The sequence below is a fragment of the Amphibalanus amphitrite genome, unplaced genomic scaffold (assembly GCF_019059575.1).
Source record: "Amphibalanus amphitrite isolate SeventyFive unplaced genomic scaffold, NRLGWU_Aamphi_draft 000960F_arrow, whole genome shotgun sequence".
NCBI classification, from domain to species: Eukaryota; Metazoa; Arthropoda; class Thecostraca; order Balanomorpha; family Balanidae; genus Amphibalanus; species Amphibalanus amphitrite.
The window spans coordinates 4,432-134,440 of NW_024882454.1; the positions used below are offsets into that span (position 1 = coordinate 4,432).

The 130,009-nt window shown below is 50.0% G+C and overlaps 5 protein-coding genes across 7 annotated transcripts; 3 read left to right on the forward strand and 2 right to left on the reverse strand.

Annotated features, from left to right (window-relative positions):
* The first annotated feature begins 2,739 nt into the window (after nucleotides 1–2,739).
* Nucleotides 2,740–14,314, forward strand: LOC122368607 (probable ATP-dependent RNA helicase DDX23). The gene is made up of 14 exons (XM_043342730.1): nucleotides 2,740–2,905; nucleotides 3,181–3,351; nucleotides 3,747–3,926; nucleotides 4,350–4,480; nucleotides 4,876–5,005; nucleotides 5,456–5,606; nucleotides 6,018–6,121; nucleotides 6,835–6,943; nucleotides 7,350–7,525; nucleotides 10,767–10,930; nucleotides 11,352–11,481; nucleotides 11,906–12,055; nucleotides 12,489–12,621; nucleotides 13,040–14,314. The coding sequence occupies exons 2-14, from the start codon at nucleotides 3,256–3,258 to the stop codon at nucleotides 13,234–13,236; spliced, it is 1,851 nt and encodes a 616-aa protein (XP_043198665.1). The 5' UTR covers nucleotides 2,740–2,905; nucleotides 3,181–3,255; the 3' UTR covers nucleotides 13,237–14,314.
* A 4,959-nt stretch (nucleotides 14,315–19,273) lies between these two features.
* Nucleotides 19,274–28,513, forward strand: LOC122368608. Its single transcript, XM_043342731.1, has 5 exons — nucleotides 19,274–19,399; nucleotides 19,838–20,670; nucleotides 24,208–24,455; nucleotides 24,814–26,360; nucleotides 28,376–28,513. Exons 1-5 carry the CDS (start codon nucleotides 19,274–19,276, stop codon nucleotides 28,511–28,513), a joined length of 2,892 nt encoding a protein of 963 aa, XP_043198666.1.
* Nucleotides 28,268–63,026, reverse strand: LOC122368603 (DNA cross-link repair 1A protein-like). The gene is made up of 13 exons (XM_043342714.1): nucleotides 62,945–63,026; nucleotides 47,802–48,035; nucleotides 46,050–46,206; nucleotides 44,494–44,711; nucleotides 42,951–44,058; nucleotides 42,371–42,544; nucleotides 41,734–41,874; nucleotides 34,787–34,898; nucleotides 34,186–34,329; nucleotides 33,772–33,896; nucleotides 33,168–33,343; nucleotides 32,587–32,728; nucleotides 28,268–32,139 (listed from the first exon to the last, which is right to left on the reverse strand). Exons 2-13 carry the CDS (start codon nucleotides 48,027–48,029, stop codon nucleotides 31,871–31,873), a joined length of 2,994 nt encoding a protein of 997 aa, XP_043198649.1. The 5' UTR covers nucleotides 48,030–48,035; nucleotides 62,945–63,026; the 3' UTR covers nucleotides 28,268–31,870.
* A 1,375-nt stretch (nucleotides 63,027–64,401) lies between these two features.
* LOC122368606 lies at nucleotides 64,402–81,241 on the forward strand. Of its 3 annotated transcripts, XM_043342728.1 has the most exons (8): nucleotides 64,426–64,584; nucleotides 66,075–66,262; nucleotides 68,955–69,094; nucleotides 69,974–70,132; nucleotides 71,043–71,187; nucleotides 73,736–73,825; nucleotides 78,307–78,489; nucleotides 78,538–81,241. In XM_043342728.1, the coding sequence occupies exons 2-8, from the start codon at nucleotides 66,113–66,115 to the stop codon at nucleotides 79,279–79,281; spliced, it is 1,611 nt and encodes a 536-aa protein (XP_043198663.1). In that variant the 5' UTR covers nucleotides 64,426–64,584; nucleotides 66,075–66,112; the 3' UTR covers nucleotides 79,282–81,241. The 3 variants fall into 3 exon arrangements, with proteins under 3 accessions (XP_043198664.1, XP_043198663.1, XP_043198662.1); XM_043342729.1 differs by having other exon boundaries at nucleotides 64,402–64,584; nucleotides 78,307–81,241; XM_043342727.1 differs by having other exon boundaries at nucleotides 64,449–64,473; nucleotides 78,307–81,241.
* Nucleotides 81,242–104,139: 22,898 nt separating this feature from the next.
* Nucleotides 104,140–107,507, reverse strand: LOC122368590 (deoxyribonuclease-2-alpha-like). Its single transcript, XM_043342681.1, has one exon. The coding sequence runs from the start codon at nucleotides 107,466–107,468 to the stop codon at nucleotides 106,194–106,196; it is 1,275 nt and encodes a 424-aa protein (XP_043198616.1). The 5' UTR covers nucleotides 107,469–107,507; the 3' UTR covers nucleotides 104,140–106,193.
* Between the last annotated feature and the right edge of the window lie 22,502 nt (nucleotides 107,508–130,009).

A 130,009-nucleotide genomic window follows, 5' to 3' on the forward strand; every position in this document is an offset into this window, starting at 1 on the left:
ATTTTGGCGATCAGAAGAAGCCTTGGGGCACTTTTGAACCGCCCCGTCCTTTAAGGGACGATTAAGGGATGAGGGATAGGAGCCACAGGTCTGGAACCTTCGACTGAGGTTAGATATTGACCGGAGGAATCGATTGCGACCATTATTTTGGCGATCAGAAGAAGCCTTGGGGCACTTTTGACGCGCCCCGTCCTTTAAGGGACGATTAAGGGATGAGGGATAGAAGCCACAGGTCTGGAACCTTCGACTGAGGTTAAATATTGACCCGAGGAATCGATTGCGACCATTATTTTGGCGATCAGAAGAAGCCTTAGGGCACTTTTGACGCGCCCCGTCCTTTAAGGGACGATTAAGGGATGAGGGATAGGAGCCACAGGTCTGGAACCTTCGACTGAGGTTAGATATTGACCCGAGGAATCGATTGCGACCATTATTTTGGCGATCAGACGAAACCTTGGGGCACTTTTGACGCGCCCCGTCCTGTAAGGGACGATTAAGGGATGAGGGATAGGAGCCACAGGTCTGGAACCTTCGACTGAGGTTAGATATTGACCCGAGGAATCGATTGCGACCATTATTTTGGCGATCAGAAGAAGCCTTGGGGCACTTTTGACGCGCCCCGTCCTTTAAGGGACGATTAAGGGATGAGGGATAGGAGCCACAGGTCTGGAACCTTCGACTGAGGTTAGATATTGACCCGAGGAACCGATTGCGACCATTATTTTGGCGATCAGAAGAAGCCTTGGGGCACTTTTGACGCGCCCCGTCCTTTAAGGGACGATTAAGGGATGAGGGATAGGAGCCACAGGTGTGGAACCTTCGACTGAGGTTAGATATTGACCCGAGGAATCGATTGCGACCATTATTTTGGCGATCAGACGAAACCTTGGGGCACTTTTGACGCGCCCCGTCCTGTAAGGGACGATTAAGGGATGAGGGATAGGAGCCACAGGTCTGGAACCTTCGACTGAGGTTAGATATTGACCCGAGGAATCGATTGCGACCATTATTTTGGCGATCAGAAGAACCCTTGGGGCACTTTTGACGCGCCCCGTCCTTTAAGGGACGATTAAGGGATGAGGGATAGGAGCCACAGGTCTGGAACCTTCGACTGAGGTTAGATATTGACCCGAGGAACCGATTGCGACCATTATTTTGGCGATCAGAAGAAGCCTTGGGGCACTTTTGACGCGCCCCGTCCTTTAAGGGACGATTAAGGGATGAGGGATAGGAGCCACAGTTGTGGAACCTTCGACTGAGGTTAGATATTGACCCGAGGAATCGATTGCGACCATTATTTTGGCGATCAGACGAAACCTTGGGGCACTTTTGACGCGCCCCGTCCTGTAAGGGACGATTAAGGGATGAGGGATAGGAGCCACAGGTCTGGAACCTTCGACTGAGGTTAGATATTGACCCGAGGAATCGATTGCGACCATTATTTTGGCGATCAGAAGAAACCTTGGGGCACTTTTGACGCGCCCCGTCCTTTAAGGGACGATTAAGGGATGAGGGATAGGAGCCACAGGTCTGGAACCTTCGACTGAGGTTAGATATTGACCCGAGGAACCGATTGCGACCATTATTTTGGCGATCAGAAGAAGCCTTGGGGCACTTTTGACGCGCCCCGTCCTTTAAGGGACGATTAAGGGATGAGGGATAGGAGCCACAGGTCTGGAACCTTCGACTGAGGTTAGATATTGACCCGAGGAATCGATTGCGACCATTATTTTGGCGATCAAACGAAGCCTTGGGGCACTTTTGACGCGCCCCGTCCTTTAAGGGACGATTAAGGGATGAGGGATAGGAGCCACAGGTCTGGAACCTTCGACTGAGGTTAGATATTGACCCGAGGAATCGATTGCGACCATTATTTTGGCGATCAGACGAAGCCTTGGGGCACTTTTGACGCGCCCCGTCCTTTAAGGGACGATTAAGGGATGAGGGATAGGAGCCACAGGTCTGGAACCTTCGACTGAGGTTAGATATTGACCCGAGGAATCGATTGCGACCATTATTTTGGCGATCAGAAGAAGCCTTGGGGCACTTTTGAACCGCCCCGTCCTTTAAGGGACGATTAAGGGATGAGGGATAGGAGCCACAGGTCTGGAACCTTCGACTGAGGTTAGATATTGACCCGAGGAATCGATTGCGACCATTATTTTGGCGATCAGAAGAAGCCTTGGGGCACTTTGACGCGCCCCGTCCTTTAAGGGACGATTAAGGGATGAGGGATAGGAGCCACAGGTCTGGGACCTTCGACTGAGGTTAGATATTGACCCGAGGAATCGATTGCGACCATTATTTTGGCGATCAGACGAAACCTTGGGGCTTTTTTGACGCGCCCCGTCCTTTAAGGGACGATTAAGGGATGAAGGAAGGGAGCTAGGGCAAAATAAATGTCATATTCGTGTTCCCCGTCCCCCAATTGACCTGATGGCAGTTTTTGAAGCGATTCTGAATCCGACGCTGTATTCGTTGCTGTTGCTGACGCTAACTTTACGGACATGTCACATTGTCTGTATTGCAATTGTTTCTGGTCGCTATGTGAAACTCAACGACGGAAGGCAGAGAATAATCGATACCGTACTGATAATCGCTAATAATTTTGTTATCAATACTAGTAGATGTTTGCTTATAAACCTGCTATAATGCATTCATGGAAATTATGTAATAACAGCATTTTCAAGCTTGTCAATCTGTAATGCTGAGTTCCATCCTCCCCCATTTTAGAGCTAAAAATGAAGAGGAGGAAGAAAAAGAACAGCCTGAAGTGAAGAAAGAGCCACTGTCACTGGAGGAACTTCTGGCAAAGAAGAAGGCGGAGGAGGAGGCCAAGAGCAAGCCCAAGTTTCTCACAAAGGAGGAAAGAGTAGCAGAGGCATTGAGGAAGCGACAAGAGGCGGTGAGTGGTAGCTTTTGGGTGTTCTTTTTTCATCGTTGACACTTATCATGTCTTTTCTCTAGAGATGATGCTCTTAAACCTTTCCTAAGACTTCTTCCTACTGTTAATTTCTTTCAGGGACGTATGTGTAGTACTAATTCCATGGAATGGAGAAATCGTTGCTTAATATGTATGTCTTATCCACAGCGTGTCCGCGGTTTTCAAATGTGGACCACGATCCTCCATCTTTATCTGCTGTGCTACCCTCTATATCTAGTTCCCTCCTCGGCCGATAGGTGGCGGAGCAGCGCCGCCAGCAGGAGGAGGAGCGTCAGAAGCGTCAGGAGTTTGCTGCCGAGGGTCAGCGGAGTATGGATCAGCAGCGACGTCAGGAGCGACAGGATGTGTACCGCCGGCCGCCGAGACCCGATCGTGGGGACAGAGACCGGCGTGCGGGACAGAGCGGGGTGAGAGGGAGAGAGAGAGAGAGAGAGAGGGAGGGAGGGAGGGAGGGAGGGAGGGAGGGAGGAAGGGAGAGAGGGAGAGAGAGAGAGAGAGCGAGAGAGAGAGAGAGGGAGAGAGAGAGGGAGAGGGAGAGGGAGAGGGAGAAAGAGAGAGAGGAGAGGAAAGTTAGAGAAAGAGATGGGGATAAATGTAGCGGACAGAGTGGTATGAGAGAGGAGGAGGAGGGAGATAGATGAGTTGAACATGTACGATATTTCGAAGTTAAATGTCAACTTTATGCTTACTTCTTACTTGTCATTCTTGCCCGGACTCATGCCTCGTATTCCTGCATTCCCCCTAGGTTGGCTCGATAAAGCAGCCATGACTTATGACCTGACCTTCCCCTACCCATCCCCAGGGCGGTGAGGTCAGCAAAGACAAACAACGGGAGGAGGAAGCCATTCGAGAGCGTTATCTTGGTATCGTCAAACGCAAGCGGCGTGTGCGGCGCCTCAACGACAGAAAGTTCGTCTTTGACTGGGATGCCGGAGAGGATACGTCGACGGATTACAACGCGCTGTACAAGGAGAAACATCAGGTTAGTGGAAGTGGTTTCCAATGTTCAGTGGAAGGTGGAATAGACGGGCAAGCCACTACAACTGCAACATACATGCGTTCTTTAGTTCGATTATGTTTCGAAATATTGAGGAAAAAAAAGATTACATTGCTTACCAAAAAACATTGCTTTCTTTTGGTAAACATGGTAACTCATATCCTTATATTCTTTCACTGCGTGTTTGGCTTGATATTCATTGGAGGTAACATTCAAATACCTTTCTTAGAAGAGTTGAAACTATTGCGTGTTTTCCTTCACCGATATGCGGTTTGTTAGACTCTCCATGTCTCTAAAATGTTCTCAGATCGTGTTATTTCACAATAAGGTCCGAGCCAACCAGGCACCAATACCTTATTTATGTCTTTGAGGCCGAATTAATAATCTTTCTTTCTCGCCTGTCATCAGATCCAGCTGTTCGGTCGTGGCCACATTGCCGGTATCGACATCAAAACACAGAAGAAGGAGAACAGCCAGTTCTATGGGGAGCTGATGGAGACGCGACGAACCATGGCAGAGAAGGACCAGGAGGAGGAGAGGTGAAAGAAAGAGGAAGTGGGGGAGGGATGAGAGAGAGGGGAAGAGAGATGAGAGAGAGGGGGAAGAGAGAGAGAGAGAGAGAGAGAGAGAGAGAGAGGGGGGGGGGGGGGGGAGGGAGGGAGAAAGCGTGAGGGATGGGACAGGAAGGGATTATAAAGGTAGACTGATAAGGATAAGAGACTGGGAAGGTGTCCACTGAATATGTTTACTGTAGGAAGAAAGACTTCGTGAAATAAGTAGACGGGGAAATGACGGGACAAAGAAAGGATAGAAATGACGGATAGGTGCTTGGGAAAGGTGTGAAATAGGTAGTGAGAAAAGGAGCAGGAGGTGTGACAAATTATGAGAGTGTACGATGCTATTTCCACCGACCCCCGCCCGTGTTCGTCCCCAGATTGAAGAAGCTGAAGCGCCGGGAGGAGAAGCAGCGCTGGGATGACCGTCACTGGTCAGACAAAGAGCTGGAGAAAATGACCGAGAGGGACTGGCGCATCTTCAGAGAGGACTACAACATTAGCATCAAGGTGAGAGATATTGTAGAGAGATTGGTGATACATTGGTGATACATTGGTCATTGGTGAGACATTGGTGATACATTGGCGATACATTGGTGATACATTGATGAGACATTAGTGAGACATTGGAGCGTCGCATGCACCACTCTAATTGTGATACTGGTTTTTACGATGTTTTCAAGTTTTCTTCCGTTCGCTCTCGGTATAACCTAACATAACGGGTATATTCACCACATATCACAAGTAACATGGCGTTTCATCTCTTTTATTCGATTTCATAAATGACAACATCATAATTTAGTGATTTTACGAGCTACATCTTCGTCAAATAAAGTCACTGAGCTGTCTCATGTCATGATTATCTCGCTACGTTGTCTTATTGCCTCAATGTGCTTGCCGATTGTCTCTCTGTGTTACCTCATTCCCCTAACATTTCCTGTCATTCCCTCCCGCCCACAGGGCGGCAAAGTGCCGAACCCGATCAGAAAGTGGAAGGAGAGCGGCATCAGCCGTGACATTCTGGAGATTATCGACAAGGTCGGGTATCGGGAGCCGACTCCCATCCAGCGCCAGGCCATCCCCATCGGACTCCAGAACAGGGATATCATCGGTGAGTTGGCTGATAGGTGGAGATGTTTCTGTTGTGAATTGCAGTGCTGATTAGATATGTAGTAAGTTGTAGTGTGTAATTCAATGTGATTTTGGGTTGCACTGATTCAGTTTAATATAATTTTAGGTGTCCTGATTTTTGCAATCATTATGACAAAGGACGGTAATATTTTTTTTTCGTCGCTATCGCCACATTCTTGTCGTTCGTCATTTTACTTGACATTTTTAGATGCATCTTTTTATTCTTGTTTGTGAGATGTGGAATTTCTGCTATTCTTTCCACGTAAGTGCAATATTCGTGTAATTTTATTGCGCTGTATCGTCACTATTTGGTGTATCGACGCGTCCCCATTGTCTGTGTAAACCCACGCCGTCTGTTAAGTCTAACCCATGCGCCGCGTGTATTTCACAGGTGTGGCTGAGACCGGCTCCGGTAAAACTCTGGCCTTCCTCATCCCACTACTGGTCTGGATCAGGAGCCTGCCCAAGATGACACTCATCGAGGATCAGGATCAGGTGAGCACTGAGGGATCGGACTCGGGAGTCGAGGAGAGCTTGGGTCGGAGTCACGGACGGTGCGTAACGGGAGTGACGTTTCGATCAGGGCTGCGGAGTCGGAGTCGGAGTCGGAGTCGGAGTCGGTCGGAGTCGACAGTTATGACCGGAGTCGGAGTCGGAGTCGATTTTAGAAACCCGAGCCGGAGTCGGAGTCGGAGTCACCGAAAATCTGTCGACTCCGCAGCCCTGCTAGGTCTGCGGAGTCGGAGTCGGGAGTTGGAGTCGGTCGGAGTCGACAATTCTGCCCGGAGTCGGAGTCGGAGTCGGAGCTGGTTTTTGAAAGCCGGAGTCGGAGTCGGAGTCGCCGAAAATCCATCGACTCCGCAGCCCTGGTTTCGATATTAAGTGAAGTTTGACTTGCCATGAGTTTCATGGCTTGTGCTCAGCTGTCGTTAGTACTTTGCTCCGCGGCTCTTGTAATGCGAACCTTCTGTGTTCGCTGACGTTTAAATAAGTGTATGCAATACGCATTGTTTGTTTCTTAAGCTTGTTTCTTTTCCTTCTCTCACAGCGTTTCTTTTCGCGTATTGACCCTGTCCCCAAGCTGACGCCTATGTAACGCAGCCCTCATCATGCTCCCTCCAACATTTACGTGTACATCTGAAGCCGCTGAAGCTCATTTTCGTCCTTCAGCCTCAAGCCATTGATAACGCGTGTCTCTCTCGCCGCAGGGTCCGTACGCCATCATTATGGCGCCAACCCGCGAGTTGGCCCAACAGATCGAGGAGGAGTCCAACAAGTTTGGGTCGCCACTGGGAATACGGACGGTGGCCGTCATAGGTGAGTGAAGAAGGAGAAAAGAGCGGGAATGGCGGGACGATTGGGAAAGTGACGGGTTGTTATGCGCTACGATTAGATGAAGGAAGATGAGAAAAGCAGTATTTGGCTTATCTCATATTTTGAATATTGCTGAATTTGAGGACTAGCTGTAGCCATAAGGCCCTCAGCTGCCTTTCATCAGCTTCTTTGGTCATTTATGAATATGTGCATTGTTGAGTTCAGTTAGGACGTTTGGCTATTACCGCCTAATCATCAGGCTCTGACCTGGGTCCTTATTATGTATCTGAAGTGTCTCCTGATTCGCACAGCCAAGCCATAATACAGCAGTGACACTCCTCGCCGTCCATTGATATATGTTTCCCTATCTAACTTTCCCCCTCCCCCTCCCTCTTTCCCTCTCCCTCAGGCGGTCTCAGCAGGGAAGACCAGGGTTTCAAGCTGCGGCTGGGCTGTGAGATCGTCATCGCCACGCCCGGTCGACTGATTGACGTACTCGAGAACCGCTACCTCGTGCTGTCGCGATGCGTCTATATCGTACTCGACGAGGCTGATCGGATGATTGACATGGGCTTCGAGCCAGAGGTTTGTGCGGGTTTTGGGGTACGGGTAGAGGTGACGGTTTGTTGTGGTACAGGTTCGGAAGCTAGGATTCGGTTCGGAAGGATTGTGAGATTTTTGAGAAAGTTGGACTGGGAGGCGGGGTTTTTAGATAGAGTGGAGTGTGTGGTTAGGGGTGACGATCAACTATCAAGTGTAGCTCAGAATGCGCTAGCTTTTTAATATTCAGTTTTACACTTCTATATGTGTGGAGAAAATATGCTGAATATACTGATACTGATATACTTAAAGGTAGTGTGCCACCTTTGAAAGATTTCCCATTTTATTTTTCCTAGGATAAGAAGCTGCTGTTTTTACCTAATATCGCAAAAAAAAATCAAAAAATGGGCCTGGAATAGTGCCTTTTTCGCCTAAAAGTTTATCGGTTTTTCGATATGTATAACAACTGTAGTGGGCTCACCTGCAAACAGGCGTTGTTGTTGTTGTTGTTGATTCCCCTCGGCGGCAGGATCACTGCCGCGAAGCCTCTCGGCTTTGAAGTCGTCTGGTCGCGGCCGCCAGGGCCGCGACGACGTCCGCGCTCCGAATCTCCTCGTGTGACGGGTGAATGGTGCCCAGCAGGCGGAACCTCAGGTTCATCAGGGCAGGGCATCGCAGCAGAACATGTCCGGGCGTGTCCGCCTCCTCCCGACACACCGGACACCGTCCCGCCCGGCATCCATGGTCATTACAGCCAGGGCACTCCACCGTTGGGTTACGGCCGATCCTGTGCATATACTGGGCGGAGCCCGACCAGTGGCCCGCCCGCAGCTGGTACACCTCTACAGCCGCGTGGCGGTCCAGATCAGCCGCAGGTGGAGGCAGGCGTTCGCCCCACAGATCCCGGTACCACCCGCTGGGGCGTTGTCTGCCGATTTTTGCCCTCGCTGCTCTGGCGGACGCCCTCAACACGGTCCTCACATCGAGAGGGACCTCTTCCTGCGGGAGCGCCGACGCCTCCTTGGCCAGGACGTCGGCCCGCTCGTTCCCTTCTAAACCGCAGTGGGAAGGGACCCATTGAAGGTGGAGCCGACGAGCACCCTCTCTTGTCAGGAGGGTGAGGGCATCCCAGACTTCGCTGTTGAGCTGGGTCCGTTGCTCAGAAGGGCCGCTTCTGAGGGCCGCCAGGGCAGCTTGGGAGTCTGTGCATATGACGATGGGGACATCTTCGTGAGCCGGGTGTTCTAAGAGGTGTCTCAGGGCAAACAGGCGTCGCCAACAACCGCGAATGCGGCGCACATGTGACAATAAGCAAAGGTCATTATAGTGTTACGACGTACGGGAATGAGTTATCAGCTGTCTAATCGTAGACAACACAATGTCGAGCCTTAAACTGTAAGCCTGTATTGGTATTGTTTCTTTTATTTGGCTGTCGAACATTATTTATGGTTTGAAATATGATTTTATGTAAAATAATTGATATGAAAAAGCCGTCTCATAAGTTATGACCCCATTTCACCACACGCAAGTGGCAGAAATGACAATGATCAGCTGACGCATTTTTCTTGGCCGAAGTCAGAGCGCGCAGCCCGACGCACCACCACCGCACCACAAAGTATGAGCAGAAGCCGCGCCCAAAGCCAGGGCCCCGGTAACGTGAGGTAGCCGAGTCGGGGCAGCGTGCGCTGACCCAAGCCGGGGCCGCAGCTTTGGGCGCGGTCTACCGCATCCCCGCGGGCAGCCCCGGGCTATCACATGACACCGGGAGGACGCGCGGCTCCGGCTTGGGTCAGCGCACGCTGCCCTGACTCGGCTACCTCACGTTACCGGGGCCCTGGCTTTGGGCGCGGTCTACCGCACCACCTAACAGGCGTGTTCGAAACCGCAGGAGCTGATGATGAACGGGTTTATCGAAACTTGATTGGATGAGCATATCGGTAATAGCGATTTCAGTGTGTGCATTTATTGTTCATAGTGGTGTGAAATGTGGTTGGGGTACGACCGACAACCCGTCGGGGCGAATTTCGCACTGGGGTACTCAAAATTGGAAGAATTTAAGACGTTTCCATGAGTTTTGAAGGTATGGATAAGTTCTAAAAATCCGGTTCTCCTTATCTGGGCCATTAACTCCATACGGTCCAGGAAAGCTGGCACACTACCTTTAATTACAAGCGAGCGAGCGCAGCGAGCGAAGTGAGTCTTTTCAATATAACGGAAAAATCTCAGTATGAGCGGCCCGGCCCGGCCCGGCCCGGCCCGGCCCGGCCCGGCCCGGCCCGGCCTGTAACGCTTTTGAGAGGCTTATATCTCAGTAACCGCTGGACCGATTGGCCTGCGGTCTTTTTTGTTGGGTAGCCTCATCCCTTCTACCCCGTAATTGACTACTTTTGATACATCTCAGTGACCGTCGTGGCACGTGCCACGTGAAAAGTCAAGGGTGTTCAAGCTGTTTTGCAAAAGTAGTGATTTTGAGAGGCTCATATCTCAGCAGCCGCTTGGGCGATTGGCTTGCGGTAATTTTTGTAGGGTAGCAGCATCCCTTCTACCAAAGGTCGGATACTCTCGATGCATGTGGGTCACCCCCAGTGCACGTGCAAAATACAACAATAAGAGGTGTCAAATGTGTTCCCATTTCAGTAACTCGGTAATTACTGGGGCGATTTCGCTGAAACTTGGCATACAGGTAGGCACCCACCAGGCAATGCATTCCCATGCTGCGTTTAGGGTGCTGCTGCACGTGCGCACGTGCAGGGGGCGTTTCCAGATCTCGAGAACGGCTGGGCCGATTGCGCTCAAATTTGGTACACGGTTGGGGACCGGTTAGTAGGGTGCCGTGCAAAAGTCATTTTGGACCCCGTTTGCACGTGCGCACGTGCAGAATGCCGCTTCCAGATCTCAGGAACGGCTGGGCCGATTGCGTTCAAATTTGGTACACCGCTAGCGACCGGTTAGAACAGTGCTTTGCGCAAGCCCATTGGAAGTACCCTCTCGCCCTTCCGCACGTGCAGGGCTCACTATCTCGCTCGCTCGTTCTTCGCCCAAAAGGCGTTTTACTGGTATTATACTGAGGAGGCCTTATGTCAGCCTCTTCATCATTAGCTGCAGCTGTTCAAACCAGATTTTGACGTGTCCTTTAGGTTACAATGTGCCCTTCAAATATGTGCTAACATTTGAAACGAATGAGCTGTGTTTAAAGTGGATGCTTTTTAGAGCAATGGCGCGCAAGACACTATATCCAGATTAATGTTCGAGTACATTAATTGAACATGTAATTTTCGTCCCTCAGGTCCAGAAAATCCTCGAGCACATGCCCGTATCGAACGCCAAGCCTGACACGGATCAGGCAGAGGATGAGGATCATCTGCTGGAGAACTTCAAGTCGAAGCACCGCTACCGTCAGACTGTGATGTTCACGGCTACGATGCCGCCGTCGGTGGAGCGATTGGCCAGGTGAGACGGTGGTGAGGATAGGGGAGCTGAGAAGGTTGAAGAGTAGGTGAGAGTGTTTGTTGGAAGAGCAAGATAGAGTAAGCTATGGCACAGTATGTTGGAAAACAGCGGTAGGACTGTGAGTGAGATGATATTTCTTAGGAATTGAATCAAAATGAAAGGGGGAGATTTTGAACGGGAATGTTGAAGAACAGAAGATGCTGATGAATGAGGAGAATAGCTGGACAAATATGACGAATTTATGCGTGTCTACTCAACAATACTTTGTGCGGGCATTTGAGGGTGCCGATGACCACTTCGGTCTAACCGTTATCAAAGACCCAAAGATGATCACTGTCATTGTTATAGAATTATGCGCGCAACCACATCACCCGTTAGCGTTCGCCCTCCACCAACTATCTATACCCTCTGCTACCCTCAGAAACTACCTGCGCCGGCCGGCGGTGGTCTACATCGGCGGCGGCAGCAAGCCGGCCGAGCGGGTCGAACAAATCGTCTACCTGGTCACCGAGGCGCAGAAGAGGACCAAGCTGATGGCCCTGCTGCAGAAGGTCAGGACGGAGGACGGGGACGGTGGGGGTCAGGACTGGGTCTACGATGTAGTGTTGTGCTCAAGTTGAGGATTTCGAAAAGGAGCTTTGGAATCAAGGAGTACTTTGTCCTTCAGAAAGTTGGATGTAGTATTTCCAGTTGCGGATATATTTTGTTTTATGGCCCCGGGGCGTGGGAGCCTGATGGCAAGCGGGCAAGTGGACGCCCATAGGCCACTCACCCACTCACTTGTCAGTTAAATGGACAGCTCAAATTTATTCACTTTTTTTTCTCCTAGCTTTTGCTAAGTGCCACAATGTTTTTTTTTTCTCGTGCGACCACGTTTTTCGTAACGTTCCACACAGAAATATATATTGTAACGCGACCCGCCTACCCTTCTGTAGTCTGTACCACAATCTCACCCCCACCCCTTCTCTCTTTCAGGGCGTGGAGCCCCCAGTCATCATCTTCGTCAATCAGAAGAAGGGAGCTGACGTGCTGGCCCGCGGTCTGGAGAAGCTGGGCTACAACGCCGCCACACTCCACGGAGGAAAAGGACAGGAGCAGCGAGAGTTTGCGCTGGGCAGTCTCAAGGTAAGGGCGGCGCGGCGGGTCGGGGAGCGGTAGGGTTGTTGTGGCTGGTTTTGCCACATATTATGGGGCGTTGTGAGTTGGGCTGAAGTGAAAGATGACTGTGTTGATTCTGGAGAGTTTAATTGTAGTTTGTGATAAATGTTTTCGTTCTGGCCATGATAATTACGCTTGGATGACAGCTGTGTCTGCCTGGTAGGATATAAATGAGGTAATTCACTGTTCAAAATGCACTCAGACTTATATACCAGTTGCTTGTTACTTTTTTTGTATTTTGTTACCAGTTGCTCGTTTTTTATTGCCGCCCATTACATCCCCGACTCATCGCCTATAACGCACGAGATGTGTCCTTTTACTACCTCGCTTGTTACCCTTGCCACCCTAACCAACCCCTACCGCCTTTCCTCCCTTTAAACCCTTTCGTTTCCTTCCACAGGCGGGTAGCAAGGACATCCTGGTGGCCACTGACGTTGCCGGCCGAGGTATCGACATCAAGGACGTCAGCATGGTTATCAACTACGACATGACCAAGACCATCGAGGCTTACACGCACAGGATCGGTCGTACAGGTCGGTGGGGGGGGAGGGGGTGCAGGAACGGTGGGGAGGGGAGGGGGACCCGCGGGAATGCAGAAGAAGCTGGCCTCGGTAAGGGCAGTGTTTGCTGCTGTTATCTGTTTGGTGTTGCATTACTGTGTTCAGCATGGAACCAAATGGAAACCAATCGGAAACCAAATGGCAACATATGAAACCATTGCTAGACAGTTTGAAATATCTTGCCAAAAGTGAAGGATGATATTTACAGTTGAAACTAAACCCGATCGAAAATCATACCTAATAAAAGCACGACGGGTAAACGTGTGTTCATCCGATAAGCGTTTATTGTTATAACAGGTCCTGATGGTAGGTCAATCTCATTGCAAGATACTGTCGAGACGTGCCTATCGGTTCTGAATCTGACTTCCTCTCTCCTCTCCGTTTCAACCAGGTCGTGCCGGTAAGAACGGTGTGGCGGTGACGTTCATAACACAGGAAGACTCAGCCGTGTTCTACGACCTCAAGCAGCTGCTAGTGTCATCACCCATCAGCCAATGCCCGGCAGACTTGGCCAACCACCCTGACGCACAGCATAAGCCCGGAACGGTGATGAACAAAAAGCGGAAGGAGGAGAAGATTTATGTGTAGGCGAGGACGAAGGAAGGGGGTTGGGAGCGAGCAAGAGTTTTTGAAGTGGAATGTCGAGGGGGTGAGAGAATGTTGAGCTCCGGGAGGGCAATAGGAAGGAAGATGGTTTGAAGTTTGCCGAGTGAAAGTGAAGAACGATGACTTTTTGTACGAGGCGACAAATAAAATGCTTTTGTTTGATTGTGACATCCATGAGTGTAAACCCTCTCGTTCATGTCATCATGAAGACTGGTGTTCTCGAATCGCCCATCCAACACTAATTAATGGTGGTGAGATAACCGCAGCTCTCACACTATCGATGGAAGAAGCACGGCTTTTTTGGCGCGCATTTTCTTAGACGGTGGCCGTTGTCAACCAATAATGGAGACATAAGCCCCAGAGCTAGATCCTAGCCACTGCCGAGAATGGGTCGGCAGGAAGGTATTTTGTGTTGGAGGGGAGGAAGGTGCTGCGCATTGTAGTGGAGGCCGACAATGTAAATAACCATGATGTGTTGATTGTATGAAATACGACATTTTGTACAAACGATCTATATTATGAATTATAAGTTGTCTGTACGATCTCCATCCATCCGTGTGTCATGACTTATGTGTCTTAATGCGCCGGAACGGCGCCGCGTATCGACGTGAAATTTGGCATGCCGAATCTGTGGGCGTGGGCGGCCTTTGTATTAAAATTTGGGCGTGATCGGACCAGGGGTGCGCCGTCGGCACGTGCAAAAGGGCGCTCTCATAGGGATAGCATGGTGTCGGCTAGAGCGGCGGTCGGCCGAAAATCGGGCCGACACGACTCGCTTTCCGGCTTGATATCTCGGCAATGGGTGGACGCAGCGAAAAGCGGTTGCCACCAATGGATAGAGGAGAGATGGAACTAGCGTATTGATATGAATTTATAGCATAGCACGCGACACGTGCAAGGTAAAATATCCGGTTGTGAAAAAATGACCGATTTCGTGCATTGTGACGGGAAAATCGATGCCGCTGGAAAACGGTTTGACCGAATGAAATCGGTGTTGTATCATTTTACAAACAAATGTACGTGTTATGATAGGAAATCAAATAAAAATTGATGATCCCTACCATTTCTTTAATAATGAAAGATTTATTTGAAAATTTGATTCGCGCGGAGCGCGATGTCCTTTACAACATCGAAACGTATTGAAAACGCTGATCAATCGCTATGAAACCTACACATTCGGAAAGAGCATTCTTTTCTGACCAATATCCACCCAAAATATTATCGAAAAGTCTATAAACTTTCATGAAAATGACTGAAGCATACGACCGTGTTTTGCTTGCGTCAAGCCGTTTTCCGACGGAATTTTAATTGATTGCGTCGAAATAGAAAAGTGCCGCCGCCCGTCCGGGAATCGAACCCGGGACCATCATGCTGGAATGCAGCTGCTCTACCGATTGCGCCAGAGCGGAACTATGTGGCCGACGCTCCAATACCGTTGTAACTCAGATCTTGGTTAGGATATGACTGGAATTTTAAGAGAGAGCAAAAGTGTTTCTACGTATCTAATTCGTATGATTTCTTATATAGCATTTTAGATAATTAAGTACACTTCAAGCTAATATTTTATTTGCATAGCTTGAGAGATGTATTTATCAAAACTTGATCAAAATTTACGTTCCCTTTTTAGCCACGACCTTGATTTGTCGCATAGCAACGGGACACGCAACAATAGTGGTAAACAATTTCAGCAAGAGCAGCAGTAAATGGATCACAAGCTCGAGTAATAGGTTTCGCTGTTGGGTTGACTATTCGAGAGGCGATCGTTTGAGTGAAATTTTGCACCTATTTGTGCGTATTATCTGCGCTCAATTGATTGTTAATCGTCTCAGTAAGCCCTGATGTGAATTTTCTTGCTCGACGACTGATCATTGAAACTTTGCGCGGAGTTATTTGTTTGAGTAATTCGAGTCATTCGGGTAGGTACTTTACCTGCCGTGAGCTTGATTACTCATAAGTTGTCCAAAAGCATCATCTACTGTCTGCACTTTTACCCAGCTAACTTAGACAGCCATGCCGCGTCATGATCGGGGCAGTGCTGCACGGGCGGCGAATGCTGCCGCTCAACGCCGGCGGCGTGAACGGATGGCTCAGGCCCAGTGATGCCATCCACATTTTTGCTCCATCCCAAGATCTAGACCAGAATTTCCCAAGATTCTCGTCTCGAATCCCAAGACTACCCATCGCATATCCTTAGGAGTACCATAAGTAAATCCATAGCTTATTTTGGACATATTAGTGTGTTTAGTATACAGCTTTCTCTTCCTCGGGTCCACCCTTGTCCTTATTGGCGTCTTTACAGCAGCTAATGTACCTAGAGGCCGGGGGAGGGGGAGGGGGTCGATCGGACTCCTACAGCTGATGTTCCTGACCGAGTATAAGAGCTTCACGAAAAATGAAGATGCTGGCCTAGACAACATGAAGCCGGTGGTATCTGATTCTATGGTTAGGTCATTCGTCGACCGTCAATGGTGGGTCAGGGACCCAAAACACAAGGTCCGAATCTGTTAGAACTTCTTGGAAACGAAGTCTGTGGCATTTTGGATTTATTTCGAAATTTGTCTCGTGACACATTTGGAGAAGCTAGGGTCAGGTGAGGTCAGGCTGTTTTAAAGTGTTTTTCACCACTGACAGTTTTGAAATATGGGCTCCAAAGTAAGCTCTTAAAAGCTTACGTGAATCCCGAAATCGAAAAGCCTATGCTGTGAATCTGCGTGTAAGCCAGTGCCCGCTGGGGCCCATAGATTTTCAAGCTGACGATGGCGAGGGGGTCTAAACGAGGACCTAACTCGTCCCCTGGACTATATAGCTACAAGACGTCAGCAGTGTTGTGAAGGTCGCAAGGCTACGCTTTGATTATTTTTGGTCCAGCAGAGCCCAGGGGTCAGGTGACCAGACACTCTTCCGAGGTCAAAGACAAATTGCCCTTATTGTGGTTCGCGGTCAACGGATAAGCCTCCATAGAGCAAAACCGTAAAATGAAGCGCTTTGTGCGGGGGCAGCTTTCTGAAATATTGTTTAGGCATAATGTTTGTAAAAGCTTTTCATAGCCACCCAACATCATGCCGCCAAACCACCCATCCCTGTTGATCGGTAGAGTTGGAAATTAAACAAATGAGCGCCAGTTGCGAACAGCGACTGAAAGCTGCTACTATACCCACAAGTAATGGTACAAAAATAATCCTGTGATCTCGGGAAAAGAATGCCTGCAAGAAACATCGCAAGCTTCGTCCGTTACTTCAATATGTTTGAATGCTATTAACCGTCCGTGAGGCAAATCCATCCTAAATTTATTATCGACCAAGGAAAAAGCATTTGACAGCATGAGAAGACAAAGTGAAATCAGCTTCTGCCAGATCCCAAGATATGCAGTGCAAATCACAAGATCCCAATGTTAATGTTCAAATCCCAAGATCTTGGGACAAATCCCAAGGAATGGCATCGCTGCTCAGGCCAGGCGGGAGGCGGAGGCAGGGGGATGTCGTCCCGGTTTTCCCCATGTATTATTCGCCAATCAGCTTAACACTACCAGTGACGTCACTGGTGGATCGCCAATCGGGGCCGGCCGGCCGGCCGGCCGGGCCCGTAGGAGGCCAAACGCAGACGTTTTCAGAAAAGCGTAAGCCGTATAGATACAGTTGCGGATGGAGTTTTGCTGTGATTCGGCTCTCCAAGAGTGCGTCAGCGGACCAGGACCCGGATTAAGGTCATAGTGAACCGGCATCTGATAAAATCCGCTCACGGCTTAGCAGCCGACTTCGACGGGACCCTTCGCCCTCGTAAAGCACAAAAGCTTGCCGGTCATCAATCCACCTGCATCTCCTCATCTGCTTAATGCCTATCTCGACCAGTTACTGCAGCCGTTTTGGAGCGACTCACGGTCGATAACACGCCGGGCGTGCGCTAGGCGCCGGTGCTAAGCGCTAACCATTGAGTGCGCGTGGCCGACTGCCGCCCCGATGGCGCTGGCCCCTGGCACCGGCACTGGCGCGGCGCCGCTGACCAGGGCTGCGGAGTCGATACATTTTCGGCGACTCCGACTCCGACTCCGACTCCGGCTTTCAAAAACCAGCTCCGACTCCGACTCCGACTCCGGGCAGAATTATCGACTCCGACCGACTCCAACTCCCGACTCAGACTCCGCAGACCTAGTATGGGCTGCGGAGTCGACAGATTTTCGATGACTCCGACTCCGACTCCGGCTCGGGTTTCTAAAATCGACTCCGACTCCGACTCCGACTCCGGTCACAACTGTCGACTCCGACCGACTCCGACTCCGACTCCGACTCCGACTCCGCAGCCCTGCCGCTGACCCATGGGGGGGGGGGGGCTGCTAATAAGTTGAGCGCCGGAATTGGGATAGAAGCCGGTATGGGATTGGGATAGAAACTCAGCGAGACTAAGGGAATGTGTTGTGCCTTCGGTAGGCCCCAAAAATCCCCGGTGTAGTGCCCTCAGGGCCGCCGGTTATGAAGCCTTTGGAGGCACTGGTGTGGGCCCTGACAGGTAGGTACCGGTGTGAGGCCCTCGGAGGCATTGGTGCGGGGCCCCAGAGGTACCGCTGTGGGCCCTCTGAGGTGCTAGTGTGTGTCCCTCAGAGGCGCTGGTGAGGGTCCTCACAGTTGCCATTGTGGGCCCTCAACTGCAGTGTGGGGTCATCACAGCCGGGTGCGGGACCCTTAGAGCTGCTGGCTCGAACCCTTTATAAGCCGACAGGGGCTCTCAGAGACCGACAAGGGGCCCTCAAGAGGTCTGCGGTGTCTTCAGGAGCCCTGTTGAGTCCTCAGAGACCAGCAAGGTACTCTCAGACGCCGGTGGTGGCCCTCAGAGTCGTCGGTGTGGGGCCCTCAAAAGTGACCGGTGAGTGGCCGTCCGATGCGAAGGTCCCGTCTTAGGCCGTCAGAGGCTCCGGCGTTGAGCCCTCAGAGCCGCCGATATATGGCCTTAAGAAGCACTGGTTTGGGCCTTTGGAACTTCATTCAGGGGTGCCGGTTAAACTCAGAGGTGGCAGTGTGGGGCCCTCAGCTGGGCACCGGTTTGGGGTTTTCACAGCCACCGTTGAGGGCCCTCGCAGGCGCCGTTGTGGGGGCCTTCAACCATTGGTTTAGGGGGTCATCACAGGCGTGTGTGGAACCCTTAGAGCTGCTGGTCCCTGATAGGCCGGTAAGGGCCCTCAGAGGCCGGCAAGTAGCCCTCAGAGGTCGTTAATGGGCCCTCAGAGGCCGGCAAGGGGCCCTCAAATGCCGACAAGGAACAATAAAAAGCCGGTGTGTGGCTCGTATGGAGAGAAGTGTGGCTATTCGGAGCACATAAGGTGTTCTTTCGAGCCCTGTGGGGCCCTTCCGAGTCGAAAATGCCAGCGTGGACCCTCAGCCGCCAATTGGCGTCGCAGGGCCCCTCGGGCCCGAGAGGCCCCCTGATCCGATGGGGGCACGTGCTCCCTGCCCCCCCCCCCTCCGGGTACAGATAGAGAATGCAATCGGCGGTGCAGGACACAACAATTGCAATCGTTCCTTTTCCCGTCGCGAGGTCGCCCATCCGACCCATATCCCAAGATTGTCAACCCTGGGGCTCGGGTCGGCAATGTATCGGCAAGGAAATCAGCTTTAGGTGGGTAAAAAAGTTATTAAGAGTCATTAGTTGTCGTTACGTTCAGTAATAACAACGATAAAGTGCCAAATGTACCCGACGTACGGCTTGGAGCCGGGCGCCGCGCGGTCTCCACCAGTGACGTCACGCTAATGCTTAGCGACTGGTCCATTGGAAATTGCGGGATGATTCTACCTCTCTTATACGGCCTTGGGCGGAGGCACTCCGTAACGCCGAGCGGGAAAGACAGCGACGAGCGGCCTTCGATGAGGCACAGAGAGAAGCGGACGCCGAACGGCAGCGACAGCGGCGGGCCGCCATGGATGATGCGGAACGTGAGGCGGACGCTGAACGGCAGCGACAGCGGCGAGCTGCCATGGATGACGCCGAGAGAGAAGCGGACGCTGAAAGGCAGCGGCAGAGGTGGGCTGACATGGATGATGCTGAACGGGACGCGGCTGCTGAGAGACAGCGACAGCGGCGTGCCGCCCTCGATGACGCTGGGCGCCAGGCAGAGGCCGAGAGGCAGCGGCAGCGGAGGGCTGAATTGCCAGACGAGGTACGTGACGCGGAACGGGCGGCTGACGCGAGGGGTCACATGGAGGGGCGCCGCAGAGCCGACCGGGCCAATCGAGCCGCCTGTGACGCCGACTCTGTGCTGTCCGGTCGCCAGCCGGTGGCCAGGCTTGACACGGGGGCACGCGACACGGTATGTCCGCACTGCGGCGCCCTCCTCTGGCGAGAGGAGCGGGCCACTCTGTGCTGTTCGGGGGGAAAGGTAAACCTTGATCCCCTGCCCGCCCCGCCACCGTTGCTCCGTGAGCTGTGGACGGGTGACACGCTAGAGGCACGCACATTCAGACAGCACTCCCGGCGCCTGAACACGGCGCTGTCTCTGGCGTCTATGATGACACGGGAGGTGAGGCCGGCGGACGGTGGGTATGCACCATCGGTGATCATACAAGGTAGGTTGTATCACCGCGTCGGTCCGCTGCAGGCCAGAGACGGGGAGCGCCCGTCGTTCGCCCAGATTTATGTGAATGACCCGGACTGTGACGACCCGGCGGCCGAGGCCGCGCTGCGTCTAGGACACGTGCCGCTGCCCCGCGGTACCCGGGAGCCGGAGCGGGCGCGTCTGCTGACGCTGCTCGAACAGCTGCAGGTCCTGCTGCGTCAGGTAAATCCCTATGTGCAGGACTTTATCCACGCCGCCGAGCTGCCGGAGGAGGAGGTTCAGCAGCAGAGACTGGTGGTAAGTGCCGACGCCCGCCCGGCTGACCAGCACCCCCGACGGTACAACCGCGCCGAGGGGTTCCGGGAGGTGGCCGTGCTGATGGACGAGGAGCCCGTCCATCAGGACATCGTGCTGCGTTGCCGTGCCGATGCCGAAGGTCCGTTCCTCCAGACGGTAAATGAGACACACCGGGCGTTTGAGGCTCTGCACTTCGTGCTCCTTCTGCCGTTTGGCACAGACGGCTGGCAACCGGACCTACGGCAGGCGGTAGCAAACGGGCGCGGGGACGTGAGGGGCGTGTCGCTGATGCAGTACTACGCTCATCGGCTGCAGCTGCGACCCGACCTCGATGACTCACTGTTCCGCGCAGGACGCCTGTTTCAGGAGTACGTGTGCATGGCTTTTGCGCGCGTAGAGACCCAGCGTCTGCTGTACCTGGCTCGGAACCAGGCCGGCCTGCGTGCCGAGCTGTACCAGCGCCTACAGGACGCGCTGCCGGGGGACGCCGAAAGGGAGCTGGCCGGCGGAGACCGCGTCGGTCAGCGTGTCATCCTGCCGGCTTCCTTCACCGGCGGGCCCCGGTACTACCAGCGCAGGTGAATTATTTACGAGCGCGTTACATTGCTTATTATGTAGAAATCGGTTGTTGAATCAAATGTTTAACCCGTGCCCTGCTGGGGGGGGGGGGGGGGAGAAGTGTGATTTTGAACAGCCCCCCCCCCCCGCCCCGCTGGGGTTTTTCGTGAGTATCTCAAAAATTGTTGCCACCGTTTTTGGTACACATCATAATGCATCTATTCTGCATGTGTTGTGAAAATTGCATACCAAGATCACTCAAGGTCAGATCACCAGGTCATGTCAAATGACTTTAGTTACAAATAGAGCCTCGCCGAAAAAACATCGTGTAGGTCGTTACGAGACGAAGCCAACGGTACACGGTTTTAAGGTCATAGGTCAAATGGTGACCTCTGAGGTCAGTTCAATTACCCAAAAGTCGGGAAAACCGGGACCTGTTAGAACGTCGTAAAGTGTGGCTGTTATGGGGTTTTCCGGGGTGGTTATCACGAATATCATATTAGTTTTGATCGCAATGATGTCTTCATGCATTAAGGTCAGGTCGGGTCAGGTCAGGTCAGGTCAACCAGTAGGTGTTCTGCCGGGTATTCGCGGTAGGTGTCAACCGTCTCTGTCAGCTTCATAACATGTTCCGAAATCCGAAGGCACCAAAACTACTTCGTACATGTTCAAATGGTTGCTAAATTCGAATTCAGCTCCAAAGAATAGCTAGCCTCGAAACATGTAAAACTCGAAAAGTGAGCCGAGGTCATCAAAGGTCAATGACCTGACCTGACCTTCAGGTGACTTTGATACCCACCCTAATGCCTGGGACCAACATTAGGGTGTATCACTAGAAACAGATCAAGCGCTTCCGCTGATTTTCCTTGTCCCTGTGTCTGTGGAAGCCCATTGGTACAGTTCTTTTTTCCATGCATCGAAAATTCGATCGGCGCCGGCTGAAAGAAGTTCGGGATTTACCGTGGCGCCCGGCGTTGCAGTCTCCATGTTTGGCGTAATGCGTTTTATGACACTAACACCAGCCGCGCGCGTCTTCGCCTGCTAGCGTCGACAGACGCTGTCAATACGGATGTAAGTAATGCAAACGAGGCAGTATCCTCTATTTAGACAACAGTTACACAGAAAAGATGCATCTCTGCCATTCAATAGCAAACTGAATTCAACTCAATTAGCATTTGCCTACCTTGCATGGTTCAGGGGACCGATTTTCTTGCAGGCCTCCTTTGCGGAGATGTTGCCCGTCCGCACGGCTCTAGTGAGCTGATACAGCAGGAGTTTGCCGCTGCTGAGGTCGGCGATGATGTCCGGCAGATCCAGCTCTGGGCCGCTTACCGGTCGGAACTTCACGAGAGAAAGACGGTGCACGGAGGCGCCGGCTGCCTTGCCCAACGGCCCCGTGAATGATCCGGGTCCACTGGTTTTGCCGTCCAAGTTCTGGAAAACTTCCCTGAGTACAAACTCATTCGAGTGCAGCTGGCAGCTTGTCTCATCCGGCATCTTTCTCCCCATACTTTTTTCGGGTCGACCAGCAATTCTGTTTTGCCGCTCGCTACGCGACCGACATCCATCTAAAAACCATTGATGACGGCTGCTACAGCACGGTTGGATAAACCATACCTGTCAGTCAGCTGCCAGTGCAGTGTTTGTCATATCATCATCGTTTGAGTCTTTGATGCATTCCTTCATCTCAAATTCACTTGTGACGTCTTCATTACTGTCGTTGGTGTCGGTCGTTGCCGACGAGTCTACCTGGCCTGTCTCGTCGATATTGACGCCGTTGGAATAGGTACGGAGGTGGGAAGGACCAGCTTGACTCACGTCGCCCCTCCCCTCGTTCCGCTCCCGTCTCATTCTAAGGCTCGCAGTCTTACGTCGGTTCCTCGTCTCCTCGTAGTCCACACCAACCAGTCTCATCTTCCAAACTCCTCTCTGGTCTCGAAGGAATGCTATTTCCGCTGGCGGTACCCGGTTTGAAAGTGGACAGGTACAGCTTCGCCGATCTTTACAGCGGCAGCGGGCGATGTCAAAAAGCTTACGAAACAGACTCGCTTCAGAAACACTTTGTTTCGTTTGTCCCTCCCACATTCTTTCGGACACCTTGTTCGATCGGCGAAATCTTTCGTAGATTTGCTTTACCTTCCGAACCACATTGTGCATTTGTATCGATGGTATGCCCTCACTCGACCACATTGCAACCACCGCTTCCGCTGTTTCACGTAAACATGCAGTGACTGTCAGCTCACTTTTTCTATCCTCTGCCAAGAGCCTCACATAGTTCAATACATCTCTGTTGGTAGGCAGCTGATTTACCCGCAGCACACTGGGAGACCCGATAACAGAATGTTTCGCCTTGCTTCACCACGGCATCACCGCGGCACGGATAGTCCGATTCGATTGCACCACACGCACTTCTGCTCACGCCGCAGCTGAAACTAGACTGGCTCACGTTCTTTGCAAGCTCGTGTGTCTCGGAGAGACAGCACATGACTCGAAAGCCGACACATTGTGTTGCCGACGGAGGGGTGATACCCGAGACCCCGCTCACGTTGCCCTCTGTCCATCCGTGCTCTCATTCTCCCTGCCCCACTCGTGATAGTCTTGCCAAGGCTGCAGCGTGATCCTATTACATAAAGTAGCGGCGGAACACCTTCAATTAAGGGGGGGGGGGCACTGCCGACTTTTGGTCCCATTCTTTCCATGCAACGCCCATAGGGCTAATGTTAAAATACCAAAATCAAAGGGGGCACGGTGCCCCGGTGCCCTCCCCGTTCCGCCGCCTATGTCCGGGTCCCTGAATGGCCTCAACACATTTAGATAACAGTATGTTTCGTCCGACGTCCATTTAAACAAGAAGTAGCAATCGAATTTTAACCGTCAAACGGTGTTGGCCGCTACAGGCCGACGGCGAGTCATATGGCTGGTGTTAGCGCTACGGTACGCATTGCGCTCAGTATGGAGACTTCAACGCCGGGCGCCACGGGAAATGTCGAAATTGATTGGGCCCGCGCCGCCTGAATTTTCGGTGCAGCGAAAAAAGAGCAGTGCCAATGGGCTTCAATGAACCCAGGGACAAGGAATATCCGCGGAAGCGCTTGATCTGAGACAAAAATATTTGATATGACACATCCTAACCAACATCATATCACATTGTTTGAACGCTTGAAACCACGAAAAGACTGCAAACGCGCGGCTAATGCGAGCCGACATACTCCGAATCGCGATTCCGGCCAAACATGGTCTCGAAAAGTAGGTCACAGGTCAAAGGTCATTTGGGTCAGGGTCATGAAATTTTCATGATATGACCGTGTTCATGTAACTACGGATATTCTGGGCTCTCGAGAACGGAAGGGCTCTATTTTGAATACTGATGACGTCACATTTGTGTCGTGAGGTCACGAAAGGCCACAATTCCAAAGAGCCACACAATCTCATCCCCCCTCTCTCTCCCCCCAACCAGTTAGTCGCGTTGTGATAGGTGTATATGTCAGCCTTTAGATAGGATTTTTGCGATACTTCATTTCCTCATTTGGTGTTTTACCTTTGTCTCAATGAATCAGGTACCAAGACGCCATGGCCATCGTGCGAGTGTACGGCAGGCCGACGTACTTCGTGACGTTCACCTGCAACCCAAACTGGCCTGAGATCCAGGCGGCGCTGCTGCCCGGCCAGGACGCGCAGTCCCGCCCCGATCTGGTGGCCAGGGTGTTCCACCTGAAGCTGAAGGCCCTGCTGAAGGAGCTCACCACCAGCGGCATCTTCGGACGCTGTGTCTCCATGCTGATGGTGGTCGAGTTCCAAAAACGAGGTGAGTAGGCACTAAAGGTTTGTGTTCGTGTGTGTGTGTGGGGGGGGGGGGGGAGGAGGGAGTGTGAAGAAAACCAATACAGCTCATCATGCATCAATTTTACGTCGTGTGCATAATTTTAGCGCTCAGGTCACTTAGGTCAGGTCGAACTTACAAGTCTAAACCGCAAGATTTCTTTTTTTCAGAATCGCAACATCTGCCCAGTTGCAATGAGCAAAGTGCAGCTTATGGCCAGCAGTGGCCCGAAAGGTCATGTTGGTTCATAAAAAGTCACCACATGACTTTGACCTGAAGTCAATTTTTTAAGGTCCTATTCTATCTCAATCGCCACTTAAAACATTATTTACTTTCCCTGCAGGTCTGCCGCACGGCCATATCCTGGTCATCGTCCGGCAGGAGGACCGCCCGCGGACTGCCGACGATGTAGACGCGGTGATCACGGCGGAACTGCCCGACCCGGCCAGGTCAGACCAGGCGCGCCGCCTGCACGAAATCGTGGTGAGTACCATGGTACACCGCCAGTGCGGCGCCGCCAACCCGACGGCCGCCTGCATGGACGGCGGCCGCTGCTCCAAGGGCTTCCCCAAGCCGTTCGCCAACGAGACAGAGTGGCGGGATGACCATCCGTACCCTGTCTACAGGCGGCGACCGGCGGCCGAGGGCGGCCAGGAGTTTGTGCGTGACGGGCGGCTCATCACCAACCAGTGGGTGGTACCCTTCTCTCCATACCTGTCCCTGAAATATGAGGCTCACGTGAACGTGGAGGTGTGCTGTTCGGTGCAGAGTGTCAAGTATCTTTTCAGGTACATCTACAAGGGCCCGGACCGCCAGATGGTGCGCGCTGACAACCTGATCGGCGGCGATGACGAGATCGCCGAGTACCAGGACATGCGCTCGATCGGCGCCAGTGAAGCCTGCTGGCGTCTGTTCGACATGCCGATGAGCCAGCGGCAGCCGAACGTGGTCGCCCTACAGGTGCACCTCGAGGATCACCAGCTGGTGTACTTCGAGCCGGGACAGGAGCGGCAGGCGGCTCAGGCCGCCCGACGCACCCATCTCACCGCCTGGCTGGAGTATAACCGGGAGTCGGCCGCCGCCGACCCGGACTGCCGCCGACTGCTCTACCCGGACTTCCCGTCGCGGTATACCTGGCAGGCCGGCCAGAAGGTGTGGCGCAAACGGCGCCAACAGCAGGCGGCAGAGGCAATCGGCCGCGTGGTGAGCCTCTCACCGCGTCACGGCGACGTGTTCTATCTCCGCGTGCTGCTGCACCACGTCGCGGGGGCGGCGTCCTTTGAGGAGCTGCGCACCGTGGACGGCGTGGTCTGTGCCACCTATCGTGAGGCGTGCTGCCTGCGCGGCCTTCTGCAGGACGACCGCGAGTGGGAGGTGACGATGGAGGACGCGGCGCACGCACAGATGCCGGCTCAAATCCGGCGCCTCTTCGTGACGCTGCTGCTCTTCTGCGCACCAGCCGATCCGTCAGAGCTGTTCCGGCGTCACCTGGACGCCATGTCTGATGACTTCGGCCGTCGTCATCGCGACCTGCCGGACGAGCTGCGCGCTGCACTAACACTGGTGGACCTGGAGCGGCAGCTACAGCAGGCCGGCAAAGAGCTCCGAGACTTCGGTCTGCCGGAGGTGACGCCCGATCAGCGGGCGCGGGCAGCTGAGCTGCAGCAGGCCGCCGAGCTGCGCCAGCTGCCGCGGCTCATTCAAGAGGAGCTGGAATATGACGCAGCAGCGCTCAGAGACCAGGTGGCCATCCAGCTGCCCACTCTACTGCCGCCGCAGCGCCACGTCTTCGACCTGGTGATGACGGCCGTCGACGGGCGGCGTCCGCTGGCCGTGTTCGTGGACGCCGCTGGCGGCACGGGAAAGACGTACGTCTTCAACACGCTGCTGGTCTATATTATGATTTATAAGTTGTCCGTGCGTGCGTGCGTAATCCGTCATGACTTATGTGTCTTATTGCGCCTGAAAGGCGCCGCGTATCGGCGTGAAATTTGGCATGCCGAATCTGTGGGCGTGGGCGGCCTTTGTATTAAAATTTGGGGGTGATCACACCAGGGGTGCGCCGTCAGCACGCGCTCGCGTGCGCCATAGGGTTAACACGGGAAACGGTCAAATCGACGATCGGGCGAAAACCGGCCTGCGGCGCCCGCTTCCCGGCTGTATAAGTCGGCAGCCGGTGGGCGCAGCGAGAAGCGGTTTACACCACTCGATAGAGGAGAGATGGAGCTAGCGTATCGATTTGGTTTCATAGTATAGCACGCGCCACGTGCAAGACAGCACCCCCAGTTGTGAAAAATGACCGATTTCGTGCATTGTGACGGGAAAATCGATGCCGCTGGAAAACGGCTTGACGGAATGAAATCGGTGTGGTACCATTTTACAGACAAATGTACGTGTAATGATAGCAAAACAAATAAAAAGTGATGATCCGTACCATTTCCTTAATAATGAAACATTAATTGGAAAATTTGATTCGCGCGGAGCGCGACGTCCTTTACAACATCAAAACGTATTGAAAACGCTGACCAATGGCTATGAAACCTACATTTTCGGAAAGAGCATTCTTTTCTGACCAATATCCACCCAAAATATTATCGAAAAGTCAAAAAACTTTTGTGAAAATGACTCAAACATGCGACCGTGTTTTGTTAACGTTACGGGTATTTTTCGACAAAATCCGATCGATGGCTTCGGCAGGCAGGCCATTCAACCTTTGAAAATAGCCATCAAAGCATGGGCTGCAATGCACCGCCCGCCAAGGGGAATTCTAAACACTGAAAATAAGCGCCTACCAATAAACAGCACATTATTGTACTAACTAGGAATAACTCAGCTACTACTGGGCCAATTGCGCTGAAACTTGGACTGTGGGTGGAGGGGGCATTAACCTGGCGATGTATGGTCATTTGTGACAGGTAGGGTGGTTCGACTGCACGTGCGCTCGTGAGGGGTCCACTTCTACATTTCAAGAACGGCTGGGCCGATTTCGCTCAAATTTTGTTCACTGTTGGGGACAATTTAGAAAGGTGGCTGGCACAAGTCGTATGGAGTCTCAGTTAGCGCGTGCGCACGTGCAGTGGGCCAGTTTTATATCTCAAGAACGGCTGGGTCGATCGCGCTCAAATTTGGTACGTTACTTTAATCGAGTATGAGAAGGGTAACTATGTGTAAGTTATTAGTAAGGTAGGGTATGGGTAGGTTAGGGTAGGGTAGCTTTGAGTTCGATAAAGGCAAACCACGAGAAAGGCTCTGACAACCCGCAACCAGAGGCCTCTTGCACCAAAATCCTCTTGCACCAATGCTTGGATTATTTTGCATCGTATGCCCAATCCAAGACTCAAATGTGACAATTTGCGTGTAAAATTTACCAAGCACCTGTAGGATTATGTATTGGGCTATTGCAAACAAATTTGCCACCGTTTGATTAGCTTATTCTGAAACCGGTTTTTCGATTTTACCTAGCTAGGTAGTTTGGTGCAAGAGGCCTCAGCACCAGCATACCATGCCGTTCAAACAAATATCCAGCTCCGACAAAATAAGACAAATAAAAATCATAAGTTCCCACACCCAAACTAATGCTCCCTCAAACGCATCTATCAAAACGCACAGTTATAGCGCAAAACATGCCATCTAGTATTTTCTTATTTTGAAGCAGTTGTGTTGGGTTTCACGTAATTGTATGGTGTCGAAACTTTTAATGTGATTCCTTTAGTTAGACCGTAAAGTCATTAAGTCCCACTTTTGCCTTCATCCCACCGCTAACTAAACGTCACATTCTTTCTCATCACACCACACAATCCAATAGACATCGTTTTATTTGGAAAGCAGCCACAGTTTGCGTCATTTCGGTGCGCCGCGCCCGTCGTTTGAGCATTTCTCTGGGACCGTTTGGACCCACCCCGCAGGAGCGGCGGTCCTCGTCCCACGCCCGCTGGCGGCACATCGCTCACTCTCCGCGCGCCGCCTCTATCACCCGCTCTCACACGAGACGTGGCACCGACACGTGGCGCCGCACGTGCCACGTGGACACCCGGCAGGATTAACAATAACACGTGGCGCCGACCGGCGACGCCCGCGCCCGCTACAGTATGGAGCGCGACGACCATCACAGATGTGCGCGCGGGCACACGAGACTAATACTAGCAGGCTAGCCTAAAAACGTACGAAAGCACATACACTGAACTGTCTGCGTCCGCTGACGACGGATGGGCCTGGCGGACGAACGCCCACATTGACATCTCACATCAGATACATCACATCACATTATAGTAACATCGCGCGGCAGACACCCAACGTACGACACAACGCGGCGGAGAGCGTGAAGGAACCCATTCAGGTCAGCAGAGCTCACCACTCACCAACCAGGGTCACGTGTGGGGTAAGTTTACATGAACAGATATAGGGCTCGTAGTGACCACATTGCACGTTTGCCAATTGCACCACAATTCATGCATACAGTAGGGTTTGAACATGCCGCCTTTTGAAGGGAATTAAAAGCTCCTAAAACAAGGTTAACCGTTGGTGAAGTGCACAAACAATGGTAACCTTACGAGTAAAACAGACTGCCGTGATTGGTTGTTCGAAAACCATGTTGTTCGGCAATGGGCGCATTCAATTTCCGAACAAAAAAATATCACGTCCAAATGGCGTGTCCACGAATACGATTGACGCCCACATACAAAACCCAGTTTCTGAACACGAGTTCGTCAAAATGGTGCAACGAATTCCAAAACAGAACGATAAAAATCGCCGGTTCTAGCCTGCACGACAAACCTCACATAAAATTCACCGCAACTTCGCCAGCTCCAAAAACTAACGAAAATGATGCAAAAAATATTCGGCGCGGCACAATGTAGCTCTCGCGATGCCAGCGCTGAGCGTTTACACCTACTCCTGCACACACGCATACAAACGCACGAGACACTCCTGGCGCACGTGTGAAACTCATGGCGCTACACTATCATGCGGTGTAGCCCGGATCCTGCCGGAAACACACTCGCAGACAGACACACAAACAGCGTCGACAGACTGCAAGGCCGTCTCAGCTGCTGCCTATTGGGGGCGACCCGTCCCACCCCGTACTCTGCCTTCGTACTCCCCTGCTCTGCCCTGCCCCCACGCGGTGACTAGACTGGCGACATCCCCCCTCCCTCTTTCCTCACATTTCCCCGACTCCTCAACTCTGCCCAAACCACAGCACAACGAAACAACACACTCTGGGAGTCAACACACAACCTGGCTCCATCTCTTGACTCCGACTGAACCAACGATCTCTCACCGAGAATCAACGACTCTCACTGAGTGAGAATCACCGACTCTTACCCACCCACATCACGGCCTGTTATGGCGTCACGGTTTACATCACGACATAGTCACGAACCACGTTACGGAGCATGTTACGGAGACAGTTACGGACACAAACACGACATAATTCACAACAGACGAATTCACGGAGTTATACGATATCTCACGCTCACGACATGTCTCACTTGGGTTAAGAAGCGTCAGTCAACATACCACATCCAGTCATGTTACACAGATGCATTCCAGACAGTTATACTTTAGACAGTGTAATAATGAATAAGCAGGTCGGCGAAAAACCCAGCTGAGGTCCAGATAGATGTTCGGATAACTTGTTAGGGGGGGGGGGGGTCAGGCAAGAGCTACCCGGCGTATACCTACGGTTCCTTAAATGCAATAGGTTTCAAACTAGCGTCGACAACGCCAGCCTTTGTATCTGAATCCGTAGTTACTTTACCGTTATGATAGTTAATTAGCGACAGTGTTCTCAAATGGCGTTCTCTCTGACAACTACAACCTAAAACCACCCACCCCAGAAATGCAGCAAATGCAATGTGTAGTTTGCAGGAGAAACATCCACGTAAACCCGGTTCGAAATATGGGCGATGCCCGCGACCACTAGCTGCCGACGCATGTTTGAAGGATAAATCCGATTCACTTAGTGCGATATCCGATGAAGGGTTGATTCTTCCGGTATTTCTTCCGGTATAATATATAATTTGATTTCACTCGATTTGATTCTGAAGACCCGAATTCGTTAGTGATGCCCTCAGGAGCAGGTTGAAGAGTATTTTAGATGTTCTAAGAAGGAGCTAAGCGCATAGCTACATAGGTCTATGAATCGGTAAGCAAAGATTGTGGTAAGCTGGAAATGTGGTAACAAACAAGCTGAGCTAACTAGCTGTAATCTCCACTCTCCAAAACAGACACACTTACAAACTAAAACACCACAAATCACATCACAAGCATCACAGACACGTCAGTTGGACTCGCACAGGCAGACGAAACACATAGACGGGGCGGATAACACTGCAGTAGCTGGAGATAGGCACACATTCTCGACACATCACAGCACGCTACCTTTTACACCACAGAAGACAGTTAAAACGGCCAGATCAGTCAGATCGCGTCTCCATCAGCTATGAATCCATCAGAATGGGACATACACGGTTATCACCAGCCGCGCACACAAACACACCTATCAGTCAGGTAACAGGAAGGACATTCACACACTCATAGACACACAAACATACAAACAGACCCGGATGGCGGCCAACAAGGGAGGACTGCCGCGGATCTGTCGTTCATTACACATCACTCAGCTGACTGACTTAGTGGAACTTATCACTGAATACATGACAGACACAACCATTTCCCCTCCCCAGATTAGCTAGAGTCGAAACCCCTCCACGACCCACTCTACATATATCCCTTCCTCCCTTAGGAATAAGACCTGCAGCTCTGTATATTAGCGGGTCCAGCCCTTGCCGTATAAAACTGAAACACATCGAAAAGCAATGCCAAAATAATTTAAAAAGTCTTTCACTCTCGCTTTTTACCGGATAGAACCCCTTCTGTTACAGAACAGGACAGATCTTATCAAAAACATTCTTTCCTAGCCTTAGATCGCTCCCTGGCTTTCACCCGCCCCTCCCAACATTGTGCCCCCCCCCCCCCACCTCTGACCACCCCCTCTCTTCTACCCCTCCCCTGGACGCCTCGCCCCTACCCCACTCCACGCCACTCCCAGCGGCCCAATCCGACAACCACCGCAGCCGCCATCGCCTCACACAACACCAACAAATCTCGCTCAGCGCCTGCAACCGTAATAAATAGGCGAGTCTTAACGTTAAATTCAGTAACAACGAATCACTCACGTACGTATATGCGCACGTCGTTTACGCGCACGCACGTACGCGCGCTAATCGCGCACCACGCGCGTACATTACACGCACTACGCGTGCGTTCGCGTGCGAGCTGGCACGTCCATCCGTTTACGTATCACGATTTGTCAGCTGTGGATTCTCAGCCTCAGGCTGGAATCCTCGGCGTATTGCCGTCCTCACCCTGTATTCATCACTGCGAGCTTCGTCGCGTTCTCATCCGCTGCTGCCTGCTGCAGTGGTCACTGCTGGGGCCTGCGTCGAGGCCTTCGCTGCTGCCGAGGCCGCCGGGGCTGGTGCAGCGGGGGCAGGGAGGGAGCGAGGCTTGGGTCGTCCCTCGGACAGCCACCCTCTGAAGATGGAGTCCATCTGAGCGCGTGCTGCTGCGCTGCCCACGTTGACCGTGGGGATGATCTCACGCGGCTGGACAAACTGCACGAACCGCTTCAGCTCGGAGTAGCTCGAATGCTCGCTGTACGGCACGCCTGAAATGACGGCCAAGAGAGGTTAGAGAAGAGTGCCTAGCATATGTCCCAACAAGACGCAGGCTTTCCATTGTAGCCTTTTCACTCCACGAGGTCTTCTCTGGGCCGGCCGGCAAGAGCTTTATACTACATACGGCGAGTGGGGCGTCCCAAGCTTACGCTCGACCAGCCCCTGCTTGGCGCGTCCGCGGGCACGCCCACATGACGTGCAAAAGAAGAAGAACAAGAAGGTTAGAGACGGGTCATGGAAGGCCAGGGTCACGCGCGTGCAAGTCTGAAGTTCGTGGTTTACTTAGTACGACAGTCATAGTTGTTCCCTCGACTCTCATTTCAGTGTCACACAATTGTTGCCTTGTCCTCCAATACACACGTCTCTCCTTAAAAAGGGCGATGATTTCGAAATTGCCAAGCTTTCTCTTTTCCACGTATCCCCTCTCCGTTTCTCACCATATATGGCGATATTTCCGGAGACTTTTGGCTTGAAGTCTCCGTGCGGCTCGTGGTCCTTGCCGTGCTCCCAGCCTGTCGGCTTGATGGCCACGATATGGGTGTACTGGGACTGGAAGATCTTCAGGTAGTTCTGAAGAGTCTGCCGGCGAAAAACAAAGTCAGGTCAGTAAAAGAAGTCGAAGGTAACAGAAGAAAACTGATGACGCATAGAGCATGAGTACCACCAGTTTACGCAGTGGTGATGTAATGCAAATAGCGCGTCAAACATAACATGTCCAATAGGTAATTATGCTGGTTTCACATCAACGAGCACAGCGACACCCATCCTATCAGCTGAGGTGTAACTATGTTATGTCAGCCAGGTTATATATTTTCTACATGAGCTACTCCGTCCCTAATCTAAATCGCCAGCCCATTAAACATATGACAACCAAATCTAGTCATCCTCCTATCGATAAAAACGCATCAACATGATTTGTCAACGCATTGAATTCTATCCATTTCATTTCACTAGAATCACCCCAGTATGTCAACCCGGTCCCGCTTCCTTCCCCACTTCCCCTCCCCCGTCCACCCACCTTCATGGTCAGGTGTCCCAGCGGCAGCACATGAATCCTGGCCCTCTGCTGCTCGGTGGTCAGTCGTCTCTTGATGGCCCGCTCCTCCAGACACTGAAGGGTGCGCCGTTTGTCCGCGGACGCCCAGAACAGGCAGTCGAGGGCCTCGGCGATCGCCAGGAACACGCGCTCCTTGCCTGCGGGAGGAACGGGGTGGGTAGCGGTGAGTTATTATAACACAAACTCTATCCGCAGAAGATATACATTTTAGATTAATAGTACCAGTTAGCTGATTGCAATAACTGCGGAGGGTACATGCAGAATAACGGGATTTCGCGAGTCTTGTATTCTGTCAACTGGAAAGAAGCGCTTATGCATGCCTCTGGTGAAGGAACAAGAATGCATGCCAACAACAAGAAGAAAACTCAATATGCTCTAGCCAGGAGCATACACTGCCCTGAGAGGGAGGCCACTGTATGTGAGGAAGGCACGAACTTCCCTGCAAGACAGCTTCCAATAGCTGATGTGATGTGCATGATTTTTACAGCACAACCCGGCCTATTCTCTCACCCAAAAGGCTTTACCCCAACTCCCTATCCACCCGCCCGCCGGCTATGAGTCTCACCGATGGTGTAGCTGCCGCAGACGACTAGCGTCTTGGCGTGTTTCTGTATGGCCTCGGTGACAATCCGCACACACTGGTGTAAAATGTCCGACTGGCTAGGAAAGTCGTACACCGGGTCACAGTACCTGAAATAACAACACGGGTTCGGTCAGGGGAGAGGCATGGGAGGGCCTAAGATGAATCAGATCAGGAGTAAGAAAATGCTAGAGAATCGAGGCCGATTACGGACGAGCTAAAGCTACGGACCGAAAGAAATTGTCATGTTAGGTCATGCCAATACGTCAGCATAGGTAACAGACAGCAATATACGTCCTGTAGACAGTGGCTAGCGCCGTCAAAGTTGTCCAAGATAAGGCGATGCATTCGGGCTATTTGTCACAATTGCGCACGCGGATATCCCGGTTGTTGACTCACGTGGTGTCCAGGTAGACCCGATCTATGGAGGTATTCCACAGCTCCGGGTAGCTCTCCATGGCCGGGTCCGCGCGGAAATCTCCCACGTGCAAAATGGCGCGACCGTCCTTGAACTTGAACAGGAACATGACGGCACCCGGGCAGCTGGGGAGGGGGGATGGTCAGTTTGGGACGGCGAGAGAAACAGACAGAAGTCAGTCCTCATCCCCAATCATCTTCGACTTATACGCCCGTTCCATCCCTTCAATAGACTAGTACTCCTTCCTACTTCAAGAGTATCTGCCTCATTCTGGCCCAATTACTCCATCCCAGTATTCGCTTCATGCTATCCTGTCCCGACCAGACTACCTACCAAAATTAACTTCTGCCGCCTCTTTCTACTTCCTGTTCTATCTCACTTCCAATCCGTCCGTCCTAGACCCGTTCCATCACTCACTGGCTGGCATTTAGGAATTTCACTCCCATCTCTCCATTTCGCTCTGTATATACACACTAAATTCGCTGAAAGTTCTAGTCTCTAAACATCCTAATGCCTGGCACCTTCCTCCTATTCCATCCCGATCTCCCAGCCGTCCGTCCCATCCCCATATATCACACTCACTGGTTGGCGTCCAGCAGTGTGACCTCGACCCCGAACACCAGCCGTGGCTCGTTCATGGGCAGCATCTTGATACGGTCGATGGGCACCTTCAGGCGCGTCAGCACCAGGTTACCTGCCACAGGGACAAACAACGAGTCAACACCAAATTATCATAGGGGAGCGGACACAGAATGTAGCAGCAGACAGGATGACAGTGTGGCCAAATTGGTATAGCGTTAGGGTGAGGATGTAAAAAAAGTCGTATGAGGATGTCACTATTCACTAAACTAAAAAACTCGTCTTCAGTGTCATTTTAGGTGCAGTTTTTACAAGTTTTGTGGAAAAACTATACCTGACGACAAGCTCTGGTGGAAAGTAAAAAAATCAAATATTTTTTTTGCATTCTCAAAATAATTTTTTTTTTCAGTTTACACAGCACTTTATTTTAGCGGACGCATATCAGGGGCGCCGCCTGGCCGTTGACGCCGTTGTGGCCGTTCTCCTGCTTGGACCGCTTCGCCTCGTCGTCGGCTGACGCATCCGAGGGACGCCGGGCCCGCTGTCGCCGCCGCAGCCGGCACCCGGCGGCGGCCGTCCGTCGTGGACCATCGGCAGTGCGCCGGCCGTCCGGCTCTGCCGCTCCCGTCGGAAGACGGCGTTGTCTCGTTCCACGGCAGCTCGCAGCGGGCCAGGCAGGGCAGCCAGCGCCGACAAGCCGCCCGCCGCCCCCGCCACCGCTGCATCGGTCAGCCGGTACAGCAGCGTGTAGGCTGCCTCGGTGGAGCGGCGCGGCCGGCCCAGCGCGGTGGCCGCCGGCACCGGCACCGCTGACGTATCGTCCAGCCGCCACCAGCCGGTATCGTCCATCCCATCAGTACCACCGCCACCGGAGGCGCGACAGAATGAGAAATAGTGGCCAGCGTCCAGCGAATGGCCCGCGTGGACTATCACTGCATACAGCCGGTACTGGGCGGGCGGGCCGGTGGCTAGCGGCACTGTCAGCCACTCGGTGAGCTCCACAGGGGTGAGAACCTTGCGGCGTGCACCGGTGCGCCGGTCAACCGCGAACCTCATCAAGGAGACGACCAGGTTGGCTGGCGGAGAGAGCAGTCGCAGCTGGCGCTCGGCGTCCCGCAGGCCGGTGCACTTGGTACAGTAATACTGGTTATCACCGCACAGTCGTTCCGGCGTCAGGTAGTCGAGCAGCAGCTGCGATACGGTTAGCTCGATCTCTGTCTGATTGTCCGTCGGTGGCGTGCCCCGCCAACCGACCGGCCGCGGCGCGGGGCCGAACGCCGGCGCAGTTTCGGCTCCCCCGGCGCCCGCGGCAGCTGCCGTCAGTGACCGTGTCACCGACTCCGGCAGAGCCAGGTGCAGGTCCGTCACGCTGTTCTCGTGGCGCGAAGCGCCGCCGCACGTGAGACAGGTGAACGTAGTCTCAGCCCGTCCGGTCAGTAGCCGACGGACCAGGCCGGCGGGCGGCTCCTCAGCTCCGGCATCGCCAGTGCCGTGCTCACGCACCACCTCGCCCTGCGCCTGGCCGTCCGGATCAGTCTGCTGCGTCCCGCCGGTGTCCGGTGACTCTGAGGGCTCCCCCTCCGCGGCGGTCCGCTCCGCCCTGTCTCCGGCCGGCTCTGCCATCACCACATCGTCGCTGGCCAGGTCAGAGAGCTGCACCGGCGGCGATCTCCCGCCGGCCCGCGCAGTGTCGCAGGAACGGTGCCGGCGCCGGGACCGCGGCCGCTCCATCGCCACTGCTCCCGGCACGCTGGAGTCGTCTCTGGTGCGTGCGGCGGCAGCAGCTGGAGGGACTGGCGGCGGGACCGCGACCGGTGCGGCAGGGGAAGCTGCCGGAGACCGCTCCTCCTCATGCAAGGCGTCCAGAAAGCATCGGAGGAACTCTGAGCAGTCGTGCTGCCGGCCCCGCTCAAAACAGGGCGGCAGAGCGGTCCGCTGGAACTCGCCCGGGCTGTAGACGGGCCGCTCCGAGAACGCCAGGAAGGCGAACACTCGCTGTAGTGCCGCCAGGTGCGGGCGGGAGGGGGACGGCCGCGCTGCCAGCACCTCGCCGCGCAGCTGATCTGAATGGAACAGCGCCTGTAGCACGGTGTTCATGAAGCACGTGTTCCCAAGGTTGACCAGGCCGCGCCGGTAGCACGAGTTGCCCAGGTTGATCTCAGTCGGAGAATCTGCCTTGGGCGGCGTGGCTCTTGTGCTCCTCTTGCCGCTGGTTTCGACCTCAGGCGCACAGCTAGCCGATGGCGTAGCCGCCGTTACCGCGTGGCTCCGCGGCCACCGGCGCGTCGTCCCTGGGTTGCTCCCAGCGGTGGAGGCAGCCCTGCGGGTTTGGCCTGCTTGTTCTATGCCAGATTGGGGAGCGGTGGCGAGGACGGAGGCCGCGTTGCCACGAGCGATGGCCACGGACAGCCGCTGTCGCAGCCACTCCGTCTCGCGACGCTCACCCGTGCAGGTTGCCAGGCGTCTCCCCAGGTCCTGGACGAAAGCGGCGGCAGCCGGACCATAGACACCGGTTGTCTCCAGTGCCACCGGAACAAAGCTATACCTCCTGGCTAGGTCCGCATAACGCTGCCGCTTTCGCTCTTCGGCTTGCCTTGCAGCTGCACCCGGTTTCAGTGCTGACTCCACCGCTATGTGGTCGGCGAAAGTGTCGACGCAGGTCGCGTCCCACGTCAGACACTTGCCCTCGCGGAAGGGGAATACGGTGATGCCATCCGGTCGTCTGCCGTCGCCCCGGTCGAGGCCGACTGGCTCCAGAATGGCGGGAAAGCCAGCGCCGGAGAGAGCGCGACGCACCACGTCGTTCAAGTGGGCATGACGCGAGTGGCGACCCGCACTTTTCTGGCAGGAGAGGCCATGATGTCCCAGCGGGGTGACGGGGCGCGCACACAGACGGCACCGATGCGGCTCGCAAACCGGGGCGCCGAGTCTCAGGGCCACAGCGACGCGGACGGTTTCGTCGTCGAGGTGAAGCCCGAGACTCGGCACCGGCACCGCCTGGATCCAGGCCGCTGTGTGCGGCTGGCCGGCGGCGATGAGCCGAGCTCGGTCGATCTGGTTGGCTGGTACCAGTAGGCGACTTTGGACCACCGTACAGGCGACGGTGTCCCACGCGCGCTGACTACTGACCAGCTCACCGTCCGGCAGCTGCTGTCGGTCCACCCCTGTGCGATGAAGGAACGCGCTGACTGCGGTCTCCAAGGTGTCTGAGAGTTCATCAGTCACACTCGGACAGATGGAACGGATGAGGGGGCGTGCTGCGTTTACCGACGCAATGTACGCTGGTAGCGCCAGTGCCTCGACTGACCGGATGCCCAGGCCGCCGAACTTCACTGGAAGCGACGCCTGCTCCCATGCCGCAGGGTTTATGGCCACGTTGCAGACCGCTTCTAGTGTGCTGCGCACCATTTCGTCAGTAGCCTGGAGTACGTGTGGGGCTTTGAACGCCGGTGCGGAGCGCAGCAGGTACGTCAGACGCGGTGCCGATACGTGGTGCGCCAAGAAAAACACCGCAGTGTGGCTGTCTAGCTCGCGCAGCCGGGTGCAGAGGCGTTGCACCATAGCAGAGGCTGCCTCTCCTGCTGCTCCTATGCTGCCGTCGGTCAGGGGAGAGCCAAGCAGAGATAGGTTTGTGAGCTCAGTCTCTTTGACGTCAGGCAGCGCAGAGCAGATGGCGCCGATGGCAGCGTGGCGGTGGTCCGAATCTTCAGCGCCAATGAAGGCCACCTCACACTTGGACGCGTTCAGTGAGAGACCAGCGGCTGCCAGCGCTGTTGGAAGTGTTGCGATGTCAGCAGCGACCGCGCTGGCTGGACCGGCCAGCGTTGCATCGTCCAAGTACCAGATGTTCAGAGGTGCTGACACTGCTCTGGCGCAGGAGTCAATGGCGATAGCAAACGCGGCCGGTCCGAGCGGGTCGCCTTGCTGGACACCGCAGGCCGAAGCGATGGTCTGCCCTCCGATGATGAGTGGGCTGGGTGAGCTGTAGGCCTGGTAGGCTAGGTAGTACACCTCCGGACATCGCTCCCTAATGCGGGTCAAGAAGACGTCGCGCCGCACCGTGTTAAAAGCATTTGACACGTCAAGTTTGACCAGCACGTGTGGAGCAGCTGACTGTCGGCTGGCTTCAATGAAACTGCGCGTTGCATGGACCGCCGCCTCGCAGCCCAGGGGCGTTCCTACCCCGAGCTGGACAGGACGGAGTTCGGCACCAAGGCTGTCTGCCACGAAGCGTGCTCCGATGCGGGATGGCAGGCGTCGGTAGACGCTCCCGACTGCAATGGGCCGCAATCCGCCGCTCTTCTTCCTGAGTGCGCATAGTGAGGCGCTGAAAAGGGCGTCCCTGGCACAATCCGGCACCTCGCCGGCCAGCACCAGGTTGGTGAGTACCGTCAAAGAGTGCAAAAGACGGCGGCCGCTCTCAGCCGCCTCCCTGGATATAAGCTGGCGTAGATGTAGCGGCCTGATGCCGTCTAGGCCTGCTGATGATCCCGGAGGCATCGAGTTGATAGCGGCCTCCACCTCCTCCGGCGTCACCGTGAGCGGCCCTGGGTCTGATGGGGCGGGCGGTGGCGGCAGAAGCTCGTCCTTGGGAGCTGCTGGGTGTTTCAGCATTAGCTCGGCGATTACTTCGGCGTCAGGCTCGGCAACTGCATCGTCTGAGGTCAGTAGCCTTAGGGCCGCCCGGATGTCGCCATCTGCACATTTCCCGAGGATCCGACGGGCCAGGGCGTCAGTGGCAGGCTTTTGATGTTCTCGTGCTGAGTCATTTGTTGGTGGTTCGGGAAGCACGTTTGGTGTCATGGTTTGGTTGGGGCTGGAGAGCTGCTGCCTGATGCTCGCTGCGGCACTGACATTATTATCGCCTTTTCCTGGTGTGCGTAGCGCGAAGAACGCGAAAGACAGGAAGGTCCACCACGCGCAGATTGTGCGTAGCTTAAGGGCATCCTCTAAGGCGCTGCATAGGGCATCGGCCACCAGGGGCCTTACGCCTTTAGGTATTCGCGAGATTAGTTTAGTGCTTCTCCTTAGAGTTGCCAGTCCTTCGACGACGCCAGTGTCTGGAACCTCTCTTCCGTTGAAAGCGTCAGAGAGCTGGGCTGACTCGCGGCCGAGGCATGCAGGACAATGCCAAACAGGGAGGTGATGGGATTTCCTTGCAGGGACCTTAGCGCAGGAAGTATGCCATAGTTGCCTACAGGAGCCGCAGGTGATGGTTGTCTTCCTGCGGCTGCGAATGGAGCAGGCGACACACTCAGCAGGACTCTGGGTGGACGGCTGGTCTCTGGCGTCGTGAGGTGGCTGGCTGACCGGAACCAGTGACGGCGAGGAAGCTGGTGGTGAGGCGTCTCGCGCTGGCTGGCTGGTCGGTGTCGGTGACGGCGAGGAGGCTGGTGGTGAGGCGTCTCGCGCTGGCTGGCTGGTCGGTGTCGGTGACGGCGCGGAGGCTGGTGGTGAGGCGTCTCGCGCTGGCTGGCTGGTCGGTGTCGGTGACGGCGAGGAGGCTGGTGTTGAGGCGTCGCGAGGCGGCTGTGGGCTGTTCTCGCCGTTGGAGGTAGGACGCTGCGGGTCGCAGGGCTGGGCGACAGGAGTATTTTGGCAGGTGGTGCATCTCCATTCCGTGTGGAGCTTCGCGAGTCGCAGCAAATTCGACCGGTTGAGGACTGCGCAGCGGCCATGGAACCACCGGCTACATTGGTGGCATTGAACTGAGCCGCTCCCGACACCCCGGCTGCATGCGCCGCAAGGGTACCTATGTGACATGTTTGCTGGTTAATCTCCGGGTCATTGCGCTTGAGTTCAAGTTATTAAATGAAGTCTTGGAAAAGAGTGGCCGAGCATAATCTTGCACTGGAGTAAAAGATGTCGAACAAAATTTCAAAACGAAGAGCGAAGAAAGCTACACCATCCGGACAATAGCAATCCCAAGAGAAACTTGATTACTTCTCATGGGCCGACTTCATACAGTTGCAATTCAACGCATCTTCCCGTTGATTTCTTCGGTGCAATCAGCTCATATATATCCATACGACATATATGGATATATCCATACGGCAATATCAATACGATATTGCCGGCTTTAATTTCGTGGGAGCTTTTAGTTGCAGTTACGCGTTGTTAATATCCACGAGCCTTTTTGGCAAAAATCAAGCGTGGATCAGCAGTCCAAACAACAATGTTTTTTTAACTAAAGTTCAAAATTTTACCATTTTCAAACGCTTATATCTGGCAAGTTACACAACATTAAACTTTATAAATTACTGTTAAACATTCTACGTTAAATTCCTAACCACGCTATATTATTTTCAGCTCGTGACACAATCTAGTTACGGTAAAAAATGACAAAATACTAGAGCCCCTTCAAACACGTCCGACCCCTATAAGTTCTCAAACATCCGTCAGTCATCCGTCAAAAGATCAAATATTGTCATCAAAGATGTAAAAAAAAAAAAACAGCAAGCGCGACAGTACGAGTATGACGGTGCGAATCGTACATTGGAATATTTTTTAGTCTTTATTCATACACTAGGTATGCTTTCACAACAAAAACGTTGTGATGATGTAATTTAAAAATTTCTGAGGATGTCATTATACTTTTCATTGGGGGTGGCTTTCCCCGCAACATCACCAATTTGGCCACACTGCAGGATGAGGTAATACCGACAGGCCAAGGGCTATTCAAGCCCTAGGATGAGTGGTCATCAGTCTGTAAGGATCACAGTAGCTTCTAATGGTAGAGGCAAGGGATTCAGCATGGCAGCATGACGTGTGAATACTTACGCGGCGGATTCAACAAAGTTTGGTAGATTATCGTTCTCCGATATTGGACTGGGGTAAAGACAAAAAGGCGCAGACACAAAATATCTAATAAAAAGTGGCAAACTGCCAACAATATTTAATTCTAATGGACACAAGAAAACATAAAAGAGAGTGACTTCAGTCGTCCTCACCTGTGACCTTTCCGCAGTAGACTGTCTTGGGGAAAGCCTTGGACAGTCCGCGGTAGTGATCGTAGTGGAAGTGACTCAGGAAGTACGCCTCCACGCCCGGAACCGTGCCGTAGTTGAACGCGTCCACCGCAAACGGAGCGCCTGCGGGTCACGGCAGAGGTCAGGGTGTGTAGATCACAGGTTAGGCTGGGGTGTAGGTGGTACAGACCAGGACGCGTAGCTAGGACGGCGAGGAGCACCAATGGCTCAGAAACCGTCAGTCAACAGGTGTTATTCAGAAAAGCAAGAAAATGCACAGCGTATGACACAAACTCAATGTTGAAAGCGATGCTGAACGTAACAAAAATAAACAAACAAAACAGAACCACAACTGGATATCGGCATTCGACATTGATCACAAAAAATGTACGAAAAAAGGTTGCACGCGAGAACGAAAGAAAAGAAGCAAAAAAGTTAAAATAAAAACCCACTCCCAACTTATTTTTTAAAAGGGGAATGAGAAACAGCGGAGGAAAACAAAATAACGAGAAGGAAAAACTAATTTACAGAAAAACTAAAACATCCCGTCCCCATCTTTATACTTATCGTTCTTCCATCTATCCCCCTCCCCCTCCTTCTAATCCCACCACTGACTCACCGGGTATCAGTTTGTAGAAGGGACACTTGCGCTCGCCGGTCGGCGGCCGCTCCCCATTGACCTGGGCACGCTGCTGCTGGGCCGGTGTAACCGCCGACGGCCGCATCTTGGACATGATGTGGGCCCACTGACGCTTGGTCTCTTCTTCCTTGGCACTCACAGCACTCGGCGCAGCTGAAGGGAATGAGGTCGGAGGGTTAGGTTGGAGTATGTTCGCTCGGAAAAGCTACGTACAAGCGATTGATCGGTGGTTTCTTGAAAACATTACACACCACTCAGCCACTCATTTTTCTAATGAATACAATTGATTTGGTTCAGTTATTCGCCGATAACTAGTAGCTTGCCCATTCAGTTACGAGGCAGCCAGCTGTTTCAGACACATTTCTTTTACGCCACAGCGGCGGATATCTAACCATATTTTACATCAGCAAATGGCCTGATAATCCTTTATATCTCATGTTCTACAATCGTTATCACTTACAATCCGAATTATATAACTACGGGAAAGTATGTGTCCCACAAGCCTTCCCAAACACCCTCTCCCATCCAATTTGGCCAACTCCAGATCCGCATAACTCACGTTTGGCTGCCGACGTCTGCTGCTCCTGTCCCAAATCCGTCTGCGCCGTATCAGCAGCGGTAGCTGATCCCTCCCCAATCCTTCCTGTACCACTGGCTGCAGCGGTGGGTGCCGAGGTCGAGGTCTCGCCCGTTCCAGAGGCTGACACGGGGGTAGGGGCAGCGGTAGTCTTCTCAGTACCTTCAGTCGTAGCCGCAGCGGCAGAAGCCTGCGCGGAAGTAGAGTCCTCTTTTTCGGTAGTTGTTGGAGCCGGTGCCGGAGGATGGCAGGCAGAAATCGCAGCCTGTCTACAGGCCGCAGCCGTCGCCTGGTCCAGCGTCAGCCTCCTCTTCTTCGGCGGCTGTGATATACCTCCAGCTGAACTGATGGAGACTGTAACCTTGCTTCCAGCTGAACCACTGTCTGAAGGCTTAGCCGCCTCGCTCGCTGCCCCACGATTCCCCTCGCTGATGCCCGAATCCTGGGCGGTACCACTCAACTTCGAGTCATCATCCAGAAAACGCTCGACGGCGTCCGACACACACTCACTAATCGTGTCTTGTGGGTCCTCCTGAAGATCGTCAAATGGTGCCGGTCGCCTGCGCACGCTCAAATCCAGCGCTCCGCCTGTCTCCGCTGCTGCTGCCGCCGGTTCCATTATCTCGGCAATACTGAAACCGGCGCGCCTCGGTGGCACAGAGAGCGACGCTGATGAGCCGGGCCGCTGGGGCAGCGTGAAGCTACAGCTTCTCGGTCTACTCCCATAGCGCCCACCTCTTCCACCCCTCGGCGGAGACATGGTATTCGCTCGGGAGCGAATCGGAAAATGCTCACTGCTCGGACTACTACGACCGAGCGCGGATGGCACAGGAGCCGGCGCGGCGCTCGGCGGTAGCGGAGACGGCGCCTGGGGGCTGGTACTGGCTGGCGAGGGGTGAGGACTCCCCAGACTGACACTCAGCGGACTGTGGAGGCTGCCGTGCGGGCTGTGGGTCACCCTCAGAGGGGCGGCCGCCGAGCCGGCGCCTCCCGGTAGCTGACGCGCAAGACTCAGGAGCTGCAGGTTTGAGGCCGAGACCGCTGACGAGGGAGCTGAGACGGCGGCGGAGCGTATCGGGTACCCGCCCGGCTGGAAACGGGAAACGAGAGAGTCAGACGGCGGGACCCAAAAGTCAGACACAATGAGGTGTCTATTCAATTATTTTACACAACGTCATTAGATAAGTCAACATAACAGCGTAAAACCTCAGCTCAACTCAGTACAGATGGCATGGCTGGCTAGACACTCATGCAATTACGAATGATGCAAAAGCTGGACGTTTAGTCAATAAATAAATGAGCGACTAAACATTTGTTTCATAAACTTCAGCAAACAGTAAAAATTAAGAGAACAGCCACTTAACAAAACTACTTTTGATTCCTCTTAATATATAACCCTGATATTCATACATCCAAAACAACCATTCTAACCAAACATTACCCTCACTCCGAAATTCATCCCTTTCCCTCCCATCTCTCCCGACACTCACCCCTCCTCTCTCCCTCCTCTCCCCGCTCTACCCACCGGTTGTCGCAGCTGGAGCACATCCCTATGCACGTGCGGTGAGAGTGCCGCCGGCAGCGGCGGAGGCGCCTGGTGGTGCGGCGAGTGAGCCCGAGAGGTGAGCAGCGCGTGCGCCTGGTACTGATACTGGTAGGCGCGCAGTCGGGCCAGAGCCAGGTGCGCGTACCGGCTGTAGTGAGCCGGCACGCCGCTCTGACAGTGAACCGAGTCGGGACACTCTGTAGGGGGGTGGGGGAGGGGAGGTCAAAGGTTAAAAGTCAGGTCAGGTCGAAGGTTAAATTTGAGACACTGCCGGGAGTCAGATCAGGTCAGATCAGGTCGAGGGTCAGTCAGCTTAGCTCAAGTCAGTGTCAGAATGCCGCCGATGGAGGTGTTCAAGTCCGACCACAAAGTCAGGAGTAGGATCCTTTGCCGGGGGGGGGGGGGGGGGGTTAGGTAACGGCGGGTGACCTTCCCAATGTTGTGTGTTCGATGTATAGTGTATACCGCACACCTGTGGATTATGTTGAATCGGTAGCGGCAAAAATAATGCAATTAGAAAACCAGTCGCATAGCTGTCATCAACAACAAAGATACATATAAACATCAAGCATACTTAGCAGGAAGAAGATGAGGTTCAAAGAATGTCAGTAAATAAACAACAGAAAAAAAAAATAACTAGAAACAATCAACGAACAACCAACAACAAGTGCGCAACAAAAACGAAAGTGACGTAAAGCGGAAGGAAGTTACATAATCGCAGCGAAGTTCAGCATCCATCGCTGAAAAACATGATTCAAAAAACAACTTTCACTAAAAGTACGATCGAGTCTGAAACTTTTCCCTGCCTCGCGACCGGCAATTGTATACCGGCTACAAAACAATGGTTGCTGAGCCAGGGATGAGCGGTGCAACAGTTCACTTCTTACATAATAGGAGGAAGAGCAGTGGTTACTAGGTAGCGAGAAGCGGCGCAACAGCTTTTGCATAATGAGAGAAAGACGCATAGTTTCATAATCGTGATACACGTTTAAACATGATAGATAGCAATGATAATATAACTTTACATCGAATCCTAAGGAGAAAACAGTCTGAAAGTCATGCTATCACCGCGATGAGAATGTGTCAGAACTCAGGCCATACGCACGTCGTGCAGGTTTCAGCAAAGGATGGCAAGGTCTATGTGAAGCAGAGGTTCACGGGTGCCCAGTATCATGCTGGCTGACCAATGGTCTGACTTATGACAACGTAGGGTGCATCCTGTGATTCGACATGGATGTGGATCTGGTTTTAGGATCCTTCTGGCATTTATAACATGTAGCACATACCATCCTGAATAGAACGTGGTTCCAGCCGGTCGAAGGGGCTTCACTAGCCATAAGCCATTCGCATTCACTATTCAGCACTCACCCTCTCAGGAGTTACATTCAAATAAAGCCTGAGCACTAAGCAAGTTACGCACGTTCATTAAACATACTTTTGCAGATGAGCTTCCATTCTTCGACCAGCCCTTGAATCCTACGCTCGCAACACACATTTCCCCATTCCCTGGTTGAAACATTCACCCCCTGGCGTACCTGGCAGCTGCTGGGACCGCCCCATCTGGGCGCACTCATCCAGATGGTGCATCGGAGTGGCGCTGACCAGAATGGCGAACGGCATCTGGCACGACGGGCAGTAGGGCAGCTTCACAGGAGCCGAGTCGGGCGGCGCGTAGCACAGCGCCGGCGACATCTGACGGGAGGAGAGAGAACTGTTAGTTTGGGAAGGTGGTGGTGTAGATGTCGCAGCGGTAAGGCAATGGCTGCTTTCGATGAGGGAGTTTGGGAGGAGAGGGTGGGGTGGTCGGCCTGTTTCGTCATCCAGGTTGAAAACATCGCACGTCGAGGGTGTGGTCGCCATTCGTGAGGTCTATTGCCACGTCCACTTGTTGCTGGTTTTATCATCATGTGAAATGGTAAACACACTTGATGGCTGAGCATTGAGCAATGAGCCATCGCGGAATGTGTAAGATACAGGTCATCAGTGTTTAACTAATAAACCATCACAGTACACTTTCTCGAGATACGGGGATCCCCTAAGAGCATCATATCGCCCACCAGACCTCCCAGATCACCACACACGTACTCTGTTCCCTTTCCCCGCAAAAAAAAAACTGACCGCTGAAATTCGTCTATACCGCTAACCACGCCTTGATCGGCATCGCAATCAATCTCCCATACTCAGCAAATTCAGACACACCATATTATAGGCTTCCTGTCTACGCTAGCCTTTTCTCAAGCAGCCGCGCGAACAGCATAACAGCTACTACCCATGACCCAGGGTAAATTGAAAAACTGGAGCGTGCCAACCTAGCCCCACCCCGCCCTATCACCAGCCCCTCCCCTAAACCGGGGATTCCCAACTCATATCCGCTCACATGTCACTCTTATCAAATAACGTCGGGTGGCGACGGCGGCCGGCGGCCGTGGGGCGATAAAGCTGGCCCCATTGAGGTGCGCTGCACTGTGCAAACCAAGTCGTACCACTACCGAGAAATTCATACCGATGAGTCACTGAAACACTCTCTGAATGAGGTGCCACAAGGCAAACGTGGATTCACACCACCATTTTTGGGTTGAGTAATGAGTATGACCAGTGTGGTCGTAAAAACGTGCTAGTAAGTATGCAAAGAATCTACGCCAAAGAAAACCACATAGCATAATGCATTCCACGATCAAACATTTAACACTATTTAATTTTTTACAAGGTACAAGCTACTACAGCGTACTAAGCACAGCGCTACTGAGCCATCGGCTAAAAACGCCATGAGTGAGACCAAGCCGTACGTACGCTGAAATAACGAAATTCCACACGCGGCCATTCTATGTACATTCCACATTCCTCAAACATTCCAGATTCCCCTCCCCGGCGACACGCACGCGTCACTTGTGACATATTTCGTTGAAAAACTCCTTATATCAGCCATGTATCAGCAGTGCAGACGCATTCCTTAGTGCCCCTCCCTTCAATGATTCCCACCCCAGAATGTCTCTTTTCAGTACTTTTATGGCTACGCGTTTAAACGCGTAGCAATTCACGTAACCCTAAACTCACCTATCAAAGTGGAACTTATGTAAACCAAGTCCCAACCATCAGGCCTCAGCGTGAAACTCACTGTTTCTGTATCAAAATCACCTAAACCACCAACCCAAATTCACTGGTTCCTACCCAAATTCACTAATCCTAAACTTAATTCACTGATTTCAATATAAAGTTACTTACGCTCGTCCCCCAGCCTCCCACCCACGCACACCATGAATCCCATCCCCCACTCCCAATCACCTCACCTGTGCCGGATGGGCGGCGCTGCCGGACGGAGCGGCGGGGGCGGGGGCGGGGGCGGCAGCCGCAGCCGCCGACAGGGCGGCCTCCTGGGCGGCGCGGAATACCGCAGTCTTCTTGAGCGGCAGCCGGGCACGGTCTGCGGCATCGCCTCCGGCAGGGTCACCGCGATGGTGGAGCTGTTTGTAGCGGAACTTCTTGGGCGGGAGGAACACGTCACGGTCATCGTCCATTCCGGCCTGCCAGAGAAGAGAGAAAAAAGTTAGATAAGTTTATTTGTTTGTTTATTGGGGTTTTTGGGCGAAGCGGTTAGAAAAGAAAATGTTTAGAAAAGGAAGTATTTAGAAAAGAAAAAGGTTAGACTGACGAGTCGAAGATATAAGCAAGAGGTAGGGATGAAAGTATGGAGAGGAAGGAAGTCAACTTCAGTCGCGGACTGGAGATGCCTGCCACAAGGGCAGTTGTGACAAGAGGAGCAGTTATGGAAGGGAGAGAATGGCGGGGTAGTCACAGCCAAGGGCCATTGACCCTCGGAAAGAGAGGGAGAGGGTGAACGGATACAAAGCGGAACGAGAGAGTGAACGTGAGAGGTGGGTGACCGCTGTCCATATCAGTCGAATGCCGGTCTACTAAACTGAGGGCGGGGCAGTTAGAAAGGGGTTTCACCATACCGGGACAGCAGTTCTGCAGTAGGCGAGAGCGTAACAAAACAACTGCGCAGCAGAGCTTGTATCAAGATGCGGGTTTGTTCATTGCTACGAGCAATCGATCTTTCTCGGAACGGGGGAAGGGCGAAACAACCAAGACTGTTTGTAGCAGTCTTAGTCTGAAAACGATGAACGGAATAGCTAGATGTGTCATTCTTTGAAGTTAATAATTGAGTGTCATTTTAAAGTCAATACTAGGAACAATTTAATATGGCTTACCCCAAGATATCAATTATCTAGTCAGCTAGTAACAAACAAGGCTGGAGCCCTGTCTGCCACGCCACCGTTCTATATTCAGAACTCAGTGCAAAGTGCGACAGCGATAGAGAGCCACCAGCTATGCTACCACACCTTTACACGTGCGCGGTTTTATCAAAAGGAAAACACGACAACCGTAATCCTATTCAAACCACGTCATTTAATGTCATCGACAATCTTCGATCTCAGACTTTGCCCCCGTAAAGACCCGCTGGGAGTTTCTTCAAACAATCCACTCAACTCCGTCAACCACACCCTGACGAAAGCGTTACGACAAGTCATTTCCGATCGTCGAGCCTTGACAGTCTGCCCACTCAGCTAGCATATTACATAGCTCCACAATTGGAGCTGAATCGACCTATTCAGACGCGTTTTTTCGAAGTTTTACCTTCTCAGTTATCTAGCAAAGAGCTTGAATCAAGCAAACCTCGCATGAATTTTTAGTCTATTGAAGCGCTATCACGTTGCATCTGATCTGACACAATGACGGCACATCACGCCTGACCTGACACACTGTTACCAAGTAGTAGTCAAAGGACCTGACACACCGCCACGATCAGTCAAATATGACCTGTCACACTGCCACAAGCTGTCAAAGTTGACCTGTCATACTGTCACCAGCTATCAAACTTGACCAGACCCAAAGTCACCAACAGTCACCAACCGTCAAACCTGACCTGACACTCCGTCACCAGCTGTCAATTCTGAGCCACTATCACTAACCACCAATCCACACACTACAGCCACCCAGAGAGGTGCTAGTTGGGAACAGCTTCACAACCAACACCTGTGGCGATCTACGCTTAGAGGAAACCTCTTTTTCAGAGGCCAGCAACTAGCAGATGTTCAGCCATATGTGCCGCAAAATATCGCCGCATATTCGCGGAACTACAACGTGAAATAGGCCAAAATCACAGAAAATCGCAGATTTTGGCGGAGTGATTCGCATTGAAATAGGTCCCTAAATATCGGATACTGGCGCCAACTAATTACAGAAGGCGGTTGTAATAGTAAGAAGACACGCAACTTGAGTGAGGGGTATTTAACGGCATACTGTCAAATAATTCATTTTTGATGCAGATTATGGTTACAAATATAGATCCGTTCCATTTGGGCATGACACAGTGACACCTGTATAAATTCTCGAAAATAGCATGCATGCTACGCAGTTCACACTGAGCAACAGCGTCATACGATGATGAAAACTGAAACGTATTGATTCAAAACGTCATACTCCTCTCCATTGACAATCGACACAAATACATCACCGACAGCCCACCCGCAGTCACCAATGGCCGTCTTCCCAAATCTCCGCCTGCCCGGTAACCCCCCCCCCCCCTCCCCCTATCTCGAGCGCCGCCGCCGGCCGCAGCCAGACGCCTCACATTCCTCAGTGAAGCCGGCGCCGCCCCCGCTCCCAAAACATCCGGGTCACGTTCGCTGACGTCATCAGGCGTGACGTCAGCACGACGGAAGCGCCGCCCCTCCCCGTGACGTCACCGGCCGGCGCCGCGAATAGATCGGCGAGACGGATAGAGAGGCTGAAATCGGGACCGGGGAAGCGTGGAGCTGTGGGATTGGGGAACGGGGCGGGGTGCGGAGAGCCATGATTTATATGCGGAATTCGAAGCAGTGATTCAAGCAGTGTGAGTGATGCATGAGCAGTTTGGAACTATGCAGACACAACGAAGCCAGCGCTGGGGCTAGGGCTAGGTAGACATCTGCAAACTTGCCGAAAGAATTGAGAAACTACATTAACCCTCGCCGGACCTATTGGTTTTCTACATACGCGCCGGCCGAGGGGGGGGGGGGGCGGGTACGACCCCCCCCCCTCGCCGTTTCGCCCCTGGTGGAGCTAGCGCGTCGCGGAAAAAACGAGCGTGTGCGCCGTTACGAGACGCAGAGATTGGTACCCGATTTTAAGGTCCTAGGTCAACTGGTGACCTCTGAGGTCAGGTCAAGTGCCCCAAGGTACGGTTCAGTTTTTGGTGAATAACTTCGCAAAAAACGGCCGCAGAGCGCCGATTTTGGCAGCATCGTGTTCGCCTCGCTCAGGCGCGTCGAATGATATACTTTTTGTCCGGGTCAGGTCAACTTGGGGTGTTGACCTCAGGTCAAGGTCAGGTCAGCACCCCCAGGTCACGAAGTTGGTCGAAAGAGGTCATGTCGCATATCATTCGATTCGGCTGGCCTTCCTGAGTCCATTGGTGCCTTCCCCGACTCGCTAGCTCAATTTGATCAAGAGTTATTGACGAAAAACTAATTTGACCTTGATGACGTCATAAATGACGTCACGCAAGGTCAACATTGCAAAAGTGACGCATCTAACCTTGCAAGGAGTGCATCAAATCACGATCCTGTGTGCTTGAGATAGTTGGAGATCGTTCCCGGCGCCAGAATAGCAGTTTGAATTTTTCCCCATTGACTTATAATGGTGAGGTCACGAAAATGACCTGACCTCATATGACCTTTAGGAAAAATCCGAGATATACAAGTTGTGGGACTCATAATGGATACTAGATCCTGCAAGTTTCATTTCCCTGTGACATCTCCTCTGGCAGTGAGGGCGTTGCGAAGTTGCGACATCTGAAGACCGTGCAGAGGTTCACTTATGACGTCATAGGTCAGTGACCTGACCTGACCCAAAAATGCGGTTGGTGTCAAAAGATGCGGCTTGGATCAAAGGTCAGGTATGCCAAGTTTCAGCTCTCTATCGCCAGCGTGTTCGGAGCTATCGCGAAAAAAACCCTATGGGGGGGCGGCACCCGCCCCCCCCCTCGGCCGGCGAGGGTTAATCATCAGTTGGCACATAAACTTCACATGAGCCAGCCGCCAGCCAACTCTCGACGAATGAGACCAACTGCGCCATTTACCCCGCCTGGCAACGGTGAACGGTGCAGCCTGTTTCTTTTTCTCAACCCATCGTCGCGTCGACTTTTTGCAAACACTCCACCAAAAACGTCCTACAAAACCCCGACAACACACGACCAGCTGAAAGCTCAAAAGGTGCCCGCCGAGCGTAGGTCTTTGTCGGTCGATATGCTTCTGAATCCAACTGCGCCGCTGTCGCGCTACGCAACAGCGTAACTGCGCGCCTGGCAACTGTGGCGCATCGGTTCACGACAGGCGCAGTTCGGCTGCGCAGGAGCGCAGGGCGACGTCAGCGCTGACGCATACGGCACGGCGGTGAGCGAAGAATGAAGAAATCCAGAGACAGCGAGAATAAGCTCTCTTGTTGCGCCTTCAAGGGTTCAAACCCAAGCATGGATAACATAGTATCAGACGCATAAGGCGACCAAGAAAGATGTGGAATGATTTCAGCTGAAGCGCGAACAAGCTCTCTTGTTGGTGTGTCAACAAAATCCATCCATCGCTCGACTACTGGAGTTTCAGTATTCAATAGCATCATTATTCATTGGAGCACTAAATAAGTGGAGTATCAGTAGTATTTACTAGCATTAGTTACAGTGCAAGAACATGAGCGACCTTAGCATCACTAGATAACTAGAGTACAGTTGCACTTGAGCACAACCGCAAAGCAACAAAGTGTGAGCACACCCGGCCGTTTGTAACATCGCTCCGCCGCACCGGACAGAACGGGATACCACCGGTCGTGTGATGGCGATCGTTATCACGAGTTTCCTCGTCAGATACTGAACAGGAGCCGTGAGTTTTCCTGCTACTGTTCACGGGCTAGACTGGTTGCTCGAGTCGCATGACTCACTGTGTTTGGCACACAGATGATTCGAGGCTTTCGGCGCGGCGCTTTGTGAGACTCACTCGAGTGCGTTCGAGTAAGAAAGGCATGCGATTTGCTATACACATGTTTAAAAATTCACGGAACGATTTCAATGGATCTCGTAACCATGCAGAATAATTCAAATACATGAGCATCACCCGAAGTTATTCTTAGCTATAGATATTCAAACGAACTTGAGCAACGTAGCCTGACGAACTACAAAGTTCTGTGCTGTACCAAAGCCCACTCATCGTCACACTTAAAGGGACCCTCCCACCTTCAAAAAAGTTAATGAATTGGCATGAAAGTGATGTCGCTCGGTTCAGAAAGAGCAAAAATGAATATCTACCAAATTTCATCGAAAAATATTCACCGGTTTTCAAGATATTACTTTTACTTTTGTTTACTTTTTGGGATCTCCGCTGTTCCTAGCGACTTTATTTGAAAGTGCGGCATTTGTTGCGCGCAAAACAGCATATACCACCGCGTGCTGCCAAACGTTTTAGTAAAAGATTTAAAAATCGTTAGATCTCTGCTGACGTCACAAATTCTAAGGGGGCATACCAATGCATTAGCCCCTTAGAATCCGAAAACTGCAAGTTTGAAATTCCATATCTCCGAATTGAAGCATTTTTCGATGTTGTGAATGCCCAAACCGGTATTTTCAGGCCATGGCCACCAATTTGGCTATCTCAACTCAAAACTAATGTTAAGGTGGGAGGGTCCCTTTAAAATATCATCACTACTTCCCTACCAAAGCTCCCCTAATCGCCCTGACAACAGCCCAACGTCATCACCATTTCCTGGTAGGCATATTCCTGACGTCAAGTACGACCCTCACATCAGCTCATCGTCACATCAGCATCATCACTAGGCGGATTTGCCAATGATGGGGAATCCCCGACAGGGAGTTTGACATTGCTCTTTCATCGTCCCAGTCACAACAGACTAAGTAACGGTGGACGAAGTCACCAGAGTTGACGACAGAGTTCATGAAATCCAAGGACCGCAAGGCGTGCTCTAGCCCTTTTTCTGCAAGATCGTTGCGTGACATCATTCAAGCCTCTGGATTTTTGAACGTGCGCTTTCCGCGACCCAGGAACTCCTGAAAGTTTAATTACCTATAATCTCCTCAATCGCGAAGTTGAGCAAATCCATCACCAAAACCCAATTCGTCAAAATTGACAGGCACTCACGCAAGTCCCAATCGGAAAATCACATGGACCACCAAAGCGGCAACCGCCTGACGACAAATACATCTCGAAACAATCCAGACCCGTACAAGATCCCAGCGTAGCGCTCTGGTGGCATCCAGCCTGACATGATCCCGCGTGTCGCTACCCGGCAAATATTGACATCGGGAGGCCCCGCACGCGTTGCTATAGCAACCAGAAGCGACTCGGCGGGGGGGGGACATTCGAGGAAGTACCGACTGGAAGCAAGGCCGTGTGAGCTGGGAGCAGAGTGGTGGCATGACAACAGCTCGTGTTGTGTAGGAGACGAAGGCGGTCACAGGGACGGGGATATAGGATGGTAACGGGATGTCGATCCAGGGAGGGAATCAGGGAAGAATGGAAGGAGAGAAGGTGGGACAGGACAGGAGAGGGGGACATGGAGGAAGGGAGATAGGGAGTCGGGAGAGATAGATGGATAGAAAGATAGATCGATAGGTAGATAGATGGAGAGACATAGAGGGAGAGGGAGTTGGGAAGAGCAGAGATTGGATACATGAGGTATCCAATCTCTGATTGAGAGAAGAGAGAGAAGAGAGAAAACCGATGACCACTAGACTGTGAATCGCCGAACAGACAGAAGGGCAAATAATGTCTGTCTGGGGTCTGCAGCAAACAAACAGGCAAACGGTAAAAAGAAAGGGTAAAACAGTCTGGGATGGCAATGACACGGAGAAGGGAGGGTGTCAGGCAAAGAGCAAAGAAGAGGGCGGGACCAGCAGTCAAGGTACGAACAGCAAAAAAAAAACAGCAAGGCTTTAGCCTTGCTGTTTTTTTTTTTTTAGAACAACAGCAGAAATACAAAACGTTATGCGAGGAAACGAAGCATTTATTGTGACAATGGAAGTGCGGTACCATTGTATACCGCCCCCGCACCAAACCAGCAGTTATGTCTGCCTAGTGGTTATATGTTTATCTCTGTATGTATAGGCACGCATGGCTGTTTCATGTTCTTCAGCACCCAAAAATAGGCATAAAGCGCTGGTAAAGATGGGATAGAGGTCAGCTGACTGATAAAAGGTCATCCCTGACGCGTGTTCGCCGCCAGGGCGCCAGTTCGAAACTGCGCGCTACAGCGAGGCCAGGACATCAACCCCGTCACTTGGTTGGGGTGATAAAAGCACGACGGTAAGATATCGCTCAAGTCCCACTTCATCACGCCGATAGAAGTCGAATAACATGAAGGTATCACTAACGAAACCGCCCATGATCAAACTAGGCTACTGAACCGTCCACTGAACATCTTTCCGAAAATCGTGGAAAGATGCTGCATAAAAAGATAATCATAATATGGGGCATTGGCGGTTGGCCTCCTTTGGGGTTTTGAGCGAACCGACGGCGGAAGCCAAATAAGCCGCACATTTGAACTCTCAATCTCCAGTCCCCACCCACGTGGTCACTCCAGCAGCCGTTACAGCCCTATCGACAAACTGAGTAGCCGTTAGAAACCGACATACCCTGACCGTCATTTCCCCGCCCCGGTCCAGCGGCGGCGCCGACACTGGCATTTCCGGTCCGAGCCCAAGGGTGGCCCGTTTTGGTCACTCGCCCGTCTGACCAACCAACCAACCGTCCAGCCGACGGGGCCCAACTTGGGGGCGAAACGGGACGTCCCAGCGGTGGGGCTCCGTAGGGGGGCGGTTAGGGGGTGTGGCGCCGGCGGCGGCGGCGGCTGGCGGGCGGCCAGTCTGCCGCCCCCGCCCCCGCCCTCAGACGGACCCACGCCGTCGGCGGCCGTGGCGGCGGCGGAGGGTACGATGTGGGATTAGGAGGATGGTATAGGGTACAGGTAACGGTAGTGGGTCCGGTAGAGGCGAGGAGGGACGAGAACTGAGTCCTGCAGAGAGCTGGAGGGCGAGCGAGAAGGCTAAGCAGACGCACAAACAGTGCATAAAAAACGAAGCGTGCGAATGAGAAGTAAAAGAATTATTGCTCAGAGATACTGCAATAAATGCTGCAAATACTGCAACGAAGCAATCTGCGACTACAATTGAGAGCCATCAACAGAATCGATCAAAGAAAAGGAAACCAACAAGCTAGCCAAAAATAATTGCGGATGAAATATTTATGGAAACAACCATTGCATAAACCAATTGACGAGCACCATCAGTATCCCCTCAGCAACAACGCCGCATCACAATGCACAGCACCGCCTATCGACAGCGTCGTACTCGGTTGCGATAGAGATCGTGTATCGTCATAAACTCGCCATGATTCAGCCGCAGCTGAGGGTTACCTAGGTCTCTGCCCCGCCCGCGGCGTCTCTAAGGTCGAATGCGATATCCCACACTCAGCACTTCTTCCTGCACCGAATAACCAACATAGGAAGGCATTAAAAGGCCATACGTGCTAACGACGTCCGGTTCAATCAAACGACGCCACACGGTGATGACTTGACGGCGGCTTCCTAGGAACCGAACCCGGACACGCCCTCTTTGATCCTCCCGGCCTCTCTCTTTCTCTCCCTCTCTCCACCCCGGACCCCATGACCTCTCCCCTCCCCCCCCCCTCCACCGCCCGCCAGCCGAGGTAAATGTCACGTTCCGTAGCTTGGTCGCCGGCCCCCCTCCCCTCCCCCTACCCGCCCCGCCCATGTCGCTGGTAGTGCGCAGTAGGGGAGACGCCGGGGGGAGGGGGGAGGGGGCGTCGCTCTGTCTGGAGCTCCACCCCCTCCCGGCCCCGCCCCGTCGGCGGCGGCCGTCCCCATCCAAACAGACCCCGCCCCCTCACCCGGCCCCGCCGCGCTGAGCCGAGCTGAGCTTCCCCACAGCTGCGCAGCGGCCCGACAAGTAAAGCTGAAGCAACTGCGCGTCCTTCCCCGGGGCACCAACCGGCCGCGACGCAGTGCTTGCTAGGGACTATGGCCGCCTCTACCACTGCCAGAACGGCCGACCGACCCGAGTCTGGCTTACGTAACAAAACAAAATAACCATCGTAATATTCGGCGCCGGCCGATCGGTGCAGTTAGGCCTGACAACAGCGCGGGTCCGTCTAGGGAACGCGCCGCGCCGCTAGCGACGGCGGCGGCGGCGGCAGCGGCGGGGAAGCCAACGGTGCCTATCTAGCCAAGGCCGGTCGGGCGCGCCGGCCAGGCGACGCGAGGCATGTGGATGACACACACGCAGACACACAGACACACAGACCGACAAGCAGACAGACAGACAGACGGGCCGGAGTATCGCCATGGAGACGGATTTGGCCCGCCTCTGCTCGGCTATGACGCAGTTAGCATCGGAGTTGGAAGAGTGAGCGAGCGAGCGAGCGAGGGAGCGGGCTGGGGCTGGGCCGTGGCTGGTGATAACCCACCGCCATATTTCATTATTATAGACAGGCCAGTGGAAACTCTTTCTGAGGCACGAATCAACATTCAACTTCATCCAATACGCCTTGCAGTCTATATGTACTTGTTCCATATGAAAGAGGTAGGTACTGAGCTATCATTCGATAGCGGGGGAAACCATTATTACTACTTTTCGGACGTTCACATAAATAAGCATTTATCGTCGAGCAGACAAGCGAATTTTGACATTAGATCACTGATTGGTTGATAAATAGCGGACTACGGAGCGACATTGCTTGATGTCTCTTTCGTTGCCATGACGATCTGCTGTGCTCGTAAGATCACGAGACGAAAGGTCGGAGCTATTCCTGTTTTGTCATCATTGTCACTGCATTCAGGGCGGCGGTCGAGACAGACAGCATGCATTGCAGTCATGCACAATGCACATATGAATGACGACAGTCATGATGGTGATTCAAAATCATGTGTGACTGCGTCGGGCACCTGACAACAAAAGCTTGGTTGAGAAACCAGACTGTTCAGAAATCCTGGAGGACGAATTCCATGAAACCATATTCCTTGCAGTTTGGATGAATCTGCGACCAACTGAATCAACAAAAGTCGTTGATAAATGATCCGTTGCAGGCCACTAGTAGCCCATGATTCATTATTCTTTCAAATGGATATTCAGCTCTAAAACCACAACTTGAAACCACGACAGAAAAGAAATATGCGCACGACTGCTCAAGGCAAGCTCGAATTATTCGCTCCCCCTCATCGTTTCAACCAGGATCAATCATGCCCATATTTTGACTCGTTGCCAGCCGCTTCCGTCGTCCTACGCTCCGACGACAGTTCAATGAAATATACAGCAACGTCAGCAATCGTGACAGCGACGACACGACGACGACAGAACGTCGGAAACGACGCAACGATGACGACAGCGGCAGCGGCGGCGGCGGCGGCGACGGCGACAGAGGCAATGCACCTCGGCGACGAGCTGGCAACGGGGCGTGTCGACCATAAACACAGCATACCGAGCCGGCGGCGGCGGCGGCGGCGGCGGGGTGCGCATTGGACCCAGCGACACCCAGCTCCCAGACGGAGCCGCCACGCGCCGTGGACGGCGATATACGCCAGGACGTAACGGGTCACTCGACCAGACGGGCGAGCCATCAAACGGATAGCCGATGAACTAGCAGACAATGGATAGGACACGGGGCTGGGTGGAGTCACTAGGGATGAGTAAATTGCAGAGAAATGATAAACCAATAGAGAGAAATCGCAGTAAGTCAACTTAGCAGCAACTAAAATACCTACCAAGTATCATGTTATTCAGTTGCATGATGTGGAAATATTGGTCGATTTTAGCGGTGTTGAGACGGCCCAATTAAATTGGAATTCTGAGTTTTGAACGGATGAGGGTCAGAAAAGAATGAAAAACTGGTGGGAGAACAGAGATGGAGAGGGCCAGAAAGACAGACAGAGAATTGGCCACAGACAAGCAGACATATACAATTATACAACATACACTATACTTTAGGCAATAAGAAACTTAATTATATGCAAACCAACATTCAGAGACGCGCACATACAGACAGACAGACAGACACAGACAGACACACAGACAGACAGACAGACAGACAGACAGACAGACAGACATATCGGTACGAAGATCGACAAAATCGTACACACAGACACACAGACACACAGACGAGGCACACCAATCACCTCCCAGGTCATCGGACGGCCTTGGCTGCTGCAAAAACTCGCGGCGGAGGCGGAGGGGGTGGGCCGTGGGGAGGGGAGGGGATGAGTGCAGACTCGGCCGCGGCGGGTCAGTGACCTACCCGACCTGGAGAGCTAACCCAAACCGACTGAGAGAGGATGGTTTGGTCCAGACGGCAGACCCAGCGGTGGGTCAACTCCCGCCGACAGGTCGTGACTGGAGTGATAGAGATGCTTGGACGGCGTCTGTCTAGTCTAGCCGGCTGGATGGTTCGACTTTTACCAGGTCTGTTTGATCAAAGTTACTGGCCATCATTGAATTTATCTGGTGCATAGATTGCTACAACCGCATCTCTAGGGTCATCCACATGCAGCTTCATGGTTCCACAAGGTGGTAATCAAGCGTAGACCTACGCTTGATATACCTGTATGTCTGTATCTGCGACCTGTGAGACCGACCAACGGCATCGCTCCGTCTGTGTGTCCGTCTGTCAAGCAGTGCAGCGAGGTCGTCGCTGCATGCCTCGAATTCCTGCGAGGCAACGGACCACGGTAGAGCTGCCGGTTTTATTGCAGCTGAGACCGCAGCGCGCCCGGACCCCGCCTCGACTGGCCATAACCGGGCCGCAAGGCCGCTTGTTACAGCGAGGCGAACGGAGTTCGATGAATCACTAGTTACAGAGTTACAGACTCCACTTCGAACCCTCAATCTGTCTCAAACAGCAACAGAAATACACGAGCGAACCCGATCAATAACGATGCTATGCAACTGGCCACAACTGGAGGTCGTACAACCCGAAGCCATAAAGCTTTGATTCTTATCACCAAGTAAAGCTAGAAATAAAACAGTCGTGAGTGAAACCAGTATTGCCACACAGCTTCATTCACTCATTCATTCCGGCGCCTTTCGAAGCATTTCAAAAGTCCTGATTGGGCGTTTTCGATGTCATTTCACAAATTTTCCACCATGTTTGTATATGAGTCAAAATGAATGGGCACACCAACAAGAATGTCGACTGTTCCCACAAAAGGGAGAGCTCCAATATTAAAACAGCGAATATTCAATAGTCGGAATGATCCGCTATTGCGGCCAAAACCATAACCTGAGCTGACGTTTGGGTGGTTACCAATTACTCAGCGTAGCCCCGTGTCCACACTTTCCCAGACACTTGTGAATACCATGCATACAAGATGACCACATAAACGCTCATACATGCTGGGAACTTCTTTTACGGGCCACACTGCCGCCAATTAGTTGTAACGTACACCGGAACAGCGCGATTGTTGGACCGCACTTCACCCGCCATAATAGACACCCAACACACTGGTTCATCCATCGGCTGATAATGGTAATCATTAGCGGGTGGGCTATCTATTAGGATAACTTTCACACGCCAAAGAACTCAACTAACGGCTTATGACATAATACAAGTTGCAATTTGTAAATTGACACCGGTGCGTTTTCAGGCACGGGTTACCAAAAATAGATACTGGTGTGCGATACTTAAACCGTGTTGTAATGAAACAAAAACCATCTGATATTGTGCCCCCAGTAAACGACAAAAGACGTTAGCATGAATCGCATTCGCACGCAACGACACGTGCTACGCTTCGAAACCCGGTAACTTTTCTCAATCTCAGACCGAGAGCTAGAAGCGAATGTAGCATGACAGAACTACCGAGTGAATTTACGGCAGATCATGACCTAAAAAGGTCGTCACCATATGCCACTTAAATAAACAAACGAATGCGAAACGGGCACCATTCACGACACCACCGCCTTTGCGTTAAACAAGAGCATGTTTCATTTAGTCACACCCTCGAACTATTTTACCTTTACGTAACGGTTTCACTCCCCGCACTAGAGGATTGATCCACTTATTCCTCTACGCTGGAGGATTACCATTGAACGAGTCCAGGCGGGGGGGGGGGGGGAGGGGGCAGGCAGAGGGAGTGGAGTGGGGGGGGGTCATACCGATCGATGGGCCCCATCAGACCGGCCTGAACACGACTGGACCGTACAATGTAAACACTGACGCTCAGTGACAGCGGCATGGCAACACACACTGACACACACGCGCTAACTTAGTACATAGCTAGAGGTACACACTTTGTGGCGCACGTGTACTTACAACACACAACTGACAGACGCACTAACTTAGTAGGTAGAGGTACATATGTAGCTAGAGGTAAACGCATGGAGATCAATACAATAAATGTCTCTAGGAATAGAGATATACGCGCATACTGTGACGCATGTATAATTACAACACACACTGACACACACGCACTAACTTAGTGCACAGCTAGAGGTACACACTTTGTGGCGCACGTGTTCATACTTACAACACACAACTGACACACACACTAACTTGGTAGGTAGAGGTACATATGTAGCTAGAGGTAAACGCATGGAGATCAATACAATAAATGTCTCTAGGAATAGAGATATACGCGCATACTGTGACGCATGTATAATTACAACACACACTGACACACACGCACTAACTTAGTGCACAGCTAGAGGTACACACTTTGTGGCGCACGTGTTCATACTTACAACACACAACTGACACACACACTAACTTGGTAGGTAGAGGTACATATGTAGCTAGAGGTAAACGCATGGAGATCTTATATACAATATATGTCTCTATCTAGGAATAGGGATATACGCACATGCTGTGACGCATGTATAATTACAACACACACTGACACATACGCACTAACTTAGTGCACAGCTAGAGGTAAACGCATTGATATCTTATATACATCTACATGGGTATATGCACGAACTGTGACACATACCTACAGCACACACTGACACACATGCACTAACTTAGTACATCATTCTAAAAGTACACATATATACTGTGATGCATTTGTTCTTGCAACACACACTAACAAATATTACACTAACGCATACACCACGCACTCTCACACACACATTGACACTCAACGGCGAGCGTGAACATTCATATATTTGCCACAATAGCACGCAAACGAAAAAAAACTGTCCCATTTACACCAGACGACAGTAAAATGAACTCCAGAGAAAAGTTGACCAGAAGAAGAAGTTGGGTTTTATCCAATTGGAGTAATCATACCAGTAGATGCGATCCAAATGTAAGCCCCAAAGCACCATTCGTCAACGAGAAGCCAACCGAACATATGATGCAAGCATACTCTAAATCCTATAGATGCCCTATATAGAATTCCCTCTCTACATACTCAGTACTCAGGACACTAGAGGAAAGAGTGCCTGATCAAAGCAAGTATCAGGTGGCATAGTCAGATATACTCAACCTTAAAACTAAGAGGATGAAAAAATAGAGAAGAATGTAGGTCTCTATAAAAGACTTCCATGGCCTTGTTAAACAATATGGCTATTATGGTGATAACTGATAACTGTGATACCTATTACCTGGTTGTTTATTCCATGAAGTTAGGCAGTAGTAAAGCAGGCATCACACTTATTTTTTGCAACCAAGGAGAGGTGCTGTAGGTTAGGTTGCAGGTTGTAGGCTTTAGGTTTTAGGTGGTAGGGTTTAAGTTGTAGGTTTTGTTTTTGGTTGTAGGTTGCAGGTAAAGTTAGGTCAGGTTGTTTGGTTAGGTTTGATTTGGTTTGATTAGAAAGCATCTCTGGGTATAGCACCTAACCTTGGTTGCAAAAATCAAGCGAGGCGCCTGTTTTACGACTACCAAAAGTTACATAGTTTTGCAGGTGTCTTTAAAAATATGACACTCCTTCAGAGGTGAGCTTTTCTTCACAATAAGTTCCTAAATATTCACATATTAATGTACACTGACATTCATTTAAATATCCCAAGCAGTCAAGCACTAAACATAAGGCATGTGCTGCGGCACTTGCACAAATTTCAGGCATCAGCATGGTAGAAAACAGGTGGCTGAGATAATTTCAACAAATCTCAACAGAATACAACAAAACAGCACATAATAGTGGACTGTTCGTCTTAAAATTTATTTTTGAATGCAAAAAAGCATTAAACTGACGAATATATTAGCTTTTAAGCAAATTTCATCGCCAACGCACGCCTGTTGTTACATATATGGCGCGTACCGGCAAACCCGACGTCAATTATTGCCGACTTATCCGATTTCCAAGGCATACATTTAGCATATTCGCGACTGCTTTAGCAAAAGAATGGGTTACTAAGTCATGCAGAATACTCTTCTTTCTTACCTTTTGGAGATTTCCTGAAATATCCACAACTACGTATCACACCACCCACAGACAATCGACCGACCTTGAGCAGGCGAGGCAACTGCAGATTTCATGGATGGAAAAGTAAAGGACGAGCAAAAATTTATTACAACTTGAAGCGACTGTCACCTGGATTGCTTTCTTTTCTGAGTTTAAAAATCGTGTATCTTTTAACTGGATGTTTTTTTTAGTCACGCGATATTGTTGTCTTATATGAAAACTGTTTTTCTGTGACGACAGCGTGAGGTACTTTTTTGGAGTGTTGGAGGAATATAACTGCCAACTTACCCGCCAGCTACCAAATTACGAGCTCGAAATGCAAAAAAAGCAGAGCCTACGCGGAAAGGGCGGTGCTGCGCGCACCGAGGAACAAATAACACGTTTAAAAATCATGAGCCTATAAATAAGACTCTACGGACACACCTTTCAACTCCGTCCCAATTGTGGCCCGATTGGAACAGACAGTTTGGTTCTGAATCGTTAGGCGATCTGTGGTTAGGCTCAGCGCCAGCCTCACTCAGGCTTTGATAACACATATTTCATTTACAATGCTGTATTTTGCGTACGTGTATAAGTGTGGCGTACAAACATGCATACGATATGGCAGAAAATGAAGACGCTATCCGCAGAAACATAGAAATAACGTAGAAAGAAATGGAAATCTGTAGTCGTAAAAATTGTCCGGTAAAAATATATGTGCGGTGGAGCGAATCATGCGCTAACGGCTCAAATATGGCGCTCTCAAAACAGTGCTGCCAGATTTGGAGGATTTCCGCAAATCTGGAGGATTTTGAACTCTATTTGCGGACAAATTTCGCGTTTGGAGGATTTTTGATTCTGGAGGAAAATCTGGAGGATTTGTCACCCGATTAATATATTCAATTTCATGGAAAAATACAACGCGTTCAAGACTCAAAAGACATTTTCCTGCCCAGCTTCACCCTACCCGTTAGGATATATCACTGCCCTTTATCACCGTGAGACTGGAATGTCTCAGTCTGTAGCCATATCCACGAATATCATGGTGACTATTTGTTCCTATTTCGTGTACGATTGTACCATATGTTTTTGAAGGTACCGAACTACTGGCGGATCAAAGGGGGATATTTGGCGCAAATTCCCCCCCCCCCCTCCTGCAGCGTCCAAAATCGAAGAAAATTTTCGTTTTTTTTTTTTCAAGGATAAAACGAAAACTAAACAACTTTTATTATAAAAAGCATCTTTTAAACTACACAGCAGTGCGAAAGGAATCGAAATCCGATGAGTTTTTAGAATTTGGAGAAACCTTTTCGGAGATATGCCCTCCCGCAGCGTCCAAGACCGCCTATCTGGATCCGCCAATGGGATTTGGAGGAATCTGGAGGATTTTTGTAACTGATCTGGAGGATTACAGCCTTCTCCATCTGGCAGCACTGTCTCAAAACCGCGTAGTGACGCGTGCGTAGGGTGCGTAGCAAGGCCCTATATACCGTGCGTAGTGCGCGCGTGTCCCCGCTTCGCATTTCTGTGTTATTTTCTATTAATTTATTTTTATTCAAGGGCCTGTTCAGGGCTATATAACCAGCCTGTTACAGTGCCTCCAAAATCAATATTTAGGTGATTTCTTCTCTGACAGTGAGGTAGGTATGTGAAAAATAGCATTAGCATCAGCATAGAAACATAGCTCTTTTGACAGTCCCTCGGACTTAATGTATACTTTTACCAAAATACACTATGCCGAATATATTTGGAATAGTGAAGGGATTGCACCAAAAATTTCATTGCCTTCCGGCCTGACTTCGCATGCGCACAATTCAGCTTGTAATGGCCTCTGAATTTTTCGGCTGGGGTTGTCCACATAATTCTTCAGCGAATGGCGCAGGCGGTCACCAAATTTTCTGCCACGCTGTCCAATCTAGGAGCAGAATCGCCCTGCGGGCGACTGTCAATAGGGATCAGGACGAGACGCCCCCACCCCGGTCGTCGCGTACCCCGACTCGATCCGCCCTGAGGCTATTCTGCGGAAATGGAGAAGGGTCCGCCCGTGTGAGGCCTCCACCCTGGGCGCAGAGATAGACCTTGTTGGGCGTCGCCGAGCATCGTGGATTAATCCTGCAGTGGGTTCCCGGCTCCTGCCCACTGCGGGTTTGAGGGGAATGGGAGCGCGGACAACCTGGCGAAACAAGCGGCCGCCCTTCCCTCCGCCACCCACTCGCTGACCTGGGTGGTGTATCCTGGGTGGAGTTCTATAGCCTTGTGTGTATCGTGCGGCCTCGTGTCAATGGCGTTACAACTGGTCCGAGTCACTATTCAAGCCACTCCTCGGGAGCACGCTGCAGCAGCAGCTCCCTACCCCTGGAGAGGACCGAGAGGACGCCGTTTCAGTGCATCAGATGAGGGTGGGCCACTGGGGCCGCTCGCTCCAGTACCTGCACCGATTCGGCAGTCTTACCTCCGCGGCGTGCCAGCAGTGTCCCGCGGCGCTCTGCGCCGTGTGCCGAGCCGAGAAGAGGCTGATGTGCCGGAGCACGTGCTGTTCTGCTGCCCGGCCGTCGCTGGCGCCCGCCAGTCTCGAACACACCGCTCCGCCGGTTTTTCTGGCTCCGAACTTCCGCCCCGGGCCTTGTTTCACGGCATAACGCTACCGTGCGCTATGCGTATCGTGGAATTGGGTTTCGAAGGAACTAGAAAGCATCAACTAATTCGGACGCTCAATCCCGGAACGCTCTGTCTGATTGATATAGCCTAGATCGGTAGATGTGCGCAGGTGCTTTATGTTTAATTTTGGCGCAAATAGACATCCAACTTACAGCGCAAATCATGCAGAAATTTCAGCGCAAAATCGCTTACGCCGAATTTCGGCGCGCGAGGGTCTCGCGTGCCGAAACCGTGCCGAAGTGTGTGGATGTTTTATAGTTTGGACCCTTGTCTCAATTTCAGACTCTACCATCAGTGTCATTAAAGCTGTCTGCTCTTGATAAACTGTAAAACTCTTCCAACTCACAGATTGAAGTGTTAAATATGGAGTTGTGCTAGTAACCACATCACAGCAGATCAATAGGTAAAACTTGAATCCTTGGTAATGTTCTAAAATCCCAATACTGATATCAAAATCAACATTTTTTCTCAGGTGCTGCTGGCAGTGAAAGGCAAAGTGTGTTGAAAGTCATGTGTGACAATGCTGTCACTGTCTTTCTGCTGCTGTTTCTGGTAGCATCATGTGCAGCCCAGGCAGACAGTCGGAAGTCAATGAACCGTGCCAGAAAGTCGGCCAGTAGCCAGCGAAAAGTCAAAGTGGAAGCAGCCACTTTTTCACTGGTGAGTCATGAGTGTGGAAATGGGGCTCTTACAAGTGATTTAAGTAAGATGAGATGGATCTATAACAGATAACTTGTCCAGTCCTCAATGTTTTGTGTTTGTGTGGTTGATGCTGACATACTCAACCTTTGCAGCTCACTTGATTGGATTTGGCTCCTGCTCTCATCTGATTGGACCCTGACTTTTTCCTTGAGTGTTCGTAGCACACAACAAAATGAGGGAGTTATAGCAGCACTTAGTTGTCCTCTTTGCACTTCCTATTGCTGTATGTTATTTAGCTACTCATACTTGTCAGTTGTCATCTCTTAGGGTACACTATGAATAAGCTTCCATAAGATTTTTCAAAAAGCCTCCTCAGAGGCCTAGCAGTGATGAGTGATGTGACCCATTGATGACCATGACACTGATTGGTCAGGTCAAGGTGTACCTAGGTGGAGGATGAGGGCATAAAAATTGTAGATCAGTGGTGTCCCAGAGTGATAAAGTAGCTGAGTTTAACTACCACTACTGGTACAGCCAGGCGGTTTGCATGATTGCTGGGGTTAGGGCTTGTGGTCAGCACAAGCTGTTGAAGCTCTTATCATGATTAGATTAATTGTCGCAATATGTTTGCTGACTGTCCCACAATGGAGGTGGGGAGATCCCTGAAAACAAAACATCACAGGAGAAAAAGCCAACGACGGGGAAGCGAAAATGGAGAAGCCATTTGGCAAGAAAACAGCACAAGGAGACAAACTGCCATGCGGTCACCCAATCTCCAAGGTAACTGATCAAATTACGAAGGAAACAGAGAAGAGCTAGATGATGGTGTTCAGCATAGTGAGCCGTGAGGTGCAACTGGACACCCAATAGGTAGGTAGACCCAATGACCTGTTTTGGTTGGATGAGTCCCCATTCAAGCTCATCCATTATCCCCACCAGGGTCGCTTCTGATGAACAATCGCTAGTGTGCTCATTATGCCTTAGACGTCTCTTCTACAGACTGCCAAGCGGCTATCGCCGACTTCTGCTTGCAAGAGAATAGAGATCCTCGTCAAGAAGGTGGCGTTGACAATAACAAGGAGAAGCAAGGCCTACCAGAGAAGTCAAAATTTTGCTGGACACTTCCAGGATCATTTTTGAATCAGTGCCGCTGTGGCAGACACGTCGACCTTTCAAAACGTTCGATGATTTTTCACCCGGACCTGGAAAACTGTCGACGATCATCCAGGAACAAATCATCGAAACTGGTTGAACCGAAACATGAGATCGACAAGAACGATTAGCGCCAGCAACCGGGGTCGGCTCGAAGACGCCGGACAGCGTAATAACCGACGTGCCGAAATCCGAATTTTATGCTGGTCTTTATTATTGATAAAGGGAAATACATGTATTGTTTAACAGTGACTGTCAATCCTTCTGTATGTGTGATGTGATATGAACGTTGTAAGACTGTAACAGCGGAAACCGTGACATTGATTTTGAGACACCCTTCTGGCTCTATTAGCCTTAACGCTTGATGTTTCACTCTGCAAGCCTTGACCCTTGATATTTCACTCTGCTGTCTGTATGATATCATCTGCATGTGAGACGTTGAATACTGACAATGGCTAGTTGACACTCCACCGAGCTCTGTGCAGAGTCGCCGATCGCTACTGTGGCTGATTGAAGGACTGACGAGGTGTTGGGTGACATGGCTAGGCCACCAGGGGTCACTGCAAGGTCACACAGGCCAGGCTCGGGGGTTTCCCGGGTCAGAGCTGGACCGTCAGAGTTTTCTGCAGAGTGGCCACTCAATGGGTTTGAATGGTGCCTTCATTGCACTGAGTGTGCGGTTTGATTGCAGCGGACGAGAGAAATTGGATTTTGTGATCACCGAAATGTCGTGGCATAACTCTTATTTCATAGCAAAAAAAAGTCGCTTACTTAACGTGCGCTATTTTGTCGGTAAAATGTCTTAATTTTTATACTCCAGCGTAGATGGGTAGCCATACGGCTTCCACGGTTGACAGTGATGACAGTCATGTTTTGCAAGCTCGTTAAAGATTTGGGCTGTACGGGGATACGAACCCCTGGCCTTGGGATTAGCGCTCCAATGCTCTACCTCTGAGCTATACAGACCAAGTACTTTATCCCCGTACAGCCCAAATCTTTAACGAGCTTGCAAAAGATGACTGATGTCATCACTGTCAACCGTGGAAGCCGTATGGCTACCCATCTACGCTGGAGTACGAAAAACATCATCTCACGCTTTCAGTCCCAGCGGATAAAAACAACACCTAAGAATGTCTTTATTTTTACGATTTCCAGGTGTTAGAGATGGCTGAGTCAATTTTCCCAGCGCTAGCCCATTTTTCCAGCCGCAATTTTCGCTAGCCCCACTGTTTTCACAACAACCAGGCTTTCTATTACCGCAAGACTTTCAGTCTTTTACCACTTTGACTGGTCACTTCCCTACCACTTACTAGTTTCCTTTGTCGCTGACGCGCTCCTTTTTGGTTACTTATATTTGTCATGTCGATCAGAAGTTTCTAACATGTCCTCAGTTCTCAGATAAAATATGTACTTCTGTCCCTGTCATTATACTGTAAGCTTGTGCGTCATAGTGTATATCGTACGCTTGTGCGTGCTCGTATATTGTATGCTTGTGCGCCACAGCCGTCTCTAAATAAGTCCCCCGCCATTCTGTACTGAGTGAATGTCTATGCTGCAGCCGTCTCCAGTAAGTGAGGAGGAAGCTGTGGAGCTGCGCATGTTCGGTCCCTACCTGGCGCACGTGGGGGGCGCCGAACTTCTGCTCAGGAGAGACGATGGAACCGAGATGCAACGGAGACTGACAGCCCTTCCCAGCCGGTTAGTATTGTCCTATCCCACCCTGTCCGTCCCCACCCGGTCAGTATTGTCTCCAACCGCCAACGAACGTCGACTGAAGAGTATCTACCCGTGTGTCAGTATATCTCTATAATCGTCTCTCTCTCTCTCTCTCTCTCTCTCTCTCTCTCTCTCTCTCTCTCTCCTCTCTCTCTCTCTCTCTCTCTCTCTCTCTCTCTCCTCTCTCTCTCTCTCTCTCTCTCTCTCTCTCTCTCTCTCTCTCTCTCTCTCTCTCTCTCTCTCTCTCTCTCCTCTCTCCTCTCTCTCTCTCTCTCTCTCTCCCTCTCCCTCCCCCCTCTCTCTCTCTCTCCCTCTCTCCCTCTCTCCCTCTCTCCCCCCTCTCTCTCTCTCCCTCCTCTCCCTCTCTTGCTCTCTCTATCCCTCTCCCTCTCCTCTCTCTCTCCCTCTCTCTTTCCCTCTCTCTCCTCTCTCTCCCTCCCTCTCTCTCCTCTCTCTTCTCTCTCTCCCTCCCTCTCTCTCTCTCTTTATCTCTCTCTCCTCTCTCTCTCTCTTTCTCTCTCTCTCTTCTCTCTCTCTCTCTCTCTCTCTCTCTCTCTCTCTCTCTCTCTCTCTCTCTCTCTCTCTCTCTCTCTCTCGCTCTCTCTCTTTCTCTCTCTCACTCTCACCCTCTCTCTCTCACTCACTCTCTCTCTCTCTCACTCCCTCTCTCTCTCTCACTCCCTCCCTCTCTCTCGGCAACCCGGAAGGAGTCGGCGGATCCCTCCCCAAACTACGCTGCTCCGTGTGTCAGTATCTGTAATATCTCACTCGATCTGACCATCCCTTTTCTCCCTCTCTCTCTCTCTTCTCTAACTACCCTCCTAATTCGCTACTGATGACTGAACTGCTGCTATTCGGCAGCCCGGAAGGAGTGGGCGGCTCCCTCTCCGAGCTCCGCTGGTCGGTTTGCGGCGCAGCCGGCGTGGATACAGTGTCAGTTCAGGTGCTATGGAAACCCGAGACGGCCGAGAACCAACGATGGATCTTCTGTAGGATCGGCAGCACACCCGTCCTGATCAGGTGAGAAATGATGTAGGTTTGGTAGTGCATCTGTCGTGAGAGGTGCGGGATGTAGTCCAATGAGGTCCTTTCTTCAATAGTGTTGTGGGAAGGAGGGTATAATATACCGCAATGGACCCCGGGAGCTGGGGTTTGGTGCGGAGTTGTTAATTAATAATTATCTGGGGACAAACCGGTAGAGGGGTTGAGCTATAGCTGTTAGATTTGTAGCTAGTTTTAGGGAAACAGAACTGTTGACTGTGGTGTTTCACGATGTTAATAAATCATATCCTCATCTCCTTTTTCTGTTACTGTGAGTTGATTTATTGATTGCTCTTTATTCCCGAAGTTAGACCAGTTAGATCAATCCAATCAGTTGAAGACTAAAAAGCGATCAATTATTCAGTTAATTATGATTTTTTGTTTTGTTTTGTTGGGTTAGGCCCTTTCGGTCCAATGAGACCATTGCAGAGCCGGGAGGATGATAGGATATAGGGGGAGACATTGGTCTGGGCAGGCACCCTAGTGAGTCGCCGGGGCTGAGCCCGTCCAGAGGACAGGCCAACCAGCCCCAAGGCACTCACTGCACCCGGCTACGGGGTGCGCTCCCTCGGGAGCAGCGGTGCCGCTCCAAGGGAGCAGCCCGCATGAGATAAAGTTGCCTGTCCAGCTCGGAGGGGGGTTGCGGCGTGGAGGAGAAGGATTTCAGTATCCTGAGGATAGAAGCACGGAACGGAGGAGTTAATTATGAACCCTGATATTGATTTTGGCACAGACATCAGCAATGAGCATATCGAGTTTTGCAACGGCCAGTTTTCTGATTTTTGGTAGGCAATGTTTTCATGAGTAATACTCCCCACAATACTCCCACACTAAATACCGCGTATCCAATGCGAATCTTGACGCGTTCTACACCGGTCTTCTCTGACAGTGCCGGCGGCGAGTGGGACGTGCGACTGGGTCGGCTGGAGTACCGGAGACTACCGTGGTCACCGGACGGTGGGGAGCTCGGACCATCCGCTGTGGCTGTCAGGAGTGGAGACCGAACGCCAGCCGTGGCCTGTCTGAAACTGCAGGTGAGGAGAGAGAGAGAAGGAGAGAGAGAGAGAGAGAGAGAGAGAGAGAGAGAGAGAGAGAGAGAGAGAGAGAGAGAGAGAGAGAGAGAGAGAGAGAGAGAGAGAGAGAGAGAGAGCGAGAGAGAGAGAGAGAGAGGGAGTGAGTGAGAGAGAGAGAGTGTGAGAGTGAGTGAGTGAGTGTGTGAGTGAGTGAGTGAGTGAGTGAGTGAGTGAGTGAGTGAGTGAGTGAGTGAGTGAGTGAGTGAGTGAGAGAGAGAGCGAGAGAGAGTGAGAGTGAGTGAGTGAGTGAGTGAGTGAGTGAGTGAGTGAGTGAGTGAGTGAGTGAGAGAGAGATGTAAGAAAGAGAAGTGAGTAGTGACCAGAAAGGAAATCGCCTGTGGAAAATGGGACTGCCTGTAAGCTACGATTTCGGAGCAGCCCGCTAGGTGCCGCTAGTTGACGGTTTGCACTGACAGGGATCGTGGCAGAATGAATATTTAGGAGCATGGCTTTACCCACGATACTGGGCTGTATATGAAGAGCCATTTATAACTTCTTTTAGTCACGGTTCTAAGGCAAAATCTAGATTCATGTAGTTTAAGAACTAAGAAGTTCAAAGTCGCTCAACTAATTTGCGCCCAAAATGCATGATCAAATTGTGTGTTCACTGTTCATTGTGATTGGTTTAAAGGAAATAGTTCACTTTTTAACATGGGTTTTGAACTGGAATAGCAGTTCCGTAGCTTAGGCTGAGACGAGCATAAATCAGGAGCTTTTACAGCCCAACGATCACCCTAGGCAAAGATATTCTATTTCTCGTCCCGAAAAAGGTGTCTTGCGTTGAGGATGTGTGCCTTGCATATATTTCCATCCAGTATGAAAAGAGCATGGGTCCCGAAAATTCTTCAGAAACTAGAGAGATTATCTACGAGAACTCTAGAGAAATTCTCGTACTGATCAATTAGGACATTCAGGGGAACATTATCAGATCGAGCAGATCGCCCAAATGCCGGTGGCTGCGATAATTTCTCTGTTTCTGAAGAATTTTCGGGACCCATGCTCTTTTCATACTGGATCGCGTGTGCCTTACAGAAACTGAAAAGTTCTTCCTATATCAAAATATAGAAAAAAAAATATTTTGTTATAAAAAGGTTTTATTTACTTTGCTGATTATTTTGAACATAAAAAATCATAAATCGTTGCAAAAAAATAATTTCGTGAAAGTGAACTATTTCCTTTAACCCTCGCCGGCCGAGGGGGGGGGGGGCGGGTGCCGCCCCCCCCCCCATAGGGTTTTTTTTGCGATAGCTCCGAACACGCTGGCGATAGAGAGCTGAAACTTGGCATACCTGACCTTTGATCCAAGCCGCATCTTTTGACACCAACCGCATTTTTGGGTCAGGTCAGGTCACTGACCTATGACGTCATAAGTGAACCTCTGCACGGTCTTCAGATGTCGCAACTTCGCAACGCCCTCACTGCCAGAGGAGATGTCACAGGGAAATGAAACTTGCAGGATCTAGTATCCATTATGAGTCCCACAACTTGTATATCTCGGATTTTTCCTAAAGGTCATATGAGGTCAGGTCATTTTCGTGACCTCACCATTATAAGTCAATGGGGAAAAATGAAAACTGCTATTCTGGCGCTGGGAACGATCTCCAACTATCTCAAGCACACAGAATCGTGATTTTATGCACTCCTTGCAAGGTTAGATGCGTCACTTTTGCAATGTTGACCTTGCCTGACGTCATTTATGACGTCATCAAGATCATATTAGTTTTTCGTCAATAACTCTTGATCAAATTGAGCTAGCGAGTCGGGAAAGCCACCAATGGACTTAGGAAGACCTGCCGAATCGAATGATATGCGACATGACCTCTTTCGACCAGCTTCGTGACCTGGGGGTGCTGACCTGACCTTGACCTGAGGTCAACACCCCAAGTTGACCTGACCCGGACAAAAAGTATATCATTCGACGCGCCTGAGCGAGACGAACACGATGCTGCCAAAATCGGCGCTCTGCGGCCGTTTTTTGCGAAGTTATTCACCAAAAACTGAACCGTACCTTGGGGCACTTGACCTGACCTCAGAGGTCACCGGTTGACCTAGGACCTTAAAATCGGGTACCAATCTCTGCGTCTCGTAACGGCGCACACGCTCGTTTTTTCCGCGACGCGCTAGCTCCACCAGGGGCGAAACGGCGAGGGGGGGTCGTACCCGCCCCCCCCCCCCCCCTCGGCCGGCGCGTATGTAGAAAACCAATAGGTCCGGCGAGGGTTAAATATAAGGTTGCATGAGTCTTTTTGGTCGAAAGGTTTGACGAAAAGTCCATTCAGGTTTGCTTGTTACAGCCGCTAGAAATATTTTTAACTCGGAACACTTGTCGTTTCCAAGGCCTTACTCCCTACATATATCGCGTGTTTGCATTTCACAACTTCACATTCTCAAAACTCACGCGGTCCTGCCTCGATAATATTTCCCGCGCGTACTTCCCATCTCACGACCGGTCTCTCTTCGCTCGGAGGTCAGCGATGTCGTCCTTTCACTCGCTTCCCCTGCTTTCCAGTGTATGGATGACGGCGAGCTGGACTCCTTGTCAACTGATGACGTCACGTGTCAGGAGTTCACCGACTGTGCAGTGTTCGACATCCCGCAGGTAGGTCGATGACGTCACTGGGATGGACGCTCGCCATTGGTGGGTTGGGATTTGGGATGCAGTGGTTTGGCAGACGTCTTTTCGAAAATTGAAAAAGGTTTATGGTCTAAGTTCATCTATCCATCTATTGTTGCCGCTCCATCCGTCTTAGCTTGGTATTGGCTCTCTTCTCGAACTCTGCTAAGCATGTGGATAGCCGCATTAATGTTACACTATTGTCGAGTTACGTACACACGTGGGTTGTATTTATATAAGCGGACATCCGCCGTTATGTGATGTTTGTGACATGTGTTTATATATGTTTTCGTGACGTGTGATTGGCTCGATGTGTTTTGATGTTTGCCACCATGTGTGTTTGAGACGTGATGCAAGCTGTAAATAAAATGATAATGATCTTAAATAACCAAACTGTCGGACGCTGGGTCTTAATTAGCCTAGAAAAGTGGCAAATATTGTTTATAAGAGCTTCTAATCAAGATAAATGGCACATGCTGCGTGCTAGAATAACGCTGTTCAGCACTAAGCATGGAGGTCCAGTAAGAAAGTGTCCTAAATTTTCTGCTTTTCTCAGATACTAAGGGCTTGAAAATGCAGGACTAACAATTGACGTGATCTTGAACATTCAACAGAGAAAGTTAGATCGATCTTTGGACACGGTGTGTTAACAAATCAAACAAAATGTACTATGATTAACTGAACACCTTTAGCTTTATCGTGCTTCCGTAGAGCTGTTTGCTTACGCAACGCCAATTCGAGAATTGCTTTCCTGTAAATATTCGTTACGTCACATGAAACTTATTGACGTCATTTGGATAGCAATGATGCTTTCGACGCCAAATAATTGCGATTTTCTAGCCAGAGTTGTTGGGTATTTAGTACCTACATCACAGATGGCCGCAGACTATCGTTTAAATATTTTTAGATGCCCGTTTTTCCCTGTTCCTGTTAGCAGTAATTCGCGTGTCGCACAGTCCTGCTAAGGCGGACATTCCCCGCTGATTGCAATCGTATCCTTTTGCATTGTTGAACCGCTTGAATGAATCTTTGGTTGGGTATTTTGCGTCAGGGTGACTTCGATGGCATGCTATCAGCCCGGAGGTATGAGGACAAACGATGCATTTCCCGAAAAGGGTTGCGGCTTTGTTGCCACTTGGCAGCTTACATTAGCCCTCGCCCCGTTGGGGGGGGGGGGCATTTTGGCCCCCCTGTGGTTTTTCCTGAATAGCAAGAAAACGGCGGCGCGCAGCGCCGCCAAATTTTCAGTACCTTTCCGGGCATCAATTTGACACCTTCACACCAAATTTCAAGTCTTAGGTCACCTTAGGTCAGGAGTTATTGAGGTCAAACTGAGGTCATGTTCGAGCAAAAATGAGCAAAAAACATGCAATCTTGAAACGCTCACCAAATCTACAGTTATCAAGCAATTTCAAAGTTCTTTATACGGTCTAATAGACAAAAAGCGGCGCTACAAAACTGCTATCTCGGATTTTCAAAATTTTGGGTTTTTAACCCAAAAAAATTCAAAAAATTGATTTTTTAGAAAAACTAAAAAAAAAAAATCCAAAATTTTTCCGAATTTCGAAAAAACCGGAATATATGTGATAGTCCCTGCGCTCTTCTATATACATACCAAATTTCAGATCGATATCTCGTTTTTTGGCCAAGTTATAGCGAAAAAACTGTTCAAAAATGATGACGTCAAATTTTTGAACTCAATTTTTAGCGATTCTAGACCTCGTACGGCAAAACAAAGACCACCATTGAACTCCCCGTGACGAGCTGCATCGATTCGATACCCATTTTATGCAAAAATATCAACTTTGAAATTTGACCTTATTTGACCTGACCTTGACCTGACCTTGACCTGACCTTGACCAAAACGTGACCTAAGCTGGCCCCAAAGGCTGCCTGACCCACATAATCGCATTTGTCATGTAAAATGGACCATAAAACATGTATCACACGACACTTTCATATTGTGACCCCCCAGTGACCTGACCTCAGTGACCTGACCTGGTATCAGTGACCTCAACTAGCAAAATATGTGTCTGAATAACATTTCCCCATCGATGATTTTCAATGAAATGCATTTTACTGGATTTTACAACGCATTTCTTGAAATGCCTGTAAACGGTGAAAATTGGACTTTTGACCTGACCTGTGACGTCATCGGTTTGACCTAGGTCAATAAAATTGCGTCACAAGGTAGTTCCCTGATAGGGCTATCCAACACCGTTTGCCGCTTGTCGCTACGTTGCGTGGTTCTCTAGATCTTAGGGGGGGGGGGGCCAAAATGCCCCCCCCCCCCCAACGGGGCGCGTTGCTCGGCAGAGCCCAACGGGGCGCGGGTTAGTAAACCTCTAACAAAATGCCGGCCGGCTACCTACTTAACCCGCGCCCGGCTGGGGGTCCTGGATTTCCACGCCCTGCTGGGGGGGGGTGTTTGAACACCCCCCCTTGTATCTCGGCTCCTGGGCCACGTAGCGATACGCGAAAGGCGGCGTTCGAAAGAGCGTCAAAAATAATGACGAAATCACTTCGGTCAATTTTTTGGTCAGGTCAAAGGTCAGGTCACCAGAGGTCATTGAAGGCAAAATTTCGCCGATTTCCAGGTCGAATGGCGAAAATTTCCAAGAAGCCAACGCATAACTCGGGAACCAATAGAGCTACAGCGCCGCGGAAAAGCGCATTCGATAGCCCTATTAACGCCCTTTCTGAGTAATTCTCTCAGATTTGACCTAACGTCAACGGTTTTGCCTGCAGGGGGCAAAAACTGCAAAAATAGCCGATTTTTTCGGAAACAGTTTTTCTTCAATAACTTTTGACCCAAGCCCTGTACGAGCTTACTTTTACCGGCATCGTGTTCCTCTCGTCAAGACGCATCGAATGAACTATAACTTGACCTTGAAAGGTCAACTTGAAAATTTGACCTCAGGTCAAGGTCATGACCTGACCGGAAAGGGTCATGTTGCATATCAGTCGATCCGTATCGTCGAGCTGAACACATCTAAGGCGTTTTCATCGCTCTAGCATGCCTCTATCAAAAGTTATTTGCGAAAAACTGTTAGATACCATTCGTGACCTAAGATGACCTCAGGGCATAAACAAGGGTCATGGACACCATTTTCATGTTCAGTGTGTCTAAACCACTTGTAATTCGGTGTTTGGGAGTGTTTATAATGTCTTTCATCCAAAAGAGGCGCATTTCAATTTTCTCCCATTGACTTATAATGGGGAGGTCGCAAAATTGACCTGACCTTAGGTCATCGATATCAAAATTCTGAGATATACATTTTGTACATGCTATTGCTCTTAGCAATCGCTGAAAGTTTCAAAGCGATCGGTCACTCGGTGTAGCTATGACAGACATTGAAACTTTTTATGAGGGGAGGTCACTTCAAGTGACCTGGTGACCTGACCTTGAATGACCTTGGTCTGAAATTTTCACAACATGTGTAGAATTGATGTATGATAAGGTGTACCAAAAACGGCGGCGCTCCGCGCCGCCGTTTTTGAGATATTCGCGAAAAACCACAAGGGGGGGTGTTCAAACACCCCCCCCCCAGCAGGGCGCGGGTTAACTGGGAAAATGGCACTTTGCGGCACACCAGTTGGCAGAAATAAGACATTGGCGGTATCGGCCCTGATGTGCAGAATACGAAACCGGTCTCAAATATTTACGACATTTGTACGGAATACGGATGACTTTGTTCCTGCCTCCTGGTGATTTCAAAGATCATTTATATAATATTAGACAATATCGTTCAAGAAAATGTTTTGCTGATCGGAGCGAGACGAAGAATGGGAAATTTATATCCAAAACACATTTGTTCCTGTTTTTTAGGCTAAACGGCTAAACATGGGGCTAAACACATCCACCATGCTACTCGTGGCTCGCGCTTTACCACGTATGCTTTGCTCCTCCTGCTTCCATTGTTGACCAAATGACTCATGTTTCCCTAATGTTTACTGGCTGACTGTTTTGTACTCTTTGTGTGGCACTGTTTGTGTTTTTGGCTGGGTGTGTTTGTGTGTATGTCTGCGCCAAGGCTTGTGTATATCGGAACGTGTCATCGGCCTATTCATTCACCGTGTCTCCAGGCGCGTTCTGGGCTCTTCGTATGTGCTGTGCCTCCCGTTGTCCTTTATTATCGTGTATGACTCCGTTTCTTTACTTCTTCTTTCTTTCTTGCTTCCTTTTTTCCTCTCATTTTTTTCTTCTTTCTTCCTTTCATTCTTGTTTTTCTTCCTACTCTGTGTGGTCTTCTTTTTCTCTCGTATCCTCTCTTGACATCTCTCCCTCCCTCTCCCTCCATTCCTCTCTCTCTCTCTCTCTCTCTCTCTCTCTCTCTCTCTCTCTCTCTCTCTCTCTCTCTCTCTCTCTCTCTCTCTCTCTCTCTCTCTCTCTCTCTCTCTCTCTCTCTCTCTCCCATCACTCACTCTCTCCCATTACTCACTCACCCTCCCCCTCTCTCCCCCAGGGCCGGCCGTCATACCTGTTCGTTCGTCCGGGCCCCACCACCAGCTCCCAGATCGGTAAGCCGCTGCGGGTTCAGTTCCAGACTGGCCCGGCCCCGCCGGAGTGGAGTATCTCCTCCGCTCCCTCTCTGGATGAAGAAGAGGCAGAATGTAGACGGAGGCAGTGGGGAGTGAATGTAACGGAAGGAGAAGAGGGGAGGGTGTCAGAAGAGCAGGGAGAGGAAGACGTGAGGGGAGAAGAGGAGGGTGGGAGACGCGAGGAGTTGGAGGATGAGGAATGGGGACAAGATGACGCTGCTGAGAATCCGGTGGAGCAGGAATTGGATCGAATGGAGGGCGAAGGAAGCATTGAGGATGGTAGAATCATTGACGACGGAGGACTTATCAAAGATAGAGGAAATATCAGCGACGGGGAAATCATGGACGATGGAGATAGTTCTGAGGGTGTAGAAAGGCGTCTGGAAGAAGAGGGAAGACGCCGCGGGGACTGGAATGGAAACGAGTCTGGGATGGGAAGAGAGGACGTCAGCGAGGAGACGGCAGTCACACAGCCCAAAGGGCCCGTCAGAGTGCGTGTGAAGACGACTGTGACTTTATACCGTCCACGCCAGACGTCACCGTCTTCGGGAGGGCTGACGGAACGACCTCAGCAGCGCCAGGGTGAAACTGAACTACGTCAGGGAGAAGCAGGGTTGAAAGGAGAGAAAAAGTACGAACAGGATTCGGAGAGGAAGCAGCGACCAGAGAACTGGAAAGATGGTGATGATTATGAATATGATCATGGTGATGACATCGATGATGATGACAAGATGCCATCCGATGCAGGCACTGGAGCTGTGACGGCCAAAGAAGCTGATGCTGTGAAGTCCAAAGGCGCCGGATCGTCCTCTGGTGGTCCTAGTACGGTTCCTTGCGGCAGGCTGTGCTCGGTAGTGGTCATGGTATCGTTAACCGCTGGACTCAAGGTTTTGCTCTGATGACTGGATGGTTAGTAAGGAATACTTTTCACAGATTCAACGTCATCTCATGGTGCGGACATTTTTGGCTAGTGTGGAAATTTTGGTATTCTCATCATCTAAAAGATCCAATATTTTCATAATTGGCTATTCTATCATCTGCTTCACTCACAAAAAGCTGAGTGGATCTTATTCACAACTGGACAGTGATTTATTGACTTGCATGAGCTTTTCTACGTCTCATCAGAAGAAATTTTGGGCGTCGTTTCTCGACGTACAGCCCTGTCCAGAATCCTGCCTAAAGTTCTGTCTGGTGCCTTAATCACATTAACAGAGATCAAACGCCAAACTTGCATCTCCGCAAAAATATCGCCACCGCGGGTAGATTTTGCAGTTTCACTTCTTTTCCGAAGATCACAGGCGACGTCATCAATTTCCTTTTTCCCAGGTATTCCTCCGATTTCATTAGGTGTAAGGTGGTGCGTTTGCCAATTTGGTAGCTAGGTTGATAGTTCCGTTCCTAATCGAGCCTCGTAAGATCATCGTACACCAAATCAGGGCGTTCTACGTGTTGCGCTTCGGCTATATGTTGTAGCTTGCATTTGTTAGTTTTGTAGTGTGCTAAGCTGAAAGCTCAGAGTTTGTGTCGTTTTGGCAGCTATCTTGCCTAGATACTGCCCGGGGACGCTTTTCTGCAGGTTTCTTCCAAAGAGTCGTGTAGACGTGGAGAGGGAATGACCTGCGGACAAGGGTGTGCTGAAGATGTTTTTGGTTTTTATATTTAATGTTTCATGTTTCCGTGATAGTCTTGCTGGAAAACTATAATATGGTGCAGCCTTTCGGTAGTCGTATGCTGGGCTTAAACGGTTACGTTTCACGTATGAACATTTCCTCAATGTACCGTTATCAAGAAACTTTTCAGCACTCGTTCCCGTGATTTATATATCCACCATTTTTATGCATTTAAAGACATTAGGTTAAGTAATTCCAGACACGCTTGTTAGACTCGATGCTGCTTCCTGTGGTGTATTATGCGACTTGTGTTAGCTCAATGTAATCGTTTCTTTAGAGTAAAGTGTTTGTTCACAAGAATCCCTGCGTTGTGGTGGTCATTTCTATGACCACACTCCGCCGTTCTATGAGAATCGGTGAAAGGAACCTTACGTTCCAGTATTACGATTTCTTACTTGGTTTTGAATCAACGAACTTCTTCGTTTAGTCGGTCTTTCAGTGACGAGTAAGGAATGTGTGTGATATGGCATCGGGCACGTTGGTAGCACTCGAATTGAGTCGTTTGATCGCGATATTTGTGAGAGCTTTCAGAGACCAGTGTTATTTTGGAATGGTGTGCCAATGACAATACGGTAGGGTTTGGGAATCAGAAATGTGATGAGACGTCTGGAAAGAATGGTTTTTGTTCGTTTTTTATTCAGTGATATCGGTTGTGTTAGCGATTGTATTTTCATTCACATAAGACATGTAACATGACAAGCGACGGTGTTCTTACCATTGTATTATTGCGTTGATACTTTGCTCATTTTGTTACTCTTGGTTGAAGTTTAACTACCATTTTTTACCTCTGCATCGCACTAAAAGGGCTAAGAGTTTGTGATTCTACTGTGCATTTCCTAAGCCAAGTGCCAGTATTCTGAGGCCATTGAATGTTTCGACGCATTTGGCAGCTGCGAGGGAGTGTTGAATTGACTACCGACTGACATGTGATGTGGTAGGCTGTGGTTGGATTGTAGGAAGCTGGGTTTTGACCAGAGAGGAACCCGAACTGTTCCGTTTGTAACGAACAATGATGCGCGTTTGACAATGTAATGTCTTGATTGACGAGCTTTGATGAACATAATTTCTATCAATATTTGTACGGATTCTTGTATATGTGAACGCCCCGTAGTGTTCCTTAGTGACGTTCCTATGCTATGCTATGCTTGGCCTTCTTGTCGCTTTTGTAATAAACGTGTTTGATTACATATCTTGAACTATAAAACACCTCCAAGCGAAGCATTGAAACTACGTGTGCATCACATGTAAGTCATCACATGTAATATTTTCTGGTTTTCAAGCCTCATCAGTCACAAAAGCGTTACAAAGTAAACATTGTCATCATCATCACGGGATGGTTACTTGATGCTGCGTTACACTGCACCTTCTGTAGTCTGCAAGCATCAAGTTATGTATAACCTTAGATAACATGAATCATGTTATCTATTCATGTTAGATTCATGTTATCTATAGTAAAACTTATCACTGGATAGGTCTCAAAATCTTTTTTCTTTACCAGCCCCACGACTGCTGGTTTTCCTGCAGCCCGTTGCCTGCCTTCAGGGGCAGGCAGAAGCGGAAGCCACTTTTCCCATAGACCCAGACTGAAACTCGTCGTTCGTGCACGGAACGTATGTTCAAACCGTCTTCTGTTTAGCTTTATCTGTGTACGCATGCTTTACTTTCGTGTCCGTGTTTGTATGCATTCAGGTTTTACATGCATCCAGCCTCATGAATTGTCTTTATGGTCTCGTTGACATGAGAACATAAAAGCCACCAACTCATTACAGATGACTTTTACACGCGTCGATGATTTGTGTTTCTCCCATTGCCAGGTGTGCAGAGTGTATTACAAACTCATCGTGACTCATTCATCTTCACAGAACCGTTTCGTGAATTTAAGACGCGCTCATTGCCCAATTCTCAGCATAAATGCTGTTTCTGTGGGAGTTTTAAGTACCTTCTGACTCGACCTCTGTCACAAGCACCGCAGTTTGTTACTGGCGTCGGTAAAAGTGGACCGTGTTGCCGCTATTTTATCCCGTTATTATATACAAACGCAGGCGACTGTGGGAGACCGGACATAGCCATGGCCTTGAGTGCGAGACCAGAGCTAGTAAGTAGATCTACACCGGGGCTCCACCCACAGCACTGAATATCTTGGGCCAACGGCAGTCATGAATGAATCTTGTGTAGTGTGCGCTCATGTTGCTGTCCGTTATAAGTCACAATTCATGTGTGTTTAAGTGGAGATGCTGGGGGATTGTTTTAGTGGACTGTACTTGTGGTATTTCCGGTCTAGATACTGTTTCCGATTCTCGTCTTACCCATCCGTGTCAGATGCTCATAATTCCTATGGTGAATCACTGTTAAAGGTAGACTGCCACCTTTTTTTCACAAAACGGTTTTCACTAGAGCTGAGCCACCTATGTCCCAGGCTGAAGTCGGTTTTCCGAAATTCGAACCCGTTTGCGAGAAATCGGAGACCAAAGTTCAGTTTGATGCCATTTTTTTAGTCCAAGAAAACCGACATCTCTACTGTTTATCGATAACTTTGAAACATGAATTTTCTTATCTTTTGGTAAATATATGTCAAAACTTTGATTGTTTCGAGATCAGAGAAGAATTTTGGAGTGTCAAAATAAAAGTTAAACTTATATATTCAGTAGTTCATTTTTTCCAAAAACTGTGGGAAATGGGGTTTAACATGGGCCAGACCCATTCCAAATGAGCCATGATTTTTAAATGTTTTACGAACTTAAATGCAAAATAAATTAAACATGGCCAATTTCTTATGAAATCATATATTAGTAAATCATAAAATACCTTACTTTTTCAAATAAAATGTAATAATCTTATGACCTTGAAGTCTAGTGATGTGTAAACATTGTCGCTAGACATTAACCGATTGATAATTGTATGATAATCGACAATTTTTTCCGCGATTCACGTGATGATACTTTGTCAGGTGAATTCTAAAATTTTGTTTTGTCCAGGGAATAAATCATAGGCCGATCTGAGAAAACTTTTTGAAGGTGGCAGTCTTCCTTTAACAGGTTATCAGTCTTGACCAACCATTGAACCGGTAATAGCAATCAGAAAATTGAGCACTTTCTAAAGCCTGACCCAGTGTACGGACCCTCACCCATCCATAACCATATTTGGACAACCCTCAGCAGTGGGCGAGCACCATTCATTGCTCTGGAACTAATCACCGCCAGTCACTATCAGTGGGAAGTGACGCCCTCCATTCACTCTCAACACTCGCGTCATCCGTTGCTGTGGGCGTCCCTGCAAGCCATCGCGCCCTCCGCGAACTTTGGGTCACCGAAAACCCATGGTGTGTCGTTTGACGTCAGCAGACCGCGACGACTTGCAATTGGCGCTTCCGGTCGCGTTGCTGTGACGTAGGCAGGGAGTAGAGCTGCAGGTTTTGTTGTAATTAGAGCGGCGGGATTGCAAGGCTGGGGAGGAGGGTTTGCAGCCAACTGGAACGTGGATTTGCGGGACAGACAGACAGTTTAGGTTGAGGCTGGCGTGGTGCGTGAGTGTTAGGAATTTGACGGCACGGTTCGTGGTTTCTAGTAAGGCGGAACGGTTTGATCGCAAAAATGAAATGTTTATGGAGAAACTTGCTGAATGCTTATGGTGATGGTTGAGCTTACGTGTCGGTGCCGATTTGGCGCTAACTGCTCAGACATTCCTTGTGACCCAGAAATGAATCGAGGACTGGCCCAAAACTGAATGGAGGATAGCTGATGAACGGATCGATGGACTGCAGCGAACCAGGGAACATAAATTTAATTTGATCAAGTTCTGATTTATGGAAACACCGTGAACAGATGATCTCCATATTTTTGGAGGTCTAGTGATAACTTTGACGCTGTAAAAAGAGCAGCCAACGAATGTGGTCTGAGCCCGTTTTCTTTTGGCATCACTGTAATTACCTATTGGCACGGTAATCTAAAGCGTCTCTCCTTGTGCTTATGATGTTCTCCTTGGGGATAATGTTTCGCACGATTTTCTTATCCGTGTCGGAAACTGGCCATGAGAAACGTTCACAAATCCTCGTCAAACGATCCGTCGATTGCTGTCATCTGGGCCTAATTAACGACACGGATGTCTTGTCATCAGACGATTCAAACTGAACTCCCGGCTGCGTCGTGTTCGTTTACAGGTGCGCGTTGTTCGACCTCTGGAGGCGAACAGCGCGCACTTCTGACCTCTGGGTGATTGCGGATCTCTCTCAGAAGTCTGACTCACGTAATTAGCATTCAGCACACTACGCAAGACAGTTCTTTGAACCCACGCTGTCTCCGTCATAGAAGCGCAATTAACGCAACAACAGAAGTCCGTTTTGCCCGAAACGCCCTTGTCATTGTTCGTAATGAGGTAGGCGTCAACTTCGTAACACCTCGTACACACTAACAGCACACCTTGTAAATGCGGGTCTTTTCACTCCCGGTCCTACTTCGGACAGAAAACCGGCCACTCTAGGGGCCGTCCAGCCAACGTCAATCTCGTCGCGTGGACTTGGCGCGTGCCAAGGAAGCTGGCCTTCCGTCCGCAGAGATTTCCGCTCGGTTTTGCTGTATCCGACTGGCTACCGTCGGATACAGCATGGTCCATCCCAGCGCGCGCACATCCGACCGGGAGTGGGGGGAAGGGGAGGGGAGGAATTCCCACCCGGCCGCCGCGGCCGCTACTACCTCGACGCCAGCCGCCGCCGGAACACAGCTACCGCCGACCGGACGGGTCCAGGGCCAGTCGAGCTCCAGAGCTCAGTGTGAGAGGTTGTTTCGGTCCGGGACCATGGTCACCACAGCGCCAACTGCGTCGGTTGGAGTGGCGATTGGAGTGTTGGTGTTACTCTCCTGCATGCTGAGCTGTGCTGGAGGTCCTCCTGTCTCGAAGGTGCACTTCAGCAGGAGCTGGGCGCCCGCTTCACCTCGTCGTCACTGGAGCCGACCTCACGCCGCGCCGGCTCGTCGCGTGCGCTGTAATCGCGCCTGTCAGCGGGAGCGGGCCAAGGCTCTGCCTCCGTGTCAGCAGACGGCGAGGGATGCCGGCCTTCGGTGTGGAGACGAGATGATACGCTACAGCTACGTCGCCGCATCCAACAGCTGCGTCCCCTTCCTCTACGGAGGATGCCGAGGAAGTGCCAACAACTTTCCGACGTTCGAACAGTGTCGGGATACTTGTAAAACGGAGCCCGAGCCCCCGACCACAAAGACCTTCGGCGTGTCGAAGGTATCGCGAACTGGCGGCGCTCGTCAGTGGAATCGACCGGGGTCTCGGCAGGACGCCTCACAAGGATCCTGGCAGGGTTTCAGAACCTTCCGACCTTCGCCGCGAGACACCCGAGTTCACTTCGGCATTGGACCGCGAAGAGGGGGTCGGAGGCAGCCCAACCAGCTCTCCAACCGTTTCGGCGGTTTTCGCCGAACGAGTCCGGAGTCTGCTGGAGTGGCACCGCGTCGGATCTTCTTCCCCGGCCCGATCGCCTCCCGGGCTCCGGTACGTCGGCAGCTCGCCAAGAGTCGCGGCGCGTGCTTCCGCGCTCCCCGCCGAGCTGGTTGGCCGTGCCGGGACGCGGAGGTCCGCTACTCCTTCATCCACTCCACAAACAGCTGCGTGCCGTTCGAGTTCCGCGGATGTGGAGGATCCAACAACAACTTTGCCACGTTCTCAGAGTGCAGCAATCTGTGCAAGGCGCCTCCGGTTCAAGGAGTGGGCCCACGTCGGGCTGCGCGGCGCTGCCGACTACCTTGGCAGGCGGGGCCTTGTCGCGGCTTTGGTCCGATGATGAGGTACTTCTACAACGATCAGAAGGCGGCGTGCGAGCTGGCGCTCTACAGCGGCTGCGGAGGCAACACCAATCGATTCGTCACGCGGCACGCATGCGAAAGGACGTGCCTGCTCGGGTGATAGGGTCGCCGGAAGGGGAGGGGAAAGGAATGTAGTGGTTACCTCAGCTGCGACTCTGAGAGTTCCAGGAAAATGGTATGATACATCGAAAGGTTTGAGAGTTAAAGGCAGGAGGACACTTGAGAGTTAAAGGCAGGATCAGAAGTGTCCTGAAAGATATGGTAAAATGTGAACGGCCTTATGGCGGCAGTTGGGTTTGTTTATGTTTTGTTTATTGCGGGAATCACCAACGTGGGCAGTGGGCATGTCTACACCGACAGGACAGGCGAAGTTGACAGATTAGACGTAACCAAGTGGTGATGTCTCAAAAGGCCAAAGTCTCTATTTCATGTTGCTGCTGTCTGCGTTGGGCTGGGTAAGTGTAAGGCATGGAGCAGTATTCCAGTGTTTGTTGACTTCGTGCCATTACTTGTTTGACATCGATGCTGATTGACTTGTAAATAATTCGCAAGATATAATGAGGCATGTTTCTTTTTGCACCCTGACTTATTGCAAGATGTTTGTGTGATACATTGTGAGTGCTTGGCATGTGCCCCAGAATGGACTTTTGTCGTGGATGACAACGCCTATCCAGTCATGTATTTTGACGTTCATGTGCTGTTCTTACGCCACTGGCGAAGTTGTTATGATGTGACTAATTTGCGCACATCGTGGCATTGCAGCAGCCAACAGTTGTTGTAATACATATATGTTTTTGCACAGTGCTTGCTTTATATAACCCTAAAAGGTTTGGTGGCAAGGTCATTGGCACAAAATGTGCATATTTGTTGTTTTATAGTGAGGAACGAAGGAAGACTTGAATGCCCTTGTTTAAAGGCAGAGGATTATAATCAACCCTTCTTTCTTTCGGTAGCCTGTGAATGGCGATAAACCTGACATCACCTAACTACGTTCGTTACCTATACCTATTTATGTAATATTTCCTCTCTTATTTATCTTTCGGCATAATATCATCTTTACATGTGAGGCCCTCCAGCAAAAGAGTGGTTGGTTAGCCTATGTGCTTTTGGTGTAATAACTTTAAATGACAGAGACACTCCTGTAAAATGGCTCAACAGAAATGAGAAGAGGGTTCGTGCACACATTTCGGCAGTGGTTTCCAACAGCCGTTATACGTATTCATCAATGCAGATCGATTACTTTGATGTTGGCAACCAACCACTTAACCCGCGCCCCGTAGGGCTACCGGCGGACCCTACCACCCGTAGGGGGGGGGCCGTTTCGGCCCCCCCCCCTAAGATCTCGGAAAGTTACCGGCCGATTTTCAAAATTCAAACGGCGTTCGATAGCCCCACCCGGGAACTACCTTGTGACCAAATTTCATTGACCTAGGTCAAACCGATGACGTCACAGGTCAGGTCAAAGGTCAGATTTTCACCGTTGACAGGCAATTCAAGAAATGTGCTGTGAAAGCGAGTAAATTGGTAATTTATTGAAAACCATCGATGGTACATTGTTCGTCAAACACATACTTTGCTATCTGAGGTCACTGATACCAGGTCAGGTCACAGCGAGGTCAGGTCACCGGGGGTCACAATATGAATGTGTCGTGTGATACATGTTTTATGGTCCATTTTACATGACAAATGCGATTATGTGGGTTAGGCAGCCTTTGGGGCCAGCCTAGGTCACCTTTTGGTGAAGGTCAGGTCAAGGTCAGGTCAAATTAGGTCAAATTTCAAAGTTGATATTTTTGCATAAAATGGGTATCGATTCGATGCAGCTCGTCACGGGGAGTCTAATGTTGGTCTTCGTTTTGCTCTACGAGTTCTAGAATTGCCAAAAATTGAGTTTGAAAATTTGACGTCATCATTTTTGAACAGTTTTTTCGCTATAACTTGGCCAAAAAACGAGGTATCGATCTGAAATTTGGTATGTGGATAGAAGACGGTAGGCACTATCACATATATTCCGGTTTTTTTCGAAACTCAAAAAACTTTTTGGATTTTTTGGCGAATATATCCAAAAAAAAATGCTTTTTTGATTTTTGGGGGTCAAAACTCAAAAATTTCAAAAATTCGAGATAGCAGTTTTGTAGCCCTGTCAATTCTACACCTTTTATGTCTTGATCATTTTTCTGTATCTTCAAAGCTGTAGTCCTGACAGGTCTTCTCGCGAAGGTCTTTTTTCGGTCGAAAATGACAGAACATGACGTCACTCTGACGTCATTTGTGGCCAACCTATCATAGCCTCTGGAAAAATTTTTGGTCACAATGTGTAAAATTGATGCCCGGAGGGGTCCTGAAAGTTTGGTGGCGATATCTCCAGCCGTTTAGGAGATATCGACCGAAAAGGACAGGGGGGCCGTTTCGGCCCCCCCCCCTACGGGGCGCGGGTACCTGGATGGCCGTACGTTTCCCAACGCCTCTCCCTTTCCTATTCCTTTACAGCAACCGACGCCGAGGCCCGCAGACGCTCCGAAACGGCGAAGTGGCAGCATAATTAACCTTGCCAGCAAAATCACAAGATGAAAAGATCTAAGACACCGCGGAAGACGCGCTCGTTAGGCTAAAACCGTATTAAATTACCCTCGACACGCTAAATCACGGGCACGGCACTGAGCTGACACGGGGCTGAGTCATTTAGTTTGTTTATGAATTATGTGTAATCACGTTTGGCGTTTATTTAGTCGCCTCGAGTCGAGTCAGTGTTTTTGGAAGACGCTTGGGTCATGAGCCGAATTAAATCATTTCTAGGAAGTGAAAATACGTGTCTAACCACTTGAAAGTCCACGTGAGTTATAATCCACGTGAGTAATCATGTGTAAGTGAGAAAGTTGAAGCCACGTGAGTAATACCATACCTAATCTTATCCAACTAACATTAGTTTTGAATTGTACCTATGGCTTCAAAGCTCGTTCCGTCAACTGGGCCCGGATTATATTTGAACAAAGAATGATTTAACCTTCGCCCTGGTGGGGGGGGGGGCCATTTTGGCCCCCCCCCCTGTGGTTTTTCAGCGATAACTCAGAAACCACTTGAGTTAGCGCCCTGAAACTTTGTATAGCTGTTTATTCAACATTTTTACATCATGTCCTTTTTTGGGGGGTTCGGGTCAGGTCAGGTCAGGTCACAAGGTCACCAAAACTGACACCACCTCTAAAAAAGTTCAAAGCTCTCTCAAAGGCACAGCTTTTATCCGATCGATGTAAAATTTACAGTACTTGAAGATGTCGCCCAGCTCTACAAAATGGCTATCTCGGATTTTTTATAAATGTGACCTAAGGTCAGGTCAGGTCATCGCTGCTCCCCATTATAAGTCAATGGGAGAATCGAAAAGTAGTTGTTTTTCAGCTAAATCGGGCGTGATTGTTCCTATATTTCGTTATTGAAGTGTCTTGGGTCAGCAAATCACAGCCCATGTGAAACCATTTGCTTGTGACCTCGCTGAGGTCACGCTAGGTCATCTCCCTGGTCACCAGAGGTCACCAGCGGTTTTTCTGCACTTACTTGTTATTGAATAGAGATAGAGACTCCGTTCGACGTTTATCGTGTTTGTCTCGTCAATGCGGATCGAATGATATGCAGCATGACCTATTTCGGTAAGGTCATGACCTTGACCTGAGGTCAAATTTTCAAAATGACCTTTCGAGGTCAAACTATATATCATTCGACGCGTCTCGACGAGCCAAGCACGATGGTGCATGAATCGTTTCTCTATTTTCTCGTGAATGCATGCTATAGTTAAAAACATTTTCAACGAAATTTGCCAAGTTGACCTTGCATGACCTCTGTAGGCCAAACCGTTGAGCTGAGGTCAAATCTGACGAACCTTGGCGAAAGAGCTTGAAAAGAGCTATCGATTGCTTTTTTCCGCGGCTCTCTAGCTCTTCTAGTTTCCGAGCTACAGCGGAATATGTCCGGCAACACCGAAAACACTGAAATTTGACCTATGATGACCTCTAGCGACCTCAATATTGACCTTAGCGAAAAAATGACCGAAATACTTTCGAACGTACTTGTTATGGGCTTTCGTTTGCTTTTTTCCGCGTCTTCCTAGCCCTCTTCGTTTTCGAGTTAGACGGGGGGGTCATTTTGGCCCCCCCCCCCCACCAGGGCGAAGGTGGCTCAGACCCACACCAAGGCGCGGGTTAACGTGTTTATTTTCACAACTCTGGTCTCATCATAGATAGGATGCTGCACGAAGTCGAAAGCATTGGTAAGCATCACATCACGTATGTCACGTGCCTGACCAGGGACACCGCATTGGTGGGCGGTAGTGTGCAAAATGTGGGCGTTGAACGAACAGTCAAACTAGGTATACCTATTTTTGACGACGCCAACCATAGATATACAGACTATGACGCCAACCCTGCTATTATTAACAGTGCGTGCAAAGTGAAACTACATGCGTGATCGATTGTAATCGACGTGAAACGCTAGATCGCAAAATTTTTATTAGAATATGAAATATTTTAGTATGAAAATGTAAAAACATTCATGTGGAACCATTTCACTCGTGGGGCAAGGCCGAAAGTTTATGGGAAGCCCCATTTCCTAAAACGACATTTGTTCCAAAAGACGAATTAATCCGAGAATGTGATGTGAATTGTCACAGTATCCCTCAGACTGATCGATTGGTGAGCAGACTCGAAAATGGAGCTGGATGGATCAGATCAGGTCCGCAACACTACCGAGTACCGGACATAGGGCAACGCTGTATGCTGAAGCTCTGCTACTGCTGAAGCTCTGCTCTGCTACGTGGTTGTCTGCTACGTTGTTGAAAGACGAGATGCAGGTCGTAACACAGCTGACACAGCACGACTCGTAAACGATCAGCTCGGAGCACTCTGCGCCACGTACGGAGCAAGATACTTAGACCTGAGAGATCGTCTTCGCGCCTGTGAGCACTTTGGGATCAATAAGACTGGCTTCCTGTACACCCGGGATGGGGCCAGAAACGTGTCACAAGAAATCCTGAGCGAAGTTGATGGTTTTTTAGATTAGCTGTCAGCGACCGCCTAGAGTCGGTACCGATCGGACAGCACCAGATCGAGCCCGCACCGCCTTATTCAGCTCCACGAAGGGTCTGTGGAAAACAAGACAGAAAGCTACCTGCTGCAGTGATGCGACTAGCTCATCTGAATGTTCGATCGCTTGTACCTTCATTGGACGACGTCAACATTTTGCTTGAAGATAACGATATAGATATTCTGTGCATTACTGAAACATGGTTGCAGCCGGATCTGGATTCTCGGTTCCTTATCTTCCCGGGCTATAAAATAGTCAGGGCGGACCGCCCAGCACGTGATGGTTCAAATGTGAGAGGCGGTGGGATCTGTATTCTTTACAAGTCACACCTGCGCGTAGAACGGCTGGATGTTCCATCAGCAGGCTCACCACTTGAGAGTATGTGGGTGAGTCTTGGCGGCAGACGGACATCGGTGGTTGGTGCTGCATATCGACCCCCAGCTGCTCCCGTGGCCGCCACCGATGACCTTCATGATCAACTGCTTTATCTTCACAGCTCAGGACGGAAAGTGTTTGTCCTAGGAGACATGAACCTAGATTTGTTGTGCCCAGAGAAGCCTGGGGTTGGATATTACAAGGAAATGTTAGCAGGGCCTATTTTAAGACAATTTGACTGGGGTGGCCAGGCAGTGGTGGCGCCCCTGTCTCTTGTGTGGGCCCCCCCCCCCCACCGAAATGTTGATGTGCGCAGCATTTCGATGGGGGGGGGGGGGCGACACAATCGAGTCTCAGAATCTTTTATTTGTGACGGTAGTACGTAAGGGCTAATGTTTCGGGAAAGTGTCTGGAGGCGTTTATTGGCATAGTTTTTTTCTAACATAGCCCTTTCGGGCGCTGCATGGAAAGAATTCAGCCAAAAGTCGGCTGTGCATGGTGCAACCCCCTTTCGTCAGAGAACTTTTACTGCTTATGCCGATGGCCCTAAAATCCCCCCCCCCCCCGATCCGTCCATGATAAACAAAACACCTTCCCATCCCAAGGCAGCGGCGTCACTCGAGGTCACTTAACCGGTCGCCAGGATAGGGGAGGGGGGTCAAACGGACCCCTCTCGGTTTTTCGCGAATAACTCGCGTAAAAAGCGACCGATCGCGACGAAACTTTTGGTACCCTCACGATAATCAATTTTACACCTACCCTGAAAATTTTATGACCCTGACCCTAATGACCTTTGACCAGTGACCTACTTTTCAAGACCATGTTTGGTCGGAATCGCGATTCGGCGTGTCGGCTCGCATTAGGCGCGCGTTTGCAGTCTTTTCGTGGTTTCAAGCGTTCAAGCATGTGATATGATGTTGCTCCCATGCCAGCATTAGGGTGGGTGTCAAGGTCACTGGAAGGTCAGGTCAGGTCATTGATCTTTGATGTCCTCAGTTCACTTTTTGGAGTTTTACTTGTTTCTAGGCTAGTTTTTGGAGCTGAATTCGAATTTAGCAATCATTTGAACATTAACGATGTAGTTTTGGTGCCTTCACTACATGTTACGAAGCTGTCAGAGGCGGTTGCCACTTACTACGAATACCCGGCAAAACCCTTACCGGTTGACCTGACCTGACCTGACCCGACCTGGCCTAAATGCATGAAGAATCATCTATGATCATAACTAACATGATATTCGTCATCAGCACCCCGAAAAACCCCATAGGAGCCACCCTTTACGACGTTCTAACAGGTCCCGATTTTCTCGACTTTTGGGTCATTGATCTGACCTGGAAGGTCAACCGATGACCTAGGACCTTAAAATTGGATATCATCGGCTTTCTCTCGTCACGGGCAACACGCTCGTTTTTTCCGCGAAGCTCTAGCTCAATCAGGGGCAAAACGGCAAGGTGGGGGGTCTAACGGCCCCCCCCCCTTCCCCTATACGTCCGCGGCTGGAAAAACACCAATACGGGCGAGGATTAAACCGCCGCCCGCCAGATTTTTCTCTTGGAAATACCCTCGTCAGAAGCAATGCGTGCACGTGCGTTTGAAAATCCGCTGTTGATCACGCGGCCAGTCTCAAAGCCACATCACAATTCAATTTTGCGGCCAATATCTCGCCACGCCACTGCCTCGAGACGCTCTCCAGATTTTGAAGAGCTTATGGCTCTGTAATGCCAAGAAAGATGCATTGGTGACCACTGACCAGTGTTGTAATTTGTATATTGCTATTTGTCATCGATGCGCCATTGATACCTCAACCGAGATATCTTCTCAGTTGTGGTAAGGCGCCTGAATAGTAGGACAATCCAGTAGCGGTATGGCGTCCCTGAGGGGCGCCCCAGTAGTGACAGGGCGCTCCAGTCTCGGTAGGGCGCCCCAGGCGTGACGGGGCACCCCTCAGTAGTGTAATGAAGCCCCAGTAGCGGCATTGAGCCCAAACAGCGGTGGGCGATCCACTGGTTGTAAGGCGTCTCAGTTGTGGCATAGCGCCCCAGTAGTGGCAGTAAGGGCGAGTTAGTTACTTGACTTACTGCTAGAGTAAATGCGCCCCAGTAGTGGTACGGCACCTCAGTTGTGGTAAGGTGCACCCGTTGTGATAGGGCGCCCCAGCTGTGTCAGGGCGCCCAGTGATGGTAGGGCCCGGTTGTAGCAGGGCGCCGGAGTAGTGGTAGGGCGCCCAAGTAGTGGTGGGCGCCCCAGTGGTGGTAGGGCGCCTCGTGGCGGTAGGGTGCACCAGAAACTTAGGGCGCCCCAGCACCAGCGGAACGTCACAGTAGTGTTACGACGCCGCAGTAGTGGTACGGCGTCCCATTTCTGATAGGGCGCCCAAAGGTGGTTGGCGCCCCAATCGTGTCTGGGCGCCCCAATGTTGATAGGACACTTCAGTCGTGGTAGGCGCCCAAGTGCTGGTAGGGCGCCCCATTGCCGGTAGTGTGTCCCAATCGAAGTAGGGCGCCACAGTTGCACTTGCGGCAGGGCACCCCCAGTAGTGAGAGGGCACCCCCATTGGTGGTGGTGGCGCCTCAGTGAGCCCTTTTCCCCCTGTCAAGCTGAGTTGCGCCCCAAGAATGTGTCGCATCCGTGATTGTCGGCAGCCAATATATGTGGGCGGACTTTTGGGCTGTTTTTTACTGGGGTGGCAAAGTAAGACGACTGGGGTGGAAAACCGCACCACTGGGGTGGGTTTTGCCACCCCAGTTAACATGTTAAAATAGGCCCTGAATGTTAGATGACTTAAACCTGAAGCAATTAGTGACACAGCCAACGAGGCCAGGCCTAACGGAGCAAGCTACCTCAGGAACAGGAACTCTGATCGATCATATTCTGGTATCTACAACAGATGACATAGCGACTGCCACGGTAGTCCCAAACAGTTGCAGCGACCATGAGCTGATCATCGCTCATATACCAACTGATCATCAGAAGCGATCGCGGCCTGAGATCGTCATCCGTTCGACGCGATTTTTATCCCAGGATGCGCTCTGCCTTGACCTGCTGTTGGCTGATTGGAGCGGCGTCTACGAGGTGGCTGGAATGAATGAAAAGTGGTCGGAATGGTTATTGGTATGGTCACCCATTATTGACAAACATATGCCACTAGTAAAAATAAAACCAAGACGCGCACCCTGTCCGTGGCTCAACAATAACACGCAATTGCGCGATTCGATGCGCGCTCGAGACGAAGCTCGCGTCATCTACCAACGAGACCCTACCCCGAGGAACAAAGCAAAGTTTCAAGTCAGAAGAAACGCTGTTAAAAAAGACTTTCAAAACGCTCGTTCGTCATTCTTCTCGACTTCTGTGGAAAACTCGCGCAATTCAATGTGGAAGAATATCAAACAATTCTTCTTATCATCAAAGAAGAACACTGCGACAATGGGAAATGATGACCCACAGTTCGCAGATCTGCCAACGCCCACTTCGCCACCTGCGGTCCTCGAGTAGCTGCTGAGACGGAGGTTCAGAGAGATGGACGCTCACCACAAGCTCCTCGCCCACAATGTGTTGTGAGCGGAGCTTTCCGCGTGAGTCCAGCAACGTTACCTGAATTGAGCGCGGCGCTGAAACAAATGTCAGATTCAAGGGCTAGTGGGGACGATGGCATCACCATTCACATGACATGATCCGAATGACTTTTCCGGTGATCGGAGTTAGTTTGTTGCATATCATCAATGCTTCTTTAACTTCTGGGATATTGCCTGATGCCTGGAAAATTGCCAAGGTCTTGCCGCTCCTAAAATCAGGATCAATGTCTGACCCAAACAATTACAGGCCGATATCGATACTGCCCACGGTAGCTAAGCTAGCTGAACGAGTGGTGTGTAATCAGCTGATGCAGTATCTTTTAAATCACAACATTCTCAGCAACCAACAGCATGGATTTCGCCCTGGTCACTCTACGGAGTCCGCACTGTTGGACGCCGTTAGTTTTATCACCAAAAGCTTAGATTCTAAGTTGGTTACTTGTTTGACTACAGCAGACACTTCAAAAGCATTTGATAGTGTTCCGCATGACCACCTCCTCAAAAAGCTTGGTTGGTACGGCATTGACACGCATTGGTTTCAAAACTGGCTGAGAGGTCGACAACAGCTCGTGTGTGCAATGGCACTGCTGTACCAGTTACTCACGGAGTGGTGCAGGGATCCCTGATCGGGCCAGTGTTGTACCTATTGTACACCAACGACTTTGCAGCGTACGTCAGTGATGCTGAAGTCGTCATGTATGCGGACGACGTTCAGTTCCTTCACTCGAACTCAAGTGGGAGCATCGACACCCTGAAGGCGCGGGTGGCCAGCACCTTAACTGAAGCGCACTCATGGTTTGTTGACAACAGTCTTAAAATCAATCCAAAGAAAACGGAGGTTGTGCTTTTTAGGACGCGCCAACGTCTGCTTACCGATTTCACTGTTACCTTTAGTGACACAGTCGTTCAGTCTTCTCCGTCAGCAAAGGTGTTAGGAGTAGTTCTTGACGAGAATCTCTCGTGGAATCCTCAGGTTTCACTTGTTGTTCAGCGGTGCTATGGAACTCTCCACGGGCTCTCGAAATTTTGTTGTGGACTTTCAACGGAGGTAAAGGCATTTTTGATAGAGGCACTGATTTTTCCTCATATTCTGTATTGTCTGAGTGTATGGGGTGGTTGCAGTGTCACCCAGAAGCGTCGCATTCAAAGAGTGATAAATCATTGTGCTCGTATTGTGTTTTGTAAGCGTAAATCGGAACATGTCTCACCACTACTGAGTTCGCTTGCATGGCCCACTATTGATGATTTGATCAGCAAGCGAGATGTTTTATTTGTGGATCGACTGATGTACCACCCGTATGCTCCACGTCACTTGCAGAACTCGCTAGTTCACCGACGCGAGATATCCAGCAGAGAAACGCGCTCCACTTCCGCGGGCTTGTTACAATTGCCTCGCATCCACACAGAATTTGCGAGGCGTTTTTTCACTTACCGTGCAATTGCGCAATGGAACCAGCGATCGTTGACCGAGTGAACCATCCTGTCAGTGTATGTCGCCATGTGTGATGTAATGCTGCCTGAGCTTTATTTGTGTGCCTTACTGCATTTCATGTGAATATTACGCCATGTACTTTTTTGTAACAATCATAGGCTAAGTGTGCTATGAACCATCAATCGCGGTCTGAAAAGCCATAGGTACAATGGAGACCGTATGTACAAATACAAATACAAATACAAATACAAATACTTGACTGCTGCGAACATCAGCATTCAGCAGCCCATTTCATCAGAGAAAGTCTGTGACCAACTGTTTCTTATGAATAACAGCCAGGATCGTTGTCGTCTTTTGCTCCAGCTCAGTTCAACATTGGTTCAACATGCAGATGTAGCTCTTGCGGCACCGCGCTCATTCTTATGTGTTGCGGTACAGCCTACTTTCAGGGGTTTGCTTGTACTGCCATCTAGTGAAGGAAATCAGCATGTCGTGCGGTACAGCCTACTTTAAGGGGCTTATCAGTAATGCCATCTAGCGGGAGAAATGAGCATGTCCTGTAGTGCAGCGCATGTTCCTGTGTTGGACACTGCTCTAACCCAGCGTTATTCGTTATAAATGAATTCAGTTTAAATGTTTTAGTTTGTGCAGTCGTGAATGTACTCGTATGGTGGGACGAGGCTAGAGCTCGCGCTAAACAGAGTTTCATTTTCTACCAGCTTATCAGTGGGTTCCAGTTGCTGTGGTGATTTAATTTAGTTCTTATGATTGATTTAGTTTAGGGCACAAGTTTAGCATGCCCATCTGTAGTCTTGATTTGTAGTGAGCTGGACGCGATCGTCGGCCCGTCTCACTGAACTGAACTGATTTCAGCTGGTTGTGCCACGTGTTTCCATCATCCGTATGCCACCATCGTCAGAACTCGGGAGTTTAATACATAACGAGCGCCGAGGAGTTTCAAATCCATGCTCTCGTCAGTCGTCACCTTGAGTCTAATACTCAGCTAGATCATCAACTGAGCTATGGGATGGATAAGTACCTTTAATCATATACGGTATGCGTGACTATGGGGCTTCAAGTCCAGTCTTTTCATGACCACATTTTTTTCGTAATACACATCCTGTAAATCCTCCAGCCGAACCCAGAGTTGCGCTACCCGGTAACAATGAGTTCGTAGCTGTTCCGTGCCGTCAGATTTACAGTTAGCCTGATCCGCTTATCCACGCCCGCTTAATCGCAGGATGTGCAGACCCTCCACCCCAGGGTTACAAGCGAGCCTTCTGATTAGAGGTGCAAATTTAGCCTTACTAATAAGCTAGAGGCCGGTTGTGCATATTAAATGCATTCCGGCACGGTATTTTCAGATGCGGTGGTGGTATGTTGATGATACTCAAGGTATACGCTATGTATTGTAACCGAATTTTATGTGCCAGTAATACATATATGCTGACTGTACGAGGTCTAAAAGCGCCAAAATCAAACCGACACTCTTCCATTGCTGGCATTGTTATTACCTACTGCAAGCCATCCGCGCTTTTATAGCCTCGTATTGAATAACGGTATGCTTATATTTACCTACAACCTCATGAAGGTGCCTGTTGCAGGCTTTGCCTTTCATTGAATCGTCCAGCGACCGTCGCGTCGGCTGCCCCGTTCTTTTAGTTTTGTCATTGGAAAAACACGTAAGAATGTTGAACATGCGCTCATGTCATATATGATAAGCCTAGCTTAGCCTGAATTTGAGTCGTAATCCGATGGCTGAGCTCGACCGTTTTGTATCGTGAGTGTGCCTGTTTTGATTGTGGCTTCTTTTCACATTGCAAATTGAACTGAATTTTCATCATTATAAAGGAAGCTAGCACCGGATATGTCAGCTTACTTATATGAAATAAAATTGTTAACCGTCGACCTGCGGCCACCTGATTTATCTCACGTCGCATGGAAGTGCGACTGACGTTTCATTTCGTTTTGACGCGGACTTTACCGCTGGTATTATGAAAAATGAATAACCCACGCACACAGCAGAATGTGTTGTGCGTATTTTACGTGCTTGGATTGGAAACGTGAGTAGCATTCAATGCGCGTAAACGTGATTGCGGCTCTCGACGCGGTGCTGTGTGTGGTGTGTGCAGACCTGACATTTGTTGCCGCAAATTTGGCTAGTTGGAGTTGGTATAGACCTATCTATGCAGTTGCATTCATAGATCGGCCTTCAGGCTTCATATGTAAAGTACTCGTTTATATGTGCTAAGCATGTGAGGTTTTTGTAGTTACGGGCAACGCCTGCTGCATATCGTCATGCAATATCCGCTATATCCATCGAGGTTTTGCACAAAATTATAGATTGCCGTCTAAGCTACAGCCTGTCAATCCAAGATTAGGGGAGAGCGGGGAGAGTTGTATCATGTCCAAGTTGTATCAGGGCGAATTGTGCCAAACTTATCCAATGGATGGCGCTCGCGACACGACCAGCCGACGAGGTTTTCCGGGCGCCATCTTTCCCTGTTCTGTCTTGTGGCTGAGTGGACGCGTCTCGAGGTGAGAGCCGATTTTATGTTTTTTTTTAATGTCATTCTAAAAAATAAGTTGCAAGAAAATGTGTGTTCTGGGCATTTAGATGTGCACGAATTTGAAAGATCTCCGTAGCGGTGGTGAGGGTAGGTTCTAAGGCTGCGTGAATGAAAACGGATTTCTCCAGCTGTCCGCTGTTTTTTTTAGCACGAGGATGTTTTTTCCAAGATGGCGGCTAGGTACATGTTGTATCAGAGCCGGGTGGGGTATGTTGTAACATGTATGTATGTATGTATGTATGGGTATGTTGCTTTTGATCGCGAAAGCTAAGCCTTGGCTCGCGTTTGTAGGTAGCTAGTCAATGCTCGTTCCATTTCGGCACAATGTGTTGGCTTCTTTGCTCTTAACGGGCCACTTTTGCGTCTAGTCTGTTGATGTTTCGTTCGGATTGCATTGACCTAAGTTTGGTCTAATAAAGTGAAGCCTTTGAACATACCTATACATTGTATTAACCCCATTTAATGTTGTTGTTATGTTCAAAACCAGTAGCAAGCACACTCCCTGAAACGTGAAATAGTGATACAAATTACCCCACCATGTGATACAACTCACCCAAGCCATGGGGCAAGTTGTATCAAAAACATTGTTCTATTCGGGAGACCGTAGAAAAAAAACTGGTAGAGGTAGCGGAAAAGTTACTTTGCACAAAAAAGCAGAAGAACCAAGGAAGGGGATAGTATGGAAATAATGAGTTTATCACGGATAGTTACGAGGTTATGGGTCTCGGAGTAAAAACTGATACAACCCACCCCACTCTCCCCTACTACCAAGTACCATCCGTGCCAATCCGCTAGGCAGTCAACGATAAATAAACATCAGCAGCATTTCCATTGAAGGTTATCGACCTACAGGGGACTCCAAATCATGAGGGGTCGTCCAGTATCGCTGAACGGTTTGAATGGTGTGGATTACGACCGGCCGGCCGCTGCCTGGCTGCCGCCAGCTGAGCCGACGAACGGGGCCAGTCAGCTGATGATAGCCTGAGGCGCTGACCGGGCTTTCAATACAATACACCCCAAGGCCTGAGGCAGGGGAACGCGTGACAACGGGTGTGACCGATACTTTCGTGCTGCAATGCGTATTTTGTTGACATGTTTTGTGGATGCTTTGGTGTTGTAGGAAGTCGATACTTTGAAACTGAGGAATTAACTGGACAGTGTATTAGTAGACCATTGTTATCTATGAGTAGACATTTAAACACTTTTCCCGAAAAAAAAAAACATTGCTGGTAGATTTCAAACAATATATGAATCCAGAGATGCATATACACTTTATCATATAAGTACCGAGCAAGTATCGTTTTTCACGGAGCCTGAAAAGTCATCCATACGCCATCGGTGTGTCCGTCTGCTATGTTAATCAACTCAAAGGTCAAACATATGTAGGAATGTGTCTAACCTTGCGAGCCGGCTCGAGCGTCCGGAACCCCGCACGATCGTGCTGTTCAAGACACCGTCTCGCGACCGCGGGAGGTCAGGGAAGATTTGTACTATCTACAGTTTCAATCCCAAATGGTCCTGTACTCTGCAGCTTGTTTCAGTAACCATGGGTCTGTTGGCGTCTTTTTTGTAGACGCAATTACTTGAAACTGGACGATTCCTGGACCCTTCGTCGATAACGAAACTCATGTATCTATCTAATAAGCCATACGTCGATTAAGCTGAGCTTTGCGCCGATCAAAGCTCGTTATATAACACTTGACGTGTCCCGTCTCAAACACTAGGTGCAGTCACGCATTTTTTTATCACGCGTGTGCTCTATAAATTGCAGCAAACAATCTCATTTGAATGCAGGTGGCCTCAAACTTGCACCGCGGCATCGTCAAACGGGAAAATAACGGTATTAAGCCTTGTGATTATGCGCCGATCAAGTTTGCAAACACGAAGCCTGATGCGCTGCTAAGGTGGCACTGCAAGGTGCATTGTTGCAAATCCAGTTCGACTAAGCCTTAATGAATAAATGCTCAGCAGTGGTTATGTCTGTCAAACAGTGCCGGGATGTAGAGACTAGTCAGACTGGCCCAGCGACATTGGTGTAGAAAAACGAGCCGGGAGCTGCAAAAATTGGACCCGCTTATGATATCATCTCTGCGGGAAGAAGGCATGTTAAAGGCATTTGAAGAAAAAAAAAACTTACTAAATGTCAGATGACATCAACAGGGAGTACTTAGCTTCAAGTGCCTTTGTTTTTTTTTCTTATTCTTCTTCAGATGCTGGAGAATACTCAGTGATTTCACAATAATGGCATGCTCCTTTCATTATTCCGTTTAATTCAGTAAAAGCGCATTTAGTTACCCACGTATGATGAGCTACCATGTTTGACTCAGGTCATCAATGCAGCGTTTGTTTCGCCAGCCAGAAACATCCGCCAGCCCCACCTCCGAGCTGGCGGTCCGTGATTTCACCTACCTCTTCTGACATTCCTCAGCGACCATGCTACGTGACCTGACATAACCACCGGCCCTGCTGCGTGTGCCAGTCGAACTGAGTCAGGTCCGGCCTATCATCGCCCGTGTTTCGCCCAGGAATCGCCATTGTATCGCTCCGGTTTTGCCCTTAAACGGCAGTGAGAAATGATCGGTGCGCTCGCTGTGTTCGGTGTTCATGTCTGTAGGACGACGCTCCTGCAATAACACATATCGAGAAGCTTTGTAGGTGTGTGTGGGGGAGGGGAATTTAGTTGCGCTGTCATGCAACCACTCAGTGCTTCAATACCAAATTTTATGGCGATTCACGATCATGGAAATGCTGGGGGGGGGGGGAAGACTGATGCGTCATTGATTCCGGATGTGAAACTCAAATCGAATCGCGGTCCTATTGCATTGTCTGGTGCTGCGCATGTGATCGCTTATAACACTTGATCTGCTTGCTATTACGTACCCATGTATTGCGATGCATTCGAGAACGTTTCAGTACCAGACCAGTACAAGTATAGATAACTGCATATCAAAGAAACCACTTTATAATTTCTTGTCATATATATCTACCGATGCAACTTGCAAGCGTATTGACAAACACTGCGTAGGTTGCTCACAAACGATGTTGACAAAAACACACACGGCAAAAATCCCAAACCGGCCCTGTCATTGCTATCGCCCACGTCTGTTCAACAAAGCAAAACGCCTCTACATAGAACCGGTTTAATCGATTCATGACCAATGCGACAACGTCCTATCGGATTCAGTCACCCAACACGAAAGGACAAGACAGTACACCAGTCCAGCCGTTCTGATTATAAACGAAGAAGAGCTCTGTGCACAGTGAGAGGGAAATATAAACTCTCATCCACCGAGTAAAGCAGCCCGTCGGCACCCATCGGCGTCAGGCATTTAGTCGTGACTAAGGTCATGAGCTGATGATCGGACCGGGTGAATTAACCCTCTGAGTTGATATACACCACGGAAATATACTTGGTAACTGATTTCAGAAACCAGTTTCGTAGACAACCGGACAAGGTCAACTGACCACTGGCGGATCCAGGGCGGGAGGGGAATGCGGTGGAAATGTTCCCCGCAGCGCCCGGAATCGGTAAGAATTGGCCGTTTCCTTTTTTAATAAATTATAAAGAAAACCAAAAGCTTTTATCAGAGAAGTTCGCTGTAAACAACACAGCGATGCGTATGGAATCGATATCCCAGGAGCTTTTTTTAGAAACGCTTTTGGGGTTTATCCCTCTGCAGTGTCCGAGACCGCCTGGATCCGCCCATGCAACAGAAAACATCTCTGCTTCTTCTAACGACTGGCATAGCTCCACCCAAGGCCGGTTCACCGGCTTAGCTAAGCCGCATGACACATGAAGTTACATAAACTAAACCCGAGACCGTTCCACTTGGGTTATTAGTTCTCACACTTCTCACACGTCACACCCGTATATGAGAAGTCAGCGTAACAAGGCCATCTGCCTGATGGCAGAAGGTGAGAACAGGAAACATCCTGTGATGATGTAATCGATCACTCTGAGACCCGGCGAGCGATGCGAGCATGGCTGCATGCGAGGGCACACCCTGCTACAAACTAATATGGTCTGATCGGCCCCCACCCCCTGACCCCGTCCCCCATACGCTAGGGTCGCTAGGGTAAGTGAGGCTGTGAAAATGGTACTACGGGTGAGGGTTATTGGCAGCTATAGGATCCAGTGTAGCTGAATAGTCGGATGCAAACCATTTAGGTAGTTTGTAACACTGAATGCTTCCCTTGCAAGACAATGAAACGAAACCCTTGCGTCTATCGCTGCCTGAGGGTCTCCAGATCCGGAGGTGCAAATGCTCAGCGAACTCGGTACCGTCAAACGAATGCTGAACACTCATAAGGGCTCACGCATGGTCGACCATGGGAAGTTCCTAACTCCTAACTTCCTAAGATTACTTTTTGAGACGTTTGAAGGTCAGGGGAAGCGCAGTTGGGGTAATGGGGTAGAGAATAGAGATAGTGGGAGGGGGAGACGGCACCGCGTCTCCGGTTTACACGCTAACTATACGGACCGATGTCGGTTAGTGTGGTGTAAGCTCCGTCCAACAGTATTCTCCCGAGTTACGCAGACGTGTTCGAATTTTCACTACGTTAACGTTTCACCGCAGGTAAACGTCATGTTTGACGTTTGGGCGTTACGTAAAAGGTTGCAGTTCTTTAGGAAAAACGTGCTGTTATTTTTCAGTGTTTAGCAGGAACATGTTTTTACGTAGGTAGGTACTATGTTTTTAAATCATCCTATTATTAGAAATAACATTGCATAACTACATAGTTACTTTGCGAACGTCTAAAGTAATATTTCTTCCGTAGGTCTTCCATAGAAAATATACATAAAGGTCTACAGATCTTTAAACTTACCGTATTTGAAGTTCAAAGCAGTTTTCACCACCTGTCTTCCCTCCCACCTTTCCAGACTCCCCCCAGACCAACTCCCCAGACTCCCCCAGACCAACTCCCAGACTCCCCTCCCAACTCCCCAGATTCTTCTCTTATCTCCCCAGGCTTCCCTTGCCTCGGCAGCACCGTCTGACAGTCTGACAATCTGACAGTCAGACAGTCTGACAGTCTGAACGACATAAGTCGGTCAGTGAGCGACCTGGCCCCACATGAAACCACGGTTTGTATCGTAAAATCCGACTTTATAAAAGGTTAGGTATGCCAACGTTCAGCTCTCTATTGGCAAAGCGTTCAGATTTTTTTTTTTTTTGAAAAATACCTTCGGAGGGATGAACATTTTTGATGTCATTCAAAAGGAAAGAACAGAACAGAGACAATAAAAACACCTCCAACGAGCAGCAATTTTATTCAACACTTCCTTTCCCAAAAATCACACGTCGCACCGCTTCCAAATCCAAACCCCCAGGGGCACACACGAGGGATCGATGCCCGATGGTACATTTTTTATACACCGCCACCCATGAACAGATGACCAGGAGTGTCCCCTTTCTCTATCCTAGTGACACACAGAACCATAGACCTCTATACAGCTTAAATACGTGAACGCGTACAGAGGTCTATGACAGACCATTACGTTAAACACCACATAACTAAATATGATAAAAAGCGGCATTCCCAGCTAAGAGTAGGAAAAAGCAAATATAGGTGGGGTAAGCACTAAGCATGCTGTTAGTATACTAGCAAAAGCGAGGCAAAGTAGTCAAAACTGCAAACAGTTGGTGACTGCCCTCCTACCTACTCGGCTACGCCTAAACCGATACACACTCTTACAGGGAATGCTCATGGGAGGAAGGCAATCGCCTGGCAACGGAGGGGAGCAGTCACACAGGGATTGATGGTTGCAGGCATCATCGCTGGTCGGATTCAGGCCGGGTCATTTACTGAGCCTTTGTAAGACGGTCCAACAAAGCAAGGCTTGCTGTCAGACAGACCACAGAGGCCAGTTCCAGGTGGTTGGTGTAGACATGATCAGACAATATCACGAATGCATGTGCACAGAAGAACGTACCCCCCCCCCCATTGGTCGGACATTTTGTGCTTACACGTGCTTCATGCAAACGTGACTGACATTCGGTACACGTGTCAAGAACAATTCGTTTTACCAAACTGTTTTTAACTTTTGACCATAACACTTCGGTTATAACGGTGATGATGTCGATAGACGAAACCTCTCCGCCAACAGTCTATTTTAAGTTTTAAATTGTGGATGTTCATTAGTGCTCAATTAGTGATTTCAATTACCAAAAAATCGGGATACTGATACCAGCCGAATTCCAGCCAAGATCACGGGAAAGTACCCAAACCGAGCCAGGCTGGGAAACCAAGAGAAATAATGGCTTTTTACCAAATTCACAGGCTCCTATATATCTAAAAGTAAGAATTTATTATGCTTACCGACAAAATGGCAAAACCATTAAGATTGACACACGAAATACCAAGCTGGTTATTCGTTTGACGTTTGGTATCGGGAAACCAAAAAGTTTGTAGCAGATTGACATCTCTATTCTCAATACGTGTGGCGCCAATCAGATAATGCATTTAGGAACGCTCCTCCCCGCGTGGGGGCGATATTAGTCACAATCGCCTTTTTTATTGGTGTATGAAATGGGCGGCGCGCAGTGCCACCAAAATTTTAAAAACAACTTGGCAAAACAGCTCCAAAGTGCATTAATTTTGCATCCCGTTCGACAAGTTTGATACAAGAACTTAGTAGTTCTGCTCAACAAAGCTGTCTTATTCAGGTGAGATTACTTGTCGGTGTGCTGTAGGGATTTTAGGTCTCATGATGTTACGCATTTGAAATAAAAACGAAGCATTTATGTATAGTCCAGAAGCATTCATTAAAACGGGGATAACTCATACATTCCGTGCATTTGGGGACCATTTCCTTCCGTCCACCGTCCCCCTGAGGGGCCACTTTTCCTCACCGGTATCGAGGATCGTTACCAGGCTATAAAAAAAAATGGTGAGGACAAACTTATAGGGGGCGCCATCCCTCAAGGGGTGGGGGGATCCATTGCCTAAGCTAAGGGAATGGGGTGAGTAAGAGGGGCGCCTATGAAGCTTATAGGGGCGCCTCCATGCGATCCATGCCTTGGTAGCGAGAGAGTCGCTTGTGTAACGTTTCTCAGAGGTGGTGCGCCGTTTGCGGCAAATACATATGTGGGTACTTAAAAGAGGATGCAGAGCGGAGTTGCGGTTAGACGGTCAGAGGGTGTGGACGCGTGCGTGGCCCGTCCCTCGGTCGGTGGTGGCGGAGCCCAGGAGTGCCGCGGTTTTGTTTGGCTGGTGAAGCGCTTGAACTAATTGACAGGTGTAACCCAATCAGTTTTGCCTGGATTAGTTTCGCCTTAACTCCCCAGGGCCGGTAAGGGTTCGGGTAGCCGCCCTAGCGGTGACGGCGGTTTTTGAGCGCTTTTCTTTTTGGGCCGCCTGCCCGCCCCGCCCGGGTGGCGGCGAGTTTTGAGCGTTTTTTCTCCGTCCGTCCGCCCCGCCCGGGTCGCCCTCCGTCCCCCCCGTCTTCGACGCCCATGCATTCATTATTGTTCACCGCTTTACGGAAGTTCTTCCAGAGGTTGTGATTCTTGAGACATGCGGTGCCGCCACCTCTCCTCTTCTGTGTTTCCATCCGATTGAGATCGCCGATGCAGACCCATGGCTCTTTGCCGTCCTTGGACACGGCCCACTTGCTGTGATCCTTGGTGTATTCAAAGTCGAGCTCGCTCCTGCCCTGGATGACTCGGACGCTGCAGACGTTCTCCACTTCATAAGAGTCGGGGTAGCGGTAGGACGGCAGGGAGAATGGGGCCCGCCGCCACGTCTCTGCGTACAGGTCGGTCTCCAGCGCCGGAGCCACCAGACCGCTGTACAGGTCGTGGCGGTAGTTGCTGCTCTTGGCGAATGTGGTGAGCTTCACGCCTTCGGCAGTAGTAGCGATGTCCACCTGCTTAAAATATGGTTGGTTGTCCGGACATAGGCTGTAGTGGGGCTTGTCTTCTTCTCGGTCTATTGGCTTATCATCATGGTCTTTCCAAGCGTGACAATAGGGTTTTGTAATGCTCAACTGATTGATTATCTTGTCTAGTTCGGAATCAGTTCCTTTAGTAGCATCAGTTCCATCAGTACGGAACGAGATGCATAGGAAACTCTGGCCGGTCCAAGGTCGTGTGCCGGTTGCGTATCTGTAGCCTGCTCCTTTTTTCGGCGCTGGAGGGAACCTGGGCACGGTGTGGATCATCCAAAATCCACAATTGCCTTCGTGGGCAAGCACCCCCTTGGTGTGACCTTCAGACCCCACCGCCTTCTCATATTCTGGCCAGTGGTCGTTGTAAAAACGGTAAAAAAGGCCCTCCCGTCCGTGGTTTTTGTAAACGGGTGCCAACGTTCGACCTGGGTGAGATTTTTTGTCTTCGATGGACACTTCAGACAAGCTCCAAGGGGTCTCCGTCGATGCCATTGCCGAAGAGATGTGCAGGTATGCCAAGCCTTTGCGGGCGAACCCGGTGGCGTCGGTGAGGATGGGCAGCTTATACAGCACGTACCAGTCGACCGGGTCGTTGTTGTGGTCTCTGCAGACGAGCTGGCCGGCGGAGGAGCAGTCGGAGGGCTGGGCGGCCCACCCGCCGGCAGCCGCCGTCAACAGGATGGTCAGCAGGAGCACCATGGCGCACTGGTCACAGCCACGCCGGACGGGGGTGTCGGGTCGACTGAGGCAAGGCCCTATATACCGACTGAGGAGCCCTGACCCCCTCACAGGTTGACACTAGTGTGCACGACGCTATCGGAGTACTGAACTGGCCTCGAGGGATGAGAAATGTCACCGGTCACGCTAATACCAAGTGCTTACTGCGTCTTATGGGATGATTAGCATATCTTTCCTAAAGCTTCCTTATCGAGCCAATAAGTCAGGTAACGTCAGCAAACTGTATTTTCTGGTCTTATCAAAGTTTTACTACATGAGTGAGCTCTTTTAACAACTGTGCAACATTTCCCGCTAACGTATCGATGTGATAGGTAATCCCGCGATAACTCTACGACCTGGCAAGTGAAGACTGCAGAGCTTAACCCTCGCATGTGTAGGGGGGGGGGTCGGATGGACCCCCCCATGGTTTTTCGCGAATAACTCGCGCAAAAAGCGGCCGATCGCGACGAAAATTTCAGTACACTCGAGTTGATCAATTTGACACCTACTATGAAAATTTCATGACCCTGACCCAAGTGACCTTTGACCTGTGACCTATTTCTCGAGGCCATGTTTGGCCGAAATCGCGATTCGGAGTACCTATGTCGGCTCGCATTAGCCGCGCGTTTGCAAGCTTCTCGTGGTTTCAAACGCTCAAACATGAGATTTGATGTTGCTCCCATGCATTTGGGTGGATGTCAAGGTCACCTGAAGGTCAGGTCAGGTCATTGACCTTTGGTGACCTCGGTTCACTTTTTCGAGCTGTACATGTTTCTAGGCTAGTTTTTGAGCTGAATTCGAATTTAGCAACCATTTGAACATTTACGAAGTAGTTTTGGTGCCTTCGTAACATGTTACGAAGCTGTCAGGGGCGGTTGACACGTACTACGATTACCCGTCACGACGCCTCCTGGTTGACCTGACCTGACCTGACCCGAACTGGTATAAATGCATGAAGACATCATCTATGATCAAAACTGACACAATATTCGTGATCAGCACCCCGAAAAACCCCATAGCGGCCACACTTTACGACTTTCTAACAGGTTGCGATTTTCCCGACTTTGGGTCATTGACCTGACCTGGAAGGTCAACCAATGACCTAGGACCTTAAAGTTGGGTATCATCGGCTTCCTCTCGTCACGGGCAATACGCTCGTTTTTACCGCGAAGCTCTAGCTCGATCAGGGGCCAAACGGCAAGGCGGGGGGGGCGTCCAACCGCCCCCCCCCCCTACACATTAGAAGCTGGCAAACGCTGCACACATGCGAGGGTTAAGACTGAAAACTGCCTGGTACTGACACTGAACCCCCCCCCCCCCAACGTTCCTGCCTCCAGTACGGAAATGCCAGAAGCCCACCTTAGCCAACTGCCGCTCAGACGTAAATTGCCATGCGCCGTACGACGTCCCACCGATCAGCGGCGTATTTAGAAAATCGCGAAGAGCAAGGGCTAGGATGGCGCCACCTTGACCTGACCCAAGGAGGGTGCCATTATACGGTTACGAAATGAAAAAATAATAACGATCGCCCAGGAATAGGGGGGGGGGGACATTTTTACCACTCCACCAGTTTTTTTTTGCGTGTGTATGGAAATCCGCGACGCGCAGTACTTCTGAGTTCTGCGAAACTTGGCATCAAGTTAATCTCACACATGACAAAAAGGTTGCAAGTGATTGGCATAGGTACACATTTCTTATTGACAAAGTGTTCTTGAAATGCTGCGCCGAAGGCGCGCGAAATTTTCGAAAACAGTCTCTTTCTCCGCTTTTTATGCACACCTGATATGTGTTCACTGTTATCAGCGAACACAAGCGGCCGCACCTATTGATTACATTATCGGTATCCATGTAAACAGCTCTTCTCGCTGTTTTAGCAAAGTTGGTGGGGCAAAAATAAGGGTAGGTGGGGCTGCTGCCACACCAACTGTACAGGAAGCTCTGCCCATGGGTGAGTAGAAAAAGTTTATTGGTGGCGGCATCCACACCAGATCACCGCGTATCGTTTTGATACGAGCACGAGGTGCGTAAACACAAGCTCACAACGAGAAGGCAGCAGCAGCAACAGAAAGATAGCATAATAGGACTGCTCCTCATGAGATCGGATTAGCTTCCTCGGGGTTGCCATCTAGATTACCTCAGATCAGCCCTATAGCCTTCTCACGGGTACATTCAGCGTTAAGCACATAGCCAATTTCAATCACCGAAAATTCAGATGCTTGTTGTTGCGGCCGCACCTATCGATAACATTATCGTGATCCATGTAAATGTCATGATTGTAACTTGTAAGATCGAGCTGTTAAGACCAAGACGGGTTTGATGCATGGTGGAGCGTGAACAGTTTAGTGACATGCCTACTTCATCATTGTATTGGATGCACGTTCATTTGTGGCAATGTCAAAGAAAAGGCGTCAAATATGTGCAAGAGAACAGTTACGCTGGGAAACATGCTATAGGAGTAGATAAATGATAGGAGGGCAACGATCAACGGAGGCCGCCAGGTAGAAGGGCTGCGATCGATGTGCAGGAGGGCGCCAATAGGAAGGAGGGCCCCGATCAACAATCAATCCCCACATTGACCCAAAATTTTGATTCACGAGCAGGAAGTTCTCTATGAGGAAAAGTGAGACTTTCTTGCACGGCTGTGTCTGCAGGTAAACGAGAGCTTTCAAGAGCAGCAGTGGTTATGTCTGCCAAACAGTGCCGGGATGCAGAGAGACTAGTCACTAGTCAGACTGACTCAGCGACATCAGTAGGAGAAAAGACGAGCCGGGAGTTGCAAAAATTGGATCCGTTTATGCGATCATCTCTGCAGAAAGAAGACATGCTTTAGGCACTTGAAAAGAAAAGAAAAACTAATTGTATGTCAGATGACATCAACCAAGAGTACTCAAGCTTCAGACGCCTAGTTTTTTTTTATTTTATTCTTCTGCAGATGCTGGATACCTACTATTCAGTGATTTTACAATAATGTTATGCTCCTTTCACGATAGGTAGTGTTTCATTCCTTCTAATCATTAATAGCATATTCAGTCACCCACGCAGGTACCTATATGAATAAGCTACCATGTTTGACTCACGTCATCAATGCCAGTGCTCTTGTCTTGTCGCCAGCCAGAAACATCCGCACCTCTGAGCTGGTGGTTCGTGATTTCACCTACCGCTTCTGACATTCCTCAGCGAACACACTACGTGAGCTGACATAACCACCGGTCCTGCTGCGTGTGCCAGTCACCTATCCGTGCTTCTATCCTCAGGATACAGAAATCCTTCTCCTCCACGCCGCAACCCCCTACCGGGCTGGACAGGCAACTTTATCTCATGCGGGCTGCTCCCTTGGAGCGGCGCCGCTGCTCCCGAGGGAGCTGCACCCCGTAGCCGGGTGCAGAGGGTGCTTGGGGGGCTGGTCGGCCTGTCCATTTGGACGGGCTCAGCCCCGGCGACTCTCTAGGGTGCCTGCCCAGACCAATGTCTCCCCCTATTTCCTATCATCCTTCCGGCTCTGCAATGGTCTTGTCGACCGAAAGGGCCTAACCCAACAAAACAAAAACAAAAACAAAACGTGTGCCAGTCGAACTGAGTCAGGTCCGGCCGACCATCGCCCGTGTATCGCCCGTCTATCGCCCGTGTATCGCCCGGGAATCGCCAGTGTATCGCTCCGGTTCTGCCTTTGATCGGCGGCGTGACATGATGCCACTCCAGCAATAGCCCTGAGCAAAAGGTTTTGTAGTTGCGTGTGGGGGAGGCGAATTTATTTGCGCTGTCATGTAGCATAGCCGCTCTATGCTTCAACGCTATAGTTTATGACGACACATGATCACATGGAAATGCTGCGGTAGGATTTAGGAAAGACTGATGCGCCATCGATTCCGGATGTGAAACTCAAATCGACTCGCGATACCTACCGCATTGTTTGGTGCTGCGACGCATGTGGTCGCTTATATGACACTTGACCTGCTATACGTAGTGTATTGCGATGAATTCGAGAATATTTGAGTACCAGCACGGGTATAACTACGTATCGAACAATCCGCTTTATAATTTCTTGTCATATATATCTACCGATGCAACTTGCAAGCGTATTGATAAACACTGCGTGGGTGACTTACAAGCAATGTTGACCAAAAATACACAACAAAAATCCCAAACCGGCCCTATCATTGCTATCGCCTACGTCCGTCGCAAAAACAAACCCCTCTAAAACCGGTTTAATCAATTCATGACCAATGCGACAAGACAATGTCCTATATGGTTCGGTCAACCAACCAAAACAATGTGCGGCGAAGGGATAAGACAGTATCACCGGCCCAGCCTTTTTATAATAAACACAGTAGAACTCGGTGCACAACGAGAGGGAAACATAAACACTCATCCAACGAGTACAATAGCCCATCGGCGCAAGGTCAGGCATTTAGTCTTGACTAAGGTCATGAGCTCATGGTCGGGCCGGGTGAATTAATTTTCTGAGTTGATGTACACCGCACAAATATATTATTTCAGGAGCCGGCTTCGTAGCGAATCCTGTCAATTGTCAACAGTGAACAGATCCAGGAGAGGGCATTGGGAGGAAGCACCCCCGCGGTACCTGAAATTGACGACAATATGCCGTTTTTATAAAATAGACAGAAACCCAAAAAGCTTTAATCGGAAAAAGTTTGCTATAAACGGCACAGCAATGCGATGAAATTGAAATCCCAGTAGTTTTTTTTTTTATTTGGAGAAACGTTTTTAATCTCCCCGTAAGGTCCGAAACCGACTTGCTCGATCCGCCCATGCAACAGACAATATCTCTGCTAAGTCTGCTTCATCTTTACGACTTGCATAGCTCTATCCAAGGCTTAGCTCCATCGGCTTAGCTCCACTCGCTCCACTCATGACACACGAAGTCATATAAACTAAACCCCAGCCGTTTTACCATGGCGTTCTTAGTTCTCACACCACGCGAACAGTCGGATAAACACGGTCATGCTGCCTGATGCCAGTGGGTGAGAACGAGAAACAACTGGTAATCGATCACTCTGAGATCCGGCGAGCGATGCCAGCTGGCTACATGCGGAGACACATATTCTGATGCGGGCTCATGAGGTCTGATGATCGACTCCATAGGACCACACCCCCATACGCTAGGGTCTCTAGGGTTATAGACTGTTAAAACGGTGCTACGACTGAAGGTTACATGCATTTATATGATCCAGTGATTAGCAGCTGAATTGTCGGACGTAAACTATTTCTCTGTAACTACGCTTACTCTGTAACTACGCTTGACTACGCTGCGCTTGCAAGACGGTGAAACTCATGCGTCTACGCTGCCTGAGGGTCTCCAGATCGGGATGCATGGGAACCTCAGAACGCTCACCGAAGTCTTAGTGTACCGTCAGACCAACACTCTAGGGGCTCACGTGGTCTGTCATGGGACGTTCCAGCGCTAGAGGAAGCACAGTTTGGGTAGGGGAGAGGGAGGGGGAGGAAGGGGAGAGCGAGAGGGGAGGGGAGACGGCGCCGCATCTCCGGTATAGGTACATATGTACACATTTCCTGTTACGGACCTTTCCGAGTCACGCAGTCATGGTCGAGTTTTTTTTTTCATCGTAGGCAAATGTTGCGATTGACGTTTGACCGTTAATTAAATGACCGTACCTAGGTAGTGGACGGAAAAAATGTCAGCTATTACTTTTTAGCGTTCCTGAGAAAACGCCTTTCTCCTCATCATAACTAACATTAGGGACATGTTGACAACAGAATGATATTGATGTTCCACTTTTCACAGGCAATTTCGCGGGTTGCCTGGAGTAGTTATTAGGCAGTGTCGTACCTATCACACGCGGGCTAGCATATAGTTAAACGCTGTGACCCATCACTCACCATAGATACGCTTAATCGTGTGGAAAGCGGAACAGCTTAGCGTACCAGTCAACTGAGAGATTTTGGGGAGTGGAATTTCATTCTGTATAGTCATCCGTACCCTACTATACCTAGGTACATAAATTACATATCATACCTTACCAAGTATGATACCAAACCAAGCTCCTAAATTTTGATGTTTCGTCAGTCCGTACCTCCTCCGTAGTCATACCTTTGCTTAGGTAGAAGTTAAAGAGGAAACTGCATTCTCCTCTAGGAATTTTAAGAATTCAGATTTGTAGGCATGGTGTTTATCGCCAGCCGCCCACCTCTGTGTTCCGGCTCCCGCTCAGCTTCATCGCCTCGACAGCATAGCTTACGTTTCCGTCTAACGGAAACGTAAGACGAAAACGTAGGACGTCTTACGTTTCCGATAAAATCGTCATGAAATCGTGAATCGTTAATCGCTAGTCGTTAAATCGTTAAATCGTTAATGAGTCTAATTTACTAACAATCTTTTTTTACAGCTAGCGATTAACGATTCACGATTTCATGACCATACTTAAGTAACGATTAACGAAAGGTCTTTGCTGCATTTACTTTCAACCATTACGTTTGTTAGCGATCGCAAGACCAAACGGTTCTGTTGACAACCGTCGGAAGCCTCCGTGGCACTCTAACGCCACCTAGGCAGCTCAACTGAGACTGCACCTACTAGGTAGCGTTGCGATCGCCAATGAGCTAGAAGTGGTTACCTTCCTAGGTATGTACGAACAGGTGATACAGGTCACGAATAAGTCCCCTCCTAGGGAGAAAAATGATCACCGCCGGCTCCCCATAGCATTTTTATTTAAGCTCATGATCACCCAGTACCCACCTCTTGGCTCTTGCTTTAGCTCAGCTAAAGCGCAGAGATGATCATCCCACCTCAACATTAGTTTTGAGTTGAGATAGCCAAATAAGGTCCCTGGCTTGCTGCTTGCAATTACCGGTTTGGGCACTCACAAGTCACGACATCGATAAACGCTTTAATTCGGAGGTAGCTATTTAATTTCAAAATCTGCAGTTTTTATTCTAAGGGGCTAATGCATTTGAACAAGGGCGCACACAAGGGGAAGAGGGGCAGTGGGCACACGGGCCCGTAGCCCGTGCCATCCCCATTTGAATTAGGGGGCCCATTTGAGGCGCCGAAGGCCGCCTAAAATAGTTCTCACATAGGGTTCTTATCGTTAGACCGCCGAAGACCTCTAAAAATGAGCTAAAATAATGATTGAAAAGACCAGAAGGGCCCATCTCAGGCCCCAGCAAGCCCAATAGTTCATGTAATGTAATTTGTAAGGCAACTTTTTGGCTTGGGCAAACACCGGCACATGTGCGTTTCATCTCATGTAGGTATAGGTAGTGTTTCAGAGCGCTGCATGATGCATAAAACCGGCTAAAATGTGTGACAAACGAAAGAAAGAATCTGATAATTCCGATGGTGCGCTTTAAATTCAAGGTCCTCTTAGTATGGAGTTTTGAGAGGGCTCGAACAGTGGCTGGTTGAGCCCCTCCGGCCTTTGAAAATCCACTGGATCCGCCCCTGGGCCGATCATTCTTCGATTAGTGGCGGTGGCTTCGCTCGCCCGGCCTGCTATTGGAGACCGATGCTGCCGGCGGTATCGGCACTGCACTGAAAACAATTTCACCCGAAGCTGGCGAATTAAGCGTTGCTCTGCGGGTGGTATATGTGTATTAATTAACTCGCCATGTCCAGATTCTAGCTAGAGGGTAAGCAGACTTGCCTGCCTTATTACTCGTAAATATACGCTGTACCCACAGTCTGCAGTAAGGTAGCTACCCAGCACCGGATATTGTCCCCACGGGTGTCGAGTCATTGGCACAGCCCTCACTGAAAGAGTTGGAACTACTCGAGGTATCGCAAACGCGTATCCGTGGATGGCGAACCTTTACATAACCTGCCCTGAAGGAGTTGGATCTACTGTTACAACTAGATGGCGTTGTCTCATACAGTTTTGAATTACAACAATTTTTTAACTTTTTTTGAACCAATGATATGTTGGCACATTGTTTGGCGGTTTTCATGTGGGGGCGAAAGTACAATTGTTAGGGTGCATCTTTAAAACCTCTGCAATATTCATCACGGGACGATTGGCAACGCTTTTTCTTCCGAAACTACCAAGTGAGACCATTTTGATTCTTATATAGGTCACGAAAGCAGCGGCGACGCATCTTCTTGATTTCGGGCGGTCTGCATGATTGCCGGTGACTGGGTCATGTCGAAATTTCTATGGGAATTCGATTTGACCTTTCCCACCGATGTGAAACTTTCTCACCGATGTTTTCTAGGTGTGAGATTGCTGTAATATAGATATTTTCCCGCAAATGTGGTCAAGCGTGGGAGTTTTTTTGGCCCTCGTGACTTGGTCGGCGAAGGGTAGGCGTGGAGGGTAACCCTATCTCCTAGGGGTTTGTGGGGCGCTGCTGCCAGGTAGGCGTCGATGAATACCTTTCGATGGAGGGGTCGCGAGCCACTGGTGCGCGAATAGTCGTGGAGGGTTACTACTCTCCAGAGTGAATTGCGAAAGTGTTATGTCCTAAATGTCCTAAATTGACTCCTGGCAGGGTGGTTAAAAATGGTTGCGGATAGGGGTACCCGCGAGGCACCGGTTTACTCGCCAGTTTTGGGTGAAATTGTTTTCAGTGTGGCGGACCATCCGCGGCCGGCACTGCAGCTGGTCGGTACGTGGCCTCCTTGACTTCGTAGTTCGTAATGTCGACATCGGGGACGAGAGAGAGAGAGAGAGAGAGAGAGAGAGAGAGAGAGAGAGAGAGAGAGAGAGAGAGAGAGAGAGAGAGAGAGAGAGAGAGAGAGAGAGAGAGAGAGAGAGAGAGAGAGAGAGAGAGAGAGAGAGAGAGAGAGAGAGAGAGAGAGAGAGAGAGAGAGAGAGAGAGAGAGAGAGAGAGAGAGAGAGAGAGAGAGAGAGAGAGAGAGAGAGAGAGAGAGAGAGAGAGAGAGAGAGAGAGAGAGAGAGAGAGAGAGAGAGAGAGAGAGAGAGAGAGAGAGAGAGAGAGAGAGAGAGAGAGAGAGAGAGAGAGAGAGAGAGAGAGAGAGAGAGAGAGAGAGAGAGAGAGAGAGAGAGAGAGAGAGAGAGAGAGAGAGAGAGGAGAGAGAGAGAGAGAGAGAGAGAGAGAGAGAGAGAGAGAGAGAGAGAGAGAGAGAGAGAGAGAGAGAGAGAGAGAGAGAGAGAGAGAGAGAGAGAGAGAGAGAGAGAGAGAGAGAGAGAGAGAGAGAGAGAGAGAGAGAGAGAGAGAGAGAGAGAGAGAGAGAGAGAGAGAGAGAGAGAGAGAGAGAGAGAGAGAGAGAGAGAGAGAGAGAGAGAGAGAGAGAGAGAGAGAGAGAGAGAGAGAGAGAGAGAGAGAGAGAGAGAGAGAGAGAGAGAGAGAGAGAGAGAGAGAGAGAGAGAGAGAGAGAGAGAGGAGAGAGAGAGAGAGAGAGAGAGAGAGAGAGAGAGCATTTTATTCACGGGGTCCAGCAACTGGTGGCGGCCGCCCAATTTCAGTCTGGGCAAAGACGCTATCACACCGCTGCAGCGCGGCGGTATGATGATAGCGTAAAATACAGCGCGCTGTGTTCTCATCCGCTCTGGACACAGCAGTGTCATTGCGGGACGAACACGCAGTCATCGTGATTGTCCCTGCCTGACCGTGCGGTGGCTGCGCCATCTCTTTCTGGTTACTGCACAACCGATAGCCGTTTTCACGACGGCCATCTGAGATACACATTTGGTGGACATCTGGTGCAGATTAGGTGCAGATTTGGTCAAATTAGGTTCCGTGTGTCTCTTAAGTTTTAGTAGCTAACAGCTGGGGTTGCACTAATTGCTTATATGGCTGCTTTGTCATATTATCAGAGAACATCATCGATTAAAACACTGAAATAAATTCATAATATAAAGACATTTGCTGTAAAAGAGATTAGGTGCAGATTTGGTCAAATTAGGTGCATTCGCCGGATAGCCCGTCGTGAAAACGGCTAATATGTATACTTTATGTATACTTATAGTATACATATGCATTAAGTCTACACTAAATTGGTTGTAAGTACTTATCCGTGTGCTGCATGTGCCTGCGGTGCAGAATGTCGCGGGGCTGACGCAACACCCTGCATTGATCAGTGGCCTCCGCTGTCTCCTCTGCCGCCCCGGCCAAGGCCATATAACCCCCGGCAGCATCTACACAGTGAAGTGCGACTCGAGGGGCCTTCCCCCCGGCAGCTGCGATCGGTTATCCGTCCGAGGAGGCCCCTTCTCGGCGACAGCTCGGTACGCTGTGACACGGACTCAGGCAAACAAATAGCGATCACCACACGGCGGCGGTGTATTTAATATACTGGTGCCGTCCGGTACATACCAGGGAGAGGGACACGACAGAATATTTTAACCCTCGCCGGCCGAGGAGGGGGGGGGGAGCGGGTGCCACCCCCCCCCCCCCATAGGGTTTTTTCGCGATAGCTCCGAACACGCTGGCGATAGAGAGCTGAAACTGGCATACCTGACCTTTGATCCAAGCCGCATCTTTTGACACCAACTGCATTTTTGGGTCAGGTCAGGTCACTGACCTATGACGTCATAAGTGAACCTCTGCACGGTCTTCAGATGTCGCAACTTCGCAACGCCCTCACTGCCAGAGGAGATGTCACAGGGAAATGAAACTTACAGGATCTAGTATCCATTATGAGTCTCACAACTTGTATATCTCGGATTTTTCCTAAAGGTCATATGAGGTCAGGTCATTTTCGTGACCTCACCATTATAAGTCAATGGGGAAAAATGAAAACTGCTATTCTGGCGCCGGGAACGATCTCCAACTATCTCAAGCACACAGAATCGTGATTTGATGCACTCCTTGCAAGGTTAGATGCGTCACTTTTGCAATGTTGACCTTCCGTGACGTCATTTATGACGATATTAGTTTTTCGTCAATAACTCCCGATCAAATTGAGCTAGCGAGTCGAGAAAGCCACCAATGGACTCAGGAAGACCTGCCGAATCGAATGATATGCGACATGACCTCTTTCGACCAACTTCGTGACCTGGGGGTGCTGACCTGACCTTGACCTGAGGTCAACACCCTAAGTTGACCTGACCCGAACAAAAAGCATATCATTCGACGCGCCTAAGCAAGGCAAACACGATGCTGCCAAAATCGCGGCTCTGCGGCCGTTTTTTGCGAAGTTATTCACCAAAAACTGAACCGTACCCTGGGGCACTTGACCTGACCTCAGAGGCCACCGGTTGACCTAGGACCTTAAAATCGGGTACCAATCTCTGCGTCTCGTAACGGCGCACACGCTCGTTTTTTCCGCGACGCGCTAGCTCCACCAGGGGCGAAACGGCGAGGGGGGTCGTACCCCCCCCCCCCCTCGGCCGGCGCGTATGTAGGAAACCAATAGGTCCGGCGAGGGTTAACTCGAGATGCCCTGTATGTCTGAAGCTTGTGACGGGGCTGATAGCGACTACGACATGACGACGGCTGTGTCGCACAGCCACAAACAAACACGATGGTGAGGCCGGTGACAGTGACACAATGATATCATGTGGCCCAGACTGTCTCATATCAACCAAGGCATATCAGCTGAAAGTTGCTGTAGCACACTGAGGTATACATGTAGTAGGTAGTACTTACATCCATACATACCTATTTCGTGAACTACGAACAGCTCAGTAGAGTCTTATGACGTGAAATGGAGGCAATTCAATAATAATAGCGATAGGTGCATGAGACATTGAGACGTAGGATGCATGTGCAGTCACCGCTGAAGTAATGTGAGGCATCAGCAGTGGTTAAGGTTTGCCTCTGTACCTAAGGAACTATTTGTCAGGCTCAGTAGCGGCGGAACACCTTCAACTAAGGGGGGAGGGACACTGCCGACTTTAAGTACCATTCTTTCCATGCAACGCCCATAGGGGCTAGGGGTAGGGCTAATGTTAAAATGCCAAAATCAAAGGGGCCACGGTGCCCCAGTGCCCCCCCCCCCCGTTCCGCCGCCTTTGGTCAGGTATGCCATCATCCTTATAGCTGCAAGCTGGTCTTTTGCTGTCTACCTCTGTCTGTATTATGCAGCCTGTCCTGATGGTGTAAACGGTATTGTGACTAGTTCAGCCAGGGATGCATTTCACAATTCACATTTTCCAAGAAAGAACTATTGACACGCTCGGTGCCGCAGAGGATATGCCGCTCGACGCAGGGGCACCTAGCACCATGTCTACAAAAATGATGATTGGTTCGCTGCAGATCGTAACCTGACATGAAAATACGGTTTGTATAATAAGATCCAACTAAATAAAAGGTCATGTGTGGCAATTTTCAGCTCGGCCGAGGGTTCAGAAAAAAAAATCTAGAAAAATACCATCGGAGGGGGATGCGACACTTTTGATTGCATTCAAAATGACGGAAGAGAACGGAACAATAAAAAACACCCCAGACGAGCAAAAATTTCATTCGACACCTTTTTCCAAAAATCACACATTGCACCGCTTTCAAAAACCAAACCCCCCAGAGGCCCAGAGGCACTCACAAAGGAACGATGCCCGATGGTTCATTTTTGTATACACCGCCACGTATGAACAGGTGACCAGGCGTGCCCCCTTCAGCTATTCCAGCGACACACAGAACTACGTTAAACACCAGATAACTAAATATGACAAGTCGTGGCACTCTTAGCTCCGAATAAGAAGAAAAAAAAACGTTAGTGAGAAAAAAAAGCATCCGAGAGGGAGCAGTCACACGCGGATTGATGGTTGCATTAACATTTCTGGTAGAATTCAGACAGGGTCATTTACTGAGCCTCTGTAAAACCGTCCAACAAAGCAAGGCTTTTCGTCAGGCAGCCCACAGAGGCCAGTTTCGAGGCGGTTGGTGTAGAAATTGAAAGACATCACAACATGCGCACGGAAGAACGAATACCTCATTGGTCTGGCATTTTGTGCTTAAACGTGCTTGGAAACGTGACTGACATTCGATGCACGTGTCAAAAACGAATAGCTCTACCAAACAGTTTTTAACTATTGACCTCAACCCTTCGGCTACAATGGTGCTGACGAGGCCGATAGACAAATCCCTGCGCCAACGATTTTTTATCAGTTTTTAACCTTCGCCCTGGTGGGGGGGGGGGGGGCCATTTTGGCCCCCCCTGTGGTTTTTCAGCGATAACTCAGAAACCACTTGAGTTAGCGCCCTGAAACTTTGTATAGCTGTTTATTCAACATTTTTACATCATGTCCTTTTTTTGGGGGTTCGGGTCAGGTCAGGTCAGGTCACAAGGTCACCAAAACTGACACCACCTCTAAAAAAGTTCAAAGCTCTCTCAAAGGCACAGCTTTTATCCGATCGATGTAAAATTTACAGTACTTGAAGATGTCACCCAGCTCTACAAAATGGCTATCTCGGATTTTTTATAAATGTGACCTAAGGTCAGGTCAGGTCATCGCTGCTCCCCATTATAAGTCAATGGGAGAATCGAAAAGTAGTTGTTTTTCAGCTAAATCGGGCGTGATTGTTCCTATATTTCGTTATTGAAGTGTCTTGGGTCAGCAAATCACAGCCCATGTGAAACCATTTGCTTGTGACCTCGCTGAGGTCACGCTAGGTCATCTCCCTGGTCACCAGAGGTCACCAGCGGTTTTTCTGCACTTACTTGTTATTGAATAGAGATAGAGACTCCGTTCGACGTTTATCGTGTTTGTCTCGTCAATGCGGATCGAATGATATGCAGCATGACCTATTTCGGTAAGGTCATGACCTTGACCTGAGGTCAAATTTTCAAAATGACCTTTCGAGGTCAAACTATATATCATTCGACGCGTCTCGACGAGCCAAGCACGATGGTGCATGAATCGTTTCTCTATTTTCTCGTGAATGCATGCTATAGTTAAAAACATTTTCAACGAAATTTGCCAAGTTGACCTTGCATGACCTCTGTAGGCCAAACCGTTGAGCTGAGGTCAAATCTGACGAACCTTGGCGAAAGAGCTTGAAAAGAGCTATCGATTGCTTTTTTCCGCGGCTCTCTAGCTCTTCTAGTTTCCGAGCTACAGCGGAATATGTCCGGCAACACCGAAAACACTGAAATTTGACCTATGATGACCTCTAGCGACCTCAATATTGACCTTAGCGAAAAAATGACCGAAATACTTTCGAACGTACTTGTTATGGGCTTTCGTTTGCTTTTTTCCGCGTCTTCCTAGCCCTCTTCGTTTTCGAGTTAGACGGGGGGGGTCATTTTGGCCCCCCCCCACCAGGGCGAAGGTGGCTCAGACCCACACCAGGGCGCGGGTTAATTGTGGCTATTCATGTGTTCTCAATTAGCGATTTCAATTATAAAAAATTGAGATACTGATACCAAACCGAATTCCAACCAAGATCATGGGAAAATACCAAAAACCGAACTCGGCTGGGGAACCGAGAGAACCAACTTGTTACCAAATTCACGGAATCTTATAATAGGTAAGAATTTATAATACCAACCGACAAAATAGCAAAAACGTCAGGGTGACACACCAAATACCAAGCGGTGAGCTGGTTATTGATTTGGTATCGGTATACTGAAAACTTGGCATCCGGTTCACACCTTAAGACTCTCAATACGAGCCATTTAGGTAATCGAATTTTAGCTATGCCGTCAAAGTAGGTATCTATCTGCCATAGGGTTAGGCGAAGAGCAATACTTAATGGCCGTTTTCACGACGGAATTTTCGCGGTGGAACCTATTTGATACCTGGAAAGTACCTGCCCTTTGAGGCCTTAGAATCCTTACAACTGAAGTAGGTATTTGACGTTCAAAATATTTTTAGAAGTTGTAATCCGGGCAGTTTTGCCCTGAAATCACTTACTTTTTACAAACAAAGCAATTTTCGGTTCTATTGTCTCGTCTTTCTACTATGAGGGAGCAAATCAGCGTGGCAACTAAAAAAACAAAAAATAGGCGTGCGTTCGACATCCGGGTAATCGGGGATAATTTTCCGGGATCACCGGGATCATTCGGTGTTTTAAGCTGACACCGTGTACAACGGACATGACAACGAGTAACATAGCCATAAGTGAAGCAAAAGCAATCTACAGTGTGACGAATTACATCGATGGTCCCTGCAATATCGAATTATTACCGGTGATCCTGGATAATTATCCCTCATTTTCCGGATGTCGAGCGCACGCTATAGGTACTCGCCAGCCGGCTTCTGGTTCACCGGCCCGACGCTGCGCGCCCGCCGCCGCCCTAGCAATGACCTTGACCTCCGCCGTCTGCTGCGGTCCAAAGCCAAGCCAGCGTGTAATTCGCGGAGCTCGGTCAGCCATGGTGGTGCCCGGGCGCAGTGACATTGACTTCCGCCGTCTGCTGCGGCTCCAAAGCCAAGCCAGCGCGGCGTGGAATTTGAAAAGCTTGGTCACCCGCAGCTGGCAGCTTAGTATATTGTCTAATCATTGTACTAGCACTATATAGATTTGATAATTTCATAAACGTGCTTACGCTTTAGGTTTACGTGAGTGGTAGAGCCTTAAATAAAATAAATTAATGTAATATTTAGTAGAAAAGCAGCGAAGTAAGGGGCCACTCATTCGAAAGGTTGAAAACCTACTATAAAGAACTATTAAAATTCCTGAGGCATCAAAGGACCAAACAGGTATCTATTAGCATTCCGTCGTGAAAACGGCTAATATTAAGCATCAACAAGCGGCTGCGACACTACTTGCTTCGCGACGTGGCCATAACGCAAGGGCGCGGGAGGGGGCACACCATAATAGAGGTCAACCTAGGGTGCCCCCAAATCTAGTTTTCTCACCGGTTTTAGGCCACTTATTTTTCATCCATTAGCTTTTTCAACAAAAAAGAAAACATTTGCAAAAAAGTGCGGTATCCCATCTCAAAGTTGTGGGGGCACCGCCCCAACGGGCACAGAGTTGGGGGGGGGGGGGTCAAGCTGCCCCCACTGTCCCCCCCCCCCGGTTCCCGCGCCTGCCATAATGTGGCCATAACATTTGCTCTCGAATGGTGTTTGCCTCATATTGATGTGTCCTCTTGAAGCGGAGGTATAAGCGGAAACGTGCAGAGGAAAAGTGAACAAAAAAAAAACTGTTATCCCTACCACTACTCCCTACCACTACCTATATCACCACCGCTAACGCGGTGGTGATATAGGCTAACTACCACTAACTACCACCGCTAACTACCGTAATTATAGGCACCAAAGACGCCTGGCAAAATATCAGACTTCTCAGATCAAAACTTTTTGAGTTATATTGCATTACATTTTTTAACTTCGGTTTGTAACGGTGAGTTTGATGGCCTATAACTCAAGAACGGGTAACTAACAAACGGTGAACAGCACTAAGCTTGCGATGAGTTTAAGATTAATGTAACTTTTTAAAAAATCTGAAGAAAAATTTTTATTTGTTGAACAAAAATCTTTTTTTTTTTCATTTGCCTCTAATGACTTTTGGGACCAAAATTTTTCACATTTTTATTTTTTTCAAAATAAACGTCATGTCATTGTTATCAACATGCAAAAATTAGAAAGGTGTTCTTTCTATAGGTTTCTCATTTTCCCGCAAACAAAATGGGTTTCGGGGGGCTGATACGACCCCAGCACGCCGTTTCGCTTCTAATAGAGCTAGAGACTCGCGGAAAAAAACGAGCGTGTGTGCCGTTACAAGTCGCAGCGATTAGTACCTGATTTTAAAGTCTCAGGTTAACCGGTAGCGTCTGAGGTCAGGTCAAGTGACTGAAGTTACGAGTTCGGTTTTTAGTAAATATCTTCGCAAAAAATGGCCACAGGGCCGCGATTTTGGAATCATTGTGCTCGCCTAGCTCAGGTGCGTCGAATGGTATACTTTTTGTTTGGGTGATGTCAACTTAAGTAGCTGACCTCGGGTCAAGGTCAGGTCAGAGCCCCTCAGGTCACGAAGCTGGGCAAATGATATCATACGAGTATGGCATATCACTCGATTCGGAAGGTCTTCCCGAGTCCACTGGTGGCTTTCCCGACTCTCTAGCTCAATTGGATCGGGAGTTATTGACGAAAAACTCGTTCGACCCTAGTGACGTCATTCACGCAAGGTTAACAATGCAAAAGTGAAGCATTGGATTTTGCAAAGAGTGCATGAAATCACGATACCATGTACGTGAGATAGTTTTAGATCATTCTCGGCGCCAAAATAACAGTTTTTATATTTCCCCATTGACTTATGACAGTGATGTCACGTGACCGACCTGACCTCATGTGACCTTTAAAAATTCCTTGATTTTTTAGACCTCTGGAGAGTTGTGAGTCGTGAAACCTCTGGAGGACACCATGATGCGTCCTGTAACTTTCATCTCGGACAGCTATGGTCACTGGCGTCCAAAACAATGTCAGAACCAAACAGCCTTTTTCACTCTCGCGCTTATAGGAAAGAGGGTTGGATGAATCCTCTTTTCATTTTTTTCAGATGACTCAGACTTCAATTGAAATTTCAGTAACCCGTGATGCCACTATAGGCAGCTTTAATACGCCATTTGTAAGCTCCCCTCCCGAAATCACTATTCGAGACCGTTATCGTGACGCAAAATAAATACATTTATAGAAAGAACACCTTCCTAATTTTTTGCACGCTTCTTAACAATGAGCCAAACATTTTTTTTAAAATAAAAATTCAAAAAATTGGTCCCAAATTCCAAAAAATGCAAATGAAAGAAAACTCGATATGTCATATCAAAAATAGCGTATGTTTCACAATTTCAATAATACATATGTTTCCTTTAAAACCTTATGTTTTAAAGGAAAAATATGTCATAATGCTGTTCACGCAATTAGTACTTCGCCATTTACTTTCAAAAATACATATTAATCGCTGTTTCATTGCAAGTTCAATGCTTTATAACATTTGGCATTTGAATAATCCGTCATAGAGTTACAGCCCGCCAACTTAGCGCTGCAAAGGGCTGTGGAGTCAGAGTCGGAATCGGAGTCGGAGTCGGTCGGAGTCGACAGTTGTGACCGGAGTCGGAGTCGGAGTCGATATTGGAAACCCCAGCCGGAGTCGGAGTCGGAGTCACCGAAAATCTGTCGACTCCGCAGCCCTGCCAGGTGTGCGGAGTCGGAGTCGGGAGTTGGAGTCGATCGGAGTCGACATTTCTGCCCGGAGTCGGAGTCGGAGTCGGAGTTGGTTTTTGAAAGCCGGAGTCGGAGTCGGAGTCGGAGTCGCCGTAAATCCATCGACTCCGCAGCCCTGCCTCGGGGACATAACGAGGGGTCACAGTTGCCATTGTCCGGTTCAGTGTGTCAATTTTACCTGCATCTCGATGTTTGAGAATGTTTAGATTAACGCTCGTGCAAAACAGACACTTTTCAATTTTCTCCCATTGGTAATGGAGAGACCGCAAAATTGAACTGACCTTAGGTCACCGATATTAAAATTCCGAGATATACATTTTATAGATACCGTTACAATTATCAATCGTTGAAAGTTTCAAGGCAATCGTTCAGTCGTTGTAGCTATGACGAGCATTCTTTTTTTCTGAGACGAGGTCACTTGGCGTGACCTGGTGACCTGATATTGGGCGACCTGGGCCTGAAATTTTCACAACATGTGCGGAAAAGATGCACGAACAGGTGTGCCAAAAACGGCGGCGCTCCGCGCCGCCGTTTTTTTTTTTGAGATATCGGCGAAAAAATGCAGGGGGGTGTTCAAACATCCCCGGCCCGGCGCGGGTTAACGCGGTTTTATCTAAAATCGGTTCTCGTCGCTGGAAAAGTCGCTGGCGACGTCGCCAACTTCACGGACATCAGGCATAGGTACATATGAATTCTGTTCCTAGTAAGTATAATAATCATAATACCCAGGATCAGGATCATAATCATGCTCAAGATCATAATCGTAAGTCTCAGGATCAGAATCGTAAGTCTCAGGATCATAATTCAGGATCATAATCGTAACTCAGGATTATCAATGCTCATTTCATGGTAGGGGCAACGCTCTGAATTGGGCACGTACACCGCATCATGGAAGTTGTCCCGGAGGTTGTAATTTCGGAAACAAACAGTGCCGCCACCTCTCCTCATCTGTGATACCGCCCGATTGAGATCGCCGATGCAGACCCATGGCTTTGTCCTGTCCTTGGACACGGCCCACTTGCTGTGGTCGTTGGTGGAGGGGAAGCCGAACTTCCCCGTGGCCGTGGTGACCGTGACGTTGCGCACGTCCTCCACGTGGTAGAGGCCGGAACAGCTGGATGACAGGTTGGCCCGCCACGTCTCCGCGTACAGGCTGGTCGTCAGGTTGGGAGCCACCAGGTCGCTGTACAGGTCGACGTGGTAGCTGCTGCTCTTGGCGAATATGCGCATGTCCCCCCTGATAAATTGGATGGCCCAGTCCTCCTTTTGGTGCAATCTTCCGCCATATCTGTCAAGCCGACATGGGCCTTCTCGTGGGACTGTTAGACTAACATAATCATCATCATCATCATGGTCTTTCCAAGCGTAACAAAAGGCTTCATTAATTTGCAATTGCTTGATGATCTTGTTGAATTCGGAAAGATATTTTAACGAGATGCAAAGGAAACTCTGGCCGAACCGAAGTCCGTTGGATGCGTAGCTGTAGCCTGTTCCATCTTTCGGCGCTGGAGGAAACTTGGGCACGCTGTGGATCATCCAAAATCCATAATTGCCATCGTAGGCAAGCACCCCCTTGGTGTGTCCTTTATCCCAGTGTGCATTTACATCGACTGGCCAGTGGTCGTTGTAAAAACGGTAAAAAAGACACCTCCGACCGTAGTTGTAAACGGGCTCCAGCGTTCGACCTGGGTGAGAATTTGAGTCCCAGATGGGCACTTTGGACAAGCTCCACGGGCCTTTTGTCGACGCCGACGAGATGTGCAGGTAGGCCGAGCCTTCTCTGACAAAGTCTTTTTCTTCTTCGCTCAAGCCGGCGAATTCTTCTTTTGACTTTTGACTTTTGGGTTTTGGCAGCTTGTACAGCACGTACCAGTCGACCAGTTGGTTGTTGTGGTCCCTGCAGCCGAGCTGGAGGTCGTCGGAGGAGCGGTCGGAGGGCTGGGCGCCGGCCCTCCCACCAACAGCCGCCGTCAGCAGGAGGGTCAGCAGGAGCACCATGTTGCACTGGTCACAACCGCACCGGCCGGGGGTGTCGGCTCGACTGAGGACCCCTGGGAGAGCCCTCACAGGTTGGCATCAGGGTGCACGACGCAAGAGGACGACTGCATTGACCTTGGCCGCTGGGAGTACCCCACTACCAAGTGCTTGCTGCACAAAACAACAACGTATCTTGTCACCTACATCGTTAGCAAGTCGAATTCGGGTGTGACTGCTTACTGCGCCCCAGCGAGATAGCATTTGTAATGTTTCCTTACGGGTCAAGGCCCATTCGAGTGCGGACATCGCGGACCTTGATGAATGTTAAGAGTTCCAAAAACACATTTATTGTTGATAAGCGTTTACGAGGCATTCATTGTGTTTTATTCATTGCAATTAGAATTACAATATTGTTGTTATTAGAAGAAAGTACTGGCCCCATTCGAGGCTATGATCAATTTCTAGTACGTGACCCCAGAAACCAACGTGGGCCTTCAGAGGCCGGCGATTTGTCCCAAGAGGTCCGTTCGGGGCTATCAGAGGCCGCCTCGGTGACCCACAACAGTCAACCGATCCTTAGCCAGTGTGGGGCCCAAAGATGTCGACTCGAAACTGACACTCGGTTGTCAGCGTTGACCCCTGAGTTCAGCATTGGGCCTTCAGAGACTGGCATGGGCCATCAGAGTTCAGTCTCACCCATGTTAAATGTTCACACCCGCACTATTCTCTGGGCCTACCGCACTGTCAGAGACAAAAAGAGCACGTCTCCCACAGCCAAAATATTTAGAGTCATACTATGTTCCCTGAAAAATCATTTATCCCTTGCCAACGAGTACATACCTATTACGGGAAAATGCTTAAAACTTATGAATAGATGTCAAATTTACAAACAATTTGCCGCCACCTTATAGCTCTTTTGACGTGCCAGTGTCAAAGGGTACTTACCTACATTTGTTACGACTATACCGACTAAGATGGACTTTGGTACCTACACGCTGATGTCACTAACCTTAGATGTCTGGCGCTTATCATTTCTATCACCATTTTGACGACATTTCAATTTTCACACACATTTCCCGCCATTACGTGGCCCAGGGGCCGATCGAGAAAGCAACAGGCGAAGGACAGACCGCCCCTCCCCCCCGAACCAAAAGTCCATAGCGGAGCCCCTGGGTATAATGTAGAGAAGCGGTCAGGTTTGAGCGTCCGGGCCCCGCACGATCGTGCTGTCCACGATACTGTACGGCGACTACAGCATGGCAATGGTTCGAAGTTATGGCAGATGTGTAACTGCTTGCTTCCTGCAGTCTCAATAAGTAAGTAAACAGTCAATACTCACTGTTCTTGTACTCTGGAGTTTGTGTCAACTATAACCGTGGATCCGTTGTCTTTTTTTCGTGGCAATAATTTTAAGAAAATCAAAAATGGACGATTTCTGGATTTTTCATCGTTGATGAAACTCATCTCATCCCTACGTATATCCTACCGACATGCGACGCATGTCCTATCTTATAAGTGGCATCATCTTGAGCCTTTCGTCGCGCTAGCTAGAGCTAATAACATACATCTTGACGAGTCTCGTCTCAACTTCCAAGGGTAATCACGCATTTTTCTCACCATTAGGCTAGAAGTTAAGTTGCTACCTTCCTCAAATTTACTCCGCAGCATCGCCAAACGGGAATTTCCCGGCATTAGCCTTGGCGATTATGCACCGATAAATGTCGCAAACACGAAGCCCGATGCGCTGTTGAGATGGCGCTGCATGGTGCATTGTTGCAGACTCAGCCCGACTAGGTCTCAAATGAATAAATGATGTCGGTGGAACGCTGCCAAGCTTAAGGCTAATCTGCAGGGCCTCCTCTAAGGAATTTTCGTTAGAGGGCCATAGGCTCAAGGACCAAAAGTGATGCATACCTAATTACATTCACCCAAATCCAGTTGCGGCGGAACACCTCCAATAAAGGGGGAGGGGGGGGGGGGTCACTGCCGACTTTTGGTCCCATTCTTTCCATGCAACGCCCGTAGGGCTAATGTTAAAATGCCAAAATCAAGGGGGCACGGTGCCCCGGTGCCCCCCGTTCCGCCGCCTATGGGTCATGTGGTTTGTGATTTCAATAACTGCAGCACAATGATGTGAGTTGTGAGTTGTGACTGTCGAAAATTGATTATTTCATGATAGGCTTACCTTGAGGTCCTCAGCGTATCTCAAACTTCATTTAATGATTTAGCTACTGCTCAAATGTCAAAATTAGGCGTGAGTCAGCTGACCTTCCGTCGGTGACAGCCTGAGACATTTTTTTCACCCCTGCTGACAGCTGACGCCCTATCGCTGATTTTCGACAAATTACAAAATGCGTTTTACTCGGTGTTATAGCGCATCCTTAGAAGACCCGTGAACGGTGAAACATTTTATCTTTGACCTGACCTGTGACGTCATCGGTGACCCCGAGATCAATGAAATTTGATTTCCTTCGACAAATTTGACAGGGCTATCGAACGCCGTTTGAATTTTACGGATCCGTCCAGTGGTTTCGGAGATACGGGGGGGGGGGAAAA

What these genes read in the sequence shown, in the direction of transcription:
- LOC122368608 (XM_043342731.1), top strand. Translation starts at nt 19,274, where the DNA reads ATGGATGATGCTGAACGGGACGCGGCTGCTGAGAGACAGCGACAGCGG. An exon ending in GGTCGAGTTCCAAAAACGAG is followed by an intron (nt 24,456 to 24,813) that starts GTGAGTAGGCAC and finishes CTTTCCCTGCAG; the next exon opens with GTCTGCCGCACGGCCATATC. An exon ending in ACGTCTTCAACACGCTGCTG is followed by an intron (nt 26,361 to 28,375) that starts GTCTATATTATG and finishes CCCACCCCGCAG; the next exon opens with GAGCGGCGGTCCTCGTCCCA.
- LOC122368607 (XM_043342730.1), top strand. Translation starts at nt 3,256, where the DNA reads ATGGATCAGCAGCGACGTCAGGAGCGACAGGATGTGTACCGCCGGCCG. An exon ending in GGCGTGCGGGACAGAGCGGG is followed by an intron (nt 3,352 to 3,746) that starts GTGAGAGGGAGA and finishes ACCCATCCCCAG; the next exon opens with GGCGGTGAGGTCAGCAAAGA. An exon ending in TCATCGAGGATCAGGATCAG is followed by an intron (nt 6,122 to 6,834) that starts GTGAGCACTGAG and finishes CTCTCGCCGCAG; the next exon opens with GGTCCGTACGCCATCATTAT.
- LOC122368606 (XM_043342729.1), top strand. Translation starts at nt 66,113, where the DNA reads ATGTGTGACAATGCTGTCACTGTCTTTCTGCTGCTGTTTCTGGTAGCA. An exon ending in AAGCAGCCACTTTTTCACTG is followed by an intron (nt 66,263 to 68,954) that starts GTGAGTCATGAG and finishes TCTATGCTGCAG; the next exon opens with CCGTCTCCAGTAAGTGAGGA. An exon ending in CTGACAGCCCTTCCCAGCCG is followed by an intron (nt 69,095 to 69,973) that starts GTTAGTATTGTC and finishes GCTATTCGGCAG; the next exon opens with CCCGGAAGGAGTGGGCGGCT.
- LOC122368590 (XM_043342681.1), bottom strand. Translation starts at nt 107,468, where the DNA reads ATGGTGCTCCTGCTGACCATCCTGTTGACGGCGGCTGCCGGCGGGTGG.
- LOC122368603 (XM_043342714.1), bottom strand. Translation starts at nt 48,029, where the DNA reads ATGGACGATGACCGTGACGTGTTCCTCCCGCCCAAGAAGTTCCGCTAC. An exon ending in CTTCTACAAACTGATACCCG is followed by an intron (nt 41,875 to 42,370) that starts GTGAGTCAGTGG and finishes CGTGACCCGCAG; the next exon opens with GCGCTCCGTTTGCGGTGGAC. An exon ending in CGGGTCTACCTGGACACCAC is followed by an intron (nt 33,897 to 34,185) that starts GTGAGTCAACAA and finishes TTGTTATTTCAG; the next exon opens with GTACTGTGACCCGGTGTACG.